The sequence below is a fragment of the Lathamus discolor genome, chromosome 10, assembly GCF_037157495.1.
Source record: "Lathamus discolor isolate bLatDis1 chromosome 10, bLatDis1.hap1, whole genome shotgun sequence".
Lineage (NCBI taxonomy): Eukaryota > Metazoa > Chordata > Aves > Psittaciformes > Psittacidae > Lathamus > Lathamus discolor.
In genome coordinates this window covers 9,427,518-9,571,696 of record NC_088893.1, presented here as the reverse complement: position 1 = coordinate 9,571,696, position 144,179 = coordinate 9,427,518, and the positions used below count along the sequence as shown (strand labels likewise).

At 39.9% G+C, this 144,179-nt stretch overlaps 5 protein-coding genes across 12 annotated transcripts in view; 3 read left to right on the top strand and 2 right to left on the bottom strand.

The window, feature by feature from the left end:
* Nucleotides 1-9,861, top strand: part of ADRA1B (adrenoceptor alpha 1B) — a 17,914-nt gene extending 8,053 nt beyond the window's left edge. Inside the window, exon 2 of the mRNA XM_065690436.1 lies at nucleotides 8,656-9,861. Within this exon, the coding sequence (XP_065546508.1) occupies nucleotides 8,656-9,218 (563 nt within the window). The 3' untranslated portion in view covers nucleotides 9,219-9,861. The remainder of the gene's footprint in view (nucleotides 1-8,655) is intronic.
* A 13,949-nt stretch (nucleotides 9,862-23,810) lies between these two features.
* TTC1 (tetratricopeptide repeat domain 1) lies at nucleotides 23,811-53,772 on the top strand. 4 transcript variants are annotated; one of them, XM_065690709.1, is made up of 8 exons: nucleotides 23,811-23,872; nucleotides 24,450-24,781; nucleotides 36,118-36,178; nucleotides 37,965-38,077; nucleotides 39,661-39,697; nucleotides 41,406-41,554; nucleotides 47,150-47,204; nucleotides 53,118-53,772. In XM_065690709.1, exons 2-8 carry the CDS (start codon nucleotides 24,458-24,460, stop codon nucleotides 53,249-53,251), a joined length of 873 nt encoding a protein of 290 aa, XP_065546781.1. In that variant the 5' UTR covers nucleotides 23,811-23,872; nucleotides 24,450-24,457; the 3' UTR covers nucleotides 53,252-53,772. The 4 variants fall into 4 exon arrangements, with proteins under 4 accessions (XP_065546781.1, XP_065546779.1, XP_065546782.1 ...); XM_065690707.1 differs by having other exon boundaries at nucleotides 23,844-23,872; nucleotides 24,408-24,781; XM_065690710.1 differs by having other exon boundaries at nucleotides 23,869-23,923.
* Nucleotides 53,773-64,402: 10,630 nt separating this feature from the next.
* PWWP2A (PWWP domain containing 2A) lies at nucleotides 64,403-92,884 on the bottom strand. Of its 3 annotated transcripts, none has more exons than XM_065690483.1 (3): nucleotides 92,105-92,883; nucleotides 78,797-79,764; nucleotides 64,403-66,954 (listed from the first exon to the last, which is right to left on the bottom strand). In XM_065690483.1, the coding sequence occupies exons 1-3, from the start codon at nucleotides 92,788-92,790 to the stop codon at nucleotides 66,941-66,943; spliced, it is 1,668 nt and encodes a 555-aa protein (XP_065546555.1). In that variant the 5' UTR covers nucleotides 92,791-92,883; the 3' UTR covers nucleotides 64,403-66,940. The 3 variants fall into 3 exon arrangements, with proteins under 3 accessions (XP_065546555.1, XP_065546554.1, XP_065546553.1); XM_065690482.1 differs by lacking the exon at nucleotides 64,403-66,954 and adding an exon at nucleotides 70,025-70,324 and having other exon boundaries at nucleotides 92,105-92,884; XM_065690481.1 differs by lacking the exon at nucleotides 64,403-66,954 and having other exon boundaries at nucleotides 76,911-79,764; nucleotides 92,105-92,881.
* Nucleotides 92,885-103,958: 11,074 nt separating this feature from the next.
* FABP6 (fatty acid binding protein 6) lies at nucleotides 103,959-131,258 on the top strand. Of its 3 annotated transcripts, none has more exons than XM_065690552.1 (5): nucleotides 103,959-103,971; nucleotides 127,263-127,367; nucleotides 128,204-128,379; nucleotides 130,036-130,125; nucleotides 130,738-131,258. In XM_065690552.1, exons 2-5 carry the CDS (start codon nucleotides 127,301-127,303, stop codon nucleotides 130,789-130,791), a joined length of 387 nt encoding a protein of 128 aa, XP_065546624.1. In that variant the 5' UTR covers nucleotides 103,959-103,971; nucleotides 127,263-127,300; the 3' UTR covers nucleotides 130,792-131,258. The 3 variants fall into 3 exon arrangements, with proteins under 3 accessions (XP_065546624.1, XP_065546623.1, XP_065546622.1); XM_065690551.1 differs by lacking the exon at nucleotides 103,959-103,971 and adding an exon at nucleotides 104,425-104,466; XM_065690550.1 differs by lacking the exon at nucleotides 103,959-103,971 and adding an exon at nucleotides 117,026-117,101.
* Nucleotides 131,259-134,768: 3,510 nt separating this feature from the next.
* Nucleotides 134,769-144,179, bottom strand: part of CCNJL (cyclin J like) — a 22,599-nt gene continuing 13,188 nt past the window's right edge. Inside the window, exons 4-6 of the mRNA XM_065690770.1 lie at nucleotides 138,877-139,176; nucleotides 137,912-138,071; nucleotides 134,769-136,879 (exon numbers count right to left, since the gene is read on the bottom strand). Of these exons, the coding sequence (XP_065546842.1) occupies nucleotides 136,432-136,879; nucleotides 137,912-138,071; nucleotides 138,877-139,176 (908 nt within the window). The 3' untranslated portion in view covers nucleotides 134,769-136,431. The remainder of the gene's footprint in view (nucleotides 136,880-137,911; nucleotides 138,072-138,876; nucleotides 139,177-144,179) is intronic.

Here is a 144,179-nt window from a genome sequence, read left to right as displayed (position 1 = left end):
AATTTTCCTTAGGCTTTACTCTTACTCATGACCATATCAATAGATGAATGTAGACTTTGTGGTCAGATTCTACATCTGTGTATGGCTGCTACTTTAATTTGCCTGCTTAAGAACTTGACTAAACAGGATCAGCCCTTAGACTGGCAGGAGCTGCTGAGTTCAGTTAACACCAATAATGGATTGGTTTGCAGACAATTATTTCCCTGTTCGAACAGGATGGAGGAATGAGTGTAAACCACTTTTACCCTGTCAAAACAGTGAGGGGAGATATCTCTGTTTGGCATCCTTGACTCAGATGGAAAACAGAAATGAAAGATTCAAGGGTTGTGGACTGGTTGAATGATACCTTCATCACCCCTCACAAATGTTTGCTCACTGCAGGGCCAGAAGGCTCCAGCAAAGAGAATCCCACAGCTGCTACAGGTAGTCAGCTTTAGGACCTAAATTCTTCACAACCAGGACAGTTTTCTTAAGAGCTGATCTAGAACCTTGGTCATACACCAGTGTACCTATGAATACAATGAAGAATGAGAACTGCTGTACTTGCAACAGCTCATATTTGTATTTCTATTTCTCCCACATTATCTTCTGCAGTATCATTAGTCAGTTATTCTTTATTTGATATTTCTCCTTCCTCAACAGCAAAGTGCTCTCCCCCAAAACACACACACACGTTACCCACAAACACAGGGGTGCAGTTCTGCAGCATGTTGTTGTCTGCAGGATTACTGTGATTCCCATGGTGTCCCTCAGCGTGGCAGCCTTGCACACTGCTGGGATATGCAGCCCAAGACATCCCACAGAGACATCAGCATGCTGAAAAACCATAGCCAAATGCTAGCCATCATTACTTGTTTGCAGTAGTCGTAATTTAACCATCTTTCCTTCATTTTCTTTATTGAATTGAATTCTGTTGATTTTGGATGCTCTTCCTATTTCTCAAGCTCTTTTTTCACTGTTATCCTAACCCTCTTCTCCAGAAGGCCTGCAGTCCCTCCTGGCTTGATCAACTCTTAATTTTATAACCACACTTTCTATTTCATCCTCTACTGTTTGTAAACTGTGGGGTTTTTTCCTACATTAAATAAGTCCTGGGGAATGTAAACAAACACTGAATGCTGGAAGGAAAGAAATGAGGAGCTCTAGAAATCCAATTAGCTTTAAAACCTTGGCATGCTGACTTGGCCACGCATGTAATAAAAAGGACCGCAGAAAGTTTAAATAAAAGACAAACACATCCTTTCTGCATTTCCAAACTCACAACAACTCCAGCTTATCGCTTTTACAGGGAGAATTTTACTAGCAATACACTTGCAGCATCTGAGCTTTCCTTTTGTTAGGGAGTGGCCATTACTCAGCCATTAGCAGCTACCACAGCTCCAGCTGACGTAAGGGATCACAGCATCACCTGCAGGGGAGAAGTGGAGCTCCACAGCCAGGCCACCAGGACCCATCTGCTGCCCAGCACTGGGAAAGGCTCAGGCTCTTACTGATTGCATGACAAATTCGACCAGGTTACTGTTCATAAGAAGGCCGATTTCCACCATAAGCCAGATTTCTTGCAAAACAATTTTTGCGGAAGTTGTCTTCTCAAGAACAGATTGGGAGAGAGGGTTTGATATTGTTGAAGCTTCCTGCGTTTCATGTTTCAGAAGTCATTTGTTCTCATTTTGTATTTTGCAATGCTTTTCCTCACTACAGCCATTTTTAAAACATTGGCATTTTCTCTTGTGGAGAATGTTGAAAAGTTCAGCTCTAACTCCAGTCAGAATGACTCCAACCTGCAACAAAATGGAGTAATTCTCTCCTTTGTATGAAGGAGGATATGTTTGCCTTCCAAGGGTACCTTAATTATTGAAATCTGATGTACTTTCTATAACAAAACTTCTAACACTAATTACCAAGTTTCTAACTATTTCTATTTTATAGTGTTCAAGCAAGAGGTAGTTTTCTCTCCAGAATGCCAACATTTAATTTTCTACTTGTTATGAATAGAGACAAGTAGTTTTAAATTTTATGGCTTTTCTTTAATCTTCAGATGATGACAAACCCATGCAGTGAAGCACTGTAGTTTTTATTACTGCAGTATCAACTGACACACAGCAAAGCACTTAAACAACTCCAGATCATTTTATTTCAATAAAAGCAAATATATTTGTTCCAGTAAACAGGAATATACACTCACCACTCAGCCTGGGTTGGCCCTCATCTGAGCAAAACTGCTGTTTGAAGAAATGTGCTTTTTGTGACAGCAGAAAACAGCACCTGACAACCCAAACCTCATCCATAGAGAATTTTTCTCCCTAAATCCAGGAAATTCAAAGACTCTTGCCCTAATTATTATCTAATTTAAGTATCAAATACGTGATTCTAAACAGAGCTGATGATTCTGTGAGTAATTTATATATTTAATTGGTATCAAATACGCAGTTTACTAAAAATTGATGTTTAATTAATAAAAAGTTACTTATCACAACATCAAGTGATTAGAAAACAGATTAGTAGCTGGAGTTAAGAACTAAATAAGACATTAGGAGAGCAGAAATAAACATTTAAAAATTAAGAGGAAAAAGGAACTAAGTAACTGGAAAGCGAACACGCCTGGCTGGAAAAAGAAAAAGCAGAGCTATTAAAGAGAAGGCAGACAGTAAAGGAGAATGTGGTTAATTTTAGATTAAAAACATCATAAATAGTTTAAAATTTTCCTCCCCCTGGTACAGCTAATAAAGTTATGGCATTCTTGAGAATATACATTCACAGAAAACATTACCATAGGATGTAAAACCATTCAAATGCCCTAACTGCAGATGGAAGCTGCAGCATATTGGGCTGTATAACAGGAATGGAGCTTGTACTAGATGGAGTGATTATGCCCTTTTACTCAGCACTCACTAGACTGTGTCTGCAGCACTGTGTCCGTGCAGGGGGAGATGGCGATAAACTGGAATGAGTCCAGTGGCGGCACCAGAGTGATCACAAAGCTGGAGCACATCGTGTGAAGGGAGGGTGGAGAAACGAGGCTTCTTCAGACTGGAAAAGGGAAGGCTTCAGGGCACCTAATGCAGTGTTGACCCTGCTTTGATTAGAGGGCTGGACAAGAGCCCTGCAACATCTATTCCCATTGTAGTAATTCTTTAATTCTATTAAGTTCTTGGCTTTCACTCCCATCACAGATAAATATATATATTCCTTGCATGAAGGATGATGGGAGGAAATATAACCACACAGTGGAACCCAGGGCCGTTTCACAAATGACTGTTGTCACAAACAACTCTTGGTCGCGTATACATAGTTATTTCCTCTGTGTGGCTGGAAGTAGCACACAGAGCAGAATGCACAGAGATATCAAGGGTGATTTCAAAAGTTTTAGTTCATAAGCATTATCTTATATGGGTTTTTTCAAATTTAAACTTGAGCTAATCCCTATAGTCTCTGATCACATTGCATATATATATAACTGGAGTAGCAAGTTTCCTCCGTTGTCCTGGAAGTAGTTTAGTCTGGCTGGTTGGTTGCAGTGGCAGGTCTAATTTTGATCCTAAATTCTTTCTTCCATAAGTGGAAGTGGAAACTCAAACATGTCCTGTGTATTACACTTTAGTCAAGAAGTCATCAACTATTGCATTAAGGATCCTGAAATAGAAGGTCTTAACTTTCCCATCCTCCTTTCTCTACAAATACAGTGGTCAGTTGTGAGAGGTAGCAAAGGAGCAGATATTTAGATGGAAGAAAAAACAACAGAGCAGGAAAGAAGATGAGAGAGCAGTGTGTGCGTGTGTATGTGTGTGTGTCTGTTTCTCCTCTGTGGTGGGCTACATCAAAACCTCCTTTAGTGAACAGTTTTCCTTAATTAAGAGTGTTGGGATTAAGCCAATCCAGAAGATTGTTCTGCTGCTCACCTTGCTATTTTAAGTACTCCTCCAAAGTCTACTGAAGTCCTTATGAGCCTTTCCAAAAGCTTTTGAAGTCTCACACAGACTTGAGTGGAGTCTGAATTTGAATGTCTCAGTAATGTTCTGGCCAGATATTTTGCAGAATATGTGAAGCCAATATGACAAATTGTTTCCCACAGTGTTCCCTAATTTCATTGAGGTGCTTTATTTAGCCTCTGTGTAATAAAGCACTCATGGTAAAGAACCAATCAGACCCTAAATTAAATTAGCTTTTACGAGATAAAATACTTACTTCCTTTTTATGCTACTTGCTGTTGCTCAGTGTATTTCCAAAGTGAATTGCTCCATCAAGCCTAGTGATCATGGTCAAAAAATAACGAAAACTGATCAAGTTTACTGAGTTTCTGAACTATTTCCGGGTCTCCATTTGTGCTGGACACAAGCTTTGCAAAAACTACGTTGGTGTCAATGCTGCAATCAGATGTAAGATTGTAGAGCTCTTTAATAAATCACAGAGGGAATAGGAAATACACATTCCCTTAGAGTGAGGTTGTTAAACGTAAAGCATCAGCAGAGTGATCAGATCAGTTTCAGTAGGAGTGACTCTGGCTATCCCCATCACAAATAAATCGCTGAGGACACAATCATATGTAAAATTTTCCAGCCATTTTGCAAAGCCATCTAAATCAGTACAGGGAAATATCTAATCTGTTTCTCAGACTGTGATGGGAAAGTAGTTGGATTTTAGGGGAGGAAATATTGGTGTGATGTTTAGAGAATGTGGCTAGTAGGCTTAGCTTTCTCATTTTATCAAGTTACCAAAATAGCCCACAGTTCTTTGCTCCTGACATTAATTATGAGGTAAAGCATTTGTGCAGCTAAATAAAAGACATTGTTGTTAATTCCAAGAGCAAGGTAGGCAAGAGGGCAACATTAAAAATATAAAAGCTAATCAAAATGTTTTTCATATCTTTATATGGTGAAAGGCAGTGGAGCTTTGCATAATAGTCACCAAATTAAACTACATTTAGAAGTACATGTCATGTATGGAGACATCCACCTAATCCACCTTCTAGATAATACAGGCCAGCATTTCTTCTTTCTCTGTACAAAACCCAGGCCAGGATTCCACTTAGTGAGGAGGAACTTAACACAAAACCTCAGAAATTTTCCAAAGCCCTGAAGAGAGTAAGTGTCAAAATAAGAATCTGTCTCAGGCATTCCACTTTTCTAAATTAATCCTCAACCTAAATAAGGGATATATTTACCAAGGGGATAAAAGACTAGTGTCAGTAGGATTTAAGTACTGCAAATGTAAAATTCTGCTGGGCTGCCAAAACTTAAGCCATAAAGTTCTCCTGATGAACAGAGTTATATTCTGCAGAGTTAATCAGAGAAAGGAGTAGAGGAGATCTGAAGAGGTCATTCAGGGCACCCTCCAACTCCAAAGATCAGATGTACATAATCAGTAGAGGTCTCTCCACTCTGTTTTTAAGAGCCCCCAGGTTTGAAGTTTTACACCCTTCTCAAGCACTATGTTCCAGATTTTCCTGTCTTGGAAGACAGAAAGTGTTTCCCAATCCATATCTGCTGTCTTGCTGCAATTCAAATCATTGCACTTCATATATTTGACATTTTGTACATGGAAAACAATTTAATTTCTTTCTTTGCAGGTAACTTTTATGTTTTTATATATGAATTGTCATGTCTCTTCTTAGTCCTTTTCCCTCCACCATGACAAAGTTGTACTACAAAAATCCTACATTTCAGAGCATGATTGATTTGGGATCAGTGATTTTTCTAGGATTAGGCCTGAACACAAGGTGCCTCTGTCAGTCAGGGTTGCTATCAGGAAATTCTCTGCTCTTTTGTGTTGCTGCCCTTTAACATAAATGAAAATATTTGCTGCAGCTGCTGAAATTGGCCTGTTGTCATTTTGTTTAAATGACATTTGAAAAAATAGATCATCGTGAAAGATAAGCTCCTTACCTTTCTTCCTTAAGGAACATGCACATTTAAAGCAGTTTACAAAGATTAGCCAGGTTTCAGTAATAAGCTTCAATATTTTTTCTCTGTTTGGTCTCTTACTCCTCACTGTATGGAGTTCTATTTGGGGTTTTTATATATAATATAAAATATATAATATATTTGGGGGTTATATATATATAATATACAGATTATATATATTATACAGATTTTATATATACATTTGTTTTTTATATATATATAATACAAAGATTATACAAGCACACCTCATTTATCTGCGCTGGTTTGCAGGTTTCTTTTCTAGAGCTGAGCTCATTTTATTGCTGTCTAGAGAACCTTACATAATTTGTCAGTAAATTTCCTTAAAATTTTATTTAAAAGCATACCAAAATCTGTCTATATTTAACCTGCCTAAAAATATTTAAATCTGGTAGAGGAATGTTCTCTAGATTTTCATTTGCTACAGTATGAGAGAAAGGCAAACTAACTGATCTGGAAAAATTCACCACTGCTCATTCAACGTTCAGACATAAGAAAAAATGGGAGCTCTTTAACTACTTCACAGGGTTCATTGGGCCTTAAGAACTAAAAACCCATTTCTATTTTAAAGGAGTATCAGAAAACAATTTAAGAAATTTATCACTATGAGCTCCAGAAAGTTCCCTGATGTACATAATAATGCTTTGTACCCGTTTTGTAAAGTTACAAAGCTTCTCTTTTCCCTCAACTGAAGGGAAAATACTAGCTATTACTATTTACAGAATGAATCCAGAAAAGGTTTGCAGCTGTGCAAAGTGGGAGATTTTGGAGCATCTTTCTCATCATGGCTGCATTTATAAACTTAGATCAACTTCTCCTAAAGTTTCATAAAAATTTGATACCAATTAAAAAGCATATTCCACATCCATCTCCATATTCCAATCACATGAATTGTTGCTGAATCTTTCATGAAAGATTCTGTAACACCCACAAGACAGTTCTAAGTGTTTGCATTGATTTCATTTACCTGTTCATAGTTTCTCTGATGTTAGACATGCTATACTCTGTAGTTTCTGCAGTATTGGTCAGGAGAGATGTAGCATCTCCAGCAGATGGGTAGAAGAGACATTGGTCAAACCCTAAAAATCATTAGCAGCAACAAAGAAATAAGGGACATGGGTTCAACTACAAGTGTCTTGCACATGGAATAAAAGTCAAAGTGCAGAAGTCAGGAAAGAAATACTATGAACCATGTCATTTAAAACCTTTATTTTAACTTTAAAGGCTAGCAAGTTGCTCAGATCCAAGGCAATAGGTAGAGACAGTGGCATCTGGCACAATCCCAAAACACTGCCAGGGAAAAAAATCCAATCATAGGATCTTTCCTGACTCCTATTTGCCCAAATGAGGGGAGGAAGAGTTTCTCCAGAGAGCTGATGCCATCTCAGCATCTTACTTTTCGTTTTGAGCCAGCTCAGGGACTAGTTGACACACTGAGGAGAGCAGTGAAAGTGTGAGGAATGACAAATGTTTGCCTCTCTTCAGCTTTCTTGTGAGCTGAGGAGACTCAGACCCGATAGACAGCACCAGGCCAGCACTCTCATTTAGATAAACAGCGGTACCTGCTGCGGCACATCAGAGCTATTTACCCAAGAAGCTGGGAAGTGCTTTTGCATAGTTCTGAGGTCCAAGCCATGACCTCTACATTACTCTGAGATGGGAAATATGCCTAGAATCATATCCCTCCCCACTAAGGCATCCTGATCGTCACAACTGACTCAGCTGCTTTCACAGCCCGGGGAATCTGAGACTACTCCAGTGTAAAAGGTTGCTCTTCTCAGAGATGTGACATTCAGGCCTGAGTGTCACCTTCCATTTGAAAAACTCTTAAAATCTAACACCAGTTCTTGCCATAAGAATTCTCTCCTGAACCCCTGCTCTTTGATTACTTAAGCCAGACACAAAGGTGCTTTCCCAGCTGGATAACTGTTGTATGCTTGTTTTGCTTTACAAATGTCATGCATTCTTTTATAAAGCCCCACTTGCTAAATTTAGCTGATCAATTGCATGTTTTTAATACTAAAAGTACATGAAATGGGTTTCCCAGTATGAGCCTTTCATTTGGGCAGCCTCTTTAGGGAAATTATTTGGTTGTGAACAGAAAAAGAAATATTCATAAAATAACCTCTTTCGTTTACATCATTTTTATGAATGCCTGCCATAAGGGAAGCAACCACCATTAACTTCAGGTTTCAAGAGTTTATACTAACATAACAAACTCTATATATGGGGATGATGTTTAGGAGCTGCCAGAGAATGTATTAGTTATAAGGTATAACTGGACACACTCCTTCCCAGAAGCCTGGGAGCAGTTAGATCTTTTTCTTCAAAAATGACATTCAAAAGCTCTTTGAAGAAGGCACAACCTTATTCCATGTGTGCATTGCGGCACAGCTTGGACAACAGAGGTTTGATCTTTCCTTGGGATCAATAGATATTAGCGCAACAGAAATGTACATAAAAAAGTAAAAAGCGGTCTTTGTGTTTCAATTCTACACTACTTTTGTTCTCCTTTAGCTTTCAGATGGTGGAAAGCATTCCCTATTAGCTTTACAAATAACAAAAATAACATTACCACCAGACCGAAACTGGAAGCAACATATTAAAGATTTTTAATAAAGCATTAAAGATTTTTAATGAACAGATTCTAAAAATGATGTGATGGGACATTTACCATTCCTAAAGGCAGACATACCAATTATCTCAGATATTGTCTCTGCTTGTTTCTTCTGGACAGGATCTCTGTTTTCAGCTCTGAAGCCCCCTGAAACGATCTTCAAGGTGATTTTTTGGCTTGGCTACTTTAACAGCTGCTTGAATCCAATCATCTACCCTTGCTCAAGCAAAGAGTTCAAGAGAGCTTTTATACAGATCCTAAAATGCCAGTGCCATCGTCGAAAGCAGTTCGGGTGGTGGGCCTACAGCTACAGAAACTGGAACCGGTGCTCCTTTGAACACCCCAGAAAAGACTCTCTGGAAGACAGTGGGAGTTTCCTGAGTGGCAGCCAGAGGACATTATCTTCATCATCTCCCAGTCCCGGCTACCTGAGCAAAATCACCCACCCACATATGGAGATGTGCACATTCCAGGAATGGAAAAATTCCAGCTCTTTCCTGAGCCCCTTACAGGAAGGCAGCAGACAAAAGGACCCATGCCAGTTCTTTACCTTCAATCTCTTAACAGAGCGCAATGGATATGTTCCTGCTGGCAGCCAAGTTTCCCACAATGGGGACCATGAGGCCGTCTGTGACACACTGAACGGCAAAACCGATTGTAGAGCAAACATGACACTGGAATGAACAGATTCTAAATGGTCTGTTTTCTTTGTACACTAACCTGTTTGACATTTAGCCCAGGTGAAGAAACGGACCTTTGCACATTTCCTCAGTATGGCACTTGAAGGAAGCCAGTGAAGAGCAGGAAGATTTATGTCACAAAAGCAGCAAAGTAGGGGTTAACCATCTTTCCAGTCAGTTGCTAGAGGGAGTACCAAAGCAAAAGCAGAATGCAGGGAAGGTGCCACATAAACCCAGGGAAATTCTCATCCAATTATTTAGCTGTCATGGAAGTGCTGTGGAACAGCCAAACATATCTGTATATAGAAAGAATGTATAAATACGGGGGTGGGCAGGGAAAATGGGTAGGAATGTGTGGGGTACATGTGTGCTAGCCGCATGGATGGCTGCCTGGGAGTGGAAGTGAGCAATGCAGTGAGTGTTGTTTGTACCTCTCCAGGGTACTGCCTGTCGCTGTTTTTGCCTGTCATTTCTTATTGTTGTTGTACTTCACTGTACATTAGCACTTTAGAAATGGAAAACAATGTCAAAGATTAAAGTAATTTCGCAACAATTTCAACACTTCACCTATTACTGTAAGACTGGAATTCAGCCAAGTTCCCTCATCACAATTTTCACTTCAAAATAAAACAGTCACAGGGGTTAAGTTTGCCATTGGAACTCTTAGGATACTCTCTAATATCCCTGCAGTTGGTTTCCTTCCATGATTCCCTTATCACCAACATATGTAACTCCTCTATCCTTCACCATATTCTTTTTGGAAAGTCCGAAAATACCAGGAATGGCAAAAGCTCATAATTTACATTTCAGCACCTCAGTAAGTGTCCTGCAAGCACACAGGCTACCAGAGAATCTGATTTCTAAAAGCAGCACTCATAAATCACTCCAAATACCTCGTAAACAGTGTTGTGGACACAGCACAAAAGAGCAGTGACCGCTGGAGGCCCAAACCCAGCCTCGGACAAATACACTGACCCCTGGTTCTTTCAGCACGCTGTGAAAATAGTATTGCACATGTAGAGGCTTTTACTTTGCCACTCAGATAAGAAGAGAAAGAGTCAAAACAATCAAGTGGCATAAGTTTCACTGGTATTAGTATTTTTCAACTCAACTGTATAGTAATGTAACAGAATTTCTAAGAGTATCTTCTAGGACAATTTTAGGTCATGTTTGGAAGTTATACATCTCTCGCAATTAAGTGTGAATCATGAAGCTGAGGACTGACTTTTTTACATGAAGTGGTACAAACCATGAAAATTGATATTTACTCCTTCCTCCAACCAAGACTTATTAGGAATTTTAGTGTACTTTTTTAAAGCTTGAAACAGAGAATGAACTATAAACAGATGTGCTAAAAACACTTCGGGACAATTTAACAATGCTAGGTCACAAGGGAAAGCCACTTCCTTTTTTTTCCTTAAATGTGCATTTTCTCATTGATGTGGATGGACTTGGCTTGTGGTTAGATGAAATATCCTCCAGCTCAGCAAGCAATGATAGGAAAGTCACGTTCCAAGGTCTTCCCATGGTCCTATGTTATAGTAAGACCCACATAAATATATTTTAAGTGTTATCCTGATTGAAGTTATGGCCAATCCCCTATTTTGATAAATCCATTTTGATTGTGGGGAAGGCCCTAATTTCCTCTTAAAAGGACAATGCTTATCAAATTTTAAAATGCTAAACAAAATTTTGTTGCTTGTATATTGAGGTTGTCATAAGGAACATTCTATTTGATTGTGATATACTAGTATGAAGCTATCCTCTTTGGGCTTCTAAACAGCAAAGAACTGTGCTTCTAGCCTATCATTCTAATTTTTTTGAGGGAACCGACAGTGTCTGCCAAACACTTCTGTGTTTTGTAAAGCTTCTTCAACATCACTGTTAATTGCAAATAAACTTGTTCCATCTAAGCACCTTACAGCACACTTCAGCTACATTTTGAGTCACATGTGACTTGTAAAGTAAATCCAAGTAGTGTTATCCATATTGGAGAATTTCTAAGTGATACTGCAAGGTTTCAGAATAAAGAGCATTCTCTTATTCTAAAGCCTTTAACTATGTAGTTCTCAGAGACTGATAACTCTTCTAATTAGTTTCTAGTCCTAAGAAAGGCTGTGTGATCTGAGTAGCATTTAAGCTCCTAAAACAATGACATAATTCTCTAATTACCTATTAAATCAGATAGGCTTTTATCCCATTCTGAATTGACCTGTACATACTTAACATCTTTGTACATTTTTACCCACAATGTCACAAAAATTACAAGGAAAGCTCCTTACTGTTTGGGTTGGTTTTTGTTTGTTTGTTGTTTGTTTTTTTTTTAATATATAAAAAGAATTTCAGTAATTCAGTACTGAGAAAAAAGCTTTCTCTAAACATTGCAATTGATCAGGAGAACATACGCATTAACATCGTGTTAGTCCCAGCCATGTAGACTATTCATCATATCACATATCAAAATCCTCAGAAAACAAAAAACCCCAAGACTCATGTCCCATAAGCCTTAGAGAGTACAGAAGAGAAGATATTACACAGGCAGTCAGCAACATTTTTCCCCAGGAGTTGCATTGTTCTTCTGTAAGTTTGACCTGGAAGGCTGCTGGACTCCGCAGGTACAGCAGCATGAATTCACCCACCCCTGTCAACCTGCTTTCTCTCCCAGCCAGCCACAGCACTGCTGCTCTTCCCATGTGCTACCTAGTATGGGAGGCACAGCTGAACTACATGCAAAACATGTGGCTCAGGAGCCACAGGGTCTCTATCTTATAGTGCTTCCCTTCCTCAAGCCCAATCCTACAAGTATGTTAAGGGCAACCTCCCTGAGGACATTACTAGGTTATGCTTCCTTGCCAAGAAAACAGGAAATTAAGTGAAGCTCTGCTTTGGGATTTCTGATACTAGGGAAAAAAAGAAGAGGAAAAAAGTTTATTCACCATGTTGAAGCTGGAAATAATCCCAGGCAATTAAAACAAATATACACTGACATTTCTAAAACATCAAGCCCATTTTTATTCTTTAGGCCACATCCTAAGGGATCATCTCATACAATCCCTAGCATCAGACGGATGAAGGAAAAACTGTAGACTCCAGCACAGCAGCCAGGATAACAGAAAGAAGTGAGAGCAAGTTCAGACAACACCTGCTATATGCTGCAGCTTTAAGTTTAACAAACTGTGTCTCATCACTGCCTAACTAAATTTAAAACTGGAGCTGCAAAACAAATATAAGATGGAAGGATTCCTAATATTTCTCCAAAATCCATTTCACCAAGTTTTTTTTCTGGCTCATGTACACACCATGCCACACCAGGCTCTCCATAGCCATGCAGGGTATTCCACGACTTCCAAAAAGCAAATAGATGACTGTTCTTCTTCTAAACTCTTTACTTTTTGTCTCATGAATTCCCCTTGCTACAGGGTACCATACAGCCTGTTCTTCTACTCAGTGGGGTCTCATCCATGCAAAGATGTTAAACTATGCAAGACTTCAAAACAGTCACTGTACATCTGCTCATAAGTTTCCAATACCACCTACTTCACCTCCAGCCACAGCTTCTGTGAAGGTACAGGCAATAAAACTTATTGTAAGAATGAAAAAAAAAAAACAAAAAAACAAACCACAAAACCCAACACAAAGGACGGACCACAAAATTTACAGACAAGAAAGTCTGATATGGCACCTAAAAATACGAAACCCTTGCAATGCCACTTGACATCTCTAGAACATATCTATTGCAAATATCTTTATTATTACTACTGGAATCTTCTATGACCTCCACTAGGCAAAGCCAGCCCAAATGAGGCCATACAAATCACCCTCTTCCTTTTGTCAGTCCTTCATTTGTTGAGATGTTTTCCTTTAAAGGAAAAACTATTCGGGTCAGGGCATCATCATCAAACCTTGTGGGACAAGCCCATATTAGCCCAATATTTTAGTACAGCCAAAATTAATTTGACAAGCAGAACATCCAGAACCTAGTGAAATGGCAATTGGCACATTATGGGGGTCTATCAGATGCAACTGTACTCCATCATGCATATTTTTAACACATATTAACAAACCTTCTGAAGAACCCATTTTGTGGGCAAATAGATTTGCCTCCAAAGAGGAGTTGTTGCCATTTAGCACAGAAGGTGCTCATAAAACACAGTGAATTTCTCCAGGTTAAGCTACTGTGTGCCGCTTAATCGCTAACTAGAGGCTTGTACGAAGCCATTCAGCTGAGAGGCACAGCTGTAATGGCTCATGGAGAATTGTTACAGCTCAGCTGCACATAAATTAAACCCATTTAGGCTTCAATGCACTCAGCTATCACAAAAGTGCTTCTTATTTTTGAAGAGAGATATGGTAAAATCAATCCAACCGTATGAGACTGAAACTCTAGACCATTCTGCATTCTTTTCTCTTTGGAAATGCTGTTTTCTATTATCTTTCCAACGTGACAGGGAGAGAAGAAGGAGAATTAATATTATAAAGTACAGGTCTAGTCTGGAAAATGTAAAAATAGCAACTTTCTATTCAACAGATGTGCTCTCTGCTCTCAGTTTCTGTAATTGACTGTCACCTGACACAAAAGAGCATAAAAACTGCACAATGCAGGAGATGATAATACACAGCAGGTATGGTAGGAAAGTATTGGTATACTAACAACTACTTATTCCTGTTAGTAGCCACAAACTAACCAGCTCATTCCCACCAAAATAAACTAGACTCTGTTTTGACCACTCAACAGATATGCTTACCTTTGTTCCAAACCATGCTGGCAGTCGTCTGGCTCACACACTTCTTAAGGCAGAACACAGCATCACAGGCATGATGCATCAGACAAAGGAACACCATTTCCATCCTGAAGCAGTCAAAAAGACATACTTCGGAACATGAAGACACATGATGCTAATTTAAGTCTCTAATGGAACCAAAAACTGTTTGCAACCACTATGATTTCTTGGGACAGAAGAGGTAGTAGCTCACATCCTCACTGAGGATGTTATTTATGCAAAATGAGTCATAGCTCTGGAGATCAGTAGAAACACCTGAAGCAGTAACACAGCAGCCAGGGCACTAGCGGAGGAAAATTCCAGACTCTGTCTTAACGACCGTTTCAGGTTTCACCTGCAGGCTGGGTAAGAATCTGGACAGCCAGTGCAAGGAGCAGAGAACTGTACTCCTCACTTTCATTTGGCTGTCCTCAGCACTGCAGCATGGCATTCCCCTCCCTTGCACAATGCATCTTGAGATCCCAGCTGTACAGTGGTATGTCTTCTACAGGAAACATCCAGTAAATCTTTTCCTCTAAGGTTTAAGGCAATCCCTAGAGCAAAAACTGAACCCAGGAGTCCCTCTTACAGAACAACTGCTCTGTCAACTGTAGTTGGGCCTCCTCTGTTCTTTTAAAAAGAGTGAGCTTTACTCTTCCCTCCAAAGAACAGCTGAAAGTGTCTACTCTTAACAGCTCTGAACTGCGAAGCCTGAGTGCTTGGAGATGCCTTCCTGCAGCATGCAGTAAGGTCTTTGGAGAGGCCCTTGGTTTCAGGATGCCTTCTGACATCCCAGCCATGTCCTAGTACATACCAGCAGGCAGATTCTAGCTAAGCTTCTCCCAATTAGTCTGTATTACATCCTATCGTCCAACACCTAACTCTCTCCATGCATTGCACACAATCTATAGACAACAGAATTTGGTTGGATTTTATTATCACCCTAGATAACCCTCATTTACGCAGCCATATTTTTTCTTTCATCAAATATTTTTCCACATACTTGTCTTACAAGAGTTTAATACTTCCTAGCAGACCTATGTATAGCATTTAGCAAATATGTTAAGTATGAAAGAAAGCCTCCAAAGGCTCACAGAAGAAAGGGGAACAGCTATTTTCATGTAAGTGGCTCACTGGAGCCATCTGCTCAGCTGACAGAAATAATATATCTTCTTAAGCTCTCTCTATCCATTACTTACTGGTTTAGGTTTGTATACTTATACACTCGAATAATTCTAAAATCCCTCATTATTCTCTTGGGATGTGTAATTATTGGTTTGTCTGTGAAATGGAAGAGAAATTTCTCTCTGAACACATAGTAATCAAAGCATCATTAACCATTCTTTCTGTGGTAAACTGCAGTTTTTTTCCTTTACTCTCCTGCCTGTGTGGAGGAATTTGTGCCAGTGGCTGAGAACAAGCATGATGTTTGAAAGGCATCAACAAAGTCCATGTATTTTGGACAGTGTGCAACATTATCTGGGAAACAGAGAATAAAATCTAGGTATAAAAATAGATGTGGTTTAGCCTATTCATAGAAAATTCTGGACTTGGGAACAGAGATCTTTTTCCAATATATTATGCAAAGCTCCTTTCACCTTTAATTGCAGATGAAGATATGAAAATATAAAAAAGTTTGCAAGTAAAAGTGCTCATTAACTTGCCTAACTCTTTACCCTGGTATTTTAAAAGAAATGAGGATCACATAATTATTCTGCCTGTCCATCCGTCAGCTTCTTTTCTCATCCTCTTATTAGCCTTTAAGCCTCTCTATTGATTTCTATCAAATCTAACAAGAAGTAAAATTCCACACTATGAAAATTTGTGGCTGCATAGGGAGAAGGGACCCAGGTTAGTGCCTCTTGTTAGGAGAAGACCTTTATAAGTCTGTCCCTTGACCAATTTCAAAGCCTGCTGTCTAAGCTTGTACATGCTGAGTAGCTGGTCAGCATACAGAGCCCAGAGGCAACTAAGGCACATGTTCCCATATACATGGTAAGATGGGGCAATGTGGAAAAGGGCATATGAGAGGACAACATGGGAAAGGAATGAGGGTGCTGAAAATACCACATGAAAGGGAGAAGTGTAAGAGACAAAGGTTGCAAATCCATAACTCTGCCTTTATTAATCCTAATGGTCACAGGACAGCTTGCTATACCATGTTTCTGTGCTTGGTTTATAACTAAAATTATGAGATAAGCAAAGCCTCCCTGAAGAGAAAAGCAAAGCTATTATGTCAGTTTATGTCACTATGACATGGACAGATACATCGGCATTGCTCTGTTCTCTTGCCTTGGTTGTAAAAGCATAAAGTTAGGTTCCATTTATACTCAGCTGCAATCTATGGTTTGGCTTTTTCCTAGACTATCCATAATTTTAGGAACATCACATTCAAATTTGATCATGCAGTTCTAATAAGATTAGTCTGAAACAATTTTTTCTGTGTTTTAGACATTCACACTGACATGCTAATTGCTGGTTTTAATCAAGCACTGGCTTCATGTTAAAGTTGCATGTTTTATTTATTCCTGTAACCAGTGAACTCCATAGAGATTACAAAAATGTCTCAGGCACTTTTCCATCAGCATCACTGAGGGTGTAAGTCTGAAACCAGTGTGCTGTGCAGCATGCGCCAAATGAACATCTCTGGTACAGCACAGAATCCCACCACATGGGTCAGTGACTTCACTATGGCAAATTCTGCTTTAGATCCTCTTAATGATATGAATTGACATGGCTTTGAGCTCAAACAAAATTCATTTACACTGGCTGAATAATGAACATCCTGCCTCTACAAAACATGTAAAGTGATAAAGGCAAAGAACAATCTTAATTAACAGGTTAGATCCTTATTTTAAACCATGTGAACCTCAGTCAAACTGATGAAAACAATGGAAGGGTTGAAAAAATACTGGGATAGGGTTATGCAGATAAGCAGAAGGTGACAGGGAAAGGAAATCTCGTATTATTACTGGAAATTTCATATGACAAAATACATTAGCTTGACCAATGAAGAACATGTTCCCTATCTAGTAATTCCCATAATCTTTACAGGACTCCAGCCAAGACATGAAGCAAAAGAGAATGGATGCTTAAAATTAATAAGAATTCTTCACAACTTCTTCAATAAATCAACCTAAAAAGCGGATGTAGTAACTTTAATTTATAGCTAGGATTAAAAAGCCTTTAAATGCTTTTAAAATTTTCTCTGGGAAGCACAATAATTTGATTCCACTGAGACTTGTGTGCAAATGTTTAATTCTTCCAAAGAACCTGAATGTTTTATGACCTCTGGAAAATTGTAATTATTTTTTCTTTGTTGTTGAGCTTTGGTTTCTTCACTGTGAAGATCAAAAAAATTTTCTCAAAAAGTAAATTTAGCATATGCTCCGGAGCCTGAAGTAATTATGAAACAGTTCGTTCCTCTTCTTTTAGTTAGCTTAAGAGTCCGGCCATGCACTGACAGGGGAGCTTCAGCCCTGACGTCAATAGGAACCGGAGTAGTTTTAACAGGAAAGGAATGGGAACCTGGCTTTGAAAATCCAACATCGCCATCTACTGGATCTCTATTCCGAGTGAGCGACACAAATACTCTAATCCAGCCGGATTCCCTGGATTTTACACACCACAAATTCAGTCTCTTTAACAGTAAAATCAGGAAGATTTTTTCATAAGGCAGCAACAGAACTCACATATCGTATCGGCAATTTCAATGAAGTCTCTTCCAGAAGTGATTCAAGTAAATCCATGAGGTAAAGCTCATTGGCAAGTTTACTGAAAAAGAACTACATTCTGCAGATGCCTTTAAGAATCCCCTCCTTAAAGTACCTGAAGTGGCAACTTAGTTTCCATGGGAATTCATGCGTCTTGAAGGTTTATTCTGTTTTATTTTTAAAAAGAGACGCCAACAGAGGATTAGAACCTATAAAAAAATGAAAGCTGTGAAAAGCACCTCCTTTAACTGGAAGCTTCCAGGTATAGCACATTCTTTTAGTAGAAAATCTTTCATTCAGTGTTCATTTCTAAAGTAATTCACCTCTTATGCAAAACATGAGTTAGCATGAGTTGCTAAGTGTTAGCAACACAGACAGTACTCAGCTGCAGAACACACCCCATGGCCTGTCTGTACCCTACTGCGCGTGCAGTACTTCGTACGCTGTTGTGCCAGTATTGCACCCAATGTGACTTCAAGCACCGTAACATCCATGTTAGCAAACTCTTGTTGTTAATTTTCATTATCAGTCTTAAGCAGCACAAGCCTGATGTTTTCTCAGGGAATGCATACTTTTAAGATAGATACACTTGGAGTTTCTAGCAGCCAATGGTTTATAAACTTCAGTGTAAATTAGCCATTTTCAACAAACAACAAAGGCTCCTGCTTTGATGACTGGGTAAATACAGAGTCCAGCCCACTGATCCCAATGCAACAGTCTACTGTGAGGAGCTGCACTCAGGTAGGCAACAGACTAAGCTTGAAATTGTCTACAAAGATAAGATCTTTTTAATATGCAGAATTCATAATCCAAATTTGCTCTAGTCCTGCTGTGCCCCTCCTGCAAAGCTTAGCCATTGTGTGAAAAACAAGAACAATGCATATACACTGCTCAGTTTCTGGGCCTCAAGTTGGCTCTACCTTGTGAATATTCTGCTGTAAATATTTAAAAATGGCTAAAGACTGTAAAATTCAACTGCAAATCCTCATAGTCTCTGGCTGTTTGAATCCAGGGGTTTTGCTCTGCTTGTTGGCAAAACTCAAACCTCCCTTCAAGCTCAGATTTGAAGTACCTTAACGCCTTTAATAATATGAAACCAGAATGGTATGCAAGATCAAACAAGCTTAGGATCATCTCAAAGTTACATCAGAAAATCCATGTAGTCTTGAGCTGTGTAAACATGAAAGGTTCATTGGGGGAGCTCAGAATTGGAATACCTCACAGTTCATGGAAACATTAAAAAAAACAGTGCAACTTTCTGGGATGATATATTAGAAAATTGTTATCCACAAAACCAAATGAAATATGTGGGTATCACCAGCCAGCAGGAGGGAGTGGAAGCTTTTACAAGCAAAGAGCTGCTTTTAGTTATCACAAGACCCAGAATGTTTTTCAGAATGCAGGTACATCTTTTTTTCTGATGTTCAGCTTTCTGGCTTTTCATGTAAGTCAAGCAAATGAGCAAGCACATGAAATTCAGCAGTAAAATGCCACTCAATGTGTCCCTGAAATCACTGTAATTATGCATGCAGATTAAATGCCTAATTGTGTGCAGAGCTGTCTGGGAAATGTAGCCATAAATACTGGAGCTACAAAGTCCCAGCGTGAGATTTAGTTCCCAGGTATTGTTCTCAGGAGTTTGCTCAGCATTAAATCAGCCAGCCTGCAATACTGAAACTATTGTATGTCTATTGTTACATTTTATGAACATCTTACCCTTGGAAGTATGAGAAATTGAGACCTCTTCTTTGGTCTTGTCAGAAGGTATTTTAATTAACTCAAGGATATTAGGCTACGAATAGCCATAGCTTTGTTAAAACAGCAGAGTCATTTCACCAACTGCCAGTTAGGCATTACCGCAAACTAGAGAATAACTATTATGAATCTTAAAAATATGTGTATCAACACTCGAACAAAATGTTCTACTCCTCCCTGCTACTCTCTTGTCTTCTATAATAGTATCTATAAAAGGTAGGTAAAATCTAAGCTTATCTTGAAAGCAGCAAGAAGAAAAGTATTTGCATACAATCTAGTAGAAAATGTTCATGTCACAAGCAAAAGAATATAAATCTTCTTTCACAATGGTCCTCTCTATATTTCTTTCAGCACTACTGAGACAGATAGAGTCAACACAACATTCTTCACTTCCTGCAGCTTTTCTTTCAGCACACTGCATTGTACTTGAGTCTGTTGATCAGACCAGATAACATCACCACTATCACACTGTGGGGCTGGGAAGACACAGGAGAAAAATTGGAAGGAAAAAGAAGTTTTTGCTGGATTACAGTCCTGAGGTATAAACTCTTTCTCTAACTTCACCTCTCCATCTTATTTGGCTCAGTAAAAGTGTTGCAGTAGTAAAATGTTTCACTTGAGGTACTCAGTGACCCTGGATTCTGTTAAGTGCTCACCAGGAGAGGTAAGCCCATTCCGAACAGCTAGTAAATCTCAACAATACAAGCTGAGGCTCCCATTGCTGAAATCTTATCCAAACACATCTACTTATTCAGGATTATATGTGCTTGATTTTTTCAACAGGTGTTCACTTAAACAAACATCAATGCTCTGAAAAATCCCTTAGCACCAGGAAGATTAAACAAATTATACCAAGTTTTCATTGTTTGTATATATACAATCTACAGGTATTTATACACTTCCACTTACAGCAATGAATTAGAGGTTCTGAAAAACTGATTAAAGCAGTAACATGTTCTGTATTTGAACAAGTAAGATTTAGTGGTAAAAACTGTCAACTATAACCTGTAGAGTAAGTGCTTAGTACTAAGACGTGTATGTTTGAAATAACAACTTGTTCTTGTATTTTACAAACATAAAGTAACCTCTGAACACAACACTCCTGTAGGGAAGGTTGAAGTGTAAAGAGAAAGTGAGACATACAGAAAGTCAGCACTGGGGAACCTTAATGCCAGAAGTCATGCAACATGGACTATGCAGATAGCTGATGAGGGGTTAGAAATTCTCTGCCTCTTCACTTGCCAGCTGCATGATTGGTCCCCTGATGGTGAGCAGAGAGCCACCAGCTCTCCTGGTGGATATCTGTTCCCTGAACACCGGTGAAGTCTTTGGGACTCTACTTCATAGTGGCACTGAGAAGCAGTTCCACAGGAGAGAGATTCAAAGGCTTTCACTGAGCTGCAGCTTGCTCAGGGCTAACCTCAGGGGGAACCAACAATCCTGAACGCAGCCATAAGGCTCAAGGGTCACTGCTAAAAAGGACTCCTGCTGACATCCCCATCTTTATTAAAATGGGAAAGCTTACCTTTCTTTGGAGATCTAGGGTGAAGATTCATAAAGGAATAATTGCCCATACACGAAAGCAGGGAACTGGGATTCCAGAGAGTGGCAACTTTTCCCCTATGCTGGGCTGGAATAAAAAAAAAAATGCTAAATAGACTCCAGTGATAAAATCAGGGGGACCCGAAGTGTCTCCAGATCAGAGGAGATGCAGGCAGAATATTCATGCAGTAAAATGTGCTAGTTTTTTCTCACACTTTTTCCTATGAAGTCAGTAAGATGGTACACTTCATCAAAGTTGAGGAACTCTATTTAAAAATGTGATGATAATGAAAAATTGTCATTCATTTTGGAATAGTAACACCATGGGATAGAAGCCAAAGACAGCAGATAGATTTTGGAGGGTGCACAACAGTGCTGACCAGGGACTGAAATTGGGAACCATAACATTCCTGAAAAGCAAATGTTCTTAATCCTGGCTCCCACTAAAGTTGGGGCTGTGTGGAAGCTAGAAAACCCTTCCTCACAGTCTCAAGGCAGTATCCTGCTTTGATCAGCAGCAGCTCAAAACTTCTATGCAGTTCCAATCTCTGTGGAGCTTTTGCTGGCAAGTAAGGTCTCACCTGGAAAAAAGGGCTAGTACACCACCCTGGATGGGTTGCTGACCCAAATGTCCAGTGTTATTCTTACCACTTCAATTCCTTCTCAGGATGACACACAGTAACTTACTCAACCCCCTCTGCTCTTCACACAAGAGGAGATTTAAATATTATTTCAGCAAATTCAGAACTGCACAGATTGATTTTGTATCACAGCTGTAATTTCCCTTTTCAAATGACGTGGTATTTAACAGGACAGCAAGAAGGTTCAAAAATATTTTCTGTTAAGTCAGAATAAATTACACAGTGCTAGCAGAACAGCAGAAAGGCACATTTCCGTGGGCTAAATCATTGCAGCTGGGATACTGAGAATGCTGAATCTACTTTTTATCAAGAGAGAAAGGGACAAAAATCAGCCGTAGAGCTCTTGTTTGCTTTCATTGTAACTAGCCACGCTCTTGCCAACTTACTGCAGTGTTCCTATCTCTCTTGAATACCCACATCCATCACTGGCACCAACAGGCTCAGTCATCAGAAACGCTCATTTAGAAGCAGCAATTAAACAAATTGAGACCAGAAATGAATGTGGCATCAGAATCTTCGAGTGCTACCCCAACTCTGAAGTGCCAATCATCCCACTGCCCCTCCAGGCTTTAATCAAAGCCTTGGGATGTCAGTTAGAAGTTGTTCAGAAATCAGATCACATCTCAGAATATTGCTAAAGATGCACCTCCTCCTCAGCACCCTCATCTGGGACACATATACACTGCAGCCCATGAATGGAGTTCTGTCAGATTTAATACTTTCTTGGTATTTTATCAATGCTACCTCCAAAAGACCTGATACGGCTTCAACAGTCAGTATATTTCCCCACAGCATGAGGAGAAAGAAGAAAATCATCCTCTCAATAAAAGATTGGTCACCTTCTGTTTTTAAGAACCCATGTTCTCTGAAGATAACACTTCATCAAGACCTACCCATCAGAACAGGTTCTACCTAACCCGAATCTGGAACAGCTTTCTGCTGTTTCTGGAGGGGGCTTTCTGGTTGTTATTGTTGTGTTTTGATGTGGTGGTGGTTGGGTTTTTGTGTGGTGGGTTGTTTTGGCGGCTTTTATGTTTGTTGGGGGTTGGTTGGGGGTTTTTGTAATTTTTTTCTAAATTAGAGCATTTAAGAACTTTAGAGAAGCATTTTGAACCTCACCTTTCATCAGAACTTGCTTACAGAAAAGCTGTTTAGAGGAAGGAAAACCTCATGAGGATATGCCTTAACAGCCTCATGGCTTAGCATAGTGATTTTCAATAAACGGCACGGCTTCACACACCTTTGACTTCAGAACTTGTGACAATTCAGTTTTATTTCAAGACTCAGGATTAACACTTGAAGGGTAGACAAAGAATGCATGCAAAGCATGCATTCCCAAAGAAAGGGAGCTTTATTCCATCGCTTAATTATACTGGATAAACGAACCACCAGGCAAAACCAGGGCAGGCAACAAACCTGAACCACCATCACCATCTGCTGCTGTAAACACGACCCCTCTTTCTGTCCACCTACCAAGACTTTCATATTATCTTTTTCTTCACCCCGACTGACCTTTCCAAGCCAGGCAGTATGGCCCAAGACCGCACCCCACCCACACCACCCCTAGCTGGGCCCTGTGCTTTATTTACCACACACCCGCGCTCCTCACCTCAGGTGACCTGAGGTCCCTGACAGAGGAAGGGGAGGTCTGGAGGAGTGTGCTGCCATCCCAGCGACCTGCCTTACCGTTAACCGATCCCTTCAGGAGCCTCCGGGACGGCAGCCCCCGGCCTCCTCAGAGCCACCCTACACCAGCCTAACAGGGGCCTGCCCCGGTGCCTCCAGAGGAGCGGTTTCAAGGTGTAGCTTCTAACCTTGCAGGGAGCTGACAGAGCGACACGAGTCGCCCTTTCAGGTGCGCAAAAGGGCTGTGCCCGCGTTAAAACACTCGGAGTCAGGGCCCCGCGATCGCACGAGTGCGGCCTCTGGAAGGAGGCGCGCGGAGAGGGACGAGGGACGAGGAACCTCGAGGAACCTCGAGGAACCGCAGGGAACCGCAGGGAACATCATCAGGGAACATCATCAGGGAACCGCAGGGTACCTCGGCTTCCCGCCCTCTGCCTGAGGGGAAGCCCCGCCCGACGCCGCGAGACACCCCAAACAGCACTCCCACCCTCCGCCACACGAGCCCCGCCCGCCTACAACTCCCAGCAGGCTACGCGCGGGCTCCTCCTATTGGCTTCCAGCAGGAAGCGGTCACGGGGTGAAGGGTGAGGAGCAGCCGGAAGGAGCGGCAGCGGCAGCAGGTCTGTGGCGAGGCCGGGAGTGCGTTCGGGGGTGGTCCCGGCCCGGCCGGGGTGAGGGGGCAGGGGTGTCATGGGGGGCGCTGGCTGCAGCCTGGCCCCTTGTGTCCAGGGGGTGGGATAGGGCGGAGAAGACAGAGCCGGGAACGGCTGTGCTGGGCCTGGCTCTGGGGGGTCGAGATGGGGCTGAAGGGGAGCGTGGGGCCGGCCGCGGGGCTTGGTGCACGCCATCCGCAGGGTCCTGGCTGGGCGAGGGGCTGCTGAGCGCCGTGGGTACACACGTATGTGCGGCTTCAGCCCTAGTGCAGTGGAAAAGACGTAGTATAGCGCAGTTCCCGAGCCGGTCCCAGGAGTCTGAGCTTGTCAGTTATGGGAATAGCATGCTGGCCCCACGTTGCTGTGTCGCGCGTGGAAGAAGCATGTATAGCTTGCTTCCCTCCGTGAGGGGTAATAAGTTTCCCTCAGGGGATGTCAAGAGTACTTTTAAGTACTTTAGAGATTCATTTGCTGACAAGGCATTTCTACTTTGTTTATTAAGGGCTTTTTCTTTCTCATTTCTAAAATCCTATCCCCTTCAAAGAGGCCATCATGGAAGAGTTTAAAGATGCAAGTTCACCTGAAGATTTACTTGATCACTTAAAGCTTTCTGATCAGAAGAGTTCAGAGACTGGCCCCCAAGATGCACGGAATCCCCAAAATATTGAAAGTGGATGCACAGCATCTTCAGCCAAAGATCTCACAACAGCAGATGAGTGTTTCCATGACTGTCATGACTCCTTTGATGCAAAAGAACCTCTTCTGGATGATGAAGGGAATTTACAGAATGATGAGACTAGCTCAAGGAAGCAGACAGAACTAGATGAAGAATACTTACTAGAACTAGAAAAAGATATGCCAGAGGAAGAAAAACAGGTAATCCAAAGTTCCCATGTTGAATGTAAAAAGATATATTTTCAGTGTCACCTTTCTGAATGGTCTGTGACTGGCAAGAACATGGACCTTTGAAACTCTCTTATGTGTCTGGTTTTACTGTTCTTAATTTCTTCTTTAGGTAACAAACATTTTGTTAGCTTTCCTTGCTGTTCTTAATCATCACATTCCATTGCAGATTTTTGTCTATTTTCAGCAGTGTGTCAAGGTATTGTGACTCAAAAGAGATTATAAGAAACAAAAATCCCCCTGTTACATGTTCTTTAGTTTGTGTGCATTCATTGTTTTCACCTAACATTTCACCTAATTGCTGCAAGGTCCTTTTCCAAAACTCAAAGCAGGTTTTGGGATAAGTTTCATATCTGAAAGGCTAGCTCATGTAATACAACTAATTTGGATTAACGCTGAAAGTATCTCTATAGATTACTTAAGCTTTAATCAAATGCAAAGCATGAAATGTTTTGTTTACCTTCAGTGTGGTTACATTGGGCAAAATATTTGGATAACAAACTGGATAATGCTGTGAGGAATAATAAGTAAGTTCTTGGAAGAAGTCCAATAGTCTCTATAATGGTGTTTACTCCCTGTAAGGCTGCGTGAGCCAGTTTTTTTTGCCTCTCAATCAGCATTGTCACTTGACAGCAGTTAGTTTCAAGGTTCTAATATATTATGGTCATCAAGTGGCTAGAAAAAAAGATACTTTTTTTCCTAACTTGGAGATAGCTTGTTAAATCACTTCCAGCATTAGACTCTGTTCGCTTGAGTGATGGGGTGAATTTCTGCTGTTCTCATAGTAAATAGTGCAGGGCTTGCTACTCATTTGTGGATTTTTTTTTTTCCCTATTTTTTTTCAATCTTAGTTTGCAGGTAGTGGGGGAGTAAAGACACTAAACTGAAATCTGTGTCCCAGTGTACAACTTGTGTAATTATTTTTTTAACACTATTTTTGTCAAGTTAAATAGCTTCAGAAACAGATCATGTTTCAAGAACTGATCTAGCCTCTTAAAATCTGATTGAGTTATCCAAACAAGCAGTTATTTGTATTGAAAATTGAAATAGTGACAAAAAGTACTACTGTAGTCTTTGGCATCTGGGGAAAAGATGGAATTCTGCTGTATTGTAAATTATATGAAGGGAAGACCTCGGCAAACTTTAATAAATAGTCCTGTTGCCATGAATTGGATCTTACTTTACTAAAGGAAATAAAGTCCTTATTGGAAGGCAGGCTGCACAATTTGGATCATAGGTAACAATGAATAACTGATTATGATGAGGGAAGGAGAGAATGGAGTAAGGGAATGATAGCTGAGAAGAGAAGGCAGGCAGCATCTCAGGAAAACATTACTTCATAGGGGAAGGTAGTGTATTGTGTAGCTCTATAGTTTTTATTCTGGGAACTCCCAAATCACCAAGAACAGTAGAAAAACTATTACTGTAATGGATGAGTACTACTAAAATGAGTCATTTGATGAAAAAGGAGCAAAGGGTCATATAATTTTTTTTTAAGTGCTTAAAATATTATGAAATTAATTTATAGGGGCTTATTACTCTTTTGTACAGATAGGCTGATCTTTGCTAATTCAACAGACTTAGTAAAGCTGGACCATGCTTTCTTAACTGTTAGCTAGCCCTGACTGTGTTATATAAGTAAATAAATGCTGGCTATATCTTGCCCAAAAAAGTTGGAAACAGGGAAGGGCTTTGCAGTGACTCAACTATGCCGTGGTCTTACTGTCAGCTACTGTAAACAGGGAATGAGAGGCAGAAGTATGCAGAGCTAGGATGTCGCAGGTAACCAAACATACTGTTTTGTTACAAATCAGTATAGAGAAATTTAATCAAGTGGTGGCTGAAATAGTTCCCTTGCTGGTAGGATGGAATTTCTGACCAAAATACATCAGTGAAGACAAAAAGGTATTTTTTAATCTGTTGTACAGGTAGTTACGTTAATGTAGAAGTTCCTTGAGATAGAAAAGCAGTATGGGACTAGCGGGTGAGGGGAACATGGAATATAATTTCCTTGAAGTAGGAATGAGTCGAAATGTAACACTTTGCTGCTTGACCTTGTGGAAATCACTTCATATCTCTCTCTCTTTCAATTCTGATATCTGTAAAGTGGGCATAAGAATGGTGGCCAGTTGTAATACTTTGAGATCTAATAATTAATAACGGGGGGCTGGGGAAGGAGGTAGAGGTTATTGGGTGCATCCTTTGCCCCAAAAGAACCTCTGGAGGTCATCTAGTCCAATGCTCTGCACAAAGATAGATCAAATACACCAGCCAGCCCAGAGCCACACTTGTATCTCAGAGCCTGGGAGGGCTGCACAGCCTCTCTGGACCCCTGTTCTAATGTTTAACTACCCTTGTGGTAGAAACATTTTTCATTTTATTTAATTAGAATTGCCTTTGTTGTGGCTTGTCACCACTGGCCCTTCTTTTCCTGCATGCCCACAAGAAGAGTCCGTCTTAATTTTCTCCAGTAATGAAGTCTCCCTGAGCCATCTTTTCTTAAGGCTGAACTCAGTTCTCCCAGGCTGTTTGCTTAGGCCATGGTCTCCAGTGTGCTGAACATCCTGGGGGCCCTCAGGACTCCTGGAAGTTGATGTCTTTGTGCAGGGGTTCACCAAAACAGGGCACTCTCCAAATGCATTCTCTTCGCTGCTGAGCACAGGGCAGTAATTGCTTTTCCTTGACCTACTCATTACAGATTAAAAACATTGCATTGCTCTTGCATCTTTTCCAGTTTAAACTAAACAGTCCTGTTTTTCTACTTGTGTTTATTGCTTGTACAGCAAGAAGCATTGTCATCATGAGTCATGATGGGGCTTCTTCAGCAACCTATAAATTGAAGGCAGCTTGAGAGTTTCATAGACAAAATGATAAAAGCTGGGAGGAAATTATGTCATAGAATTGAACTTTAGAAAGAGCAGCAGGACTGGAAATTGGGTGTCTTAGTGTATGTTATATTGTTAGGTAATCATTTAATTTTGCACATCAATTTTTGACTTCTCTAAAATGAGCAGAAGAGTTGGGACTCTTCAATACTTGCAATCAGCTTTGTGGAACTTCATTGAAAGGTGCTACGGGAGTACAAAATAATAACTGTATAAAGCTGGAAAGGTTTCCTTAGAGAAAGTATTGAGACAGCTGCAGTTCTCATCTTTCTGTAGGTTTATTTCCAGTGGTATTGAGCAATTGTGCCCTTCAGCTTGATTTATGATTATACCTAATGAAATGGAAGGATTCCGTCTCTTAGTATCACCATAACTGTTAGACTGGGAATACTTATATTGGGAACTTTATGTTCCATAGAGAGCTTTTCAGAGTGGGTTATAGAAATAGTCTTTAAGATACAGCTATTTTTTTCTTAACAAAATATTGTTGGTATCTCTTACAAGAAAAGCTTGAGAAATCCAGAAACTAGAGAGGAATTACAAGCTTACAACAGTTCTCACTATTAAAGTAGCCCATCTTCATGTTCTTACTACCCTGCATCACCTTATACTATCTGTGTAGTAAAACCATTATTCAGGGTTATTCCTGAATTGCCTCTCCAGCTTTCCTCATAGTATATGAAAATGATGTCTACAAATTTTATTTCCAAAAGTGAAATATTTTCTATAATTTGATTATGAAAAGAATCTGTTAAATGATGCAGCTTTTAAGAAAAAAATACTGCAGTTACATTTTAAACCTCCTTCCAATTATTTAAAATGTCATTTTTGAGAAAGGCAACATGATTTTTCTAGTTGGGTTTTTTTTTTTTTTTGTTCTCAGCTGGAGAAAATAAGGCAGAAATATTCCAAACTTGTTTATTTGACTGTTTAGGTTGTGACCAGACACTCAGCAGCAGTGCTGTATTTGCTACTTAGGCAGTCCTTGATCAGTTATTCTCAGCCCCCTGCTGTCTTCTTCATTGTGCTAGCACACCTCTGTGAATGTGCAGTGAACCACTTACAGGGAATGATTCAGATGAAAAATAATGCTGTATTTTTAGATCGAGGGCACTGCTGGTAAAAGTAGACATCAAATGGCAGCCTCGTGATGGCATACAAGGGGAGATGGATTTTCGTCAATTACACTACTTGCCTAAATAAGAAAAACTTCCTATGAACTGTGGTTGCAGCACCAACCATAAACTATATACTCAAGTCATAAGGAAAGCTGGATTTTAGCCCTGCTCAGATCAAATATATGGAGCTACACCTTAATGGTTTGTGGTTTGTTTCATGTTTTGTTTTTAAACTAAGCCCACTGTTACATTTTAGCAGCTTGGGTTGTTTTGAATGATGTAGAAAAGAAAGTGTCTCATTTAATCTGGAGATGCAAAGGCTGATTCTAGTCCTTGTCCTATGTATTTATGCATATCCCATGTGCAAGCTTTCATGGTAGCAGCTCTGAGTAGAATTCTCACCCATGCAGAAGCTGCTCCAGAGATCAAAGAGAGGGAGGAAGCAGTTGTACATTTTCTCTCAATTATATTTAAAAAGCTCTATATGAGATTTCTAATTTTAAGCAATAGGAATTATTTCCAGGGAAACAGTATTGACACCATAAGAAGCCTTCTCCGCACAATGAAGCAAAATAAGAACTAGAAGCAATATTAAGACAGAAACCTGCAAGACGTATTCTTAAAAATAGGTGCAGCACAGGGCCTGGTTACTTACCTGGACTTGCAACTCTGACCTTTTTAGGAATTTAGCAGCCTGAAATAAAATTAACTTTAAGATTTTGTTGTTTCAGAAGCATGCTGGTTGCTGCCTCAGCAGAGGCACTGAGCAGTAAATTGCTTTTGATGCATTACAGACAGATTTTTCTGGTTAGTTGTCATTAACAGTGATGGCTTTGACGTTGGTCTAGTCTACAGAATTAATCAGAAGACACCCAACAGCTGCTACATGGTAATTGTTTCAGTCTGACCTGGTCCTCTTCTGGAGGGACACCCATTAATTACGAGTTTATCCAGCAGCAAGATTCTGAATCCCTCATGCTGTTCCATCGTGACAGATGTTGTCTTGTTCTTTGGGCCTTGACTATCAAAGATTTAAGCACCTGGCCTGGTGAGCTCTTATTTTGGCTATAGAACACTCCCTTCTAGCTGCTGTAAGACCCTGGAATAAATATCTCGTATTCCTCAAAAGCAGTTCCCTTCTTTGGGTTGTTGTGTGTGCATTTGAGCTACAGCTGGTTGTAATCATGCTCAACTTCTATTTTAACACTAGGAAATGTGTCAGCAAGACAAGGAACACAGCTCTGGTAGATTCTTGATTAGTGTATTTTTAGCAACTGTGAGAATTAAGTGAAACTCATCTTTGAGAAATAGAATTTTTGAGCTATACCTGAGATTTCCTCGTGCTTTTTTGTCCAGAAGTTCTAGGATGTGTTAGAAAACATTGTCTCAATCAACAAATCTCCCCAAACTGCTTCCTGCCTCACTCTTTCTTCCCCATGTTTCAGGTTGATGCTATTGTTCTTCCATAAATTACAGCTTCTGCATAGAATTAGTTTTTCCAGAACTGATCTGGAATTTCTTCTGGGATGGCTTCTCGGGTATAGGCATTCATTTCAGCATTTGGTATTTCCTAGTTCCATATATCTAATATAATATAATAATAGTGACTTTGTCAAAGTTGCCGGTGTTTTTTCTGTAGTATTTATAGACTAAAAGCTAAGGTACAAAATGGAAGATGGGATACAGCAAAGTAAATCATACTTTGAAGCAGTCCTCAGACTCAAAGATGGTCTCAGAACTCTTTCCAGGAAGAATTACGTAGTTGCACCAAAAAAACCCCAGATTATTAATACATAAGATAACCCAACTGACTGAGCAGCAGTGAAACTTGCTGGTATTTTTTCAGTAATTTATGTTATAAAGGACATATATTTTAAATCACATTAGCATTCAAAATAATTTGGTTTAGCAGTGGAACTTGGAATGCAGTTGGGTTTTGAAGGTGTCACAATGGAGTGAAATATAATAAAAGGTGATCCCCTTATTCAAATGACCTACTTTAATAACCTGAATTCTGTATACAGTACAGCATCAATACTAAATATGCTGTTTTGGTCAAATAGGAGAAAAAGATGGATTGTTAGAGGAAAACTGCCCTGTCCTATAGTTTGCAAAATGGAACAAAACATCCTGTTATATTTTCTGAGTTAATCAAAGCTTGAGAAGTATATCTGTATCTGCTGAAGTAATTAATTCCAAGTGCTGGTGAAAAGAATTTAGATAAAATCTGGAGCTATATGCTTCTTGTGTGATTTATAGTTTGAGCTATATTTTTAAATAGACATAAAAGTCTTCTGTTGCAGTTAAAAGGCATTTTAATTGTTGCATTAAAAGGCAACAGCATCATTACCTTCATCTTTCTTTCAGTGCTGGTATCTGATTAAAATTATATAAACTGAATGGGAAGCCTTATATTCAGTTTGCATTTCTCTGGAAGATGCTGATACTGTCATATTGAGATCTTTTCAACTTGTAGTGGTGATGGATTAAGGGGTCAGGTCCACTTTTCTGTCTGAGGCTGTTGCCTCTGGAACAGTAGGGACTGTATGGCATGTATTGTCACTCAGGAGTAGTCACAGACTGGCATATTAAACTGTCTGTCAAGGATGGATGTGATCTGTTGTCTCTGGAAGTGCTGCTTACAGTTTCGGGAAAAGGTAGTGATTTGGCAGGAGAAAGTCTAACCTGTCTTCACCAAAGTGTTACAGGGAGCAAGAGATCAGCCAGTGTTCAGCAATGCTTATTACTCTGCCTTTAAGTGTAGAGGGCAGAGTGGGCACAGTTTCCAAGCGACAACTCTAGCAAGATTTGAAAAAGGATATTTGAGTGACTACAACCTTACATTGAAATTCAAATCCTTAAATGCATGATAGAGCAATAGCTTCACAAAACTGCAGGGGGAAGCAGATGACTACTAATGGATGCTTTAGAAACAGAATTGGTATTTGAAGCTGAAAAATATATTCCTTCTCTGTTTAAATTCCTCACTTCCACGCACCCTTTGAACTCCAGTAATTTTAAATTGACTTCTACTTGGTGACCTTACAAAAGGGTATATGAGATGCAGATGTGCATTGTCACGCTGTATAAATAGCCTTACAGAGAAGAGAGAGTACACATTTGCTGCCCTTGACAAAACTGGGGCCAAGAACCAAAGCCAAGCAAAGTTAAATCAATTGATCAAATAAAATGCATAGGAACAGGCAGAGGAAGCATAGTTTGAGGCGTTACAACCCGAGGGTGTTCGTCCTTCTGCTCTCACCAGCTATATTTAAGGATTTTACTTCCAGCTTATTATATTGGTTACATTTTAAACAGAGAAAATGTGTAGATTTTCTTCTTTAATAGTATAATAATGCTTTAGTACTTTTATTTTTAACGCAGAGGGGTTTTTTGAGGTCCAGGGACTGTATTTGATGACCTTTCTTTTGAATTGTTAATTGTCAGAAGGTCAAGCTGTCTTTTCTTATTACTTCAGATCAGGCCTTAATCTTCAGTACCTCTTGCTTGCCAGGCAGGTTTATGTTAAAAATCCTGAATTCTTCATAATATGGATGACTGTAATTCAATATCCAAATCTGTAAACATTTCTAAATGGATTCTTTAAGAATCTTATTACCAGTTAAATGTAGTTATTTCTTCTAGACTTAAAAATATTTTTTTTTTTTTTTACTTTTTACATCAAAAACTAATGCCTCTCTGCCACTTGGAATTGTCATCTTTGTGTTAATAAAATTGGCAAAACCCAATCCTTAATATTTGGCTGTCTACGAAGAGCAGAAAATCATAATGGAGTATAAATTAGGGAAGCTGTGCCTGACCCCGATGTTGTGTATGAGCAGCCTCAGGGAATGTAGTGGGTCAAGATGTCTTTTCCTTAGGCAGAACATTCTAGGAGTTCAGTCTGACCTACTTCCCTCCTGAGGAAAGGGTAGCCTGCCCTGCAGCTACTGAAATCTTTTCCTGAAAAATGAAAGGGTGGGGACACTGAAATGACAGTGTGCAGAATTTGTCCCAAGGACAAGTCACTTGCAATTTTTTCACTCTGGGCTGATATGATCACAGTAAACTGATGACCAGTCAGTTTGCAATTGTCCATCCAAGCTGGAAATTTAGCATACTGCATGAGGAGGTTAAGTCTTCTAACAGTGGTTTAGGTTTTGGGTTGGTTTTGTTTGTTTGTATGTTTTGTGGTTTTTGGGGTTGGCTTTTTCACCCTGAATTTGAATAGAAGACAGCATCCATTGGAGTGGTCCTTTCAGGTTAAATGTAAATTCGTCCAAAATAGGTGATTTTCGCTGCTTTTGTGTTAGGATTTTCTATTAAAGAAATGTATATATGGAGGAATAGATGATGCATGTCTTTCACAAATACACAGTATGCTTTAGAGGACAGTACATTTATGGTGTGACATGGCAGTATGTGTGCTTTTACATTTTGTGGAAAAGGCAGAGGAATTTGCTTTTATGGATAGTCTGCTACTATGTATTGCTTAGGGATCATGCTTCAAATGCAAATCCAGAATGATGCATGAGACTCTATAGACTTTATATATATAAACTTTAGCTATAGGCTTTACCTTTGTGAAAAATATGGTGAAAACTTGTACAACTTGGATCTTAAGGGACAGCCTGAAACCCATCATATAGAGATATCTTGAAAACATTGGTCAGGCTACAACAGAAATACTGGTTTTGAAGCAGGACTGCATTGCTTGCATTGCTGCTTTCCTGAGTAAGCTGCAAATCCATATACGGTGTTCTTAACAATGCTGCTGGCTTCTGAAACATGCTTAGACAACACCTTTTCTGGTCAAATAGTCAGAAGTGACCACAAAACTGTCACTGACATTAGAGTACCTCTAACAGTTATGTGACTAATAGCCTCTGTCCTTCAAGTTTGATTTGCAGGCAAGAGGATATGCCAAGGAACAGGCTCTCGGAGGAGGAGTTGTATGAATCATCAGCTTCCCAGTGTGATAGTTGTTAAACTCTTCCGTTGCTCAGAACTTTCATCTGCCCATGTTTCCCCAGGGAATATGGCCATACAGCCACCTTGGTCTTTCTCTGTGCTGTTGGAGGTCACAATCCTCTTGGCTACCTGAGAAGGAATCCCACAATGGAAGAATTTTCTTTTTACTCTTTTTTAGGATAAAGCTTATTCTCCTGAAGCCGTCTTGCTGCAAATCACCTTTTATGTTAGCATTTAATACTTACCTGGGGTAAACATGTAATATTTTGTAATAATTTTAATAGAATGGAACAACATAATGATAGTATAGGTAAAGCTTTTCATCCAGTTTTCCTTGCTTTTAGGGTTTCTGCATCAGGAGTACTGCGACCATGCTATAGTTGTCATTTTATACAAGAAAAGCTCTTTCGTTACTGTAGAGTTATAACTCTGCCTTACGCAACAGTGAATCAGTTAATGGCACTTAAAGGTCGGTTCTAAATAGGTCATGAGCAATGAAGTCAGTAGGGCTGGTGTTTCAAACATTTCTTTTCTTGAATGAGGCTTGTCTATGTAGATCTTTCATGTTTTCCAGTAGGATCATCCTCTCCAAACCTGTTCTGTACTGAAATCTGGCTGCTTTGTTCACTGGTATGAAAATCATACCAGTTCTGTTGTGCTTTCATTATATGCATTCAAGATGTTAAAAATTTCTTTCTGTGGAGAGCTGACTGTGTGTTGGAGTGGCCTTACTGGAGCTGTTCTGTCTGGCACTTGGGAAGTTTGGGAACAGCTTTCAAATGTAGTTAAGCACTCCCTGCACTGAACAGCAGAATCCCGCATATATGAATTCGTGCTTGTGCCCTAAGTGCCTAAATTTGTTTGTATGCTCATATTTGGAAAGCACGAACTGGCTTGTGTACATTGGTGCGAGTGACATTGTGGAAGAACTGCTGTAGGTTTCTCAATCCACGCTGGAAGCAAGCCAGTTTCTAAATAGTATGTTTTGTCTGACCTATGTTTTCTTCAGTTTTGTTTTTTAAATATGAGGAGTAATGAGTATTAGAAAGCGTTTACTAGGCAGTAGGAAAAAAAAATTATTGATCTAGGCATATATCGAAAGGGTCAGATGATACTTTGCTGTGTAATTTTGTGTGTCACAACTGAACGCCATTCTGCTGAGCCTTGTTTTCGGAGCATTGTGATCTGTTATTACTAAGATGGTGACGATGGTCAGGTGAATTAATTTCTAAACCTAATAAAAGCAAGAGGAGAGAACCTCTGATTTTGTATTGTTTGTCAGCTACTTGGCATCGCTGTGAGATGGTGCAGCACTCTACAAAGAGTACTATATTTAGCTGTTTCCAAGGAGATGTTCTGTGCGATATTGATAATTGCATTAATCCTTGATTTACACAATCTGCAGGAAGGGAAACTGCTCCTTTTCCTAGTGTTGGCTTTTTAATTGCTCAATGATCTGTAATTTATAGACACCTTGATGCAAGTCCTTTGTGTATGCATGTGTGTTGAGGGCAAAACCAGTGGTAAAATGATCATTTTTCTACCATAGAAATGATTCGTGAACATGAGCATCGCTTTTAGATGTTACTGTCTGGCTTATACTGCTTTGTTTTCACTTGTGTGAGGTATGTGTGCATGTGAAAGGCTTCCATTGTAAATAGATTGAAGAGATGGCTTGGTGACATCCTGTGTTTTCTGTGTTAAAGGCTAAGAGCATTCGTGTCAACTTCACTACTGCCAAGAGTACTGTTAAGATATTCATGGCTGAAAACACAGCTCTTCTCAGCATGTGCAATTTTCAGTGTATAACAGAACAATCTTCCTGTCTCTAGGTCTGATGTTTAGTCACTCACTGCATAAGAAATTTTTCAGCACAGTATCATCCATGGACCTGTTTCTAATGCAGTCAGCTCAACATGCTTTGTGCATGTAACTATGAATTTCAAGGAAACCTTTAAGACTTCGTGTAAAATATATTCTACATAGTTGACCTGCACTGACTGAATTAAATTGAGTTGGAAAAGAAGGAGCAAACAGCCAGCTAAAAAAAGCTAATGTATTAGTTTAAACCATGTTATTCACTATGAATGCTCTTTCTGCATTTTGTTGTCCATGAATTGGAGCTTTTTAATTGCCTTGTTGTTTTACTGCAGTGTTTCATGGATATATAAAGTATATCATGTCACAGTGACTACAAGCAAGTGATCTTGGTGCTACTTAAAATTCTTCAGGTTCTATTTTACTCTGATTTCCATTCATACTTTATTTGGAACTGCAGCTGACCTACTTGTTCATTTCAATTAAATACTTTGAGACATTGTCTTTTCTTTTGTAGAAAAGAAGAAAGGAGAGCACAATGCTGAAGGAGAAAGGAAATGAGCAGTTCAAGAAAGGAGGTGGGTTGAAAATCTTTTAACACCATGTGGATGTTAGAGAATCTTAATTAATACTTAGGTGATGTAGAAAACTCATAGGAAGATTTCACACCTATCATTATTCAGATTTATCATCTATATCATTTTTCATCCAGCTCTAGAGAACAGAAGGAGATAGGAGACCTCCTTAAGAGTTAAGTTGAAATCATGAAGACTTGGATTACTAAAGCAGGGTTCTCATGAAAGCTAAGTGTTTAAATCTAAGAACATGACACAGAATTAACTGGTTTCCAGTGCCAGGATTTCTTTTGCTAATCAAAAAAGGCTTCTACTAGGCTCTGAGTTTTGCTGATGTGTGTGCACAGAATTGATGCAGGACTCAGTGGTTCAGTAGCTCTCACGTCTTTGTACATGTTTCTTTTTCTCCGCTGGCTCTATCTGTTACACGTTTTATTTGTGTGTGTGTGCATGTATAAATACAGACATCTATATACACATATGTACATCTATATGTACTTCATATACATATACAAATGTGTATGTAGAGATGTACACACATGTATACATGTAACACATATATTAAAAAAATCTAGAGGTATGCACTTTTCTAGTTTATGCCAGAACTGGTCGTGTTCTGAGCATAACAGAAGGGTTGACCTCAGTAATAAATAACTGTACCAATGCTTTTAATTAAAAAGGGGGAAGTGGTTTTGACACCTGCCTTTCATTTAATGTTCTGGTGGGTAGAGATTTCACAAAGAAACCAGGAACTGCAGATTCATACTTTCTTCAATCAGCAGGGACACAACCAAGTAACTTTGCCTTTCTAGAAGTATATCTTGATAACAAGACAGTGGCCTTTTTATTGGAGGTCTCTTACTGTGTGCTAAAAAAGCAAGGTTCCTGGGAAATGATTTACCAGTTGAGGCAAACATCAGAGCAGGCAGAAGGGAACTGCTTGGACCATGAAAGCAGCAAACCTGTAGTTTTGGCTGAATCATCCTGTGAAGTCTTATCCTTCACATTGTAGTCTCTTCTTGACAAATTCTTTGGCAGATCTTTTCAGTGTGCCTGTGCCTGCCAGAGCGCTTACTAATGAGAAATACACAACCTTTTAAGCACCTGGATGGTCACCAGCTAATGTGCACAGCAAGAATTGCTCTGTTTTGAGGCCAATGAACTTGTCAGCTGGCAGGGCATTGTTCAGTCCATATAGGGCCTTTTCACTCTTGACTCTGTCTTTGTTGGAAAATGTATAACTTGATAATCCCATGTGGTTTACCACTGGTCCTTGCTTTAAACCAGACTTGATGATGGATGACCTTCAGGTGATAATGGGTTTGTGGTGACTGACCTTGAAGTCAGTCATTGAAGATGATGTGACAAATGAAATATCCCTGTAGCTGCTTTGAACAGATATCAGTGCAATGATGTTTTTCAGCACGATTCCTTTCAGATCAAAGATATGCTTAATCTAAAGTGATTCCACCTCTAAGGCTGGTACTCAAATAGAATGCAACAATTTCAAGGATAAGAATTATATGCACATCATGCTGCACTTGTTACATTAAGCTCAGTACTATAGTTCTGCTTTTACAAAGGTGTAGATTTTAAAATAATGAATTGTCATTGATGTATGTACTACTTAGTAATGTAGTTTGTCTGAGAGCAGCTAGTGATTCTGCTACAATACTGCATCATATACTGAGAAGTGTTTCCAAAAAAATCTTAGCCATGTGGTTCACTGACTGTACTGGAATTTGAAATAAATGGTCTGTTTTAGTCTTTTCTGCTATTGCATCTGCAGACTTTGGAGAGGCAGAAGACTCGTACACGAAGGCTCTGCAGATTTGTCCAGCCTGCTTCCAAAAAGATAGGGCTGTTTTATTTTCAAACAGAGCTGCTGCAAAAATGAAACAGGTGAATACTTTTTTTATTTTATGAAACACCATGTATTGATTATCTGACAAATGCAGTAATGCAGTCATTAGGGGTGTATGAAGGAAGGCAAAGAATAAAGCTGTTTGCTCAGTCTGTCATGCTCCCAGTAGAAATGCTCTTGGTTTTACTGAGGATGAATACAAACCTGTTCCAATTGCCACTGGAACAGCTGTTCAAAGTTGCTCTGGTGCATTATGTTTAAAACACTAATTTTGCTTTCATTTGCTCTGTTTTAATGAAATTCAAAGTTCATGTCTACAAGCATGTTCAGTGTGTGCAGACCGTGTATTAAATTGTTTAGAATTATAGCTAGTTAGTGGCTTGTGGCTTTTTTTCCTAAAAGCCTGGATTGTCATATACTTGTCATTATTTAATTTGCTCAAATGCTTTGATGCATAAGCAGCACTTCCTAACTTTATTAATTGGCTTTATTAATTCAGTTAGTCTGCTTCCTACACAGTTCCTTTATAACAGGTCAGACCTATGTAGTAGCGCGTGGTCTGGATAGAATGGTTATGGCTTTCTTGCTGTGTTTTTTATTCTGTGACTAGGGACAAAGAAAAAAATGGAATTAACTCTAAACTGAGAAACCTCCCCATAATCCAGATGTTAACTATTCATATCACTGGGAAAATAATCCAATAGTCCCCAAAGGAACCCAAGGTGACAGAAGAACTGTGCATGTACTAGTGTATCTCGCCAGTATTGGTCAGTGAAACTTGACAGACTGATACATTACTCTGAAAAGGGATTCATGTTATTAATATTATGAATAGCTTCTCCATTAAGTTTGTTCTTCCATATCTGCTGCACCCATTCGCTTTGCACTATAGTAGAAGCTTGTGAGGCAGATTTTGTTTTATGGAGAAGATAGTTCCTTGGGTGTAGAAAGATTACAGCTACTTAGATCAACGGTATAAGCACAGAATAGCCTGATGTTTTATTTATATTTTTTAAGCCCTTTTAGTTTGGATGAAAATAAGATCTCCGTCTCTGCTCTTTTGCTTTCTTGCTTGTTTCATTACAAGCAGATTGCCTGGCTCTCATCTTCTAACTACGGTTGCCTGGGTGCACTAAAATCTTGTCCCTACCACTTCTGGATGTTTCACGCATTGTCCCTGTTAGCAAAAGCTGTATTAGTGCTAAAGGCAGTGTCTGCTTTCCAAATGTCTTAGCTCGTACAGACAATAATTTATCTGTGATTCTTGGGAAATGCCTATTCCAGCCCCTTAATTAATTGACAAAGGTAGAAAAGCTGTAGCTCAGCTAAGCCAAGGCCTGCAGATGTGACTCAGCCTTTTGACTGGAGCCTGCTGCCGGCTGTGCAGTGCAGGCAGATTAGTGGGGCAGCCCTGCAATTTGAACACTGGCAGCCTTCACAGAGAGGAAGCTAATCACTGGTAAAGAGCTTTGCATCAGAAGCAACAGTATGAAAAGCCTTGATTACATGAACATCCCAATTCCTTGGAATGCCAAACTTTTTTGCTTGCAATTGTACATAATCTGTTTTGCAATAATTTCCAAATAGGGCTTTAATATAGCAAAACTATTTTGTGTTCTAGGACAAGACAGAAGCTGCCCTAAGTGACTGCAGCAAAGGTATGACTTTTTTCCTATGTGCTGCTTTTGTGCCAGATCTTTCATGCATAAATTATGCCATTTAGCGCCTTACTGCAGCGCTGTAAATTCGGGCATACAGGTCTTTAAAGAATTTAAAGAAAAGCTGTGATGGGAGACACCCGAATCTAGACTTACTTATAGTATTTATTTTGTAAAATGTCTATCTTTTCCTGTCTGAAATAATTTACTTTCTATTCTCTTGTGCCAGTAAGGCTGCTGTTTATACTTCTTCATAGGAAAGTCTTTTTATTAAGGAGGCTGTTTCCTTATACCTACTATTTTAAACCTGCATCCACCTGCCATTCCCCCTCCATATCTTTGTTTAATCCCAGATTCCAAAGAACCATGAGGCCTTACAGAATTGAAAGTATCATCAAGTCCCTTTTATGCATGGCTTTTGCTTTATCACAAGGGCTTATGCTCTCCTGTTCTTGTTCTGCATAGTTTTCTCCCTGCAACTTGTGGCGAAATCATTTCAGCTGTGCATTGTTTTATTGCTGCCACCCACTCATCCGTGCTCAAGTATTTGCTAAACTCCCTATGACAGCTGGGGAAAATATTCCAAATCCCCAATCAGAAAACTGATCCAATGGCTGCTTGCCAGCGCTGCTTGTACAGTAAACAGGAGTTTGTACATGCTCAAAGTATTGTTGAAGGTAACAGATTCTAGCTGGCCTCTGCATTTTGGGGGTTTCCTTGTTTTGGTGGTGGTGCATTTTGAAAAACACTTCTGATTCTGTAGTGGCTGAAAGGCACTCGCTCTGCTTTGCAGCAGTGAGACTTGACCTACCAGCGCCTGACATTCCCCAGGGACTTTGCTTACAAACTGCAATGCAACACTTGGAGCACAGCAGAGCAATTCACACTAACCTGCAACTTGCTGACTGTAGCATTGTCTTTGTCCTTCCAGAAGGACTGAGCTAGAGTATTTAGCTAAATAATCCTAGATTTAATTGTCCCGAGAACAGTTAGTAATTATCAGATGGACAGTCTCTTATATTCCCTCTTTCTGTGATGAAAAATGGGTTAAGAAATTTTTGAGAAATTACTTTTTGCAGATTACTGTTAAATTTAGCATTCAGTCCCAACTCTATCTGTAAACAGAGCTGCCAAGGGAATAAGGAGAGGAAAAGCTTAAATTCAGACAGTATGCCCCTCTGCTAACTTGAAGAGCTAATATAACTGTGGATTCCCAACCCAATTTTGACTGCTTGATATTAAATTCAGAAGAACACCAGAAGTTCTGCTGGAGTTTGTCTCCACTTGAACTGAGAGAAGCAAAGAAATACTTACTTTCGCTGCTCATCATAGGTATATTTAACTCTAGTTGTAATCTAATAATATACACTTATTAAATATACAAAAGCTGAAAAATATCTTACAGGTCCTTAAAATTTCTGAAGTATCAACAAAAATATAGTATTGCAAAATTAAATGTTTGTGCATTATAAATCACTTCTATCTGTGATGGATTGTAGACTTTAAATGAAACATGATCATTTGCATTAGACTTTCACAGGCAGATGTATGCCTTTCTGAAATACTACTTAGCTTTTAAACCGACTGTTCTTGATTCTAAGCTACATTATAAAGATGACTATTAAGAATGTAATACACACTTAAGAATTCATTTGAAGGGTGTAGAAATGTTTCAAATAAAATACTATGCTTTGTTTTTGTTTTCTAGCAGTGGAATTGGATCCTAACTATATTAGAGCTTTGCTGAGGAGAGCAGAACTATATGAAAAAACAGAAAAACTAGATGAAGCTCTGGAAGATTATAAGGCAGTCCTAGAAAAAGACCCATCAGTTCATCAAGCCAGAGAAGCATGCATGGTAAGCCTTTTTAGTATACTTTGGCTTCACTTTAAGCCAAGGTCTTGTCTTCTTTTCCTGTGCACACACACACCATTCTAGTTTTCTGACTGAGGCTGTTAATTGTATTTTTGCATGTTCTAGAAAAGGTTGCCCAAACCACTCATGCATTTTAGTAGCCATCACTTCAATACGGATCTGCAGTTTGGAGATCAGATACAGTTCTTGCTGGCTGTTTAATTGTTTGGAGTCTTGTTTTCAATAGAATTATTTCCCTGATTGGTAAATTTGCAGTTGAATACCTTTATGTCATAATTATAAAATAATTACTATTTTTTTATTACTTGATTATGTAATTTTGTCAATGAAGAGGATTCCATCAGCCTGTATCTATGTTCGTATCTACTTTAAAGTGTTGATATTTTTGTTTCTTCATTTAGCTGTTTTCTGTTCTTGTTCTTTGCTATGTCTTGTGTGTGTATTGGCCACTTAGAGTTATTTTACTAATAGTGACTGAAGTCTACTGTTAGTCTTCAAAAACTTAGCCTTTCACTTGAAGAACAAGGCCCTTTATGGTTGCTAACAGCAGTCTCTCCTGAATTCAGTTACTTTACTCATTCTTCAAAAAAGAATTAAAAAGATCTGCAGCTCAGTACTGTGTTCCAGTGTCCATTTTCATCACTTTCAATCAAATTACAAATACTTCAGGATTAAGCATTTATTGCAGAATCTTTGCCATATCTCTGTAAGCGTAAGGAAATGCTTTAAAAGCTTTCTTTGCCTTTTGAATGTGTCAGCTTGGATGAAAAAAAGGTAACCCCCATGCACTTCCTGAAACCCCAATCTAACGTGTAGATAATCCCTAGTCAGTGGGAATTTAAAGGCACTGCCACAGCCTGCTGATCTGAGGTTTCAAGTAACTCTTTGTGGAACCAGTAGGAAGTGATTTTTATAGCAATACTTAGGATGTTAATGCTCAGTGTGGAAAATAGATGTGGATTTGACAAGTTCAGAGGGTCTTTTCACAAGGGTAGCAAGAAAGGAAATTTATTTTGTGCAGAAGGCTCCTATGACAGGCTGCTTGCTGTTCTGATTTTTGAAAAGAGGTTATGAAGGCTCTATTGAAAGCACAAATGTCCTAGAGATGTAGGTAGACAGCCTGTGGTTTTGAAGGAACACTAATGCTAATGACAGGTAGCCACTATAAGAAGTCCAGTGGTGGTCACTTTTTATCAAAATGGGAGCTTCAGGTCATGGTAGGTGAATGGTTTGCTAGCACCAGGGGGCCTGGAAAGAGCTGACCATCTTCTGCAGGGAAAACAACATCCAATCTATTCTTCACTTACGTTTTATGGTAAATGGATGCTATTTTGAAATGTAATACTTATTTGGACACCCAAATCCTTATGCAGTGCCTGACTTTATATCCAGTTAAATTTTCAAAGGGTGTCATTGTTTTAGTTCAGCTTCACATCAGTGAAATAATTTGCTTCACCTGCCAACTTACCTTTAAAACCACTTTGAATATGTTGATGCAGAAGTATTTTTAAAACACTTAGGTTTGCTTTAATTCTTCATTTGGGAAAATAAATCATTAGTAGTGATTCCTCCCTCCCCTTTCCTTTCCCCATACTATGGTGTTGGAAGTGACAGATTAGAAACTGCTTTTATAGTGTATTAGGCAAGAAGCCTTGCCTGAAATTACTTCCTTTGGGACTGGATCAGTTGCCCTGATGGCAGAAAAATATTCCACTTAACTGTGTAACTCCTATTTATGGTAAGGGTTTCACAGAACAGCTAAACTGATGTACTAACTAACTGCTGCTTATGAAGCTGTCCAGTTGCTTTCCTTGTGCTAACACTGCTTCTAGCTCATGTCTGGCCCTAGGGGATGGCTGGCTCTATACATGAGTCTGTCAGAAAACTAACTGCTAAAGAGAAAAATAGCAACAAGCAAGCAAAATAACCCAACAACCAAAAAGCCCCAAAGCAAATACTTACATAGTTGGCTTTTTGCAGTCAGATAAGTCCTGCTGCAAATACTAGTGAGAAGGAAAGATGTGGTCAAGGCAGTACAGGAATTGGGGCCATCCCTTTTGGCAGCACCCATTGACAAGGTCGGTTTACTGTACTGTGAAACAATCCCTGATGTTCGTTGCATGCAGCTAGTTGAGAGCAGGAGAGCACTTTATCACCTAGCTCTTGGCAGAGGCTCATTAAATGACAAGCTTGTCAAATATCATTACTGCATGGGTAGTGACTGTGATGGGTCCATCACCGTCTAGAAAAGAGTATTTGTGTTCGCCTTTTTTTTTTATAGTCTCCTAGCTGAGACTATAGTTTATTTGGTCCAGGAATTCAGCCAATGAGTCTGCTGAATTTTCTAAAGGAAAGGATGGGGTTTACTTTCTGTAGCTTGTAGTCATTTTAGCATTAGATCAGCTCCAGAGTGAGACCTAGAGTAATCTAGCCAGTTACTTGGTAGAATAGTACTGGCATATAAGGAATATAGTAGCTCATCATACAAAGAACAGCTGTGAACATCATACAAATTCTTATGAACCACCAGTCAGACTCCACAGATTAAGACTTGACAGTGGTGTTCCTCTTCCTAGCCATCTTTCAGGAATGTTTTAGAACAATCTGTAATATATTCTTAATTTTTATAGCTGGGAGGTACAGAGGTTGACTGTTACGTCTACCTTCTGCTTCTTGACCTCATTTTACTGGGCTTTAGGTTCACATGTGGTGCAGAATACTTTGTACAAAATGCCCTCGATTTACACTGCAGTGGGATTCTGCCCCTCGGTTGATCCTGTTCTTTGTCAAGTTGCAGGGTAGAAGCAATCTTCTGAGACTGAAACTTAAAATGCCCCTCTTAAAAAATTGTTAAGGAAATACTGACAGCTAGTTCTACACTTGTTAGAATATTCATAGTAAATCTCTAAATTTCATAATACAAAAAAACAATTCCAGCTCTAGTGTTGACTCCCATATGTGGGTAACATATCTAATGTGTAGGAGACTAAGGAGCTTTGCTTTATTATAAGGTAAAGTGCATTGCTCTCTGCAGCGTTTCTCTGTAGCGTTTTTTTCCCCTCACTGGTAGTGGAAATGGTGCACCAAGAGAATCTGCAAATTAGCTTCTTTCACTGTTAGAGCAAATCTTTCTCCTTCCTGTAGAGAATATATAGAAAATATTTCACATGCTGCTTTAGGGAATGTCATGATCTTGCTAAATGGCAGTTTAAAAATACTAAATGCAGAGTAGTTCTTTGCTTTCATTCCTGATTTGGTACCTTCTTGAAAATTTCAGTACTGTTTATACTGCACGAGTATGGTACTAGTATTTTGATTTAAATCCTGGTCTCACTTCAGTTACTTTTGACATCTTCCATGCTAAATTAAACAGTTTGAAATTGTAATGTTTTGTGGACAAATAATCGCTACTGATGCTTTCCCAGAAAGTGTTTCATTACACAGGATCAATCTATATAGGGTCAATCTTTAGGTTTTGGTTTTAGAAGGTGGGTAACAGTGTTGTGTGAATTTTAGCTTCAGCACAGTTTTTGAGGGATTGGCAGGCAAGATAAACTTATTTGCCAAAAGAAGCTGCACTTTGAGATAAGGACAGCTATTTATCTGGTGTCTATGATACTTACAGACACCTTCCTGGAGATAACTAACCCTGCAAATACATTTTTGGAGTGAGAAATGCCGAGTCTTTCTAATACAAGTATTGAGACAGACAAAACATGGAGTATATATTTCAGATCAAGGATATGTATCTTCATTTCCTGCCAAAGCCTTATGTCCAAATGTGAGAGGGACATGCTATGTGTGCCAAACTCATGCAAGATACAACAAATTGCACAGCCACAGTGCAAACTGAATTTAGAGCCTGGGGATATTCACACATGTTTTCATGCAGGCAGCTTAGGTCCAGATCTGCACCCAACTTAATAAGCCCCTCTGGGTCAGCAGGATTCAGATGAGGTCTGACTGGGCTAATTAGATCTGGCTCACTGGTGGTGGTGCTGGGTCTGGCTGGTTTCAAGCTTAGCCATCCATGTATAGCTGCATTTTATTCCTTAACACTCGTTTTTCTGTTATTTTTTTCTGGGGTATACCACCTCTCTTCCCCACCACTATAGAAAATTAACTGTATTTGCCTGCGTTCACTAGCGTGTCCTGTATTGAAGAGGAATAGCCAGGCAGCCTTGTCCGTGGGCTTTTTCTTGAGGTGAACAACTCATTTCATTGTGGCAATGGTATCAGAATGATAGATCTGTCCATGGTGACTGGAGCTGTAAATGACAAGACACAAGCTTAGGAGATTAATTCTTTAACGATGTTGAGAAGCCAGTTATCACAAGGGAAGTGTATCTGGAGTGAATTGCCATAGTCTGCAATTGTAATTAGTTTACTGGTAGCACCATTACAATAGATTTGTCATATTTGTGATGACCTCCACAAGAAGAGACTGCATAGTTATGCATATAACTGCATGCTGAGCTGCCAGAATTACACAGTAATAAGCATAGTATAAAAGCTTGAAGTAGTACTGCTGAAAAATATGAGAAAGGATGCGTAAAAAGTGACTGTCATTTGTAATATATTTTGGTTTAATTGTATTTAATGGATGTATAGAAAATGCAAAATTTAATTATGCAATTGTAAATTTAGTTATGTGACTATAAAGTTCTAATTAAAGACGATCGTTACAATCATATAGCAGAGCACTAGTTCTGTGTAAGGCTGGAAGATGAGTCACAGCTGTTCTAGGCATAAATGGGAAGGAACTGTTAGGAACCAAACTGTTAGGAATGCGTAGACTATGCAGTTATGTAATGGTCATTGAAAACATGTGCTAAGTTTGCTTGTGATGGTACAACAGATTTTAACACTGGTGCCAGTTTTGAGAAGGGGAAAAAGCACGTTAATGAGCTGTTACTTGGACTAGTACCTTGCTCAGGACAAGGTGTTGGAGTTACCCCTCCCCATGATGAACTGCCAGATCAAGGCTCTCATTTATAATACCCTCTCCTCCTTAGAGCTATGCTATGTATTGCATAAAATCTACTCATTGAACTATGTCCTGAAGTTTGCAGCAAGTTACTTCAGTGATCTTCTGATGAAGTATTTGTATTTGGAAAACCTTCATGTCTTCACAGTACAGATTTCCCTCAGGTGTTATGCCACTGGGAATGGACTTTATGGATGTTTTCCTCAAATGCTGTGCCCACGTAGTCTCTTTACCAAATATAATGCATGCAGCTGAGGATGCTAAAATATACTTTAATTGTAAGTCTTTTGAATTCCATAAGCTTTTCAGTTAAACTCCCAAGCAAGCAGATCAGATCTGGTTTTCAGCAGTAAAAAATGCATGCCTATTTGAAACCTGCACTTACAAGTTACAACTTAACTGTTTATGTGAACTGATGTCATAGGATGAATTACAGGTTTCCAAAATAAGATGAAAGGGTGGTTTGACATAAGGATTTGTTTTAAGCCACAAACAGTGTAACCTGGGTATGTGCATGAAAATTCCATTAGCTTAACCTACAGAACTGCTGAAAGCATGGGTCTGATTCCAGTTTTTATCTCTGTCCACAGCGATTACCTAGACAAATTGAAGAGCGGAATGAAAAATTAAAGAAAGAAATGCTAGGTAAGTAGTGTGTACACATGATTTGCAGAATAATCTTTATAGTCTACTAGAAAAATACAAATGCACGAGTAGAATGTCTTGTAGAAAATTTAAAGAAGGTAAAGCTTTAAGGAAATACTTGTTCCATGTTAGATGAAACTCCTGATTTCTTCATAGTTCTCTATTGCTTGGTTTCACCTACAGTAAGTTCCAGCCAAATAATTTGCCCGTACAGAAAGGGCTAATAGTTAAAGAAAGAACACTCAGGACCTTCTAAAACAAATCAATATTAACGCATGTTAAAGCAGGGGAAAATGGTTTGAAACAGACCAACTGCTCTGCCCCTTCTCTCTGCAAGTGAAAACATTCCCATGAAAGGGATGAAACAGGGTTTTTCCTAAACTTTTGCGTAAAAGGAGTCAACCAGCTGTGATAACTGAGTGTGTTTGATCTTTTGTCTGAAGAAATAAATTTGGGTCTTCTAATAGCACTTGCAGCCTATAGACCTCCAAGTCTTCATGTTTACTTTGATTTATATAGTATTTTGGTTCTGTTTATTTGGAGGCTGAATTAGACCTACCCGGTGTTACAGACAGGCATCTGGCTTTGCTAGGAGTGCAGTTAGATTTCCTAACTCATTGTCTCTTGACATTTTACAACTCTATACCAAATGATACTGTTGACTGTACTTGTTTGAGGGAAAGATAATTTAATTAATACAACTCATTTGAACCTGCATGCCTTCGTCATCACGTTCTGTGGTGTTTGTGTATATAACATCAGAACTGGACTGATGTATTTCAAAAGGATAACTATTTAAATAAGGTTGCCCAAGTCTGGTTTTCATGTGTAATACAGAGGTTGAAGCACTTCCTTGAATCACAGACTAACAGTTTTGGGGGAAAATATCCTGCCCAAAAGAAGACTGCTTTTGACATTGTCTACTGTGTCCTACTTAACAGGGTTTGTTGATTCTTACGAGTTCAGACACTCTCTAAGCCAATCTGACAACCTGGTGCTTTTAAAACAAGTTTTTATTTTTATAGACTATTTTGATTTGTACTGTTTAGAAAATCCACACAAAAGAGCAAGGACAGAACATGATATAAGATGAACTAAGTGTACCTAACCCATTTCATACATCGCTTGCCATAGTTACCTGTTTCCTCATTCTAGGTGTCACAAGTAGTAGATGAAATGCTATTCGGAGTAGGCTTTGAGGGTTTGGGATGGGAAAGGGGAAGACTGTTTTGCTGTTTTGCAGAGAATCAGGTTAAATGAACTCGGTCTGTCTTGCATACTGTAACACTAATCCTTCAGATACTTTTGAAGACTGTTTCAAGTCCTTATGCTGATAGTTTTCTTGCTGTGCAGGAGTCTGATTTACTCTTGCTTTGTACCTGTTTTGACCTAGTAAAGTTGCACTGAGGCTTTCTAGAGCTTTACATCATCAGATTCTGTTTCCACCATTGTACTGAGAACAAGCCATAAATAAAGAAGGTTAAGTGTGATAGTGCTAAAAATAAATGACAAATGCAGAAAGTGTCCAGAAGGATCATGACTATTTGTAGGATATGGGATGAGTTTCAACAGAAAGTAATCTGAAAACAATTCTTGATCTTTTTTGAACTCTCCCTTTGTACCATTGTTACAGATGTCTAAAGGGCCTCACTAATCACAAGGGACTATACTGAAACAATAAATCCAGCTTTATAAAGTGTCATTACAAACCTCATTCTATACTGCTAATCCTTGCCTAGATTTCAGACTGGATGTAATCTGTTTAAGTGTTAATCAAGTGCCAGTTAGGATTTCAGAACTGAACTGGTCTTTTGGGAACCAGTTCAGGCTGTTTATATTGGGATTCGCTAGAAAGGAATTCCTTCTCAATCGTGTTATATACATGCAAGGAGATACACTGATGTTTAATGGTGTAAAAGACAGCAAAACCAGGCCAAGAGTGGGGTAGACAGTGTATGACCCTGTGTTCATCCACAGCCTTTGTATGTGACAGGTTCAAATAAATTGTCACAAGTATCATTAAAATTATCTGGTGTCAATTGGGTGATATTTTAGTCTTAGCACTGCTTGTGATCTCTAGTGTAACACAAATTGAGAAGCTATTTTTCTATAATACATTCACTTATTAGAACACTTGAAATTAAGTTAGGAATAGGGGCAGCAACCAGACAAACCTTTTGAGTGTTAAAAAGCTCCCTGTATCTTGTCGGTAAGAGAGAGCAGTGATGGGTCTGGCAATGAAGGCCTGGGAAGGAAATACTTCCCAGGGTTTACAAAATGCTGCTGTTTTGTTTGAGGACAAAGAAAAACACAGTTGAAGGGGGATCAGATGGGAGTTCTGTAAGGAAAGTCAAACTTGATCTAGTGTGATAGTTAAGAGATTTCTTTGGATTATTTTTGTTGAACAATATATTTGTTTTAAGCTGTTTCAGCTTTTCTTTTTCAAGAACTTCATTAATGCTATTTACCAACTGCGTACTGTATCAGAATAGACAAATGCTTGTGGTAGTCTGTTAGGAGATTATCTGACTGCTGGTTAAACAGTGCCAGGTATGCAAGGATTCATTCTTGCTTTCTCACAGGCGGCTCAGCTGAGGTGTCTGGGTTGTACCCCAGATTTTTTGGTTCCAGTAGAGCAAGTCAGATGCATCTTAATAGTTCCAGACTGGGCCTGGTCCGGGAGCATTCACACTAAAACTGACCACCAACAAAATCTTTCGAATGAATGTCACAGTTCATGCTTTGACTCCTTTGAAGTTTGGATATTCAACTGAATTCTTATTTTTGTCAATGAATCAGCCAGTAATGTGGCTTTTCTATGTTCTTATTCTTTCAACTGAAACTAAGTCCTGCTATACCCAACTAACAAACACTGTCATGAAAATGAGCTGTGTACAAACAAACTGAAATAAATGGAGTGCATCTTCCTCCTTCCCCAAACGTGTTTCCTGTTTTCCAGTGCTGCAGCTCATTACCACATAGTTTTTCAGAAGCTGAAACCACTTCTTAAGTGGTTGTGTGTAAATAAATCAGGGTACACATTCTTGGCTGGATTTTTCTTCCAGACTACCTAACCATGAATACTTGTTTGCAAGTGGTGGTGCAGTGAGATTGATGTCACTAGAAAAAACATATTTTGTTGCCAGACCAAGTCCATTTCTGTTCTGTTCTGCAGGGGTCTAACTTTTCCAAAGCTGACATTTGTACTTATTATTTTCATGTTTTTCCATTCAGTCTTTGCAGGTTAATGGTGCCACTTGCCACTGAGGTTTGCTCATTGCTGAGTTTCAATGTTAAAGAAAGGTTAACTTACAGCACACTTAAAAAATAGCTTTTAAATCCATGTGGCTCTTTCCGTTTATGCTTTCATAACGTGAGCATCCTCTGCCTTAGTGATTGCCCAGGATGTGAACATACACTGACTATTTTCTGTGTTATTTTATTTCTCTTCTGACTTTAAAGCCAAAGATTTCCAGCTATTGTGCAACAAGCTAGTTTTGTTTAGAGAAACTGTAATAATTGTGATAACTAGAACCAGCTCCTCTGGGGAGAGGATATGAGAAGAGGGGAAGTTTGGAACAGTTTTAGCAAGGTTTAGCAGGCTGGGAGCTCTGACAATAGTTTTCTGCTTGGCTACAAGGAGAAGCAAGTACACTGGAGATAAAAAACTGGGATAGAACATATGGCAATCTGTGTAACCCATCTTATATGCACAAAGTTCATCAGATCTAATTAAAAACTATTGGGACTTTCATCTTAAGTTACAAAGGAGTGCATTTTAGAAAACGGAGAAATGTACTTGGTTATCAGTGAGATTAATGGGAAGGCCTATGGGAGCGTATTGCCTGGGCCTTCGTGCCAGCAAGAGGTATTTCCAGCTACTTGAGATCAGCAAAGATATTTACTAGTCTTAGTGCCTGAAGAATTGCTCTCTTCTTTCTTTCTTTCTTTGGTACTGAAGAGTACATGTTGTATTTGCGATTACACTGCTAAACCCCAATACTATGCACAGGGAGGTCACTTTAAATAGTTCAAACCAGAGCTAATATAATTACTTTTAGTTCAGTCCTCACCATATAGGGAAGGGAAAAGGATTTGCTCTTGCTCTTTTAATTGCTTAAGAAATGTTGTTGGTAATACAGTGAGTTAGGGAAAGATGAGACCTCATCAGGAAATTTGTCTTTTATCCAACAAAAATTCTTAACCGAAATAATACCCAGCTTTTCAAGTTCCAAACACCACATTAACACTAGCAGCTCTACTGGAATTTTTGCCAGAAAGACTGAATGGCAATTACTTTTTGGCTGTTACATCTTCATGTAAATCATGAGAAATATTTCTGTGAATCTGCCTTTTGGAGCAGGATGTTAAATTGCAGTTTAGGTGAGTAATGAATGACAGACTTCAGAGCTGTGAATTGATCTTTACCAGTTAGTTTTCTTCTTAACCTCTGAATGTTGCTCTGCTGAAGGAAATGAACATGTGGAGTTCCAGGTGAAAAGTAGACCCAGGCCCTCTAAAATGTAAAGAACAAGATCTGTGAAAACAGTCTCACAGAGGAGAATGTGACCCTGCTCAGGGACAAGTGCATGCTTGATTGCTGAGAACTCTTTGCAGCTGAGTCACAGCTCCACGTGCCTTCTTCCTTCCTTCAAGCACAGTCTCTGTTTTAAGTGAGCTTCTCTTTGGGGGGAGGGGGAGGTTGGACTTAACTACAGATCTCAATTTAGGGATGAAAGGAGTGGGGGAGGAGGAAATAGTGCTTTCCTACAATGATGGGTTTATGTGTGCCAAGACAGCAGGAGCAGTGCTTTAGGCTTGAGTTCCCGGAAAAGGCAAAGGCTTGCTTCTGCTTCATTAGCAATTTATGAAATGTGACTGCACCAAAAGGCATTGCTGTATGTGGATTTAAGTGAGAGAGCAGGAAGGTGACCTGTGACTGTATTGTTTTAATTATTCAATCCCAGCGAGATGAAGAATGAAGAATTAAATATATCATATGGTCTTCAGCTTCTCCCAGAGAGCTGGCCTAGCAACAAGCAAGAATACCAAGGCAGTTGTTCTGTGTTTATTGGCTCTAGTACGGCCGGAAAAGAGCCATCCTACTGACTCCAATTAGAAAAGACCTTTCACAGTTTCCTGAAACAGGGAAACTTGTCTGCCTGGCTCCTGAGCCAGCTGCAGCACCTGGAGAGCTTGGGAGCTGTTTACAACTGCAATGCTGGAGTATGCCGGGATACTTCCACCAGTAGACAAAGACACTTCTCACCCCAACGGAAAGCTAAGCATGACCAAATGTTTGCCTAGAAGTACAATAGCAACTATTCATCCCAACAGAGAGATGCTATGAACAACTTTATCGTTTTATAACCAGAATGGCTTTAGGATGCAGGATAAAATTATGAACTTAATAGTTAAATTAAACAGGGTGTAACTTTAGGAAGAAAATCACCATCAGTACAAAGCAGCTCACCTAGTATTAGATGACTTTGAGTCATCTCTTCAAAGGCCAATCTTGCGTTAAAACAGTTCCACAAATCTCTGAAAGATACCTGCTTGTGAACCAGCACTTAGATGCAAGATCTTACTTACTATGGCATATTTAGGAGTACTCTAATAATGGTGTTAGTTTTGTTATGCAGGATGGAGTTGTTCCTCATAATAAACTGTTTACGTGTTTACCAGCATAGTCACCTGGTTTCAACCCCAAAGCTGACAGTAACCACATCACAACGGAGGTTTTCTTAATTCATGTTGAGACCTATAAATACTCAACAAACTGCAGAGATTTACACAGCATTTACCTTAAATTAATAGATAAATCAGTAGAGCTGGACTGTGTAGTTGGGCATAATTCAATGGAGTTTTCCTTCTGCTTAACACTTAACGTGTTCTCTCCCCTTTTCATTGTAGGCAAACTGAAGGATCTGGGTAATTTGGTTCTCCGCCCCTTTGGCCTGTCAACAGAAAATTTCCAGATAAAACAGGATTCATCAACTGGTTCATACTCCATCAATTTTGTTCAAAATCCAAACAACAATAGATAACATGAATTCAATCTAGTTCTGCTGGCTTTTAGGCTTCTTGACCGTGTGCTTGCACGTACCAGTAGAAGGATGCAGCAAACATTCTTCATGCTCCCCAAGTGAAGATAAGACTCAAGCATATTCATTTCCCTGACAGTGAAATTATTTACAGTGTGGATGTCAAGCAAGTCGTTTGACTTCTCTTAGTGATAACTGTGCCCACTGTGTGATTTTTCTTTTCTTTCAATTTTCTTTTCTTCCCTTGTGGCATTTGGCTTTCCCAACAGTCAGGTTCATTATTTCGGCTCATTCAATGCTGGCAACAACATTCTAGGAAGCAATTCAGTTGAACCAAAATGCTCACGCACCTGTAGCCAAGAACAAAGCTTTATGGTGTCTTGGGGAATTAATGAATCTAGCAGAAGCCTTTCTCCACGCTCAGCAAGTGGATGTGACTGAGAGCATGCATGGAAGCAAGCCAACCTCTTCTGTGGAATCATTTTTCTTTGTAATAAAGGCTTGGTATGTTTGTGGTTTGTGAAGGTCTTGCCTTATTCGAGTCCTTCCCATGGTGGGATTGTTGTTAAAAGTGCTTAGAGCCACCCACAAATAATATACTTGCAAGACATTAATTTGAAGCATTTGATTTGGTTTTGTCTTATTTACAGCAATATCAGTAAATTAAGCTCAGGTTACCCCGCACATCCCAGTTTGTTCACTTTTTATTAATTTTTCTGAGGGCAACAAGGAAATTTTGTGCCTATATACACATGTTGGTGTGTAATGGTACTATGAAATCCATTAAATGTGCTTGTCTGAGATTTGTTCCTATTACAGATATCCATAGTGGCAAACAAGTAAGTGATGTTGAAGTTGATTGCAAAAGATCTTCAAGGCCTAGTATATTATAAAGACTTTAAAGTATTTATAGATATATATATATATATATGTAGGTGCTGTTGAAGTAGTTAATTCAGACTTTGGAGGAGGGGTGTCTTTTGTAATTGCTACTTACTGGGGTTTGTATCGATGCTGAAATGTTTACATCGGAGGCAGATTTTCCTGTTGTCTCCATGCAGATTTCAATAGATGATTTAATGAAATCATTAGCGGTGGCTGTTGGCTACTGGTTGTCATCTTGAATTTATTTCAGGAGGTCTCAGTGTGTGTCTTTAAGGACTGATGTTGTAGCGCTCCAGTCTTTACAGGAATATGCCTGAAAGGAATAGCCTCTCAAGCTAAGAGTTCTCAGTGCTTTATTTTCCTTCCTGTCTCTGCAGCTGTGGAGGGTTTTTTGACTGTTGTGTAACTCTGTCCTGCTGCATTTTTCATTTGGACTTTGCAGTTACCTGTTTGCAAACTATCTCAAGTCTGCAGTGAGTAAGCATTAAGTCTATGGGAAATAAAATGTCACCGTCAAGGGAAGAGAGAAGCAATTTCACAGCAAGGCCTGTGCAGCCTCTAACATCGTCTGCATAATTAAAGTGTCACTTAAGTAAATAACAGTGAACAGCCTCTAGGATTTCCATGTGCTGAACTGTAACTGTGCCGTGCTTTACTGGAGTAAAGTTTCTGACGTGCAAGGCTGAATTTCCTTTACTAATGAAGTTTGGGCAAGTGGGTAGGGGTTGGATGGGAGGTTTTAAAGGAAGATTTTGCTCCTGAGAGCAGCCAGGGTGCTGCTGGAGATGGGTTTGCCAGCTGCAGATGGGTGTGCCAGCTGCAGATGGGTGTGCCAGGCTCTGGTATCCAGGCAGTGTGGGTACCAGGAAATGTGCTGGGAGAAGAGCATGCTCACACCCAGGAGGCTGTGCAGGTCTGGGTAGGCTCACTAGCTGTAAAACCACTCTGCTCTGTGATCTGAGCCCTCTGGATTTAGGGAAGGTTTATTAGATTGGGCAGAGTGTTGGGACTAGCATAAATGTTAATAATGTTTCCTGAAGTCTGGAATACTACAGAGCAAAGGTGTCCAAGCTGCTTCAGAGGAGCCCTGGGCAGAAGCAGCACTAGGCTGAAGCTGTTAAGTTTGGCTTGTGCCCCAAGTGCTCAGTTATGGCTGAATCATGCTTCCCTACTGCTCCTTGTTCAGTGCAGGGAGGGTAGCGCTGTTGGTTCCTGCTGCGGCAGGCTCCATGTTGCTGCTTGGAAGCAGGAGAATCTGCATGCCCTTGGAGCCAGGCACTGACTCATGGGCTGCAGCAGCAAATGTTCCAATGGAGCTGGAGCATGGGGAAAGGAGCACAGCTCGGCTTTTTCTCATTTACCAACATCAGCACTAGTCCTGCATCACTTGGGGTGAAACAGATGAGGTGTGGGCCCTGGGTTCCACTCAGCTGCAACATATGCACACAGCCTTGAACATACGTATGTAAAACCACTTTGAAGCTTCTTTACATTTTCTATGTATCTTTGTTACAACCAAATAATCACCATCCTTACACAGACAGACACCATGTGTATATATCTATTATGTACCTGTGTATGGCTGTTGTGCAGATACAAGCAATGGGTTTCAGCAACCTGCTGCTTGTCTTCCAGATGAGTTCAGTGACACATTTTCTTCCTTCCATTCCATCCCTGCTTCACATCTTTGAAGGGCTGGAGGGCTGCAAATGTGCCTTCTTGGGTGGGAGCTGGTTCACTTATTCTGGAAAATAAAAGCACAACAGAACTTTCAAGGTGATTACAACACCCCATCAAGTAAGTGTGCAGCTTCCCTGCTGGGTGCCTGATGGGTACCTATAGTTTTAAAATGAAGAACAAGCCATGCTGAAGGATTGCAGCTGATTTGCTTTTCACACTTGTGTTTAATGTAATTGCATGGTGCAAAAGAGGCAGGTTCGTGTCACTGGAAACTGGGCACACTGTTACCAAGGAATCAAATCTGTATGTCAGACCTACTCGAAGTGCTGCTCAGCTAAACCAGGAACCTCTGAAATGCCTTATCTGCCATTACAGCATGTTTTTCTCTAGGTAAAATTCCAATTAATTGTCTGAAAGAAATCCTTTTGCATTGTCCAAATCCTGAACAATTTTATTTGCTTTGCTTTTTAAGGGTTTTTTTTCTTCTGTCTACACCAGTCATCACAGCTGCCGCCAGAAGGGTAACTGGTACTTCCTCCTGGTGTAATTGGCCACGATTCCACAGCAGTGCCAGGGTGTTTGAGTCACTCATGTTGGGCTTATAATAGGAAAAAAATGTGTTATGAAACATAATGTTTTAAATACAAGTTCTCCTACACCACCAAGTTCCTTGCTAATCTGTTCCAATACTTACTCACCCTTATTGTAACAAGCATGTGCCTTTTTTCCACTTTGAGTTGTCTGTCCTCAGCTCCTAGCCTTTGTTCCTTCCTACTCTGCCTGCCAAGTGAAACCCTTTTAGCACCCAGCCTTCTCTCCGTGAGCATGTTTGCACAGAGATGAAGGGGCCCGTTGATCTCCATAAGCTGAAGAGACAGGGCTGCTGCAAGTCTCTCCCTACAAAGAAATTTATCCAGGATTTCTGTAATGTTTGTGTTTCAGACCTTACATTTTTTGACATTTAGGAAGCGACATCAGAACCAACACTGAGATTTGTCTCCCTTCTGCTCTGCACAGAAGCTGTGTCACTCTTACTTCTTTGTACCCTCAAAGACTGTCTTAACCCTTTTGGCAAGAGATGAGCTAAGGTTTAGACCTCCCCTCAGCTTTTCTGAGTAGATGAGTTACAGACTCCCTTTCCTGCAGGTATGGATGATACTTTCCTCCTTGTGTTTATGCAGCTAAATGCAAAATTAAGGCCCACTTTGACTGGCAGGCCTGGCTTACTGAGCAATACAGGTTTTCATGTGTTTGTCCACCATGCTTTTGCTTACCAGCATTTCAGGAATGACTTTAGATTTGCTTCTCAATCACTGATGCAAGTATCAAATAGAACAGGGTCCAGCAGTGATTTGAGCAGAATCTCACAGGAGACATCCCTGTTCAAAGAACAGGCTCAAACTGTTTGAGATCCGTCAGGGAACAATCTTCATCCAGGTGTGGATCGTTTGCTTTATGTTGCAGGCAGTTATCTGCAGATACTGCATACACTATAGAGTGCTATGCCAGGTGATGTGTCTTTACAATTAACTAAGCCTGGTTGAATGACAGTCTATTTTTGATGGAGTTTAATTGCATGTTTGCCTTTAATTCTTTATTAATGGATTTCTGATGCTGTTTTCCGATTCCTACCTCTGTCAGATTAACTGGCCTTTATCTGAGTTAACTTCTTTGCCCTCTGTTGCTCCACTGACCTGCCTGACCCAGCACGCACTGAAGTGGGTGAGCGGGGCGGCTGTTGTCGTGGAATACCTGGGCTTGTTTCCAGTCCTGTTACTGTTCTGCCTGGTTGCTAAAGAGTGGCAAATACATCATCCCACTTGCTTCAAGCTGAAATACCAACCTCTGGTACCTCTGTGGTCTGCAGCAGGCCCCCACCGCATTTGAACACTGCTTTTCTTCCGAACAGATTAAAATTTCTGTTGTATAATCCTTTTCAGTCATTTCTTTTTAAGCTTTGTCAAGATTACAGAAACTATCCCTTTTACTTTCCTATATGCATTGTTTTTTTAACTGCTGCCTTTTTATCAGTGTTGAACCTCCTGGTCTATAGCCAAAGATTACCTCATTTTACAGTTTTAAAAATCTACCTATTTCCTTTCTCTAGCATCTTGTAAATGTCCATTTTTCTTTTTCATGCCTTATTTCTAGACAAGTTTCCCAATTTTTCCTTCTAGTTTTACACTTTTTAAAGCAAGAATAGAAATGGGAAAACTCCATACATTTATACGTGGGTAGATGGGTGTAGATCTGTGGGTAACTCTCTGTAACCACCAGCCTCCAGGACACACACGCTTTTGTCTCTGAACATTGTGATGTGGCTCAAAGGAACACATCCAGGATCTTATATTAGAAAACACTTCTAGAAGTAATGGTAGGAACCTCGGAGTGTGTCTCCAGCAGTTTATCTTTTCATTACAAGGGCACTCGTAAAGTAGCTCAGCTGTTTTCTGATGGGCTTTTTTCCTCAGCTTTATTACAATCATTGATACGTGCTCAGTAGCCAGTTTAATCTATTTAAAATAGCTGCTGCTTCTACTTACTCTGCCCTTCCTGAGCAGGTCATACCCAGTAATTGCCAGGCCAGTCATTTAAGTCATCCCATTACATTACCATATCCTAAAGGTTAGGTTATTTTTTTCCCATTTATAAGACTGTGTAAGCCATCTTATTTTACAGGAATATTAAGAATGAGGAACCAGATCCTCTCTGATAATTCCATATGGATTATTTACAGCACTACATTTCAGATTGTATCCCTTTTGTTACCTTTACCTCTTCACGTGTGATGGGAGTGGGATACCAAGAGAGACGTCTTCACCTCCTCTGCCGCTGCTCCAGCCAGCTCCACCTCCTGAATCGAACCTGGACACAGAGGAAGCTCAGAGTGGGTGCTGGGTTAGCGCAGAACCTAAACTACTAAATCTAAACTACTACAAACCAGCAGGTGAGCTGCCCTGGCAGGCTGGGCTCAGCCTGCTCGAGAGGACCTTCCCTACAGTGGAGCTCTGCACACCATAAAATCCAAGATGTGCAGTACCTCCATCTCCAGCATCTGTCTTCATTCACTCAAGGGATTGGAAGAATTGCTGAGGCTTTACAAACAGCTTTACAGGGTCCCTGTGGTGTCCCATCCTCAGTAATTCAGCCTGTTCTCCTTCCTGCTGTTATCCCAGGCAGCAGACACTTGCTGGGTCTCTAACCCCTCAGCCATGGGGCTGCATTTCTGCACTTGCACCACCATGCTCAGCAGTGGCCGACCCACAGGGCTTCCAGAATTGACACTGCACAAAGCTCTAAGGTTCCCAAGAAAGCAGACAGTCCCTCAGCCCCACAGAAAGCCCTGTCTTCCCATCTCAGCAAAGCACAGCTACTGAGGTGGCTCCACAAACCTTGTCAACATCCTGTTGCTTTCATTTGATGTCCCTTTGCTGCAGTGGGAGGTGGGATGCCTCTACAAGGTCTCTTCCTCCAAACGCTCACTCTGCCACCCCTTGCCACACACCCTGGTGAGCAAACCCCACGCAGGATCGTGACCAAGTCGGCAGCAGAACAAACCCCATTACCATGCAATGGGGGCCCTTTTGCTTTCTTTGCTCTTTCTGACCGTGTGAGTGTCAAGGCCTGCCCTTTGGAGGAGCTGAACACCTCAATCGCAGCAAAGATGTGTGGGATTTAGCATCACTTTAAAGAAAGAGCAAACCAGCAGCTCTCCATTCACATCACAGGATCTGTGTCCCAAAACACCAGCCCCAGTGGCAGGAGGCAACTCTGGAGTGGGACTGGCACGAGCTGTGTCCATGAGTGACCATAGGCACAGCGCAGCCCATCCCCTCCCATCAGCCGCTGGGCAGGGATCTGAGACCTCTCAGCTCATCACATTGGGATATTCAGGACTCGACAAAGCCCCAAGCTTTGAAGCCGAATCCTTCCTTCCTTGATTAGCAGAAAACTTCCTTAAGATCTACCTACACCTCTGATTAGCACCGACATAGCCAGAGAGAAAGGAACTGCTGGCCACCAGTTCCAGGGCTTTAATTAGCTGTGCTATTCCCAAGGGATTACTGCAACAGCCAAGCTCTGTCGCTGGCTCCTGCAGCCAAGAACCAATTATATCAAAGTGCCACCTCTTTTCAGCAGTAGGTAAAGATGTGTAGGGGCACATTTAATGTGCAGCATTAATGCGTTGCTCATTCACAAGCTTTCCTGCCTGGAAGGATCCCAGCATTTCCTTGTTCAGCAACTTCATTTCTTTCAAATCTGTGCAGCCTCCTGCTCGACAGGATGTAATTGCTGGGGAGTATCTTTCATCAGCAGAGGCTCTGGTCAGCCCGTTTGTCTGCTGAGGCACAGTAAATTGTCAGGCTCTCGGCTGCTGTGGCATTAAGCCAGAGTCATTACAGCCTACCCTGAAAAAGCAAAGCCCTTTATACATTGAAGGTCCTAAACCAACTGAAAACTCAAATAAACCACATTTTTCTGATTCTGTGTTCTCTCTAATGCCCCAGTTGGAAACCTCTGCAGCCACGATTCCAGCCTGGAATCCCCAGACCTGCCCACTTCCCATCTTGGGAAGACGATTTACAAAGCCAGGATTCCTTAAGCAGAAGCAGCAGCAATAGGTTAGCCTTTCCTAACAACTGAGATCAGTACTCTGGTCCTGGCTCCAAGCAGTGCCTGCACCGCATCCCTAAGCTCCCTGCAGTGCCTGGATGGGTCCTTATTTACAACACCACATTTCAGATAGCATCACTTCTGTTACCTCTTCCTTTTCGCGCATGATGGGAGTGTGTTACCCAGGAGAGACGGGTGCACAAGTGTGGGTCCCCCACAGCTGCTGACAAAGAACCCAACCCTTCACCAGCCACAACAAATGAGACCAGGAGCGCCCAGGCTTTGGTCATGCCCATTCAGCTGGGGCAGATAGATACACATGGCTGGGCAGGTTGTTCTGTTCTGTTTCCTGGCATGTGAAATGCAGCCTGACCCCGGTACAGCCCCATACAGGGCTGTGTGGGAGGTGCTCCGGGGCATCACCCTCCCTGCAGACTGAGACATCCATGAAGCGGGATGTCAGGAAGAGGGGAAATGGCATTATCTACTCTAGGAGGTAGCTGCTGGAATAGCTTCCTAAATGTATTCCTGGAGTGGTGCTGGCAAGCGCCAAGTGATAAAATGGGTCCCTGGAGAGGCAGCAGAGTATGGGCTCTGCTGCCTAATTGCATTTGAGCACAGCTTCTCACAAGTGCATCTTTCCTTATCTCAGGGAGAACGGCCACGTTTCCATTAGCTCACTTGGCTGTGGTGCTCCACTGTGGGGCACTTTCTACCTCAGGAAGGAAGAATTGCAGTATTTGGAAACTTTGGGAAAGGAGGAGGCTGGAAGCTGATGGATTTACTGCCTACAGCTATGGCCCTGAGCTGCCCTTGACGCAGCGGCTCTCCCTGTGCACAAATGTACTTTCTTGTTCCTGCTCCAAGCTCAAATACAGCTGAGGCCATGGTCCTTGCAGCCAGCAGTAAGTTTACTAAGCCAAGACGTGACCAATGAACGACCTCTGGTATGATTCTGCAGTATCAATGAAAAGGTGTAGGAAGTAGAGCTACCCCAGCCCCTGCCCTCACAGCTCATTCCAGTGTCTTTGTAAAGTTAAACAGAGCACACTGAGTGAATCACAAAAGACTTGGCCATATCCATCTGAACAGTGTAGTATTTCTGGGATCTTATCTTTAGCATGGTTCAATATTCACCCTTTTACACTATGGTGCCTCCAACCCCTTCCTCTGATGGCTCAGAGCGCTTCAACATCTGAATGAGCCCTCCAGCAGCCTGTTTAATATTTAATGACCAAGACAACCCCATTTGGAAGTTCCAGTCCCTAAGCTCTTACCATGCAGAGCTCTTAGCTGGGTATCAGAATCAGAGCTACCCCTCCTGGGCTTTGAATATTTACCCCAAACACATCTGCAGGGGAGTCCAGCCGGCCCAGCATGGAGCACCCACCGCTTGTGCTCCAAATCCAGCAAGGGAGGAAAAACAAAGACGACAGAAACACTCGAGGGAAAAGCAGGATCAGAACCCTAAAAGCAGGCTATGGAATGTGAATTAAACCCAGCTGCCAGCACTGTATGAACCAGCAAACAACATGAGCCTTTTCCTACTGCCGCCTTCCAGCACCCACTGCGTGTGGCCTTCAGAAAGCCCTGCCTCCGCTTGTCCTCCCAGCACCAAGAGGGAAGATGACGAATCCACCCACCATGACTTGAGCAAGGACAAGGGAGCAAGAGGCAAAGCCTGACGGCAGTGAGCAGCAGTTAACACCAAGGCCATACATGCACATGGGTCTATTCCTGCCGCAGCAGCGGCTGCCAGGTCTGCTGGTGCTGCTGCACCGGGCTGCGTTTGGCAGTCTAAGCATTGGTTTACCTTTGGCTGAGCAAGGGGTGAGCTGCTCAGGTTCTCTGCTGCACTACAGGGCTCCTTACAATACACAACCACAGCCTGGTGCCATTCCCAACTTCCCAGGAACCGCAAAAGCACAGGAAGGACCTCACCATGCAGACCTCAGCAGTCCCTTAACACTCTCAGCAGCCCTGGAGGATACCGTCAGTCAGGGAGATTAGCCCAGGGAGCACAAAGGTACTGGGGGAGCACCCCCTGTGTGATCTCCTTAACCACAGTTGAGGCTTCAGGCAGGTGAAGCATCCCATGTAATGCTTAAAAATAATGAGTATGTGACAGCGACTGAGTTTACAGCATCAGTCATGTTACTGATCTAGCCTCCAATCTCCTTAATAAATCTGCCCGTTGCTCTCACTCATTTCTCTGCACTCATCCCGCACGCTGTAGCTGGCACTGGCAAGCTACCACAAAACCCTCCTGCGCCAGAAGCCGCACTGAGCAGCTGCTCCGTGCACTTTTGCCCTCATTAAGTATCACCCTTTTGATGCTTCAGGGCAGCAGCAAACACTATTGCTGAGTGCCATTGTGCAGGACTGGCTTCATAGCCAAAGGTTGGGTTACTTTTATACTTTTGTCACCGAACCACTGGAGTGAAGCTTAATCAATGGCGTAATTGCAGAACTCCGAAAAGTGCCTGGCTAACCTCTCTTGTGGGCTTCACAGTCACGCAGCAAATCCAGCAGACTCCCACAGCGAGACGCTACCAACACAATGTCACAAAGGAAAAGCCATTAGTGAGCAATTACATTTCAGCAGGATTTCCCTTCTCCACCACAGCCTAATGAGGATAACCAATTCAAGAGGAACTGCCGCAAGGATGAATGAATAATGAGAGAAAGAGGATGGGAGTTCCCTTCATCTGGACAGAGTAAGAAACAAGCCTGTGAAGGAAAAGAAAAACACATATGCTGGAGCTCTGCTCCAAGCAACAGACAGATGTGGACGTTCACTCACAGTTATAGGAGGCACCAACTGGTTTCAAAAGCATCATGAGGCCCAGGGTAGAGACAATGGTCGCTATAGACAGTGTACAAACACACAATGGCTTCACTCCAGGATCAACTCTGGGGAAAGACTTCTGACTGTCAACAACAGTCACTGCAACAACACACCTTACTTACAAAAGGGTCAGTACCTCTGCATCACCCACGAGCTCCTGCACCATAAAAGAAGTAATGCTTCCTTGAAATAAGAACTTCCTAGAAACCAAGTTTACCTGAGCAGATTCTCTTTTGTGTAGCCCAGGAACTGAACTGAAATGAGAATATCTTTTCTTTACAGTAATAAAAATGCAAATGGCAAAATAAAAACTAATAAATGCTACCTTCTATTTAATGGCAGAGTGCCGCTCTACACCTTCTGCCATTTGAAGAAATACTTGCTGACATGGCCCTCCTGTGACTGCAGTGCCAGAGAAGGCACCATGGCAAGGGAACGCAACTCAGTGTGAGGCATTTCTTCCCTAAATGAAGAAATACACAGTTACACTTACCTGCAATGGACAGACTTGTCTGACACTGTTCATGCTGCAGGAAAAGCCAGCCAAAGAACAGATGAGCAGGCAGTGTGCAGGTGTTGAAAGGCCCAGTACCTTTCCTATGCTTGTCTGGTCGCAGTGAGATCAGCTCAGCCCAGCAGGGCTGGGAGGCCCTGATCTCACACTCACCAACTGCGCTGGAATCACGTCTGCAAGGGGCAGCAAGCTCTTCCCAGGACATCCACCTTCCTCCTTTAACTGGGACTTAGTGCATGCACCTCAGTGGCAGCCACAGAACAGAGCCATCAGCGCTTCTTTGTCTCTACAATGTACACAAAACCTTTTCTTGCTGATTTACACAAGAAAAAGAGAAGTTTTTTCCTATTGCTTGTTGGGAAGCATCTGGCTGATTGAGCATGAGTTGGTATCTTTTATCCACTGTGGTGAAAGGTAAGGTCGGATAGAGACTTGTCCACATGACAGACTTCCAGCAGTGGACCAGTAACCTCAGTTCAATCGTTGTTTCATTCAGGAAAAGAAAAATAAATAAAAATAGCATAAATCCAAGACTTTTGGGTCAAGAACCAGTAAATCAAGAAAGTTACAACGTCAAAACATTATTCAACATCATTTCCCTTTAAAAGAGCACTGAAAAAAATCAAGGCTTTATTTGAATAAATGTTACACAACATTCTTTATCATTTACTTCTCAGCAAACCTTAAAGGGTGAATCATATTTTCCTCATTCAAGTCTACAAAATGAAAGAGGCATAGTGACCATTCAATATACAGACAAGAAGGTAGCACGGAGCAAAGCTTAAATATTAAGCAACTAAAGCAAAAAAGTGAAAAGCAATACATTACTGTAATTCTCTATCATTAGAATATCCCTGACAATTTCATTTCAAAATGAAAATCTGTTTTCAAACAAAATGGCTGCAATGCTTCCTGTGAAAACAAACGCAAATACAGTTAGCTACCTTGTCTATTTTTAGGCTATTTGCTTATATACCCATATTCTCCAATGCAGAGACCTGCATCTCTCTTAAATGTATTCTTTATATTTCAGCTGCTGTGCACAAGTGCTCACAAGGTGAGGAAACGAGAGCACTGGTTAAGAGTCAGATGTCACACAGGCAGGCACTACTGGCTTCTACTTACAACATCAATCAGTTTTCAATCCAATGTGCAATAACCCTGCTATTACAGTCCTGGGCCTTTTTCCTGAGCAGAAACTGTTTTGTGCCATGTTGTTTGGTGGCTTCTTTTTTGTTTGGTTGGTTGGGGGTTTTTTGGTGGGGGGTAAAAATGCCATTTATTAGGCTAAGACCTTTATTCATTGTCAGTACAATCAGGGTTTGGTCTCTGGAGGTGAAAGGCTGGCACATACATGGCATCAAATTGCCTCCCCTTTCCTTGTAGAACAAACATTAATCTCAGATTCAGAAAAAAAAATCTTTGTGGTTGATTATGAAAAATGGTACAATTTGAGCCTACCGCACAGCTTTGTACAGCTCGTTTGTAAGAAGCAGGCTTAAGTATTCAATTGCTGGCTTTAGAAATAAAGAATTTGCCTCTGAAAAACAGAAACTGAACCAGGACGAAGCATGAATTGATTCCCCTACCATGGATTTAGATGCCTGTTGCAGCCTCTCACTTCCCTGCTCTCTGATTGTTTAACAAGTATAAACCTGTTGCCAATATCAAAACCAAATGATAGAGTTGTCTGAACCCCAAATTCTATGGGATTAATTTAGGTTCCATAGTGAAGGCTATGAAACTGTCTTTGTGCTCATACAGACACCTCTCAGAAAGGTGTCTCTGTTTTTCAGTGAGCTAGACAAAGACACTATTTTCTCCAATCGAATCAGGGTATTAGTAAAGAGGAAGAGTTTACTACAAGTCTTTTCACTTGTATAGAACCAGAAATTTGACTTTTCGTAGATTATGTGCACATTTCCATTTCTTCAAAACAAATAGTTGTTTCCCCAGGTTGTATCATAAAACCCCTGCTAAGAACTTTGTAAGAAATGATACTGCTGAGAAAGTGTGCACACAATGTCAAATAAGTAGTGACAAATAAATTACTATTTAATAATTCAATATTTCAGCAGTGTGTCCAGCATTCACAAGCTCCACTGAAATAAGTCTTACCAAACACCTCTGGGGGAGGGGAATAAAATGGATAAAACCCACTGGGTTCCTTTGTTTTTGATTTACAGCTATTCAAAGGAGTCAATGCAACTCAGCTCAACAACCACCAGCAACACTAATAAACCCTTTGCTCTACTAGTTACCTATCTGAAAAATATTTATGTCAAAAGAAAAACAATAACCCATGATTCGAGATAGAAATGCCATTCCATTTGATCACTCTCCATTCATGATTCCCATCTTGTTATGGTATTATAAGCAAAATGCTGCTCTCTGCGTTGTAGCCCTTCTTAACGTTATTCCACAATCCTCAATTCCCTAAGTGTTACAATAGCATAAATAAAATGCAACCATATTCACACAGAAGGAGCTTTCCCATAATACAGAGATACATGGAGTTTGTGGTCACTGTCCCTTCCATCACCTCTATGGGAAATATTGGTCTCATATAGCAGGACTGTTCATATTTTACAATACAATTGGTTTTGGACATGCTTTTGATCACAGATCACAGCTCTGCTAACACCTGCACTAAATACTAACTAAGCCTCATAGAATGGAAAATTGCAATGCTAAAGTTAAGAATTAAAAGAAAAGCTCAAAAGTTACAGTCAACTTCCCAGGCAATTGGCTCCATCACTGGCACCTATCAAAACATACAAACGTGACTGTCACATTACAAAAAACCCCAGTTATTTGCAGTGATTCTTCATACTAATAATTCAAGTGGTTCCTTGCATGTAAGTGTCAGAGTCTTTCATCATTTCATGCGTCATTTATTGCAAAAAAGTTTTATAAAATATTTCCTAACATCTTTTTAAATTTTAAAGAAAATGTACATTAGGTACAGGTACCCTAGCAGGGTGCAAGGGGCTTTTAACAGATTCACCCCCTTTCCCCTTCAAAAAACGTTTACTACTTGGTGAAGATTTCAGAGGAAAAATAGGACAATTCAGTCTCAGATTTCTTTCAGTCCTGATGAGCTGGTGCTCTTCGTGGCAGTGTAGTGAGGTTCCATAAAAACAGCAGTTGACTAGTGTCTCTGAGCTGAAAAGGGGAGAGAAAGGGAAAATGGTTAAATGCCTTCCAGTACATATTGCAAAAGTAGGTAAGCAAAGCGCCCAGAAAAGTTACCAGTTCACCTGCTTTGTGCATTGCTTGCAGAAGACAGTGAAAATCTTTACATTATCACAAGACACGCACAAGTGAACAATCTCCTCAGTCGACTGGAGTTGTAGGAGGAGCTCCCATACCGATCCATGTTCTATCTCACCCCGTTTCAGCATCCAGAGAGAATTTTTAAAGATGTTTAAAGATTGCTGACGAAGGAGGGGATTAATATACAAAGTCTACACAATGCTGCATAATTCGCAATACAAAGCTAAATCTGACACTGTAATGGCATTCCAAATGCAAGACCAAAGTGTGCATGAGAGCACTGAAGTATAAACCTGCTTACTGTGGTTTTTCAGCATTATTGCTTATGTTTTCCCATTTCCTCCACAGAAGTGCAATAAAATGATGATAAAGCAGACAGAAGCAGTCCAAGTAATAACTGCTGCATGAGACCACCACCAGTCAGTACCCATTTGGGGTAGCACAGAATCAGCACAGCCTGCACTAACCTGCCTCTTATGCAGGCTGGAGAAAACATTGCTCCGGAATAACCCACATTGGAGGAGATCTCTGGAGATCATCTGCTCCAGCCCTTTTATTCAAACCACACAGGAGAACAAAATAGGTTCCAACAGGACCAGGCCAGCCTGGCTGATTCCTTTTACCATCCTGTTGAGCTTTTGGCTGCTAGGATTATTTGAAAGGTATGTACACATTTTCCTGCAGTGACAACAGCATTCTGAGGAACACAACTGAATTTTAAAAAAGACTTGTAATATTGTCAGGAAAATCCTGAAGTTCTTTCTAAACAGACCATTATTCTGAGTAATATCCAAAATAACTACAAAAAAGGACAAGTAGGAGAGAGGATTTTGTGGAAAGGCTCCTACCACAAGACAAAGGGGTAACTATGGAGTTTCTCAATTGCTCAGCCTCTCTCTGTGCCACAAAAGGAAAACATAAACCACAGAAACCCATTTTATATCCAATGCAAAGCAGTATAATTAAAATAGGAATGAAATTTTGGAAAAGTTGGAACAGAGCAATGACGGCTAATTATGAAATTTAAAAGATCCAGGCAAAGATGCACTGAGCTGCTATCGGCTGACAGTACACTAGCATGCACTCATTCCAACACCCAATGGGTCTTCATTTGGGTATATATCAGAACTGATAAATAATTAAACCTATTTTAGCTATGGTCCACTCCAAGATGCATGAGATAAACCTGCAGAGGCTCTACAAAGAGAAGGATGTAGACGAAGTCCCACTGTATTCAGTAGTACTTACTGTTGGTGCAGGTAACTAAACACCACAGTATTCCAGGCTGCAAAACAACCAACACTGGGCTTCTCAGAGATCTTCCTGCTCATGGTTTCCTTGTTTTAGGCACTAACACTTCATTTAAAAGACTAAAATGTTGCTAAATTCTTTCCCCATGTTACTTTTACACATCAGCAAAGGCAGAAGGCTTGTGCCTACAACCACCAGCAGCAGATGAGCTGCCCACAGGTACATCCTACAAAGATGCAATCCGCATAGCAAAAATGTTTGAGGATTGCTGGTTTAGGAGACAAAAATATATAGTTTTTAATTTTATTTCTGCTTTACTTTTACATTATACCTGTCAAGTTATTTAATCTGATCATGTAATGCAAATTTCAAGAAGCAAGCCTAAAGATTAACTTAGGGCGGATCTTTTCAATAAAATATATATCAATCCTGACCTATGGCAGTAAAAACCCAGTTAACAGGAATACAGAACTGAGGATGGTTAACTTCCTTGCCTGCTTGAATTCTTTCTGGGTGTACTATTTCTGCTTTCCAGAAAACAGCATACCATGAAAAGATGCTAAAAACACTCAGAAAAATGAGGTATCAACTTTTTTTGAGCTTGAAGTAGGCTTTACTGGCAAAATTTAACTACAACGCATTTAGCAAACAAAGTAGCAGACAGCAAAACAAAGTGTCTACCTATGCAAACACTGTGCTGCCCACTGGAGAACTAACTCTGTGCTCAGAGCCAGACTAATGCCATGAAAACAAAGTAGCTACTCCGAGTAAGTGGAAACTGAAGCAATGGATTAGAGTTCATGAGGACTATGATCCTTCCTCATTTTTTAGTGAAAAAAAAATAAAGACAATCTTAGGGCACTACCTATTCAATATGAATAGCATTTTACATCCATTGTGCAATGCAGCCTGTGATAAACCCGTTTTTTCATATCCTGAGAAATACAAATAACTGTGCCAGCAAGGCACAGAACTTGCCACGGCAGCAATACAACTGCAGCAAATCCAGGTCATCATCACTTTCTTCCATGTCTTAGATTTGCCTTGCTGTCTAAAATGCAAAACCCACCAGCTATTCCTCCCTTTTTTAGGGCATGACTCAGATGAAACACCAGTTTTCCCCTCCAGGTAAAAACCATAAAGATGAGATTGTGCCTTCTTTTGGCTTTGTGTCTTCACACAAAACTGCGCATACACACTGCATTTGTTATGGCTGAGCTACCAAGAATTCCTTTATTATAGTAAGTAAATTTGCTTAAAAGAGAAGCAGATGACTCACAGTTGTGGAGTATGTTGGAGTTTCTTTGTATTTTGCTTCTCATTCTTCATTACAAGTACTACAACAGCTATTCCTAATTAGTCCCTCACACAGTCTTCACACTGAAATTCAAAGCCCTCTTGCCAGTGGCATTATAATCTTTGTTGAAGTGATTATAGGATGGAAGAAAGCTGAGACAACAGAAGGTGAAAGAGCAAAGGGACCAGTTGCTCTCATGGATGTTATGATTTGAAGGCAAAAACCCAGGGTAAAAAGTAGATTAAAAAATATATGTTTAATTGTTTAAAGAGAGCATTTCCAACTATTGCAGAATCTCATTATTCTAACACGTACACTTCTTGCCTGCATGTTTGGCAAAAATAATGAATATGAAAGAGTTTGTGTGGGAAACTTTGCATTGCCACATTGAAGTTGGCCTCAGATTGCTGCACAGATTTAGCCTAGACCAGTGAGCAATAACCTCGGGCTAGATTGCTATAAGGTATGAAAACTGATTTGGGGATCTCTGGCCTGCCCAGTTAAAATATAATTGGTTTTACGTTGTTTAATTTGGATCAACAGCAGTATTTTGTATAGAAAAGGTTTAAGGCAAGTATACAAGATTAGGTTCAGATATAGTGACTGAAAAATAAAGCCACACATGCAGTCACATATCTTATTCTCCTTGTATTGTGGAGGAACATTTCTTACCCTGCGGATTTCCCTGGTGTGAACCATGTGGAGCCGGGACTGGTGACCCAGAGAACAAAAGGTACAGAGTAAAGTTACAACAAAGGCTGTAGTGTCCCTGGGTCCTCACAGACAGCACTTCTACCCCTGCAGGCTGCCTGTGTCAGCTCAATATCCATGTCATAAAATTCCCCGGCCCCTGTGAACGCAGCAAGTTGTCTGTTTTATCAGTCACACAGTGAGTTCATTCCCCTTGTGTAACCCACGATTTGCAGGTGAGGGATGCCAAAGCCTATTTCTGAGGGTACAGCTCTCCCATGATGTACAGTAAACTCACAGCAGCCTGGGCCCTGCTTTGAAGCAGTTTCATTCAACTGCTAGAGACTATGGACTCACCGTAACTTACCACCAGTAACAAAACTCAGTGTGTGTGTTAGGATGAGCACTGACTTATGGCCTTTCACCACTGATGTCATCAACATCTGTCCCACTCTACTGCATTTTATACAACCACTTTCCTGGGAGTCACCCCTGTAATGCGGGTTCCAACTTTAACATGAGCATTTTCATGATCCTGTGTATTTGCTGCTGTCAAAAGAGCAGCAGTGTTTTTGAAAAGCTTTTTTTCCTTTTCAAAGGAAAAGCAGGAAGACAACAGGCAGCCATCAAGAAGAAGAAAAGGCAGCCTAGAAGGACAAGGAAAATAAAACCAGCAGTACCTCCCATCACATACTGTGAAAGGGAAGACACGCAGTTCTTAGTTACAGTAACACATATGCAACTTCTTTAGGGGACTAATACATTGCCTATATGCAAAAGTACGTAACAGAATAAACAGCACATGCTATTTTACTGCTATGGGTACTAGTTAGGGGTTGTTGAAATAGGTTTCTCTTCCAGATCATGAAGTACTAAAAGCCAGCAGAACTGCTGCATTCTTCTACAGCCCAAGACAGTGTTCAACAACAGGGCCCCATCTACAAAGAAAACCAAGGGCAGTAACACTTTCTTTAGCTTACATGCCTAATTCCCTGAAACATGTAACACAGTATCAAGAATTAGGTCCCTAAATCCTTCCAACACTTGAAAAATCTCCAGAAAATATCTTTTTTTTCCCCTCAAAACCTAATCAAATATTGCTTTAAAATCCTGAATCACTGCAGAAGTACAATTAAACACCAGCGCTTCCGACAGCCAAACAAAAATCCTAAATGCTACTAAATAAAAAATGATGCAAATTTAGCATTTAAGTAAATATTTGCTTTGAAATTTAACTCTTTAGTGACAAAGCAAGCACCCTCTTCCCCTTTATGCACCTGTTAAAAACAGGCAAAGGCAATTCTGTCATCAGAATTATGCTGTGTTTTTGTTACAGAATCTTTTAGTGGTGATAAAAAGCTAGGGAGCACGCAGCTTGCCATCCAGATCACAGATTCACAGCATATGGCCAGCATGTATATGAATATTTCTTATTTCTATTGCATATTCGACATCAAAACCATTAGTAAGCAAACATGAAAACTGACCTAGATCTATTAAAAAAACCAACCCCACACCACACTAATTCAAAGTTAACGTGTTACCTAAATGATGTCATCCAAACATGATTTTCCACAGAAGAGGCCTCAGGGAGGAGATGCAGTGCAGCTTTACCACATGTGGAAGCTAAGAGTGTGGTTCAAAGGCCATACTTCCAGTATACCAAGCATTATTCCTGCGTGACTGAACAGGACGCAGGAGGCTGAATCCCTCATTTTATTTCTACAAAGATTCTATTTTTCCAAAATCAAAATTGTTAATAACAAAATTACAGAAAACAGAGCTGTGATAGGGTCAGGACAGATCATCTAATCCATCGCATGCCCAACCGCAGGATGAACATAACCCACTCCTGACAGAGGTTAGTCACATCTATTGTCTTTAAAAAACTGTAATTACAAAACCGAAGCAACTCTCCAAACAAGACCCAGGGTTCCACTGTAAGAACTGGAGTAAATATTCTACTGCCCAATCTTAACTCCCTATCTTGTAATTTTAAACATTCCTTCTTGTCCTAGTCACAACTAAACAGAGCGTTTGCCCGTGCACCTATCCCGCTGGCAGTTACAGACCTGGTATATTCTCAGTTCCAATAGTCCTTTCTTCCTTCTCTGGACTGAAGAATAAAATCACTGGCATAGAAACTACGTTACAGTTGTTTAAAACATGCATGGTCCTGATGCTGAAAATAATTTGTCAAGCATGTAGCCCAGGTAATTCCCACAGATACATTTCTCTTCATTCACTGAATGAGCAAAGCCCGAATTTAAACTTGCAACAGGAGATCACAGTTTGTTCCCTGCACCAAGGTATACCTGCAGCCTGTGTTGTTGACATCATCCCCTTGGACCACAGGTAGGTGTGTAGGTAGAGAAGACCAAGGACTACACACCTCCACCGGCACAAGCACAGGAAACCAGTTTTCAGCCCTGTGTGTACAGAAACTATGCGGGAAGGTTATGCAGGCACACAAGACCATCTCTTATTCCCATTTGTCTCCCTACTGGATATGCAAGGTGGCTCAGCTCTTCTCAGGTAGGAAAGTCCTGGTCTTACCAATGACATTCATTTCCATGAAGCGGCTTATCCTACTTCATGCCAAGAATGTTAATTGCTTTTTCTTGGGGAAAAAAACCAGACCCACGGATTTGAGTTCCCTCCAACTGGTACCTGGCATTAAGCTTGCCAGCACTGCCCCAGGGAGAGTCATCCCCAGCTGCCAAATCTGGTAGCAAACAACAAAACCGTTCAGGGAAAAAGCGTGATAGCAAGCTAGTCACCAGATCACTGTCTCCATAGCCATGCCTGGGAACTGCTATTTTGCCGGGTATTCACAGAAGGGCAGTTGTGTCACAGTTTAAGATAAAAATTCATAACTTAATCTAAATCAGACAATTGGTATACACATCCCAGGTGTTATGGGGAAAAGGCGGAAATGTATGAGTAAATCATAGGGAAGTATAAGCTGCTATTGGGATATAAAAATTAAAAATCAATAATCAGAAATATTTCTAAGGGGAAAAAAACAATGCCATTCAGTAAGTTTTGTAAAGCCTCATTCTTACCACTGATGTCAGAGAAAGATTAGTTCAAATTAGAAGAGGTGCATGGAAACTCCAGTAAGATGAGAGGGAACAGAAAAGCCATCTTACAAGGGGATCTTCTTCTATCTAAATGGCCACGCTCTATAAATACACTAATAGGACGACACCATAGGAGGGAACTATTTAAAATACAAAGTTGTTACAAATAACACTAGCTGAGGTATTATAAATGTTGAATAGGAACATGTCGTCTTAACTACTGAGGACATGTATCAAGTTTCTTCCCATTACATATTAAGAATAATTTGAAGCTGAATACTTACATTCACATTTCACAAGCTTGGATCTAACAGACCTTTAGGTAGTTTCACAGCTACTACAGAACTTTTCAATGCTACAGCCACTACCCGTCTTCATGTTAAACATGGATGATCTCTTATCCCTACAGTCATGTCAGAAGCAGCTTTAAGGTGGCTAGTAAAACTTTCAAGTTTGTTTTTAAACACTACCCCTGCATTCCTACCAAATGGCTTACAACACAAAATATGGCCATTTTACTGTCCTTTACACATAAACTCCCTCAACTTCCAGTTCACAGTCTTCACCTACAAGTCACTGTAGTAATTCCACTGCATCAGATGAATTTGCTTATTCCTACAGGCATTTATTAGAATTATAAAGAGGAGATGAACTGAAATAACCTTCCACTGATTGTCAGCCTCCTCCTTTCCAGAATTCTTCAGCCAAGAAGGCAGCTCTATTTTTTCCACTGTACTTTGGAGAACATGCATAAGGACAGATGATAATGCTCCTAAGGACTAGCTACTAAGATCTATCTTTTGAAAACCATGTTCCTATTCTTCTCTGACAACTTTAGCAAGAGCTTATAAAAGACAAATGGAAGTGAGTTTTAGGACTTGAGAGTTAACTAGAAACAAACCTAAGGCCAGCAATGTAGAAAGCAACTCGTACCCCTTCCTCACCTGTGCTATTTCTTAAATCACATTTAGAAGCTACTCAATAAAAAAAAGAGAAGTATTTTATAACATGCTGAAAAAAAAAGTCTTCTCAGCCTTGTATAGATGACCTAAATTACCCTCACTAAACACACCTCTCCTGCTAAGGTTGGATATGTAGGTTTCAAACTAAAGATAGCACTGTCTAACAAAAAAAACCCAACCCACCACCACCATATAATGAAACTCTATTATCTTATTTAAGCATTGACATAAAATTGCAACTCTGACTAGAAAAATAACAAATATTTGTTCAATTTCCTGTGGAACTCCAATTCAGACACATACAATCATTTCTCATTTGCTTCTAGCTTCACTCATAAAGTGATCACACCTTCCAAAGCTCCTTTTAAAAGAAAACTTTAAGTTTTGGTATAACTACTCTCTCCCAAACCATTTTAACTGAAGCTAAAGATCTTCAAAGAAAAAGTAGGCTTGTGTTACAAACTCATCAATGCCCATCACGTTTTCCCCCTGAACTGAAAGACCATGCATCTTCAACTACACTGAGGAATCTCCTCAACTTAAAAAGACATCATTTGGAATTTTGTATATTAAGCTGATGGAAAACTAAAAGTCACTCTACTGATGCTTGTCTTCTCCAGACACAGGCTGCTCGCAACAGTTGCACAGCTTAATTACACAGATGCACTATCCTGGCACCGCACAGGCATGCTCTGTCACCAGTTATTTGACAAGTCATTTAAACTGTCAGGCTAACACTGCCATGGTAGATGTGAATCCAATGCAAGAACAGCAGCGCACGCTCAAGGTGTAGGCATTGTTGAGAGCACATAGGCACATAAAAGCATGGCAGTTTTTTGCAGTTTACAGCTAAAGTAGCACTTAGCTTTGTCTAAGTCTACAAAGCTAATTGCCAGGGAGCATCCATAGTGCCATAACCAAAGTTACCTATTGTTATCAGATTTTACATTAAGCCCAGTATTTTTTCCACAGTAACTTGGGTTTTAAACTGGGTTATAGCTAGTGTTAGCTATTCCAGAATGAAAAGAAAATCACAGTTGAGTACGAGTAGGATATTTTCAACCTAACATAAAACACGGTGGTGTAAAAAAATAAAACTGTTTTGAGACCTGCTAAGTCTGAAGTGATAACACACATTCACTGCAAAACTCGAGAGACTTCTTAAAGACAGATCAACTACAAAACAAACCTAAGATAAAACAATCTAAGAAACCCCTTTCGTACCTGTTACTCTAGCATTTCACCAGTGAACTCCTGAGCAAACTGACTATGTATGCTTTAGTCCTATTCTTACTGTATATGAGATAAGAGTACAAAGCTTCCACGTCCATTTAAAGAAAAGTTAACAATGTAAATATTGATTTCACCACTACTTGGCTCAGAACTACTTCTCTTGAGCTTCAGAAACTCAAGGAACTAGTGTAGACATCTAAATCACATTATATGGGTTCTGGACTTCAAAAAGCAGACTTGCTCTAATAACAAAGTACAGCTTATTTAAGTTTCTGTTTGCAGGAAAGAATACAGAGAAGTGGAACAGGATTATTTTTTTTCCCAATTGCTTTTTCCACCTTTTGAAATTTATTGTGTGTTTATCACATTCAAAAAGCATTGACCAGTGAGGGGTTTGGGTAACTGTTAGAATGCCAAAGTAAAGCTGGTGTATTTGGAAGCTTAATTAGCACCTAACAGAGATGACTGTAAACTTGAACAGCCATGTACTTGACACTTTAGACTTCCAATAGTTCTGTGGGCACAACAGAATAATTTGAAAAGGTAAAAAGAAACTGAATGCTTTGGAAACACCAGACAGTATCATGGACATATGAAATTTAAATTAAAAAGATTTTAAGGGTTTGATGATTAAATCCTTACCCCTGTTTTCACATCTGTTTAAAATCTAGTTTCAGTCTAAGCTTAAGTTTTTACATGTCATGATTGCCTACGTGGGCAATTATGGAAAAAACAGGATGAAAACTGCTTTGGGATGAACGCTGAGAGATTCTTCACAAGGCATTGCAAGGCTGAAACAGGAGTGGGTTGGAGAGGAGACAGTAATTCAGTAATTCACATGGTCAGATAAGGACCAAAACTAGAAGGAAAAAAAATAATAAATGTAAAGTCAGTTGCATGAAAATGCCCCAACACTGAGCAAAAGACATGCAAAAGCTGCAGCACCAGTGGAGAGTGGGTCTGATTAGGTTTTGACAGCTGGGAGAAAACTGAAAACATTTCCCCACTGTGTAAGTGACATTATCCACAGTCTTCATTCAAATATATGGGACAAAATCTAATTAAGGGAGAAATTTGATAAACTTTACAGAAAGCCCTTTACAGAGCCAGGTTTGAAACCAAAGGGACAGATGATTGCTTCATCTCAAAATTAAGACTGAAATATACCAATAGTACTTTACAGCAAGCAGTTATCTTTAAGAATGCGTGAAAAAGGACAATTTACTTTTTAAAAGGGTGTCCTCAAAATCCGGCATACAGATAAAGTACTCTAACATCCTGGATTTTTTTTTTTTTTTCCAAAGCTTTTTGAGAAACACACACAAATAATTCAGATTTAGTCAATTTTATTTACAGTTTGTTTTTTTACATTGCAGAGCATTACACAATTACATATTCTCATTTTCTGACCTGCAAACAGATACCTTAAACGGAAATATTAAAAAAAAAATAAAAATGAAGTTAGATACATCCAAAAAATGCAACAATTACACATCTGACAATTCACAAAGTGTAATTTACTAGGACGTATCCTAAGAATTTAGGAACAACCAGTCAGGAGAAAATCTGACCAATTTCAGCAATCAATTATTTACACATTCAAAACAAAGCCTCTCTTAATCTAAACCTCCAGGCAAATGGCCTGAAAGATTTCTTCAGGAAGAAAGACCAGAAGTTATGATTCACACCTATGCAGCATTAACAGCCCTTGATCCCAAATACTGAGCGACTTCTCAGCTTTGTCTTAGAGCTACAGGCATCCCTCTCAGCTTTTCAGACCCTGAAGTGTTATATTTGTGCCCCCATGTGCATAGAAAGGTTGAGTGTTTAAGTGGTCACTACGATAAAACCCCATTTAATCTGGTCTTTAAGTTACACAAATTCCTCTTCCTTAAAAGTTTCAGCAAGCCTTCTAACGCCATTTAAACTGGCCAGTGTAGACTGGGGCATGCCTGCCTAAGATGTTTAAGCACGCTTTGAACCAATTTGCACTGGCCAGACTAAATACATTAGAGACTACTTAAAATAATCTTTAAAGACCATTTAGACAAGGCTTACATTTCTACACTTCCCTGATGGGCCACCTAATTAAAACAAACAAAGAAAAAAAAGTCACAGCTACTACTTTCATCCCTTGTGTTAACCTTTTGTCACACAGCAACTAGTTATATACTGGGTAGAAACTACTAAAAAATTCCCTGCAAATAAGCTGCCTTTCAGCTGAGGCTATGGCTCCTATGCATTGGGTGTTTGAGGAGGTTTTTCTTATTTAAAAAAAATTCTCACTTGAAAAATACTGAAGTTCTTACTTTCGGCTAATTTTGATTGCATGTTCAATTTGTTTAACTGTCAAGAAACCGCTACAAATGGAACAACTTTAGTATAAAAAGAGCAGTCAACCGAGTGCAACTTCTGACTTGGCAAGTCCTTCATGGTACTTATCTAACTAGGCTATGAATTTTGTGGAGCCTCCAGATTTCTTGCCTACCTTACTTTCCATGCTCACGTTTCAAACTGTGTCAGCAGGGCCCGAACTTCGGGAGTCAGCTGCTTAGCAGCTTTAGCTGCCTCTGTGACGGCCTTGCGGTAAAGACCCTTTCTCTTCTTATTAAAGCGCAACTGGAAGCTTTCTAAAAAGGGGGATAGTTGTGCAAGAGCAAGAAAAGATGTTGTTGTGGAGCCAAACCATGAGATACGAGCCTCCTGTCGAACTAAAAGGCCATTATCTTTCCGGCTCACAGTTATGGTAAGAATACGGGCTGGCCACCAAGGGAAGCCATAAATCTTGGCCCAAACAATGTCCCCTACACATACAGTCCTGCCATCTGGTGTAACACATTTAGAGACGTTTTTGGAAAAGACTTCTGTTTTCAAGGAATTACTGAGCTTTTTCTCTTCCTTTGAAGAAGAGGAGGAGGAGGAAGGTGCATGCATGCTGCCTGGAGGAAAATCAAAGCTTTCAGTAGAGCTACACTCAGAGTTGGTAGACTTCAAATCATCTGTGCTATCACTACTACAAACTGATGCACTGGAAGAGTCAGATTTCTTTTGATTAAGGGTCATGTAAACCGTTATATTGCTTTTGCTGCCTCTCTTGCCCAATGTCTGGTGTTCATCCTGATCAACAGTTACATGCACTTCACTTGTGTCCTGAACCTCACTGCTGGCCTCTTCAGGGCCTTCTGAGGGGCTCTGATTTTCTGAAGGGGCCTCACCTGCTGAGCGGGTGGAGGAGCAGCGAGACTGGGGCTTAGTTGCCATCTTGCCACTCCGTATTTTCTCAAGTCCTGTCTTGAGAGAAGAGTCATTTTCTTCATTCCGATACCTTTGTGGCTTTAAACGCAATCGGGGTGGGAGGGAACCTGAGCTGGTGTTCTGAAGACGCCGTGTGAAGTGGACCTTTGAATGTGCATTTTTGGAAGAGGAGGTTGCACTCTGCTTCTTTTGTGCCTTTTCTTTGGCCATTTTCAAGACTTCCCGAGCTTTCGCATGATCCATGTTTTTGCTCTGGAGAACTTTTTTTGTATTTAACTGCGCTTTTGAAGTATTTGCTTGTGCGGAAACTTTAACTACTCTGCTTCTGCTGTGGGCAATATTTGAAACCTTGACCACAGCATTCCTTTTCTGGCTTTCATTTTGGCTTTTTCCATCCACTTTATGGTCAGTCTTAAGTTTTTTATTCACAGTAGTCACACTCTCATTTCTTCGTTTTTTGTTATCCTCATATTTTGAAGAGTCACTTGCATTGCCACCTTTTTTTATTTCCTTTTTTTCTGCAACAACACTGTTTTTACACTTGTCACATAAGACCTGCCGGGGTCGTAGTTTGATAGCATTCATGATAGAAGTGGGTTCCTCCCTGTACATTTTACGCTTGGGCCGCTTAATTTTCCGGGGTGGAGGCTGAGGTATTGACTGGTTATATGTGTCCCTGATAAACAAAGGAGGAGGATATGGCGCTCCCTCATGAAAGAGAGGAGGTGGTTTAGAAGTCCATAGGCTTTTAGCTATGCTAGGTTCTGATGGCTGTGTGAGAGAAGAGTCATCAGGGACTGCAGCATTAGATTCACACTTCACCTGTGCCTCATCTTGGAATGGTTTACTTTGGAGCTGCATGGCTTCAGGTTTATCCTTGTATTCCCTTTTCGGAAATATGGTCACAGGGATTCCATGGGGTCCAAACCTTAAAGAGAAAAAAAAAAACCCATAAAAAAAATTAAAGGTTTTGAGGGATCTTTTACTTCACTTATTAAAAAGCATTTGAAAACCTGTCCACATTATGTAGCCACGAAAGACATGAGTCCCAGGAAAACTAAAGCTTCATATGCAGCCTTACAGAAAGCTTGAAAAAGCAGGACACCAAACCCAAGTCAGTAGAGAATATGAAATGCATCAAAACAAGACACCTTGAAAATGTAATTAAAAAAACATCACCTAGAGACAGCAGTAAAAGAATTAACTTTGTACTTTTAAAAAATGCTCATAAGTATACAAACTACACACTCATCCCATCAACTCCAAACCTACGTAAGATTAATTTCCATTTTCAGTAAGTTTTATAAAATTCTGTTATCTTTAGCAAGGCACAACAGATCAAGTATGTTTCAGATTTAACTGAGGCAAATATGGGCTGCATCAATGCTTGCATTGAACAGGGAGTGCCCTCATTCTTCCTCCACAAAAGATTAGCACTTCATCACCTGATGCACTACAGCCACAAACTTGCTAGCCTATTAGTATGGGTTGCCTCCAGCAAAACTACCCTTTTTTTCAACAGAGTAGAAACCATTCATCCCTGGTTTATGAACAAACAATATTTAAAGCCTTTGTCTACTCTTCTCCAGACAGCTCTAGATCTCTGCTGCCCCATTTGACCCACACAGGACTACACAGCCTGATCAGAATGAAAAACCTCAGCATGATCTGCACATTAGCTCAGCTTTCCTACAGGAACAGGAATAGCCTGCTGCCTGACAGGTAACCAATACACTCTGCAAAGGGTTGTGCTACAGGAAATATTTTATCTGTTTGCAAGGTGCCTTGTCTGGAGAGGAAATCAAATGATAAATACATTCATTTTACAACAAGGTATCTTTTAATCCCCAACACAGGGTAGGAGGGATTATAAAAGCTTTAACCTTCCTTGTGTTCTACTCCACAACCAGCTGAGGTACTGGCTTCACACAGAGCTCTCACTAGGCTGCTCACTACTCTTGAGCTCTGTCTGACCCCAGCTCCATTACACACACTAGTGTTTAGCTTAGATTAGTTGGTATTTTAATAGTTTGACCTTACTGCAGTAACAACATGATAGACAAGATTGAAATTCAAATGCCAAATCATCCATTTTGATCACTAAACAAACACCATTATATTTATCTCACCCCATCTGACAGAAGGAAGTAATTACCCAAGATTTGTCCTCAGGTTAATGCTAGTTCATGTTGCACTGCAGCTCCTCAACTGCAACATCTTTTTAACTGACTGAAATTTATTTACAATCTACGCTTGCCTCTCAACTGAAGATAAATGCTGAACACTGGTTTATTTTCCATTCACACTCCAGCAAGAAACATGCAGTTTCTACAAGTGCTTACACGTTGGCTTTGTATCTTCAAAACTGGTTTTGAAAAAATGTCATATGTGTTAGATGATTTTTTACACTGTCACCAACAAGAGCCATCACATTTTTGTCCTTCTGCTTATCTGTTATGTCTCTTTTTACATTTAAAAACTGCAATTGAAGCAAACAACCCATCCAAGATTAAATTATCTATCCAGCTTGCACTTCATTACAAAAGAACAGAAAACTGTAGACAACCTAAGCAAGAGTCAACCAAACAATTTTGGAAGGGAAGTTGAACACGTGACAGTTTACAGTTCAGTATCAACATGGGCACTGTTGTTACCCTATACCTAGGTACTATTACATTCATACCGCTTAACTCTGGAGACAGAAGCAGAAGCCCAGGTAGGCAGTTAGAGCAGTCCCATCCCTTCCCGTGGGTTGCTGATGAGTGCTCTTTACCACAAAATATCCCACCATCCCATGAAAGGTCATTTCTGAGGTTTGGAACGACTCCAGTCAAATTCCACATCCCTCCAGAAATGAGCAGCCTAAACAAATGCAGTCTACTGAACTAGTGATGCTACAGTGAATTATAAACATTTAGCAGCTGATACAGGCTTCTCTTCAGCCTACAGTCTGGCACTGAACCACAAAGGACCAACTCATAAGCAAGTTTTAAATTCTCTGAAGTCCCAGAAGTCCACCAAGTTTAAAGAAGTTACTTTTCCGCAAACAATTTTCCTTCTGCTAAGGATTATGAGTAAGTTACTCAATTCCAAGTAGGGCTTTAAAAAAAACTATCATCTGATCATTAAATTAGCAATGTTATCAGTATTACTTGCATCAAGAACCTCAGCTTCTTTAACAGCAATAAGATCCAGACCCCATCTTTCACCACCTGATTAAGGTGACAGGATTTGGGGAAAAGTTAATTTACTGTAAGAGTTGAGAACAAGACAGAGCCAGATCTCTACTGTGTGAACTCCAATCTTAAAAACCTCAAAACAGAACAAGACAGGAGTGCGTTATCAAATGGGCAAAACCCATGCAGAACACTTACAACTCTTTCACTGTCTCAGGACCTGCATTTCCTAGCCCCTCATGAGACATTACCATAGTCCAATGAACAAGCATTCCTTCTAGAAAAGATTTATGCTGACTGCATGTTAGGAAATCAAGCACTGACCAGGGAAGAAGTGGATGAAAAGGACTATAAGGAGGTTCTCCAGAAGGATCCCATTTCAGCACTTCATCTCTTTTTTCTAGATTTTCCTTCTACTGCCTCACAAGCAACACCAGTACAATTGATACTTCAAATGCACAAAAAAAGAAGCCTAACGGAAAGCCCTGCATGAGTGACACCATGCAGGCACCACAAAGATTAATACTGCACCTTAATCCTTTCCTTCAAGCATCTGCATTACACACAGACCAAACAGCTGAAGTGGAATTTTTATGAACGCAACAAACCTGCTTTAGCAAGATACAAAACCAATCCAGACAATCTCTGAAGCCAGAGTCTGGCTCACAAAAGGTACCGTTCTAAGACACAGACTAGAATCTCCCGTCCCTCTCTACCTTAAAATTAAGGAATTATAGAATTAGAGAACATTCACAGATATTGCCTGATTATGTGAGAGCAAAGAGACTATTCTTGTAACTGCTGTGTCAATACATAAAGACACGACTAGTCAAGACACAGTCCACCTGAACTACAGTACATTTGGCAAGCCAAGAGACTGAGTATTACTTCCAGCAGCTGTGCATATGATGCCTTCTCTTTGGCCTCATCCAATCGTAGGTTGTGTTCATAAACATTCAGTTTTCAGATGATCTTTGTTTTCCCCTTGATGAGTGAAGATCTCCAAGCTATGCAACTTGGACAAAAGTGAAAAATATGAAAACTGAGAAGAGAGAACAGCAGCAGAAAACCTTAGGAATGAAACAGGAGAGTATAAAGATAAGGAACTAGGTAAGAGAGTAAAGACCAAACAAAGAATGCCCTATTTTTCTTAAAAGCAGTAGAATGAAGATGTGATCTTAAACCTATTCAAGACAAGGCATGACACAGTATCCAAGTACTTCAACAGAAAACAAGTATTTATTGCATATACTAGAATTTCAAGCCCTACTTACACGCACCCAGTTGGTAGACCTTGAAGACAAGTACTTTTCATATAGTCACAGTAATTTTTGCTACACCAGCTACATGTTTGAACTAGTTAGGAGTGCCACGTGTATGTAGTTGTGAAATTTGGTCCATCTACAACAGACATGAAGATGGGCTAAAAGGCTACCATATAAAAAAAAAGTTTAAAAAATCCAAGCAAGGTAACTCAGTTGTATCATGCCATTTACTGATGCACATTGGTCAATGACTGACCAATGACTGGCAGTGGATCACCTCTTAAAAGAAACCATCAGTGAGACTATCTGCATATTTCTTGTGTCACATACTGCACATTTAAGTACTCTTAGGAATTGCCTTGTCTTTATTCTAACAACAAACTAAGTAATTTTTTTAGTATACTGATTCCAAGTTATCACCTGTCTCTACAATACTATTCTTTTCCTCCAGAACACACTATTCTTGGAAAGACACACTCCAATTACTGTTTGCTTGGGGGGAAAAAAAAAAAATCCATTTGTTAATAAGAATCAGCTGTTCATTGTACAACCCACTCGTGTTATACAATTCTGTCTCATACTAGCCCTTGAAGAAATAGAAGGATTCCTTGATAGGGGATCTAAAATTGAAGTGCTAGGAAAAGCAAAGTAAGAAATAGGTATTTCAACCTAATGTAAGACAGTTTGTGAAAGCAGAGCATGGCTGCTTCATACTTATTCAAAATTAGAACCAGTTCTCCACGCTGCCAGCTTCCTCTCTTATAAAGGTGCATCCTGGCTCTTATTTGCTTTGAAAAGGCACCTCTAAAAGACAAGACAGTCAAGACCCACTGTAAGAAACTTATCTCCAAGAAGCTTTACCAGTAACCAGTGCAATCAGTAGGATCTAATTATATTTCTACTATACATAGCACTTCAATATACATATGCATTAAAGACATAAATAGCAACAGGAATATCAGGAGCTATATTTAAATAAGAGACTAATGAGGTAGACAAGATCAAGTCAGGCAGTCCAGTGATCAATTGCCTAGGGTATGCAGAGACAGAAACCTGATTAGAAGTCAGGTTTTAGTTCCACAGTTTGCCAACTGCAAGTTAATGAACAGGTAGATGCGGCATCTTTTGTAACTATGTGTAGCTAGAGTTTGGGTATAAAACCTAGAAGACTGTCACTTAAAGCTACACAGATCTGTATAGCAGATTGGTATTATGGATATGTAAACTTCTTCAAGCAAAGTAAAAACACTTCTTTCAAATCTAAGTTGCAAAGCAGAATTACTGCAATGAATACATATTACTATTCAATTTGCATGCAAAACAGTACTGTTAAAAGAGTATTTTTTTAAAAAATAAACAAGATAAAGAACAAATACCATTTAAATTCATAACTGTATGCAAACAAACATCTAAAAAATACATCCTGGGGTGAAGTGTTTTTACATTACTACATAGCTCTCATTTTTAGCCTCAAATGTCTAACTTTTACTTCTCTATTAAAAGAAACAAGAAGGAAAAAACACCTTGTTCTGCCAAGAAGAAGACCCACTGAACTGGTTCAGCAGTATGCCACTGCAAATACACTACATTACCATCAACAAAGCACAGTAACTTCAAGTGTTGTGACGAGTATTAAGTCTGTTGTAAATAACTGTGTTCAAAGCTCATCTTCACTAAATCAGACTACGGTAATCTCTCATACTCAATACCGTCCTTGGTGTTGCATGTCTTGGCTTTTGCAAAACAACAGAAACAATTTTTATCGCATGGAAAAAAGTTCAAAGACACTTAATGCTGTGAGTACAACAACAAGCTGAAATAATGTAGAGCTAAGTATATGTATATTTCATGCATGTATCTAAACTAAGGGTTTAAATTATAATATTCAGTGTAATATACAATTAGATCATAGCTATTTGAACAAAATGTTTCAGAGCTTTCCCAAATAACCTGCATTCAACACACAGATTATGCAATAACCTACTTTAAATATACAATTTACGTGGTGTGATAAAGTATGATATAGAATACATTGCATGGTGGCAGGCACCTTACTGAAAAAAGTGTCCAGAAGCCAAACTATCAACTCAGTGGTTTACTCACCTCCCAAGCAATGTAACACAAGGCTAAATAGACTAGAAAATGCATATTTCACAGAGCTCTAAAAACACGGCAAAGGACTGAAGTGTGAGAGACTCTTCGGAAATAACACATCATCAAAAATATATGATGCCTCACAATCCCAAACTCTCAGAATCAAGAAAAATTTGGTTAAAGATGCAATAAACCAAGTAAAGTAACATGACAATCCACATCTAAACAAACTAGTAGGACACTTACTCAAAAGAATTTCTCTAATCACTGTCAGCTTAGTGGTTTTCTTCAGACAGGTACACTTGCCTGAAATCCAAACTCTTGTTTCTGGCACACTTCCAAGAGCAGGATATGTGTAGAATTGAGTTTGACAGAGTATCTCAGGAAAGCTGGTTAGAAGTACCGAAGGCAGCAGCTGATTTTAATAATTCCTAACCACCATCATCTGGGTCTTCTACTGCAACCACTAAACAAGTGGAAACCAACTAGTGGATACCAAACAAAAGCCGTATTAGCTTACAGTACACCTCTCCACAAAGTTAGGAGCCCTTTGGAAGTCTTCAACTTCCAGGAAAATGAACCACAGAAGTCCGTGTAGTCAGGATGCCAATGCAGACTTTGAAGAATTATCCACTGTAGAGGCAGAAGAATCTCTATACATCGATAAACCTGAAGAGTACAAAAATAATCACTTCTTTCCTCCCCTAAAGTGGGAAGCTACCTCTCACCTTTTCACTGGAAGGTTTTCTGTAACTTGGGAGTTCTATCAAGGATATAAAAGTAAACTTTAAAAGATAGAATATGTTAAGTTTAGGATTCCCGCTAACTATAACAATTTTACTGACATGCTTATGAAGCTGAAAGTCTGTTTAAACTGAAATTATCTTTTAATTCTCACATCTGTTAGCATTACTGGTTTCAAGTCAGTTGCATTTTAAAGTAGATATTTTGCCAATATATTTGAAAGCATTACACAATTGCAAAACTTTATGATTAAAGCTGAATATACACTTCAGGATCATCCACATACCAGTCAGAACAAAGACATGTGGAAGAGAATAGTATCATTTATTAATGGATGAGCTGTAAACCAATTCAGCACCAAGATGGGTAAGATTCACCAGTATAAAGAAAAAAAATAATTATTAAGCATACTGAAAATTTCACCTCCACAAACACTTCAAAAGTCAAGGCAAGTAATTCTTAGAAAGCATTGCCAACCCATGCTGTTTGAATATAGAAAAACACACCAGAAGAGGATAGTTTAATCATTTTCTTTTTCATCACAGTCCAACAAAAACAGTAGTAGACTGTTTAGCAAAGTTTGATCCATAATCCACAGATGCCTTATTTACCCGCAATATCAGGAGTTACTGGTTTGAGAAAGGGGAAAGTCACACTCCTTGTACTGGCAGAAGCAGATGGGCAAGTGTTTTCAGTATAAGCAGCAGCTTTAACATACATTATACCTATACTGGCAAAATCCTAAAAGCCAGCCCAGTTTTGTTAGCCATCTTCACTTTCCAAGTGGAAAGTTGGAAATGAGTAAGCCTTTCGAAAAAACATTTGATAAGTGACCATACATAACACTCTAAAATTTTGGATAAAGACACAAGAAAAGCTATTTTCATCTAGAAGCTGAAATATTACAAACACATAGAAAAATTTAGGTTGAAAGCAGCATCACAAGGTCTTTGATCCAACCCTGTCCTCTAAGCGAGGCTGAATTTGTCACTATACCATTCATTACAGCCTCTATCACTCACAGAAAGATACGTACAATTTAACTACACACACACACTCACGTCACTCCTGTGCTTCCAGTGTTCTGGGGACAAAAGCAAATATTAAAGCGCTATGGATATTCCTTAAACACTAGAATTTCACCAAGATCCTTTACACTTCTGAGAAGCAACAAGAGAACAGGTGATGAACTGAAGGAACATCTTGCAAATTGAGCTTAAGTTCTAAACAACCCAAACCCAACTAACCAAAAAGCTCCAGTCCACAACCCTGAGTAAGACTTTTTTTACTGTTGAGTACAGCTATCATAGAGCATCAGTACTTCTACAGAACTTAAACCTTCCATAGACAAAGTCAACCAAATATTGTCCTATTTATTAAATTATTAATAAAAGAGATCTTAACAGCAAGGAGAAAGGTGCCATATTCTTTTCAAGTAAGACTTCTGCTGTTTCCTTCTTGCATCAATTTGAGATTACTGTTTTCCCCCCTCTGACCTATCTTGACATACATGGTTACAACACACTAGATTCATCATGTGGAGTTCATACCAACAAAATGGGAGCATTCATAGACCTCAAGTTTCAAGAAGTGCTAAATGTAAATTATTATTAAAAGCTAACACATGTTCTGCAGATTGAGACAACACAAACTAAGGAATGGATGCAACAGTTCCTTATTTATCCTTATTCTTCTGCATAGAAAGTTCCATGAATAAATTGAGAAAACTGTAGAATTCAAGAGTTGCCAAGAAAGGATGTTGGAACTGAAAACTGCTACTAGAATTATACGAATTTGAAGCTGTCTGCAAGAGTTTGTTTTCATCATATAGTTCATGTGTACCTTGCTGCAGGAAGTCCTTATCTTCCACAACCAAACCCCAATTAGGATATCATTTCAAACACCGGTCTACTAGCAACACACTGGGCATATTCTGGATACCTAAGGCTTTTAGGTAACAAAATAACTTTTTTGCTCTCCCTTTCCCCCTCAAGAGCTATTATGATGACACACAAGTCAGAAGGGAAACAGCTTGGAGAAAAAGACAATAGGAAGACATGCGTGTCCTATCACATTTAGGACTAGAAGGTAAATGTTAATGAAATGGTAAAGCAATAGAGAGTCAAAGTCCTGACTGTTGGCAAAACAGCAGAATATTAATTTAAACCCCCTCCTACCCTTCATCTTTGGGAAGGGAAAAAAAAACAAAAAGTAGAAATAATTATCCTAGAAGAGCAAACTAAACCCAGGACTTCTTAATCCTACCTTTTTAGGTTTACAAATGCTATGTTCATCAACTATTTCCATACAGTTTACTTCCTCCAGGTGCAAAGCAAGATTTACACTAATTTTGAGCCAGCAGGTGGCATTAACATCTCATATGCCCTAAGCAATGTTACTCAAATGCTGGAGACAGGAAAGCTTACCATCTCCATTTAAGCCCTATACCTAAGGGGTAGTTTTCAATGGCAGTTTGTACAATGGAATGGGAAGTTAACTACATGCATGAAGCATTCCATTACCCACCATAACAATGTAAGACAGGATTGCCTTCTCCTCCCTGATGGTTGGCTGCAATTCCTGTCTCTCCTACCTGCATGACTCCATCAGGTATACACTGCAGAACTCATATCAGAACCTTACCCTAGCACACAATAAAACACTTAAAAGGTAATGAAAACAGTGGTAATAAACTTTAACAGTAAAATCACATTTTTTATTTGTGCAATGAGCCTTTATAATAACAAAAGTGGGAATGTGTCCCTCTAAATTATTTTTTACTGCATAGAAAATGGATTTGGGACTCAGATGTGGGTTCCTATTTTCTGCTGATTTTCAGAACTTCCTGTGCAGTTGCTGAGACTGCTATTAGTACAGGCAGAGAAAACACTTCCTTACCTCAAATAAATGTAGGAAAAAAGTCCACTGAACACCACTGCGCTTGTGTTCTTGTGTTATAAATTCCTAAATGAACATCCTATTTACAGCATATAGAAGATGAAACCAGACCTTTAATACAAACACCACTGACTTCACATTCAGCGTCCACAAGAATAAAATGCAAAGTCAGTGAAAACCCACCCCTAAAAAAACCTTTAAAACCAGAAATATATGGGGACATTCTTTTCTCTCACCTTGAAGTACAAGTAATGCAGAACAAGACTTGAGAAGGCTGGAAAAAAAAAAAAAAGTCTAGTGGACAGGTTTTAAAACAGTCATTAAAACTTACTCTTCTTAGTACTGTATGGAAGTAGCACCTTCACTGCCCTGGATGGGAAAGCAGAAATTAAGATCCAAAGAGGACTAGGAATTATTTTCTTCCCAGTATACAATGAAAACAGTATTTGCATGTGCAGTGAACACATCAGCCACTTTCTGAAGCTATTGAAGTGAGTAAATTCTAATACAAAGTTTCACTTTTACTTAATAAGAACTGGCAGTTTTAAGATACAAACTTTTCTAATGCAAAAGAGATCAGTAAGACTATTCCCATGTACTTGTGTGAGCCAGTGAAGACGGCTTTCTTTTTTGGCCCAGTGGAAAAACTTAGTTATAAGAATTCCAGGGCCTGCCACAGATCCAGAAGGAAGTTCATGAAAAACTAATGCTCTACAAGTCCACATGCTGCTACACAAAAAAAGAAACGCTGATACCTAAACTGTACTATCATTCAGTCACTTATTCGCCAAAGTTATAAAGTCTAGAATAAAATTTATATCTTGAGTACTCTTATCTTGGGACCACCTGTTTTCAGATAGTGCTTCACATTTCTTACAGGTAGCAAGCTCTTGGCTTATTTCTAGAGTTTGCTTACCACTTCATTTCCTGCCCTGGGACACCTGAACAGAGACTTCTATTCATCTACATATATTTTACCTGTCACCAGGCAAATACTGTGGACCCTATGTCTTGAAATTCAGTTCTTCTTGTCCAGGTACTCTGAAGAGCTTGGCTTTTAGAATTTAAATTTCACCTTTTGGATTCACATGCCACAAGCACCTCTGAAAGAAGTCACGTATCATATGAATGGAGAGAAAAGAGGAAGTGCACTGCAAAGGAGAATCTGTGAGTAACAGCACAAGCCTTCATGTATCACTCTTCCACAGTTGTTACACTGTGAAGACTTGCCTCAGGGCCTGTGCTTAAAAAGAGGGGCATTGAGATGCATGCTTCCACTGAAGCCACAATGTAAAAGCCCACATTTTGCCTGGTACAGGTGACCTTCACCGTACAGGGCTGCAGTAGATGCGCACTGAAGTTCCTTTTCTCATGCAGAAGAAAACCTCAGGCGAATGAGATGTTTGTGGTGAATGCATGTTTAGTAAGGTATGATGTCTTTCAGAAGTAAGGGAGAAGCTGATATTTTCCTTCATGCATACAGACCCACAGAAATACATAAGCATGCGCTTTGCCACTCCGCTAACCAGAGCGACAATGTAATGTGCTGATATAACTTCAGACCTACAAAAGAATCGATGTGAAGTAGCATTACAACTTCAGCTGCAATGCCTTCTGGCCTGCTCTGAGACATTTCAGATTTCACACTAGAAGCGAGTACAGTTTGCAGATCACATTTTAGTACTTGGCTTCAAAGGATAAACTGGTAACTTAGCATTTCAAACCACAGCTACTGACGAATTTAAAAACTTGCTTCCATAACATTATCCAGAACGTGGGTTTCAGAAAAAGCCTTCTGTTTCAAAAATCAAAAAGCGAGGTCCAGGGCAAATGTGAACCTTAATACCTTTCTTTTTAGAAAGCACTGACAATACTGATATCACAGCAAGTTATTAAACAGCTACTTGTAATGTAAAAGGGAGTGGTAAAATGCATATGACCACACACAGAGCTTAAATTTTTTGGGGAAAAAAAAAAAACACCAAAGCACTGCATTTTCTGCATACCAATTATTCTAAATAACAACTCTGGTCAGATTTCACTTTCCTCTCGTGTACTTGCTTAGTCCTTATATGTCCACAAAACAAACACTAAACCAGAAAGGTATTTTCACCTGTAAATCGTAGTTAGATTAGTTATACAGTGTCAATGATGACTTCTGGCCTCCTAAGAACTCCTTCCTATAGGTAGGCAATGAAAAAAAGCAACCCCTAAACCTCACAGTCCGACAAGCCTTTAAGTTATTTTGTGATACATAACAGGTCTCCCCAGAAAAGGGTATTTAAGAACCTTTTAAACTCCACCTCATTCATTGCATACAAGGGGCAATCAGTACTAATAACTGTACTTCAGGGCTGTAATAGCCTGCCTTAAAAACCATTATTCTGAAAAAATAGTATGTACTGAAAAATAAGGTTACCACGGCAATACAAGGCACGAGTCAATCAGATCTCTAGGTCTTTACGGCTGTAGAAAGGTTGGAATAAAAGCCAGCATCTGTAGCTCAGGTCCTCCTTCCCTGGCAGACAGGGATGCTGGAGGCCCGACGTTAATCCCAACGCAATCGAAAGGAAGTGACCATGTGCTCGCCCCTCTCCCGGCTCCCCCCTTTTCTCATTCCCACTCGGGACTACTTTTGTCAAGGACAGCAGTGAGGCGGGTACCCACGGGACAGCCGCCGGCACCGCTCGCACGCCGGCAGGGCCCGCTCCTTGTTCCGCGCCTTAAGGCCAGAGGCGGGCGGGGAGCAAGGGGGAAGGGGAACCTGCCAGCCCCTCCGCCCTCTGCTAGAAAGGTCGGGGAGAATGCCCGTGGGCTGCTCTCTCTGCTCCCCGGGGAGGACTCGGGGGCAGGAGCCGCTGCGCTCCCCGGCGGACCCTGGATGGAAAGGAAGAGCGGGCGGCTACCATCGTGCCCCTGGGCCCCTGCTCAAGCCACTACCGCCGCGGGGCGAGCCCACGCGGGCCTCGGGGGAGGGCCCCCCCTCCCTGGGCAGGAAAGGCGCAGAGCAGCGCGGTCAGGCGGCCCCGAGCTCGCTCGATGGCCCAGTCGGTGGGTGGGGGCGCAGGACGGCTCCCCAGTGAGCTCTCACCTTTTAGAGAGGTCCATGAGGACCCCGGAAAAAAGCTTCTCTCCCAGCCGGAACGAGACCACCAGGGCATCCTCGATGATGTGATCCAGGGTGACCCGCACCTCGGAGCCAGGCAGCAGCGGAGCCTCCGCCTCCCCTCCGGCCGGAGCCACGGACACCGGGGACTTGGGCTCGACAGCGGCGGCATCAGCAGCATCCGGCTCCTCCTCCTCCGGCCGGGACGGCTCCTCCCCGGGCTCCGGCTCCGCGGAGCCCCCAGTAGCCGGCGGGCAGGGCTGCGGCTCCTCCTCGGGAAGTTCGGGGTGCCCAGCAGGCGGCGGGCAGGGCTGCGGCTCCTCCTCAGACTCCGGGCTCAGCGGTCCCCGGTGCTCGGCCTGGGGCGAGTCCACCCCTGGGGTGGAAGGCTGCAGCTTCTCCGTCCTCTCAGCTTCCGGCTCCCGAGTCCCGGCGGGGCTCCGGGCTCGCTGCACAGGCGGCGGCTCCTCGGCCTCGCCGGGAGCAACCTTTCCCCCGTCGGCCTCCTCCCCATCAGGCACCACCGACTCCACGGCCTCGGTGACGGCAGGGAGAGGGTCCGCGCCGGCCTCGCTGCCCGGGATAGGCTCCATCTCGGGCTCCGCTTCGCCGGCCCCCCCATCGCCCGGCACTGCTGCAGTTGCTGCCGCCTCCGCAGCCATGGCCGCCATTTTCTCTGCTGCTTCACCGCCGCCTCCCTCCAGCAGCGGGATCGATAACCACGGCCTTCCCCGCCCGCCTGGGAGGGAGAGCCCGCCCCCTAGGCTCACATCCGGCAGCCTATTGGCGGGCGCGGTGCGATTCTCTATTTCTATTGGAGGACAGAGCAGTCAGTTAAGCCCAGCAGGAACTTCTGATTGGCTAGAGGGGTCTTCATTCAATGAAGAGTCGGGAAGAGGAAGGAGGGGCGGGGCTTGGTGCTCCGCAGGCCGTTACGGATTAGAGGGGTTGGGCCTCCGAGGCTGCTCCGCCGCTTCATTGGCGGCGGGAGGAGACGCTCCCGGGGGAGGCTGGCAATTGGCGGCGCAGGACGTCCGTCAGGGGGGAGCGCGGATCCGGAGCCGCGCGGTGACCGGCGGCCGGGAGAGGGCGTGAGGGAAGATGGCGGGGGCGGGGGTGCCGCCGTAGGGGTTAGCTAGCCCAGGAGGGGCAGCCCCGCGGCGGGGGGCAGCGCTCGCAGCTCACCTGTGCTGCGCTGCGCCGGGTGGCATGCGGGGAGTGCCACGTGCTGCGCGGGCGAGCAGGGCCCGCTGTGACGGGAGTGGAGGGGGGCGAGGGAAAACCTGTGGTGAGCGGGCGGGCCGCTGGGGAGAGGGGAAAACGTGCGGAAGGCAGAGGGCCTGATGTGTTTTGCGAGGTAAATGAACGCTTAACAAGATTAAGCAGCACGGCTTAGGTACATCAGGTAAAGGTGAAAAGCGCAGTGTCGAAAATGGGATAGAAAGTCTCAACGTTTTCGCCCAAGGTGTTCACAGTCAGTGATTTTTCTTGTGGGATCAACAGTTGTTACCGTGTGGGCATGCCCTCTCTCCTTCCTCTGCCCCCATCTTCTTCCCTGACCCCCCCGTAGAAAATCTTGTATTTCCTAAAAGAAATAAAAAAAAAATAAAACTAAATTTAAAAAAGGATTTTGTCTGTTACACGCATGATTTTACATTTTGGGAAGTTGAGTCCTTTGTAGAAAGGAGCAATTTGTTAGGAGGAAGGATGGATGAGAAAGAAAAGTGGGAGCAGCTGGAGACAAAAATACAAGTGCTCTTACAGTGTGAGTTGCTTTACTTTTCCTAGTGCTATTACGAGAGATTTGTTGTTTAGCAACAAATGAAATTTTCTGAAAAGTAGTAATTCTGTAAGATTTTGTTTAAAGTATTCCTTTTCTTTCATGATAGTGACTTTTATTGGCAGGCTTCAAAGTTGCTACCAAGTATGTGCAAACAGCTACACCCGGGTTGTCAAGTTAAAAAAAATGATAAATAATGGGCATGAAGAGGTAACAAAATTTTTGCAAGAAGTATAAGGAAAAAAAATGATCAGATTTAGGGCTTCATGTTACACTCTTATTTTCTTCTTTGTAACAAAAGTGAGTTATATGTAGTTAAAGGACTACAGTAATGCAAAGAATTTTTTTGGTAATAATAAACGAGGGCATGGAATAGTATTCTATAACAGTAAAAAAGTTTTGTACAATTTATGCAAGTAAAATGATCTTGCAAGCTGCTAGCAATAGGATTTTAATAAGTAATAAAGGCAATTACTAACCTCTCTGTTCTCCTAATCATAGTTTGACTTACATAGTGGACCTAAAGACTCTTCTTTTTGTATCTGCTAGTGGTTTACATGGTGAACATAATGTTTTTGTTATTGGTGGTGTAAAGCTTGTAAGCAATATATAAGAACATCAGCAAGAATAGCTAGACACATTTTGGGGGACAAATACATTAGAAATATAGTTCACAGAATTTGCTAAAGATAAAACTGCTTCATAATTTTTTTTATGTTTTTGCACCATATCTGTTAAATGGTTTGGCAGTGTGGGTGGGTAAAATAGAATATGTTTATCGGGGGAAGGAGTAGTAGATACTGAATTACGAATTTCTTTTTTTCCAGCCATGCTTGCAGCTCTGTGAGTCTGTCTCACAGGGAAACAGCAGATGGATTTAGTGTATGATCTGTGGCTTGAAAGAAACCAGAGTTGGTAAGCTTTCCAAAACTACCTACCATAATATTACTTCCTAAATACTTTTGATGCAATTTCGTTAGCCCATATTTGTAAACGATCTGTATGCCATATCCTGAGGCTATAATGCTTTGAAAATGACAACTGTTTAGGCACCCCTAAGGCTGAATACCTTCTTTGCCAGAATTCTGGAGAATAATGAGGTTTGTGTTGCTACTGAATTACCTTCATTTCAAAGCTATCCCTGCGCAAGGCTTTCAGTTTTAATTCAGATCTGAGATTTCAGGGTTTTCTGTATGTTCTGCCAAATAGAATGCAGTAGTGGCTCTGGAAGGTTCAGAGGAGTTGCAAATGGTTCATAAAGAGTTCTCATCTTGAAGCAGCATGGTATAAAAGAAATGGTTGTAGGAGTGGAAGGAGGCCTCTGCTGTTCTTTCCTCACCCATTTTGGTGTGGTTTTTTTTTTGTTGTTGTTGTTGTTCTGTGCAATTATGACACATATGACATCTAGAAAATGATGATATGTTTCCAAGAAACTTTTTACCTTATTCAGATGAATTCTAGGACAGATTAAAGAAACATATTAGTGAGAATAGCTTATACGTAACACCAGAACTGTTTTTACATTGCTCTCCTACGCAAAGAACCTCACTGTGCTTGGAGGTATTCCAACTGTATTTCAACAGACCAAACCACACTCTGCATGCATAGGACTGTTTTGCACATTAGAGGTATGGTCATCCGCTCAAATACTGTTTTCCTCATTACTATCTTACACTAGTAATAATCTATTTGTTCATCCCAGTACTAATATTGTGAGGAATAAGCATAACATTAGCTGGAAGGGCTGGCGGAGTACAGAGGTATGTATTGTCATGTATTCTAATTTTTTGTAAGTACTATTTTTTACTCAGGAGATGTAGTACTGTATTTCAAAAGCTTACAAACACTTGCACTCAAGGCACAAGTTTGCAGAAACAAAGCTGCCAGACAGCTTTCACCCAGGGGAGGCCAGAACTGTCACACCGTTTATATAAACCAGCATGGCTCATGTAGATACTTTGTAAGGTTGGTGATTTTAATTATGCTGGCTGGTCAGTTCGGTTAGCCGCAGTTCATTTCTCTGCTGCTGCCTCCCATTGCATAGAATAATGGCAGTAAATTCTGAGCCTACAAGAAATTACCAACTAATACAAAGAGACTACTCAGCCCTTGAGCTGATGGGACATTAAGATCCAATAGCTTTGCCCAGCAGGCTTTTTGTTATGTTAAGTTCATAGTTAGGTAGAGGGTAGGCGTAAAATGGAAGATTTCCACTTGCAAAACGTCTGCCAGGTTAGTGCTTACTGAAATCCACCTTGCTTTTCAGCAGGTGTTGTTTATGGCAGACTGTTAAAATGCTAACTGACATCTTTTACATTTGCTGGAATTCCTGGCAATCCTTATCAGCGTAGGAAACAAATCTGGGTCTATGGCTTCTTAACATTCTCAATTGTTTCATTGAGACAACAGAAGAGATTATGTGCTTGACCAAAGCAGTTTAAACTACTGGGGGCGGGGTTTTTTAAAATAGAATGTAAACAGTTCTTTTGTAGTTCCATTTGAATCTTGAAAGGTGCTGTATGTGGTTTTTAAAAAGGTTAAATAGGGACATTTATATACCACTCTAATGGTCAACAGAAATGTAGTACCATAGGTACTACTTTCATAAATGAAAGTATGCTAACAAAAGTCATGTCGATGCAGGATGAAACTAGTAAGTTAAACAAAAAAAAAAAAAACATTAGCTATATAATCTTTTTTTTTTTCATCCCAAATTCCTTTCATGACCATTTAATTTCTGTTTATTTTAAATACAGCCTGTAATCTCTTTAGGATAGGGTTTGTCTTTCTGTGGCTGATTTGTATAGTGATTGGTGTAGTTGGGGCCTTGTTTCTGTCCTGGAAGCTTTAGAAACTGCCAAAATAAAATGAATGAGATTAATAAAAGAAATTGTACTAACCCACCTGCTGTAGATTTCTGCCAGCAAGTGACAGAAAGGACAGAAGTAGAAATAAGAAACTGGATTTGAGAGAGGAACTGATACAATTGGAGCGAACAAAATTATTAACCTGGAGGCAGGAAAAATGCAAAGCTCTATGAAGATGTGTTAACAGCATATTTACAGGTTGGGTAGCTGAAGAAGTTGTAGGAAGTTTGGGGTGAGTGAGTGAGTGATGTGATGTGCTTGCATGATGCCTGTAAGAAGCACATACGATTTTATCTGTATGCCTGGGTATAGATGGGTGAAGGAATTGTTTCTGTATGTAAGCTGGGATGCAGCAAGGATTGGGTCTGTCAGACTTTATTGCTTCTCAGTATTAGTGATACTGATTTGTTCAGTCATGACCAAAGCTTATTATTGCATTGATTTAACTATGAATGGAAGATTTTGATGTCTGTAAATAGTCACGGTATGTATGCGTGCTTCAATTAATTAGTGCATTGGGTTAGGGTGTGTATCATTGAAGATGATGTATAGTGGTTACATCATTCTTTGGGCACCAAGTTCTGTAGAAGGGCATTACCATGAAGAGCCAACACAAAATGCAAGATTGTAATGGAACAATATACATAAATGGAGTGTCATCAGGGTTCCTGTGAAGCCAATGTGTGTGTGATTGCAGCATAGCTACAAATAGCTTCCTTGGAGTTGATTTAGCTCCCAGTAACAGAAACTATGATAGCAGTCCTCAGAACAGGCTGCACCCTGGTAATTACCTAGCAGTTGGAATTTGTGGTGTTACTGATATCCAAGCTATCTGGATATATGTGAAGTCACTACGCCTGTTCATGCCACAACTGATCTGTCTTAGAATAGGCATATGAAAGCTATAAAATAGTTTGTGGATTTAAAGGGAGTGCTTATAGTGTCTTGGTAGGATTGTAGATACTTTTCCTAATATGTAGACCAGGGTTTAAGAATTAGATCAGGGTGTAAGAATTTTAGATTAGAGGTTTACAATCTGAAGTTCTGACAGCCTTGCTGTGACTTTGTAACTCCTCACATAAAAGATATTGTGGTTTATATACATCCAATAGCTCCAGTCTTTGCTGGGTCTTCAGTAACAACACCGAGAAATAGTGTGCTACAGGAAGCATACTGCTTTTCTGCCTGTGTCATTCAGAATCATAGTGGCAATAGCTTCTGCTGTTGTCACTGAGTAATCTGCTTCTGTGACCCTTAGGAAAAGCAAGGTCTCACAAAAACCTCAGGGTTTTATGCTGTGTTAATAAATCCATTTTAATGTTATTCAGTGTTTGATCTGCTATTGTTGTGACATTTTCAAGGCTTTCCTATTTAAAAAGAAAGTGTAACCAATGAAAGGCAATATATGTAAGCAATGCAGGAGTATAAGCAAGCAATCAGAAAGTAAAGATTGAGTCTTGAATGTGCTGCTCACTGCTTCTGTAATGTTAGGAAAGTGATGCTCTTAAAACAACTGTTAATTACATTTAAGCTATTTTGAAACTTCATAATTGATTTATTATAAAAAATTGGTATGGAAGGAAAAAATAATGATTCTTTCCCGAAATGTTTGGTAACTGATTTTTGAAGCCATATGAATGTAGAACTCTTGTTAGGTTTATAAATGATCATTAAAGGATTTGTAAAATCGCACTGCATGCACATGTGCCCCAGAATGGAGAATTGATTTAAATCAATCTCCAATAGCTGGGGGTGCTTAAAGAAAATTTGCAACTATAAGTGAGCCCTTGAGGTGAAGCAGTGACATTAGCACACTGCTGACATGTCTCACACTTTATCATTTTAAAGAAATTTGAGTCTAGAACTTCTTCTTGTCTTATCTGATTTCTGCTTTCTTCTGAAATGTGTGCATCTGTAGGTACTGGTGGTATCTACAATGTATCTCCGCATATTTTTCCATTCAGATAAAATAAAATTACTTTGAAGATACAAAATTGCTAATATTATTATTGTTTCATATTTTGGTGTCTAAAACCTTATCTCTAGTTTTGCATGCATATGTTATAACTGTCTTTATTGAAAGATCTTTAAATATTTCAGTATAAATTTTAAAAAGTAAAGTCAGCATATACTGAAACCTAGGTTTATAGTGTCTCTTATACAGTAGTCATTGTTACTAAATGTTGAACTTATTGATTATAATTGCTTCTTTCTGGATAAAGTGCCAGTCCTTTTCTCACATGTATATGCTAGTTCTCTTCACAATTACTTACTTTCGGTACTAAATGTTAGGGGGGTGGAATGAATTTGTTCACTTATATGATACATTTTGTAGTACCCAGCTAGAACAGTCAATTTTATTGAGTCTTGGAGACTCAGTAAATAAAAATTAAGCTAAAATGTGACCTTCTTACTGGAACTGCAAACCTGGCTGGCAGCTGGGCTGACCACCTCTTAATCAAGCATGGCAGGCAGGGCAAGTATTCTGTCCCTCTGTTGCGGCAGACCAGGTGGTTAACATGGGCTTAATTTACTAAGAAAGTTCATTTTCAGTAGTGTTTAAGTATAGGAAGATATTTACATGGCCTAATTTAAGTGCCTAGATTAAATGGACAGTTTAGGAGCTCTTTTAGTAAAGAAAGGAATTGCTGTCAGGACAGTGGTTCAAAAAGGGATGAGAACTAGCTCTGAAGTGATCTGTCCTTTTGACTATTCAGGAACTTAAGTTTCACTGTTTACGCATTGAAATTGTGGTTATCACCTGTAGGGCCATATTCTCAAGATGTAAGAACAGTTCTACATGTGTTAACAAGTGTCTCTTTGGGCAGTGAGTGATTCAGGGATCCAGCTTCATTTTGCCTTGATTTTGATGCTAAGGTTAAACATAGTTCAAAAACATAAAGGCCTTCGGCTCTGAATAACTTCATAGCTAAAAAAATATTTGTGTTTTCAGGGCTTATATGAAACATAATGCCATTTCTGACTATTCAGGAATCAAATTGCTTACATTATTTTAAGCAGACTTGAGTATTACTTATGGAAGTGTTCTATAAGTAATGTTTTTGTATGATTTTTGATTAATTTTCCTTTATGGTTTTAGGAAAGTTTAATTTTCCAGTTCTAAAATAATGTGTTCTGCATTTTCTGTGCTTTGCCAAAAGCAGAACTTTAGCTAGTGTATTGTTTTGGGTGGCCCTTAGTGCCAGATCAGCACACCTGGGCACTGTGTTACTGAATTTAAGATCTAAGGAAACTGAAAATTAGTTTCCTTCAGATTTTATTATTTTTCTTCCTGTGTAAGAGTTGTAGTGAACAGAAAACATTTTCAGTAGGACATAACCGTCACTTTGTTATTCTTTCTTAGGTAATCTAACATTGAATATTGAAGTTTTCTTTTGTCTTATGACTGAACTGAGGTGGGGGAAAAAAGCACGCTGATAAGTAAATTGGAAAGAAGATTCAGAGTTTTACTTGCCCCTTTTGATTTCCATTTCTTTCTTCTTTTTTTTTTTTTCCTTTTTTTTTTTTCCAAAGCCCATTTAGTACCTAATTCATCTGGGACTTGTAAACTTCACTTGTAAATTATATGAGCATATGATTAAGTAACAGTGCTTTAACACATTGCCCAGTGTGTAACTCAAAAAACTGTAGCAGCTCAGCTGACTCCTTTCAATCTCTTAAGCTGCTGGAAGTTGTTTGTGTTTGATCATAACTGTTCTAAAGTGGTTTTGTTTGGAAGGGACCAAATTGCACAAAGTGAAAGTACTGTTGAAAAGTTTCTCAGGATTTTCCCTGCCATTCCAAAAACCTTTCCCCAAAATCATTTTTGGTGTTGAGCACATGCATTGCTATGTACAGTAATATGGAGTTAGAGTAAAATATATGAATATTTACCTTTAAGTTATATACAGTGTGCTTGTTTGCTGAGTGTAATGGGATATACCTTCCTTTAAAGATGAGTGTTGAGGGGTTTTTGTATGTGAAAAAGCACATGAATAATTCCTCTAATTATTTCCTCTTCATAAATGTTAGTGCATTGGGTAAGCAGCAGATAAGAAACATTTTATGTCCCTCTGTTAAAGCACTGACATGATGTCATGGTTTAAATGCAAAATACATCCTAATGTGTGATGGATGAACACATCCTTCCTTCAGGGTAGGAATTAAACGCATTTGCTAGAATGTCTTTATAGATATTTCAAAGGCATTTAGGGCCTTTGAAAACAGACTTTAAATCAGTTGGTAAAAATCCTCAATGTCCAAAGCAGATGCTAATTTTGAAAATTTGTAATTGTTTTTTCTCCATAGTCATCTGGCAAATCCTTGACAGAGGTGTAAAAACCACCGTGTTCATGTAGCTGCTGGAGGCAGGAACACCTCTCTTAAATCCATTACTTCAGTTCGTGTCTGCTGAGCATCAAAGACCTAGTTTGTTTCTGGCAGTTAAATGCAATCCTGTGATGTGCTTGTGTATGAATGACATGAACTTTGTTAGCTTTTGTTTTCCATGGAAGTGCACAACTCAAGCAGGCAGTAGCATTGTTCTTTTCCCCAGTAATGTATGGCACCTACCCCTCCAGCTCAAGGGCACAAATGCATCTCACTTCAGTTTAACACAAGCTACCAAACAGGAGTACAGAGGTGGAAACTTTTCTCTGGGCAGTGTTGTTTGGGGTTTTTTTGTTTGTTCATTCGTTTGGCTTGGTTTGGAGGATTTAGGTAGAGTTTTTTGTTTGGTTAATTTCATTTTAATTTTTTTTTTTAATTTTCCTTCAGATTAAAGTACTTTCCAAAATGCAAATCGCAAGGCATGTGGAAGTCTCTTTGTATGTTTATATAGACCACAAAACAGTTGGGCCTAACTCTGGTTGTTACCTTTACTTGCCACCATGGTACAAATAACTGTTTAGCTTTTTCTCCTGTATCAGAAAGACTATTTCTGTCACCTCTAAGTGTGTTGGATTTTATTCTCCAGCCTGTACTTTAACTGCAGTGTTGTTCTTATCCTGATCCCTGCCTGCTTCCCAAGCAAAAATACCCATCTCAAATTAATAACTATCATGTTCAAGCTGTCTTGGTGTAGGCTATGGGTTGAAACTCGTATGCTACTGGCATGCCTGTAATGCATTGGTGACATGGGATATGCAATTTGTCTCACTTGTTACTATTTGGCCCCATTATCACTGGAGCTAGGATAAATTTGAAGGTCTAAACACAAGTATAGATAAGTTAGCATGGTAATTAATTTAGTATTTCTCATAGAAGTGTTCTGAGCAAATTACATGTCTCTTTAGTCTTAAATAGTATGTCAAAGCAACTCTTTTGTTCCTTGGTTGTGAAAACACAGTAGTTTTTCTGAGGTTATTCTTTCTGCATCTGTAGACAAACTCTGTTGACCCCAAGATCAACTGTTGAGGTGTGGCTTCTCCCTACCTGTGGTCCCTGGGGATAAATCTCATGTCAAATAGAAATAACAAGAATGGTAAAATACTGACTGTAATTACTTAGGGAAGTGGCAGTCCTATGTAGTCTATTCTCATTTAGGTTTTTGTGCTGACAGAGCTTAAGAGCATAGGACAATAGAGGAAATAGAATTGGCTAATAATCATTTGGAGCCATTATACTTCCCAAGCTGAAGCAAGCAGTTGCCAACACATCTCTTACACTGTGTCCTTCTCTGTCACTTATTTGTAGCCTCAGCTTTGCTGGCTGTGAAATATGGACAATAACTTTTTATTCAGCAAAGTGTAATGTGGTTTAGTAATAATGAATGTTTAAAAACAACTTGAGGATGAAAAATGTTGTGTAAATGCTAAATGTTATCCTTGACAAAGGCACAGTAACAAGATAATTAGTCTTTCAGATGTATCTAGTTATTCCATAAATTAAAGATTAATTTCTCTCCTTAAATTAAGAGTTATTAACACATTCAGCTTTCTTACTAATTGTTTTACATACCAATTGGATGCATTTCAGTAAAATGGCTGGTGAAGGCAAACGTGTTTTCCAGCCAGGCATTGCCTTGTGTGCAACAATTCTGTATGGACTGACTACACATCGGAGCTAAGCACTGCAGTAAGGTCAACAAAACAGAACAAGTTAATACTAGGATTTTCTAGACAGGTTTCAAAAGCATGCTTACAATTGACAGTCCCTGTTCAAGTCACCTTGACTTCATGGTTTTCCTGAATAAGAACAAGTAACTTCTGTCTCACATCCTTCTCTGATTATCTGGTATGTTTTGTAATTGGATCTCCCTTTGAGTTTGCCATCTACTGACCATCTGATGTTTTGAAAGTCATAAAAAGGAGACATTGTGGAGCCCAGGATTCTGCACTGTTCTTTCTGCCTCTTGTGGTACAGTTTTGAAACTTTTCAAAGGGGAGAGATGTGGCATAAAAGACAGTATACACAAGTTTTTCAAGCTTTTCCACCTCACTTCAAGAGGCCATACAAAAGTATTGAGAGCTTGGCCATGCCATCCAGTTAAGCTCTCAGTTAAAAAACCAAAATAACAATTAAAAAAACAACCCCCAAACAAAACACCACAACAGAAAACCACACTAACAAAAAAACACATTAACAAAAATACCCCAGCTGGTGCTGAGGTCTGCAGTTCTCATGGGGGTGTGGGGAGCCACTCTGACCTAGAATCTTCCCATACTATGTAATCACATCAATATAAAGATATTCAGGGTAACATTAATTTCTAATTCCACTGACTTTTTAATCCAATTACACTGAGGATCAATTTGTCTCTTATGGTATCTGCAAACACACACACAAAAGCACTAACAGTTGGAGAGGTCAAGGCCCTTTTGTGTATGCTAATGTCTCTGTGCCTTATGTGTACATGTCATCTCTCTATCAGATGCTCAGCTCTCTGACTAAAATTAGAATGAAAACTTGCAGTTAGCAATTTTTAATGCCAGTTTGGTTTTGGGTTTTTTTGTTGTTTTTTTTTTTTTTGTTTTTTCAGGTGGGTATTGTGGTTTTTTTCCTTTTTGTACCATTTTGCCAGAGGATTGCTTCTCATTCCTACTTTGTCTGTTTCTTTTCTCTTTCAGTCTTTCCACAGAGTTCCCTTTTATCCACCCTCTTACTTCCTCAGGCCCCATCTGATGTGCAGTTTACCAAGTCAAGAAATTCCATCATCACAGGCAAGCATTTTCAACTCTTCTGACCTTGAAAATGTACCTCAGACTGTACGTGTCCCTGTCTCCTCTTTGTATTTCTGCATTCTTGATAAAAATAATGGATGGTCACAAGTGTTTAATAATAATGATGACAAGTTTATTATTAATTTTAAAATATCACAGGTATGAGGGGGAATATATAGGGAAATAAACTAGAGAGATTGCTCTCGGTAACCTTTTGAGGAGGAGGGTGGAAAAGGAGAGTTGTTGTGTCCTTGTGTCCCTACTTTCTTTGGAAGGCAGTACAAATTTTCAGGTATTGAAAATAAGGTCCTTCTCACCCTTCACCTCCTCCCCTGAAATGAGAACTAGCTGAGGACAGTGCTGCCATCTTGTCAGTAGTCTAAGGGCATGCATATACAATTGAGCAGCTGGAGCTGAGTGCTGTCATCCCATCTCATCTTTAACAGGGAAGTTCATCTTGCAAAAATTTCGTAATTTCTCTGCTGCGTGCTGAACAGCTCTTCATTTGGATCAAGAAATGTGTGGTACTTGAAGTTTCAGGTGGGAAATACCTTCCTTCACCTAGTAAATGGTGGCTATGCTATAATGTTGTGTTGTCACATGCCTTAATTCCATCAGCAATTTTGTGTTTGTACCACTGTCTAACCAGGCTTGGTTAGCCTAAAGTTGTAGAGGCCTTTCTTTGCTGAACACCCTTAAGCATTAAGTATGCAACAGAGAAAATGCTGTACTGTTTTCAAGACACAGACATTCCCCTGCACACTGACAGCAAAATATGCTCGGCATGCAGTGACTTTAGTGCTCCCTGAAATAAGAGCACTTGAAAGACAGTCTGGCCACAAGACTGCAGAGGTCAGTCATTAAGACAGTGAAATGGCAATGTGAATGTTAGGTCCTGATTACTAAGATATCTGCACTTCTGAGCACTAGTTCTTTCTAGATCTTAAATCATTTTGCTCTTTTCAATACATCATGTGTTCTCTTACAGATCTTTATTCTCATATGTGTCTCATGCTATTTTCTTGTGGACTTTAAGTTTTAGAACCTGTTGTGCTAAATGTATTTCAAAACAAAGTGTATTGCCTGTATTTTATGCATATCTGATACGCTTATTTTCTTACCATTACCTAATCTAATTCCAGGTAGGCTCAATTTATGGACTATTCAGGCTCAGCCTGTTGTTCTGTCAGAGCTCATCAGCACTACCCAGCATGGTCCTTGGCAGTTCACTTCCTTTGATAAAGTCAGCTCACTTCTTAATTGCTCTTCCGAGGTTATCTTGTAATTTCTAACCCTGAGAAAACACTATCTGCAATTGGTTTGCACGTCAAGAGGAAGAATCCTTCAAGCTAAGAGCTTGCTTTGTTATCTTTCAAGGGTGTGCTTGATTATTAATGTTTGGGAAATTGTGTTAAAGAGACTCCCTTTAACTCAAGCCTTATAGCCATAGAAAAAATATTCCATCATCTCCAAAACAAAACAGGCAGTAGTTCTGATACTGTGATCAATAAACCACTGTGGTTTATGTCCATCAGCAGGTCCACAAACCCATGTCAGAGATGATTAACTTAAGAGACTTGATTATCCTGTCAATGATAGGGACATATGGTGGTCAGTGGAAAAAATTGCAAGATAGTAAGTATTGCTTGTCCAAAAGTTTTGGGAATCTAAAGTTGGAGTGACTCCCTCAGAATGAAATGCTAAGAAATCCTTTTCCTTGGTCCTGTCACAGGCAAGTCCATAAAATTACAAATGCCAAAGTATAATAACATCTGTGATACTGTGTCATCCAGCCTGTGTTTAGCCATGACTTCTGCATATCTATCTATTGGCAACTCTAAAGGCAGATGATGTATGTCATTAGAACTGATCTTGATAACTTGCAAAACATTGTTTGTTCCTTTTAACTGCATTCCGTAAGATAAGAGTGGCTGGATCTTGCGGTTGAGCTCCTGCATTTGTTGTTTGTCATGATTGTCTGTGTTCTACTTGACAGTTGAAATTGATAGAAGTTTTGCCAAAGCACAATATGCAGAACTGGATTCTTGTTTATATCAGAGAGGCTTGTTTTGTTAGCAGGAATCTGTGACATTCTGACAGGTGATTTTGGGACATTGAGCAGGGTTTCAGAGCATTTCAATGAAATCTGAACTGTTGCAGTAAAGGCAGTACAAGGACCTAAGCAGGAAGTGGTGTTGTCTCACAGAATGTTTTTACCCACATGACGCAGTTCAGCAGAGCTGTGTGCAGCCCATGGAGCCTCACAGCCAGACTGAATTCAGGATGTTGTGAATGTGCCTCTGTCAGAAAGTTGGAATGTGGTTCTCCAGATTTTTGCAATTCTTCCATTGGTCAAGTGACTTTCTAAAGCTGAAAAGCCCAGTTTTTATATTGTTGAGGTTATCAGGAATGCTTGTGGTTTTGTCATGTACCAGAGTCCTGTTTTTTCTGCCTGGTTAATGTCAGCTCTTCAGTGTGGAATCTGCTGAGGCTGTATAGTGTTTTCTACCAAGTATCTTGTGGTATCTGTAGGCTAGGAGTTTCAATGCTATAATTAAAGAATATAACTGTGTATTTTCTAGGCAGTTGCTCAATGTCACCACACTTCTTTGTTTTGTTACTGGCTAATTTAAATACGAGAGAATAAGCAGTGGAGTGCCTGCCTTAGGGAAGGAAACTTGAATAGTAGGTACTGCAGATTCTTAAACTGTAGTAGAATGCATGAAAATAGTGCAGAATGTTTAAACACACAATGCTATTTCACTGGGATAATAGCAGTACTATCTGATTTTGAATTGCATATGAAGGATGATGCAGTATTAGTACCTTTTATAAACCCAGTTTTCTTATTTCTAGAGTTGTTCAACAGAAACTCTCCCTCTCACCCCCCAACAAATAATAAAAAGAATAATGCAAGTCTTCAGCAATTGTTTCACCATTCTTGTGAGGAAATATGTTGGTGTAACTATGCTGCACTTCTCTATATTTCTACTAAGCAAATTCCCCATGTGGAGTTTATCACAGAATAAGGGCCAAGTGTGCAGTACCACGGATATGCTGATGTAGCTGTAGAGCAGTTGTTTTTAACAGATGGAGTTCCTTCCCCACTACAGCTAAAACCATCACGCTGAATAGTATGTACTCCACTTGGAAAAGATACCTTTGCCAGCCTAAATTTATTTCCGTTCACTGGAATGGTTGGTTAGAAATGTGGTAGCTTTTACTTCAAGCTTCTAGTAGGCATAATGAGGATGCAAAAACATTGAGAACTGATTTTAAAATGCTTTTTTGCCAGCATAGTTTATATTAGTTTGAAAATACAGAAATTAAACTGCAATATGGATGCTTCATTCTGAAAAGGGAAGATACATTAATGACTGCTTTTTTGCAAGATTATAGGATTCCTCTAGTTAGGCTCAACCGAAGTAATGGAATAAAAAGAGAGGGAAAATTGTTAAAAAAACAAATGAACTGTACCTTGTCATTCTATTTGTTGTGGGGAAAAGATTGAGAATGATTTAAAATTGCAACACTGCTTCCAAGCAATCTGCACTTCATACGAGGTTCATTCTTTGTGGTTTTGAGGCCTGCAGTCTAGATAGTTAACGCTGGAGCATTTAGTGTTACTTTCACCCCCCATGTCATTGATTACTGTGTCAGTTAGATGTTACCTTTACTGAATGTTCCATCGCCAATCCCTCTACTTCAAGCTAGTGTAGCTGGGGGTGGTCAGTTTGTTCTGCTTTGGCATCCATTTGAGTAACGAAAGTGTCCTGAAATGCACCTTGAATTTCATGATGCAACCTGTAAAGCCCATGGAATTTTGCCTGATGTTTTTCACCTGACAGTGTCCCTTTATGCATATTTCTTAACATGACCTATGCTGTGTTTGCAGGCATAGAACAGACTTCGCTACTGTCTCGTGTATGAAATATGAAAATTTTAAATGCTTGTTTAAGCCACCGTATTGAAACAAAGTATTTTATAATTCAAAACACTGATGTCTATTTTAATACATTGTAATGGGGGAAATTTGACACTATTTCTCCATTTTTTTTCATCATGGGTCCATATATGTGTATGAATGAGTTTCTCTCTGTGGTATAGTGAAATTTTTAGAATTGCAAGTGGGTTTTTTGTCCTCTATGGCATACATTTTGTGTAAAAGGAATTCGTGATACTCCCTCTGTTGTTTCCTTCAGAATAAAATCAAACTGGCTGATTGATACAAGCTTGGACCAGTGATAGGCCAGACAAATATGGCTTCTGCATTCAGATTGGAAACCAGGAATTCTTTGTTGCATCAGCAGAGAGACTGTAGTTACAATTTGACTGTAAATTTGATTTTTCTACAACAATCTCGATTTTATCCTAATTTCGGAAGTCGCCCAGGGTGAGTCAGAGCTGGTCAAATCAGAATAAGCTCTTGAATCATTCCCAAATAATGGAAAAAATGAGTCAATTCGAGAGCTAAGCGAGTAAAGACAGCCATTATAGGCATAAAGCAACCACAAAGCTTTAGATGTTTCAATGGGAGAGAAGGTCCACCCAGTGAGTCAAGGTTGAATATAACTGATTTCAGGGCTCTTATTAGAGCTGGTGAATGACCAGAAGAGAGGCTTGAGAGCCTATGAATGGGGAGGAAAAATGGACCAATACTTAAGTTATGGGATTGGGTTTGGGTTAATGTAAAGCAATACATCCAGAAGGGAGCATGTTTGAGCTGTGGCTTGGACTTGAACATTGCTCTGAGGGGAGACTGGGGTAGTTAACAGCACATAAATAGGCAGTGGGCTTAAAACTCTGAGGGCAGGTGATGAGGCTGTGATACAATTCCTTACATTCATTAGCGTTTGTGTTGCCAACCCTATCAGCCTGGGTACACAGACTGCAATTAATAAATGTGCTTTCTCAAGAGTTCTGGGAAAAATCTGTGCTGCTGTCGTAGACCACAGGGAATAGTTATTATTTTGCTGTTAGCTGTGGGAAAACTCATGCAGAAATCTAGGAAACAGGAGAACCTGATGCAAACCAGTAATACATCAAAAGTTATGTTTAAATATGCTTTATTGTTTGATAGTAGTGCTTCCTGACTGATCGTAGGCAATATACAGTGCATGTCCTGAGTCAAGAATCAAGAAAAGCTACTGTAACACAGAGTGTGGTTACAAAATTTGCTGAAAATTCCTTATATAAAGGCAGGACCTCAATGATCATTTTAATTTACAGTTAGGTATGTACTGAGACAAAAATCTTTTTCTTTCAGTTCTTTTCTCCTCATTTGTAGCCTATTGCTGCTACCTCATTACTCCACTGTTCTTTGCCAGTGCAGTAAATCTGGAGACCTAATGGTGCACAAGCCCCTTTGAGGACAGCATTGACTTTTAAAATATTCATTTCTATGCGGATCAGGGATATCCCAGTCTGGCTGTAATCAGAAGAAGAAGGAAGGAGACAAATAATCACTGAACATGACTGTTTAGGGAGCAATTTCTGTCAAGAAAACAATCAGCAGCAAAGGTGGATATGAGCTGGCCTTGCACCCCCAAGCACGAGTAATGTGGGCTTGTTTGATAGCCATAATAGTGTAATTGCTTCTTTCTATTCCTTCATCCTCCAGCCAGCTGCTTCTCTATCACTATGCTGAAATGCCTGTTGTTTCTCTCTCTAACTGCTGAGCAATGTAGGGGTGGTGAAAGGTGCCAGACAGACAGCAGTGGGATCTGCACATCTTCGTTTATACCCAGTGTGCAGGTATATCTCAAGCCCTGACAGGCTTCTTGCTGTACTGGGGAGATCCAGCCCTGAACTGCAGGGAGAAATCATGCGGCATATTCAGGGCAGTTCAGGTCTTGGTTATTTTTTAGTTTGTCAAAATGGTGCCAGCTGTGGTAGTGAATTGCCTGCAGGACAGCTCTGCTTCCAGCCAGTGATCCAGAGATCAGTTCATAGCTTGAGTTATTCCAAATGGAATAGACCTTTGTGCTATGAAATCAGTTTGCAGCAGCTCTCCAGCCGCTGGGAGTTGAACTGACTACCAAATTTATCTCAACCAGACTTAATGAACAGTCATCAGGTGGTAATGATCCTACCCATCTTGATTTAAATGTAAGTTATGGCAGGGGTTGGATTCCATATCCCTAGAGTAATTTCTTGCACCATCCAAACCTCATCAAAGTGTCTTGGTGAAAATGATTTAAGCTAACATGTGCTGCTTGTTGGCAAGCAGCTAAGGGAACCTGTGTATCAGTACATCTGTGGCGTATAGTACCTGGCTCAGTGATAACATGTTAACTTACAGTAACTTCCTTATGTGCCTCAGTCCTGTGTTTTATTTCAGACAGAGGAATAACTGTAGGGTTTAGTATTTCTTTTAATATCAGGATAACAACACTGGCAAAAGTGTGTCCATCAGTGCCACCTTCAGTGGGTAAACTCTCAATTTTATTATTTTAAGAGAGAGGTATTTGAACATTCATTATGATAGTGAAGAAAATAAATTATATAAACTCATAACCTGTGTGAAAAAATAATACAGAGGCTACAGCAACTCCAGAGCTGCCTCAGCCAAGCATGTCACATAAAGCTCTCTTTAATTTTTTATTTGGTTCATGTCTGTATGTAGGTCACAATGACTGAGAAAGAGAAAGTACTGACCAAACAAAAACAAACCTCTCAGAAACCCCCACTATTGTTATAGAAAACAACAAACAGAAGACTAAAAATTAGTACAGAAAGGATTTCCCTTTTCACTGCTGTCTTGGTTAGTTTTGATTCCAGTTACTGGTGACTGCGCAAAGGGGACCTGCAGCGATTGTGTTCTCAGCTTGCCTGTCTCCTGTTTGTAAGCTTATCCAGTGCACAGCAGCAAGATGCTATGAAGCTGATTCAAACCATTTCTCTTCCTGACTTTTTGTGCTGTGATGACCCCATATAAATCAGTTCTAGCTTGGTCATTCTTCCTCAGGAATAGAGAAGAGATGTGAAACCTCTTGCTGCAGCTCTCCATAACAGGCAACATTTCTGTGTTCCTTCAGTCCCTAATTACAGGGTATGGACAAAAACATCTCCAGCTGCTTCCATGCTTGTGAACATCACTCAAAGGCCAATAGCCACCCTCATGATTGTGTGCTTCTGTAAGAATTACTCCTTTATGCAGGGACCTACATAGTCAATACATCTTTTCTGAGCAAACTACATTTCAGCTTTGAGGAGCCTGAAGAGTCGGGGGAAAGCAGATCTTCTCTCTAGTCTTCTGGTCAGCCTCTGTGCAAGCACAAGAGTAGCAGCATGTGACAATAATCTAATAAGCCTTTCTTCTTGGAGAGGAAGCTGGAGGCAGTGATGCAGCTGTGAACTTAGGGCACAGAAGGTCTTAATGCCTCTGGCCAAAGAGCACTTAGTGACAACTTGATTTACAAATAGTAACGCTTCCTGGCAACAATGCAGATAAAAAGCCCCACAAAACCAAAGTATAAACTAGACGTAAAAGTACAAATCATCTGTAGAAAAGCTGACTAGAAATGCCGATTGATGGTTTTAGAATCAACAGTGGAAACCAGTAGATTCCCCTTGGCTTTAAAATCCATGTTATAAACCCAGATTTTGTCTTACAGTCCATCATGTGTGATTAGCAAAATTTAACTTTCTTTTTTGTTCTATATGCCAGTCCCTGGAGATAGCAATAGCTTTATAACTTTAAGGCATTGTGCAGCAGTGGAGGTGTATTTTTATAGTGAATCATCTTTTCACAAAAATTAGGACTTTTGAGACAACAGTGCTCTTAGAAGATGATGTTCCTCTGCAGAAAAACATTGTTTTGCATGAGTGGCCTTATTGATGCTAATCACTACGTTTTCTAGTAAATGAGGAGGTTTGATAAACTAACTGTGTCAAAGTTTATTTGCATAATAATCAACAAAAGAAAAAAAATCCAGGTGCTTGGCACTATTTTGGGTCGTTGGTAAAGGAATTAACTTTATAAGTGGTTTAAAACATTTGAAAATTATTTTCCAGGTTTGTGCCAAGTAGAACTTGTGAGAGTTCGGGAAAGAGATGGAATCTGTTTCATGCTTGTACTTTCCTACTATGTTGTGAGCTTAATTTTTGGGCAGAGGACAGCCAGATGAATGTGAGCCGGGGTGTGCCCGGGTGGCCAAGGCCAACAGCATCCTGGCTTGTATCACGCATAGTGTGGCCAACAGGATCAGTGAAGTGATCATCCCCCTGTACTTGGCAGGGGTGAGGCCACACGTCAGATCCTGTGTTCAGTTCTGGGCCTTTCACTGCAGCACAGATCTTGCTGGAGTGTGTCCAGAGGAAAGCAATGAAGCTGGTGAAGAGTCTTGAGCACAAGTGTGATGAGGAGCAGCTGAGAGAACCTAGCCTGGAGAAAAGGAGGCTCAGGGGTTATCTATCACTTCTACAACTACACTGAAGGGGTCAGTGCCTTCTCCCAAGTAACAAGCAATAGGACAAGAGAAAATGGCCTCAAGTTGCACTAGGGGAAGTTTAGATTGGATATTAGGAAATATTTCTTCACCAAAAGGGTTGTCAAGCACTGGAACAGGCTGCCCAGGGAAGTGGTGGAGTCACCATCCCTTGGAAGTACATGGTTTAGTGGTGGGCCTGCTACTGCTGGGTTAGCAGTTGGACTCAATGGTCTTAGAGGTCTTTTACAACCTAAAAAATTCTATGATTCTAGCAGTCTATGGCATTTGGCTCACTTCCCAAGGTAGAAATGGTTGCTTGTATTGTCATAGACTCATGATTTATGTTGGAAGGGACCTCCAGAGGTGATCTAGTCTGACCCCCACTCAAAAGTTGTCTAGTTAAAGGCATGATGCCTCAAAGTTTAGATGATCAGGGCCATCTCTACCTTGAGCAGTGCCAAGGATGGAGATTCCACAATCTGGCTGGGTTACCTGGACCAGTTTTTTACCAGCCTCATGGTTTAAAAAAAAAAATCATAATAGCTAATAGAATTTCCCATATTCCCAGTGGTGTCTGTTCTCTTGTCACCATGCCTCTGAAATGTCTAACTCCATCTTGTCTCTTTCCACCAGTAAGGTAGCTGTAGAATGCAGTATGGTCTCCCTTTTGTCCTCACTTCTCCAAACCAAAGAGACACTGTTCTTTCGGCCTTCCCTCATACACCATACCTTTCAGTATAAGCATTTCCACAGGTGGCAAGAGGAAAGCTAGGCGTAAAAATGCCCGCTACCCAGAGATTTAATCCTCTAAGTATAGCTTTAGTTGCTGTTAATTATGAAGTGTTTTATTGCCGATTCCAGTATTGCTCAGTGGGAGACCTGCTCCCATTTTGTATTAGCTCTGGTTTTTCCATATAGCCTTCTTTCCCATTTGATTTTCCCTCTTTCAGCATTTTATCTCCCCTATCCCACCTGCCAAAGTGAAGGTCATGAAATAGTCAATATCTGCATGTAAAGTGTGAGCCTAACATTCAAAGGAGATGAATAGAGAAGGATAAATGATGATTATTTCTTTTCCATTATCTCAGCCTACTTGGTTTACAGGCTCCAGAATACAGCAGGGTCGTGGATTATACCCAGGATATCTTGAAAACTATCCCATAATCACAACAGAAGCTCAACAGTCAGAAGGGGAGAACTAATTTTCAGATGTGTTAAGCAGTGGTGGACCCACCAGACATCATTCTGACCTTGAGAAAAGTACTAGCACTATTCCTGTGGCCTTTGCAACATATTATTTATAAAGGATATTGACAGTTTCAACACTAAAGTGTACTGGAACTGTAAAGAGTTAGTAATTAATAATCACAGAGGGCTGAAGAAATTTGTATTTCAGTCCTCAGAGACAGTTCAGATCGATATCAGAATGTCCTCATCACACCTCTGCATTAGCAAGTTGAGAGGGATTTTTATGATAAAGGCTGATCTTGCTGTCATCCTGGCTTTGCATGCAGGAATCATTATGGCTTATTCTGTGTGGAGAATTTTGCATTCTGCCAAGAAGCAAAATGAAAAAAAGCAAGCACAATGAAAGCCAAAGGCAGCCCACCTTGAACTGAAGTAATGTTCTATTGCAAAGCAGCCCTTAGCAACCTGAGCCAAACAACCACTTTGTGTGAACAGAGAGTAAATTCAAGCGAAAACGATAGTGGCGTGTTTACAGAACCCTGTCAGATGCTTCCAGCAAAAGAGCTTTGAAGGTGGGTGGAAGACTTGCTGTTAAACAAGCACTAAGTAGCATTTTCAATCAAGACATTTAATAATCTGCCTATATCTTGGATTGTATGCATACAAAAAATTCCAGTATCACGCTGGAGTATTTTGGTTTCTTTAAATCTCCTGTCATTTAGGGCACAAACTGCACAGATTTTGGCGCAGAAGTCCATCTGTGACATACTAGAACGTTCATTCGGTTTAGAAGCCTGGTTAGAGCATTATCACTAGATGGCAGTGTGGTTCATGACACAGATATGCCTCCCTGATTTTCAGGGTCTGCTCTTGAAAACCATGCTTGCTCTGGAGAAACATCCAGAGGAATTCACGCTGGTTTTAGAACCACCTCAGCCTGCTCACCGGGGAGGCACAAGGATAATTCTGGGCACTAGAACCTTGTGTTCATGGTGGATGCAGCTGGGTTTTAAGTTATGTGCAAATTCTGTCAGTGTTTTTGTGTCTGATGAACCACAGTATTGGGAGGCTGGCACATTACCCAGTTGCTGAGCTCAACATCCAAATTTTTAAGCATCCTGGGAATGATGAGTGATGTGTAGATGTTACCAAACTGAGCCATTCAAATGTGCAAGTTTATGTTAAAAATGAAGTTTGAAAAAACAAACTATCGTCACTGTGGGTTTTTTGGGTTTGGTTTTCGGTTTTTTTTTTTTTTTTTTGGGGGGGGGTGGGGTGGGGTTTTTTTTTGTTTGGTTGGTTTTGTTTTTGTTTTGTTCTTTTTTTTTGTTGGCTGCTGCTTTCCCATCATTTGGGAGGGAAACAGCTGTTGTTTGGTGCTAGGAAGTAAAAAATTATCCAAGTGGAAGGTCAGATTTCAAAGTGTTTTCCAGATTTTCCTTCTGATTCCGGAAGGAAGCTTGAAGAGAAATCTGGTTTATTCCAGGGTTTAAGATAAAATCATACCCCTTAATAACATAGTCTCATTTTCCCAGTTTTCCATCAGTGCTGCTTGATTAATAACAGCATATTTATTGCTGACCAACTCAAGAATAAATAAAACCATTGAAGAGAGGCACTAGAGGCTAGATGCAGTTAATGGAACAAGCCAGTGCAAAGATCTGCTTGTTCTGGAGATGGTGAAGAAATGGGATGCGAGATGGATGTATTTTTTCTGCTACAAAAGCATATTTCTCCTCTTAAATGTATCTAAGGAAATAAATTGTGAATCGTACACACCAAAGCTTAGCTGAAGCCCTGGTAAAGTACTTGCATGCAAAGAAAACTGGCTTTACTTGTATTTCAAGGTTTGCTTTGCAATTTTCAGACTCTTTCTGTTCCTGCAGAATTAACCTGCATCAGTATTTTCAGCATGGCACTTTATAAAGGCAGCACTAGCATAAGAAAAATTCACTCCAACACTGGTTTCTCATGTCTGCCTCTGAGATTCTTTAAGACAAAACCCTTGCTTGCTTGGCTTACTGGGGTAGCAAATAGCTTATCACCAGATAGCTCTCTGGTCCATCTAACTCTTCAAGTGGCCTGCGGGAGAAGAGACTAGAGGAAAAGCTTGAAAGAGTGAAGGAGATAGGAGGGAACTAGTAAACATGATTTTAAAATATAAGAAAAAGTCAACTGCGAAACAGATGTGCCTTCAAAAAAAAAAAGAGACTCAGGAACTGCAGCTGAAAGAATCCTTTGGAATAGCAGAATTCAACTGTGTATGGGGTGTTATGTTATGTCCACAAATACAGCAGCAGGTTTTATAAGTGCAATAGATGGAGCTTAATACGCTTTGGGAAAATTGGTGGAGATATAGGGCAATGTGCTGGAGGTGGAGGGGTGTCTATTGTTTTAGCAGACAGCAATGAATCAGGTTTTCTGACTATTAATCCGATTTTATATGACCTAGGGCAAACTACATAATCTGTATTTAAAATACAGTACTATTGCTTTAATGATAGAGGGCTGGGGAGCAGCAGTCTGGAAAGCAGGATGCATAATAAAGTGTGCTGTGTTTATTCCATGCATACTGAACTCTGAGTAACCCTTGCAGTAGAAGGAGTTCCCTTGGCAGGCCAAGTGGGGAATTTGGCCTTCCTTTAGTTCTGCAGCTTTGTGTATTTGCCTCAGTAACCATTGATGATCCAGATACACAGATGGTGAGATTACAGAAGATGCATGAAAATAAGGAAGTTGTGAAATTGTTGTCTTAAAAAAACCCACTTTTTTAATCTATGTCCCTATGCTTCAAAACATGCTCTTTTTTTCAGCTACTCCTTACCAACACCTGCAGTTTCTGTTAGATTCTCAGTTAATACAACAAAATACATTGTCTTGCAAGCCTAAATAGGAGTATTTTATTCAGTAGATAATGTTTGTTGTTAAAAATCCATCATTTCCTTCCTTTCTATCCAAAGGCTAAGCAGCAGTAGCCTATGCTTAATAGCAAATAATGTGAGTAAAATTGAGAAAGGGAAATAATTTGTTTATAATCTCCTTTTTTCACTGTTCCTTGTATTACATCTGTAGATTTTTGAAGTCTGTCTTCTGTATGGCAAATGGCACTTAAAAACTGGTTTATTGTTTTGGAATATCACCTGTTTGGGAAGAAACAGCAGCTTTTAACAGAATTCCTACAGAAAAACAAGTTAAGCATGGTGTTATGTATTGCTCTTTATTGACTTCAGTAGACATAGTTAAAGGCAAGCTCTGTGCAGCATTTCTTCAAGAAAGCCTAAATCAACATCATGTGTACTAAACCATCAGTTCCTTGGTTTCTCAGGTGGAGCAAAGCATTTTGTGATGATTCCAGTGGAGTGAATTGCTGCCTGCTAGAATGCAATCACAGAGTGCTGCAGAGGAGGTATGTGAGAAGTAGGAATAACTGTAAGATGTGCAAATCAGTTCAGTGCATGGGAAAACACAAGCTCGAGGGCTGCAAACTGCCCAGCTATGGTGACAGGCCTGCCACCAGAGGCCATGCAGAGCTCCAGTTTGTGCTGCAGAAGCAGGGTAAGTTTCTGAAACACTGAGACCTGACTTCAGCCCATGTTCATCCTGCTGCCTTTTAAGCCTAATTTGGATAAATTGTCATACAAATTTCATGGTTAGCTTTAGAGAGGAGGCTTCCAGAGCACAGTACCTTCCAACTACATGGTGGATTGTGGCTAAGAAAGAATTTGATTATTTTTTTCTTGGTGGTGTTGGTGGTATTTGGTGGTAGCAGCCTATCCCATTCAGTTACCCTCCCCACTATCAGCTCCCATGAATTTTAAATGCCAATACAGTGTACATTTATTTTACACTAGTACGTAGCTTTCTTCCCCACTTCTGGTGATGGCTGAGGATTGTGCAGAAGACCACAGCCATGGGACAGAAGTCTCCAGATTAGACTAGATTACCTTGAAGATAAGCTCCCATGTGGAGCCATGTTGTCCTGATGTGTCAGCAAGTACAATGACATTGATATTATCAAGTAATAAAATCCTTACAGCACATCACATGAACTATGTAGGTAAAGGGGAGATGACTATTGCATTTTGGTCAGAAAAGTCTGAAAGAGTAGTTGTAATGATTCCTATCTTTAGGGTTGTCAGTTAATAACTTTATTAGAGCTAGAGCTACTTTCTTTTAGGGACTTCTAGTAGAAATATATGGAACAAGGAAATATATAGAGGTAGTGTCTTTAACTCAGTGTGCAGAAGACTGCAGATAAGGTTGAATTATATCCCATTTTAGCAACTGTATTAGACTAAACCCATTGAGGCTCAAAATGTTCCACAGTGGCTCTTAACCAAAATATGATATTTCAAAGAAATCATACCAGTTTTGTGTGAGCCAAAGTGCTAGTAGCCAAAATTAGTTTTATTTTGTGTTTTCAGATTACACAAGTGAAAACTGGCATAACAAAGATCTTCACATCTTCTGTTGTAGTGTTTACTAGAACTTAAAAATTGAGAGAGCTTCCTATTTCTGCTATCAGTCTCCATTGAATTGGATGCAGTTGTTAACATTTAGTATTATTGATTAAAGAGAAGAATCCTGAAGTAAAAGGATCAATTAGATTCACAAGAAGTTGCTGGTATCAATCTTACTGTAAAACCAGAAGATTTTAGTATGTCTGTAACAACCTTAGTTTAAAAGGCGGGGATTGTACCAATGAAACCTGTTGCTGAGCTGGAAAATGTTATAGGTCCCAGTCACCTCTCTTCCAAAAAGGTTATGTGAAAGTGGAGGAAGTGAAGAGGAATAGTTGGATGATAAAAGGAAGTAAAAAGGTCTGTAATTTCAGAAGTGTCTAACAGTTTGTCATGGCTTAGCCCAATTTATTTACCTCAGCAAAAGAAAGAACATAACTGCTGTCTTATGGATTTTGGGGTGAACTCAGAGAAGTTCTGCTTAAGAGAAGGGGCAATGCTGTCACAAGCACAAACAGACCTAGAATAACCATGCATTAATTTAAACTAGAAATTGGAAGAGGATTTTTACAAACCAGGGAGTAAACTGCCCATTATGGTAACACAGACAAGAAGCTGCATAGAATGCTATCAATTCCAGAAGAGGCTGAAGAGACAGAAGGGACAGAGATGTCCTTCCCGACTCTTTGTTTTGGTACCTCCAAGTCCAGGAGTACTGATTTGATTTACTTGGGTGTTGGACTCTGAAGAGACAACATGAAATAATGAGTTCAGAGAATTTGTACTGAGCCTTCAGCTTGCAGAAAATTTGTTCAGTGGCCCTGAGCTAGGCACGCATCACCAGATTAGCATGAGCATATTTCTGCTTTTCTTCTCCAAAGCGTTGTTTACAATTATTGGTTTGGACTTCTTTATTCTTTTCATATAGATCATAATGTATAACTCAGACTGTGATTACAGTGAGCATTCCTCAGTGTGGCATGATCACCTTGTGCGGATATTCCACCTGCTCGTTCCTTTCTCCATGCCAGTACTTGCGCTATGCCAGTACAGCTGTTTATGTGATCATGAAAAGAACTGGATCAGAGCGCTGATACAGCTGAAAAATACCTTTGTATTTTATCTTTGGTATTTCTAATTCAAATCACACCCTCACTCTGGTTGCTACACTACTGCATAAAGGGTTGTGCCGGCACAAAGTAGGAGGTGACTGAAGGACAGGTAGGAGTCACTTACTCAGGCTGCTCTCAATCTGTGGTTTGCAACCCCTCTAGGCCAATGAAAGAGCTACATGATGCTGCTGATGATGGTGCCATTCATCTTTCCCACCTCTCTCTTGTAGCTCCTGTTGTACTGGCAGGGCCTGACCACACAACTGAGACAGTTCAGGGAACCAAGTCAGCTGGAAACTGATGAAACTATCTGAAAATCGAGCACTTATTTTTACTTATTTTTTTCTCCTTAGGTTTAGTTTTCTGTCTTTTCAGTTGCCCAAACCAAACCTCAGCGGTCCAGTTGAGGTAGCATTTGGAGATCAGGAACAACAGTCAGGGGCAGCAGGGCCAAATACTTCTTACAGAAGCCGTACCAGCTTGTACAGCTTGAACGAATCACTTGGTTTTCTTACTTTTTGGAAATGACCTTTGTGGAGATCCAAACTAAAGGTTTTCCTGATAAGAATCTTTTGGCACAAAATAGTTGAATTTCCTTTTATGGAATCCCCAAAATACTGGATTCTGGGAAGATCTGTGCCTTTGTCCTTCACAGATAGCTCTCTCTCTCAGCTGCTGGTAGGATCCTTTCTTTCCTGTCTTTGTTAGGCAGAGCCTACCCATCAGAATGTCACCTCTAGGGCAAGGACAGAGTCCATACTGTGTCACCTGTAGGAGTCCTATAGAGGTGGCTGGAGCATCTCTCTTAAAGATTTGGTACGCAAGCAATAGCTTTTCAAAACATCTTGCTTGTAACTACTTTTCTGCTGCTTATGGGTTTGGAATAGTAACACCTAGTCCTGTACTAAATGGATACTTAATAAGGCAACATTGTAATAGGACTCCCATGGAATTACATATTACATTAACGCCAAATGAGTTCATTCTAGATTCATTATGAATGATCACTCGGAATACCAAAGGAATTAATAATCATTAGCCATTTACTGTGGAGGATTGCTGAATAATTGCCAGATACAGCTGTTTTAAGAATTTACAAGCTTTCCTGATCAGGTTTCATTCTGAAAGAATCATTAAGTGCAACTTTCTTTTCACTGGAGAGTTCCTACTTTTATTTTGAATCTGTACTTCTTGTTCAATTGCATTCCACTTCTAAAAGCACTTCAAAGATAGCTGCTCAGCCTAGTTCATTCACTAATAGAATTACTTTCCTTATCTCCATTTTGTCTTTGAGTGTGTCTCAGCTGGCTTTATACAGCACATCTGAAAGGTTAATAAACTTTGAAGCATGTTGGAAGACATTCAAGGGCAGGGTGACTCTGATATGACAAAAAGAATGCAAAAGTGTTGTATTTATGACTTTGTAGCAAGTAAATTCTGAAAGTAACAATGTCCAAGGCCTTTGATTTGGTTCCTGAAAGTTCCCTCTGTTCCTACCAGCATTTGAAGACTTAGCTGTTTTGCATACCAGAGGTAGCTGGCTTGGGAGACAGAAGGGATTAAGTGCTCACTTTTGATGAACTTTTCCTTTGGGTATAAGCTTCCACAAGAGTTTTACGTCTTTGACAGCTTATTTATGCTGTCTACAATAGCCACACAGTTGTAACTCATGTCATCCTGATAAATTCAGTGTTGAGCTTTTCTGCATAACTTCTCATCGTAACCATAGTCCTGACAATATACATTCAAAGATGAGTTTTATTATGTGTTGATGTTAGGTCAGTGACTCAGGTTACAAAGTTAGGTAAGCACAACTATGAATGCATGGGTTTGGGTTGTTTGCTGGTTTTTTTCTGCTTGCTGAGACAAAATCAGAGGTCTAAGGTGTCTGTGCATCTTAGATCTCACAGAGTAAGGTTGTAAGCCTTCCATTCTGTCTGCAAGCAGTGCTGCTCCATCTAAACATGCACACTCTTATTTGTGTTTGATTGTCACCCAAACCCACTCAGTGGGTTTTACAAATGCCAGCCTGCTGCAAACAGCATTTGCACATAAAGTCATTTAATTCAGTTGAAGTTTTGGTTCAACTGTAGATGATTCCCACTGAATCCAGGGAAGCCAGTGTCTGGCCCCTAACCTGTAATGTTACATTAAACCTGTGTGAAGCACAGTCCTGTGTCTTCTTGACTAGCAAAACAGCAATACAGATGGATTTGTATTTAAGCAAAGGCTAATGCTATATGTTATGTCAGTGCTGCCATAAACCAATGCTTAAGAAATCATCTTCATTTAGAGCTATATTCCAAGATGAAATATATGAAGATAATCGCTTGTATAAATGATATATTTTTATATAGAAGTATAAATAATATATTTAACATGATTCTTACTGAGCTGATTATAGTCAGAATGAGATCAGCGATCCCTCTTTGAAATTCAGCTGTGGGACGGGGCTACTGCAAACCTTGGTATGTTCCGACTGGAGCCAGGGGTTTACATGGGTGAGGAGAGGGCTGAGCAGGATACACTCCCTGCCATCCGGGCCCTGAGCGTTGGCCACCAGATGGCAGACACAATCGCCTATGGAGCAACGATATTTGGTGTGACCTACATAAAGAACAGCTGCATCTTTCTCCGTTGAAAATGATAAGACAGTGCCAAGTACGCTGAAGATAATGGCACTTTTTGAAAGCTGTTGTCAGCTTTTGCACCTGAAGCTTTTTATTCTTTTGCCTTTCTCTGTTATGATTCTCACCTTGTGCCAGGGAAATATCTTTTATTTTTATCACTAGTCTCAGTTATAGCTGTTAATTCAATTGGATTTGAATTGAGTTCTGTTAAGCACAAAAATGATATAGCCAAGGTTGTCTGCAGCAGCGTGCAGACCCTACATTCACAGACTCACAGAACTGCTAGGGTTGGAAGGGACCTCTGGACATCATCCGGTCCGACCCTCTGCCAAGCCAAGGCCACCAAGAACTGGTTACGTGTCCAGGTGGGTTTTGAATGTCTCTGGAGAGGGAGACTACAACCTTCCTGGGCAGCCTGTTCCAGCGCTCTGCCACCCTCAACATAAAGAAGTTATTCCTTATGTTGAGGTGAAACTTTCTGTGTGTTAGTTTATGGCCATTGCTCCTCATCCTGTCACTGGGCACCACTGAAAAGAGTTGGCACCATCCTCCTGGCATCCACCTTTGAGATATTGATATGCATTAAGGAGATTCCCTCTCAAGTCTTCTCTAGACTAAACAGGCCCAGCTCCCACAGTCTCTCCTTATAAGAGAGGAGAAATTTAATCCATTCAACTACATTGTAGCAGTTAAAATGGATTAAATACTTGTATTTAAAATACATGTATACATAGACATGGATTTTTATTTTATTTTATTTTACTGGATAACTCTGGAGTTCTCTGCATCATTTATTTCAGTGATCAGCACACCAAGGATGAAGCACTGCTGTAGAGGTATGCAAAAGCAACATCACATGCAGACAGCTCCAAAGTGGCAGGAAAATAATACCGTAAATGCAAAGTGTAAAGTACGGTCATTAAATAAATACTGGTTTTAGCTGAAACTTAAGAGATAGGGACCTTGAAGACTAACACAATTGTACAAGTGACCATAACTGCAGTAAATTCAGAGGGCCTCCTTTTCCTTTATTCTTGGAATAAACATTTTTCTGACTCAGTGTTTGGAAGGCTACTGAGTGAAATTCTTCCTTCTCCAATACATTATTGAATTTCACTACATTTTTATAACAAAAAAGGCAGGAATGAAAATAAGGATTTGTTTTGGAATAAGTGAGCAGAAACACAGGTGCAAATTCACAATGCACGTCAAAGACTCCTCTGCACAAACAGGTACAGATGACTGCATGTTCGCTCAGAACTTATTCTATGCTGATTCTGATCCTGAGCAGCCAGGCAGAGCAAGCACATTTATTAACACTGTGTAGCCTTACCTTTATTGTTTGGATGGATGCTGGTAACCTGCTCTGGAAATCTCATGTACAGTGTTAGTGTACAACTCCTTGGAGGTGAATAAACTCGTACTTTATGTGTGTCAAGAATGACCCACCCAGTCAAATAGTTACTCATTGGTAATTTACTGTACTACACACTGGCTCTATGCCACAACATTCCCACTGCAGGCAAGCTCTAAGTATTTTATAGTTGTGTAGATATCAGCATTTTTATATCACATTGCAAGAAAGCTATCAATGTAATTTGATATTGAGAGAGAGAGGGAGAGAGGGAGAGAGAGAACATAAAAGCTCAAGTACTGTTCATATACTCTGATTATCTTTTTCCTGCTCCACATAGCTGTGTCATTTTTCTTATCCAGTTCGATCTATCCTCAAGGTCCATGTGGTGTTCCTATGCCAGTGGTATTGTTTCGCAGTATGTTTTGTGTAAACAGAAGAGTTTATGGCTTGAGTTCATTTACCTTCTTCACAGGGTTGTGGGTGTCTCTCTGGAACACCAGGAGCCCAGTGCAAGACAAGCCTTTAGTGCTCAGCTAACCTGAGGACAGACTCAACAGTCACCCACTCTCCAAACCACAGCTGGAGCTGGACATTGCCTGGTTATCTTTCAGTATACACTGAGCCACATGGAGATAACAATCTTAACTAGTGGCTTGCTTGCTCAGCCAGTTGTGCTAAACAGCTGTAAGGATTCTTCCAGCCCATCAATGAGGAAGTATAAAACTCCCTGGGTGACTGTTTAAAGTAAATAGTGGTTCACGCCTCTTGTTCGCTTCCAAAGGCTTGTTTATTATAAGAATGTTTAAATTAATGTGCTATACTGTGGACATTAGGTTAGTGCCTGGACCGAAGATTTCTTACTGGCTGCATCATCCATTCAGTATATGATAAGTTCTCATAAGTCACTTTCTTTCAGTGTTTCAGCTTTCCCATATATGAAATAAGCTTAACGATACTTTCCTCTAAATGGTATTTTCAGATCTGTGTATGACTGAAACTACTAGGGGTTTGCCTCTATTAAAGGTATATAGTTTACACTGCTGTAGCTTAACTGGTATTTACTTAGTTTTACCATAGCGGTGAGAACTGAGGCTTCTGTGTATGTGCAACCAATTTATTGTTTTCCATGTTAATGCTGTTTTTCTTTATACAGATAGGGCCTAACATCTGGGTCCAGCTGATAAAGTTTCATTTTCAGTTGTCTGCTCCTGCACAATTGGTCATTAAGTTCAGCAATCTCGGGATTAAGCTGAAAGAGTTGTAATTAAAAAAACTAAGCATCAAATATGGTTGTGGGATAGTCACAATGATTTTACAGACATCAAAAGTGCAAAGGAAACACTGGTGGCAAAACAAGTTTCTCTTTTCCTTCCCTGAATCTCACATATTTCTAATAGATACAGAACCCCTCATTTCCTTACTTTTCTCCCACACTGCTGTGTTTTGAATGCTAATCATAGGACACAGAGAATGTTCACAGAGGGAAGGTATATGGCTGTCTTCTATTTCAAGTATGGACACATCCTTTTAATTGCATGCAGGCAGCAGATGGTATGGCTTTTGTGGCGTCATGAACTCTAGCACAATATAGTCAGCCACTGCACAGCATGGTACAATTTAAAGCTGAGTAAATATGGGGAGAGTGAAGGGTTAGGGGTGGGAAGGCAGTAATTCCTAGGACATTTGTTCTGTTTTGATTTTACAAATTGACCGTGATCCTGTTCTGCTTCACTCGTGTTCACTTTCTGCATCTGCTCTAGAAAACTCTTTTCCTGCCAGGAACATACCCCCAAGCAAATGTTTTAAAAAGTTTTAAAAAACTTCAAAACCCACATCTCCATTTGAACTTTTAATGTTTTCTTTCATATGAAATGTAAGATTTTCAAGTTACTTTCTCACAGACTTCAGGAAAGGAAGTAAGTAAAAGACTAACCCAGAAATAACATAAATTCCCAAGCCATGAGCATGAGGTAAGCTCTTTTCTATGCACAGGTGTAATCTCTCATAAAACTGACTCAGAATTTTCTGAAGCTTTTTTTGGTCAGAAATTTTTTTTTCCATTACAATTTCCCTTCTCGCCTGATTCAGACTTTTCACCCATCAGTCAGTGTGTTATTCTGAATCCATCTCATTTTTCCCCTGTAAGAAAAAGTGTTGAAACTGCAGAAATTTTCCTAAGGCAGGGAATGTTTTCCTATTCAAAACTCACATGCCCTGTGTATTCTGTCATTGGTTTAAAGGCCATACAACTTGGGACCAGCAGGGGCTTTGTACAGAAGAAAGCAGCTTAGTAAGTAAAATTGAAAAAATAATATGAATTAGAGAGGATTATTTTCATTGAGTTGCAGCATACCCTGACAAGTGACATGCCATTAAATATATGAGTACATAGCAAATGTATTTGAGTTTAATGAAACCTTAACCCCCAACATTTACTAATTTAAGGGCTTATTGTAGTATGGTGTGACAAAATATTTGGATATAGGCAGACTTATTTCTAGTTCCTCTAGAATTTAATGCTGGTATGACATAATCTATATCCAGTCCCAAATCTGTGAGGCTGCATCAAGAGACAGCCAGTATGTGACCATAAAAGAGAAGACTTGTAGGAGGCAGCATTCACTAAGAGGCACCATTCTTTCTCAGTTCAGTACAAGAGCTTGCAAACTACACTACACCCTCCAACGTGGAGGATTTAGAGCTGAGGGAGTGTACAACTGACTGTGTGAACTCAAAGACAGTGTTATTGATCATAAAACTATTAGATGTAGCAGTGTTTCTACTTTGTAGAGTTTAACCATAATGATATACCATGATTTATGATATTTAACATTTTACTGACGCCTCATTCCATGACTGAATCTTGTCTCATTCTCTGATAGAGTGCAGTATAGGTAAGTATTAACTAGAAATTCAGAAATGGTTAGATAGAATACATTAATGTGAAAGTACACCAAGGAGAGCAGTGGTGAAGTTTAGTGGACCTTTGTTTTCCATGTTTTTAATCACCTAGTCTATGTTCCTGTTCTTCTGAACAGTTTCTTGATTCTAGAGACATGTTCTTGTATTAGCATGTGGGATTAAATTAATTGCATTTAAGAAATGGAACCCACTTTGCACATAGCAACACTTGTTGAATTTGTGTTCTGTATTACTCCAGATTTTCATAAAACTGGGGACAATGGGTGTTTCTTTTTTGATTTTCTGTTCCTTCCTAAATTCATTAATTAAATAAAATAAAATTCCAATCTGTGGTGCCATTCTGACATAAATTTTAGGGATAGTTTTCTTCAGATTAAAAACTGTATCCTCAGCCAGTGAGTGGAGCTATGCCAATCCACAGCAGCTGGGAATTTCCTACCCTGCTAACTGTGTGTGGCAGTGGATTTGCTAGGCATAGGGCACCTCCTGTATGCATTCTAAATTACTCAGCAGACTTCCTGACTTTTAACATAGGATTCTCTTGCATAAATCAGAACTCTGCTGCTCCAAAATACAGCTTTTATACTTTGTGCAAACACTTGCTAAGCAATACACAAGACTGTTTGTCATTTGATATTAAATAAGGTATGTATGTATGAGTATGTATGTATGAGTAGTGTAAAATATTTTATACCTCTTTTTTTTTCTGTATGGAGATAAGGGTAAGACATGTGCAGATGCAGTAATTCACCCTGAACCCTGTCACTGCCCATATCCTGCCAGAATTACTTAGGAATCTGTGCAGCTTGTTTCATATTTTCATATTTTAACTAATATAGCATATGCTTCCAAATAGAGCAAGGATGTGATCTCAGGACACTGCTTTGAAGCCATTTTCTCCCTGTTTAACATGTCTTACCATTATTCTATTCTGAATGCAAAAATCAGTAGAATCTTGAAAGAAAAAGTGTATCATCGCTTCGTCTAAATATGCACTAAAATGGAAACTGAGCTTTTGTCCCTGATTTCTGCTGATCTCCACATTATTTCCAAGGATGTATAATTGAATTATAACCTTGATTTTCATACAGGTCAATGGCATCCATGTTAGTGACTCCCACACATCATAAAAGTATATTTCCAAGGGGTGTGGATATAGGTGGGCTGAACAGCTTGGGCTGGTTTATAAAAACTGGGGCCTCAAGCCATCTGCACATCTTCATTCTTTGTTCCAGCTGCTGCTCTGCTCTACAAGCCTCATCACCAGGGCAACATGGCATTTACAGGCAAATACGAGTTTGAAGGTGATGAGAACTATGATGACTTTGTGACGAAGATTGGTGAGTATGTTGTTGGTGTAAGACTTAAAGGTTGTAAATTAGTTAAAATGCCTTTTTTTTTTTTTTTTTTTTTTTTTTTGAAGTGCTTTTTACTGAAATGTGCTGAGATCCACAGGGGCTTAAAGTGGTAGAAGTGCTCTGCACTTCAGCAAGGAGATTCAGTTTTCATTCTTATAGCACTTATGCACTGCTAGCTGCAGAAAGTAGTCCTGTTTTACAGAATTAGTACTTCATTTCAGTGGCAGTAGAATGAAGGGGCAAGTTGTTTCCAGTATGATCATTGTGAAGGTCACTTTTTCTGTCCCATTCATGAGTAGGGGTATAAATTTAGTATGAAAATGCTTGTCAAAATCTTACACAGTAACAGGTTTCTGTGAATTCTTTCAGAAAACTGTGCAAATCTCTTTCAGTGAATACCTCATAAAAGCTTTTATGGACACTATGATCTGAACACAGAAGTTCAGTGCTTTGTTTATTAATTTAAGTAGCACTAGCACATAGTGAATAGGTATGTGCAACTACATAGCAAAGGCACATACAAAAGTTCATACATGTTAAATTGCACGCATCTGCATGTGGAGGTTAATAGAAAGGGTTATTTGCACATATGTTGCATCTATACATGTATTCTGTGTATTGTTTCTCAGGGAAAAGGATGTAAGACTAAAACTTATTTTTGCAAATTCACTGCTGTGTACCTATAGTTTCCTTTATACCAGTCATTTAAACTCGGAGCTTTGATATTGCTGAGGACAAACATACCATTAGCATGCTTCAATTCGAATACAGCTGGTAAGCTATTAGATTTGATAAACTGTATGTTTCTGTTGATTAAGGTCTCCCCAGTGACAAGATTGAAATGGGAAGGAATTGCAAAATAGTCACTGAGGTGGTGCAAAATGGAAATGACTTCACCTGGACACAGCATTTCCCAGGAGGCCGCGCCACGACCAACATATTCACAGTTGGCAAGGAAGCAGATATGGAGACAATGGGTGGTAAAAAGTTCAAGGTATATTCATTTAGCTCCTCAGTTCTACCCTGTCTCAGTTGTCTTTTAATTTGGGGTGAAAATCAAATCTGTCTCAGACAGATCTTCCTTAACTTGATTTTCTCATCTGTCATAGCTTAGAAACATGGAATTTGCTTCCATTTCTTGATGCCCCTAGCAAAATATTTAAATCTGATTTTAACGAGAGCTACAGCTTCAGAACTGTATGTACTAATAAAAAATGAGGGTAGAGTGTCAAGCATCTACTGGTGTGCAGCTCAAGCAAACATAATGCTCATTGCAACTCTATAGTTAGTTGGCAGCTGTGTCATGGTCCAGCAGCTGCAGTATGCTGAGGGGAGTGCTGTGGTCTCTAGCTTTGCCCATGCCTGTCTGCAGTGCTTACCTTTTGAAGTCACCTGTGCCTGAGCCTTAAACAAAAGGCTGTGTAAAGTGAAGGTGGGGAAAAAAATATCTCTGTATACTCCTTCCAATTGGAAGTACAGAGCAACCTGCAAATTAAGCAGCCTCTTGCAAGATGGAAGATTACACAGTACTGATCTGCTCATGTCACGGACAAAATCTGGATACAAAAACTGCTGTAAAATTGTTGCTTTACTTACCTTATTAATTTCTCAACCTTTTAAAGGGATAAGACAGTTTGGGATAGCTAACCTCTGCATCTGTGAGGTGTCCAAAACCCTGCAATAAATAACTGGATAAATGCTTTATACATATTGGAGAGACAGGAAAACCAGTAGTTGCATCAGGGAGCTGTGGCAAACAGAGCATAGCAATAACATTTTATGATTTCCAGAACTTTTTTAGTCACACCTTTCTGATTATGAAAGGTAAAAAACTATGTCTTTGGCTTTGAGAAGTCTTTGTGAAACCTGACAGACAGAATAAGACACAATTCTACTTGGTCAAACTATTGCAAAGTTAACAATTCTGAAATACTCCAAATTCCATTCTTTTTGGCTCTGGCACTTCAGCAATCCAAAGCCTATTAAGTAACCAAAGATGGAGGCAGAGTAAATGACTCAGCAGAGAAACCACTGCCTTTTAGTATAATGTTGCTAAACCATACATAAATTAGTAAAATGGTTATCTGGTACATGGTAGAATATAACCACTCTTCATTTTGCAAATTAATTTTTTTTTTCCCTTGAAGTATAACTGCCTCATCTGTCTTTATTGCTAAAAGCACAGATAAGACTGACTAGTTTTACAGCCAAGACTGATTTTGTGGTGGAATTACATGTCTAGTTTTGGTGGTCAGCTGGGCTGCTGTAGTATTTCTGACCTTCATAGTAGCATCCTGGCATAATTCTTCCATACAGAAGAAGCTTTTAACAGCAATTGGTACAGGATCTAGGGTAAAGATCCACATCACTTGTGCACAGTGACTTTTGTGCTGCTTGCAAGCAGGTTATTGATATCTGAGAATGCTACTTGTTAGATGGACTGTTAGATGAACATTTTTCTATTTAAATTGTGAACATATAAGAACTAAAGCACCAACATTTTAGTCTTGTTCATGAAGCTGTGTGTGTAATACACGACAACATTTTTTAATGTAAAAACTTTAAGCATCAGGTGTGCAGATGTTTGCCATGTATCTGATACTAAAAATGCCAGCAACCCCAGGGAATATTAAACCTTTCTCTGTTACAGGCAACTGTAAAAATGGAAGATGGGAAATTAGTAGCTGATTTTCCCAACTATCACTATACTTCAGAGATTTCTGGAGGAAAGCTTGTGGAGGTGAGTTCTCAAATATCCAGGTTAGCTGATAAAAACCAAACCAACAAATAAAAACCTCCTCAAAAGCAGCAGGCTTAAAATTCTGAGTTTTACACAAATGAGATAATTGTTCTCCAAAAGCAATAAGTGATTCCTTTCAGGGAGGATGAGCATCCTTTCTTGATTGACAGAGTAACTTACTTGTGGTTAGTCTCTGTTGAAGAGGCACTCAGATATGACTGGCACAGACGTAAGTCAGTTCAGGAAAATTTTTGAGAATCAGAAAACATGATGTTTGACAGTGCTGTTTACAAGTTTTACTGTAAGTGGTGTAGTTTCAGTGATCTTCCAAAGCTATGTTGCCATTTTGTTGATAACTTGGAGTTGGTGAAACCAGGATACATTTAAGTTATCCCTAAACCTCTAAAACTTTCTGTGTAAGAATATTTTTGCACTGTATATTTCAAACTTGACAATGACATTAAGCTTATTTTGTAGATGTCTTCTACCAAAGGGTAAATGTTGCTTCAGTAAACGATAGGTTCTGTGAGCCAGTCAGCAGGTCTTTTCATTTGTGACACTGAAGCTATAATTGCACTGTTCAACCCAATTTTAATTTGTTCTTTATTCCAGATTTCTACTGCTTCTGGTGCAGTCTACAAAAGGGTCAGCAAAAGGATTGCTTAAGGCAGTGCAGCCAGTCTCTTCCAGTGCACTGGAAAACATTCAACAATACAAATAAATACGGATTGTCTTTCCCGCTCTCTTTCATTGTATTTACAATCATGAAGAATTGGTTTTCAGAGTAATGTTATCCTCAAAATTAATCTTACTCCATGCCTAAAGATTTGACAAATACTCAGAAAATCAGAATGCAAAAATCAGAAGATGCAACAAAGCATCTGGTGATGCTGTCCAGTCTTCCAGGGCATGATGCATACTTAGCATCATTTTCAAATGATGCTTATCAAATGCTTTCAAATGACTTAGCAGCATTTTCAAATGTTGTCTTCCACCTACTTAATAGAAGTTCTATTCAGCTTCTGCCTAGAGAATAAGACAGTACTCTGCCCAAAGTGTACATCAAAATGCAATACCTGATAAATGTCTTTTGTCCTATTACTAGTTGGAGGGCAGAAATTTAGGAGCTTGAAAACAAGTGTATCACTCATTAAAAGATATGCTTTCATATTGCTATCACGGTTTTCTCATTGTCTTCAATATCCCCTCTTGACCTGAATTCCTAGAAGATATTTAAGGTTTTACAGACAGGCTCCTATGAAAAACTGCGGAGTCTTATTTTCTCAATTCAGTCCTGTTATTTACATAAAGTGCATGTGCAAACCTGTTTTCTTGACACAGCAGGAATTAAATATAAAAGGTTTTGGATTCACTGTTCTAAATCACTTCTGGCCAATACTTGGTCCCCAAAGATTTTCCCTTTTCATGCTCTTTTTTTTCCAGCTTGTCTTGCCTTCTGGTTCCACTGAGCTGTTTGCCCTTTCAAGCTAACCGGTAACTAGCCAGGGCATGTGTCTTGTGTACACGGAATTAATTTGCTGATTGGGTACATGACAATTGATTCGGAGAAAATTCCAGGAACAAACTCTCCGACAGAGTTTGAAGCTGACAAGCAGGTATTCTTTATTGCGGCGCCGGGAGACATGGGAAATAGCTCCTCCTAACGTGTGTCCCCGTATTGCTGCTCAGGCCATCCTTATATAGTCACTGGGCATACGTACATATTCATGAAGCTACACATCAATTACATCATTTTCCATTAAGTTTCCCGCATGTATACAGAAATGTGATGGTGGTCTTTGAGGGTCGTTTACTTCTCCCAGCAATCTTCATAACTTCTGGCAGTCTTTGAAGCACCAGCTTAATGGGTTCATTAACACAACAAACACAGCAATTATCCTGGCCTTCCATTTATCTGTTAGTTTAACTGTGCCCACCCTGGGCATCTGCTAGTCCCTGATACTCCTCAGGTTCTGTTTCTCTCTTCTGCTTTTTGTACTAAGGTCTTAAGGACCTAAAACTATGTCAACTACCTTCAAGCACTGCAGTTATTTTCCATTACAAAGCCATCAAAGTTAACATTACTTAGAACTGATTACATTTTGTGCTTTTGTGCCTCCTTGTCTCACTGTTAATGCCAATCATTTTGGTATGTTGCATTAAAAAAGGCTTTTGATTCCTTTTTATATTTTTTCCTCAATAGATTACTAAATTTTCCAGCTGCAACAAGGTTTCATCCAGACTTATCAGTTTACCACAAACAGGCTACATGGGTCTTATGACCAGGTGTTGCTCAATGTATTGCTTACTCTGCAAGGCAAAGCATAATGCTGAGCTCTAATTAAACACAAGTAAAATCTGAAACCTGTTCAGTCTTCAGACATTCTTCTGGTACTTGCACAAACAAATCTACTGATTCCATAGAATTCTGCTGAAATTCAGCCTCTTCAGTTATATGAAATTATATTGAGAAGCAATAAGGGATCTCTTCAGGCTTACTCCTTGTTTGAGTTCAGGTGAGCTAGTACATTTTTCTGCAAATATGACATCTTAGAACATTTGGGTTTAGAATATGCCTGTCATATCCAACACTTCATGAATTACACAGAGTGACCCATAGAGTTAGAGGTAGACACTGGGCAAATGTTATATGAAACTAAAGCTTATACTGGAGTTAAGGGATAGCGCTATTTTGTCTGAACTATTCACGCCCTCAGGAACCTTCTCTGAAGCAGGCGATGCTGATACCTTATGAATCCCTGCTTCGAAAACAAAATGAAACAAGGCACCACTAATTCCAGTTCTAGGGACAACTACATTTAGCTTGCACAACTGGGGCATTTTGTTTTCACATTCTTCTAGTGATCAACTCACTCCTCATTATACAGACAATAATGCTCTGAAAGGAAGGGTAGGATTCTTATCTAGCCTCTCTAGAAAGCACTTAAGGGGTGCTTTCACATGGGAAAAAAAAAGCATTGCTGCCTTTTCAGCTGGCTTGTCTTGAAATGGCAGCAAAGAGCAAAATAAACTCCTTGTGGGGCGGAACTTGCACAAAATTGTCACCAAGAATCCACCAGTTTGGCCCACATTTGCTAGTACTATTTTTTTACTGAGAAGCCTAGATACTAAGCTAAATTTTGTTCAGCAACACCTGCACACTGTACCGGTGAGTTGATTACACTGATCAAAGAGCATTATATACACTTTAAATTGTTCACTACAGTGTGTAAAACTCACTAAAACAAAAGGATCAAACAGTGGCTTTGACAGCTTTGCAAACACCAAGTTGTGGCTTTCTTACAAATTGGGAGAGGGTAGTAGTTTCCTGCTTAAAAAAGCAGCAAGCTGCAGCTGCAAGATTTTAAAGTTCATTTTAGCCTTTGCTGCCTGATCAACATTAGCAGACTTCTTCCATCTGTATCCCTGCTGCAGCTCTTGTCAGGGCTCACTAATATATTTGGGGTTGTTATTTTAATGTCAGCTTTCTCTTTTGTTTGGTTATGGTTACCCGTGCAACATCCTCCTCTGTAAGGGAGTAACTAGTGCCATAGCCCATTTTGTATTCTGAGCCATGTTTTGCTGCATTTGCTTCTGCAGCAGCTTTTCTTGCTTCCAAGGCTTCCAGGGAAATACAAGCTAATCAACTTGTAAAAATTCTGATCTATGACTGTGCTGCAGCTGACAGCATCAAACAGCACAAGCACAATTTAAGAAAAATTCATTTGTTTAAAAATTAATTCAGCTTTGCATGCACCTCTGCAGCTCACTCCAGATACAGCTGTGGTAAAAAGGCTTCAGAATAGCAGCTTTATGTTGGCTGCACTTTTACATTTGCTCTTCCTGATGAGGTGTTTTGACAAAAGAGAAAAACAAACAAATAACCAGAGACATGAAAAAGTATTTACCTAGAAACTAAATATGTGGAATTGGCACCAACATTCAAGGCATTGTGGAGAGAGCTGTCAGTCAGCAGTATTAAGCCAACTCAAATTCTAATAAATCTCTTCCCTTTCAGAGGCTGCTCTTGGACTTAATCTGCCCCAAGTCCACCCATGATACAACATGGAACATGGAAGTCAATGCACAATTCCTGCTTAGAATATAGTCACCAGAAGAAAGACTGAATGTACAGCTGTGTTCTCCTATTCAGTCTGTCAATCTCCTCAGGTAAGATGGCACCTCCAAAACACAATGGCCATTTGATCTGTTTTTATCTCTCCACCTTGTCTCTGCACATTTTCTGCCTTTCTTGTGCAGTGACCAAATTCCTGATCTGTCTAATCTTTCACAATTTATTTTTTGATAAGATCTTTCCATCACACGTGTTACCACTCTTCTATAAAACATTATGAGTGCTCAGATCAATTATTTTGAAGGCATAGACAGGTACTTTTTACTAGCTGTTAAAAGCTAAGGAGAAACCACAAAAAGAAGAGGGTACTTCAGCTGTGTGGATTGTTTATTAGAAACTTTCACTGGGAACTTAGCAAGTATTTTCACCATTAAGCACAGTGGCAGTCCAAAGTATAGCACTGCAAATGATGCAAAAATTGTGAGGGTGATAAAAAACTCCCCCCAACAGTACTGCCATGCGTACGTTGTTCTTTACGACTCTTGAAAGACAAAAGCACACACTGAAGTCTTCTGAAAATAACGTTTAATATAAATATGAAGCTAGCAGAATAAAAGACAAAGTTCTCTAAAGTTCTAGACTAATTTCTGGTGAGTACTGCCTCCTCAGTTATAGTTTGCATTTAAAAAAAATAAACCAAGAAGATTGTCCTAGCCTGCTGAATGGAAGAAATTATTAGCTTGATACCAGAATTTGTGTTCTTGGAACATAGTACACAAACACACATTAGCATGCAGGCTCATTTTTCCCCTCCACCCTAAAACACCATTAAAAACAAGTCTCTAAAAATATAATTTAAAACAGCACTATGAGACACAACTTAAAAAAAAATGCCCCAAGTCAGTAAAAGCATATTGCACATTTCGTGTATTGCTGTCCCGAGAACCTTCACAGGCAAGGCAACCCAAGAGTACTGCTTTCAAACAAATTTACAGTAGGTTGCATATATCAATACTAAAGGTTCACATTTGCAGAAGTCCATTTCTTGTAAATATATACATTACCATAAAAGCCTCTACAGTTTTCTGAACTATAAGCCCTGGTTTCAGTTGAGAAAGAGCCCTCTGGATACATGACAGTAGGTGTGTGTCTCATTGCAAATCTGCAACAGGATCTTCAATTTACCAGCTACATTTTCCAAGAGAATGCAAAGATGGTATTGAAAAAACTAAGTCAGCACTCCAGTCAAACTCTCATTTCACAGTAAAATTCCCCACCTTTGCCCCATTAACACCAATTCTTCCATCCTGAGCCCAAGCTACTGCCAGAAGCCATTGAGCCCAAAAGATAAAATAACTGAAGGCCGCGAACCTTTTAAGAGGTTTTCCAGGAGGATTTCTTCAAGTAACATTAAATCCCTGATAAAGATCATGAACAATATCATTAACAATAATCTCCAGTCTCAAAAGCAGCAGAATGTTAAAGATGTAAGAGATGATTTAAAGTTTTGGTTTTGTTTCTAAAAAACTTGAAGGCAGAGTGATGTTCTGTTCAGCAGCACCACGTTCAGATTCCAGGAGAATTTCAAGTCAAAAAGTATTTGATAGTCTTCTGGCCAGTTTTTCTGTATCTTTTATTCTAAAGTCTTACTCCTGAACTATCACTCCTGATCAAAGGAAACAGAAAGTGTTCTACATATAGATTTCTGCATAAACAAAGTTCACATTTAACTGATGCCAATTTCGGTATATTTTAGTAAAAGCTTCCAGTAGTATAAGCTGCCAGTGTTCAAAGCAACACATCACTGGGAGAGAGAGTACTCCATGTTTTCCAGCATCCTCTAGATACATTGCTACTTGGCCATAAATTCAACTTATACTCCCAGCCTGAAATAACTCTTCAACACAAGCTTTCAGACAACTCTATTGAGTCATTAGCTGAATATCAGAAGGAAGTAATCTCCACAGAGTCCCCACACAGATGCCTCTCAAAGTGACACTGAGTGAGCTATATTGACAGATTTCTAATTTCTCTCTCTCATTAAAAGCCAAAGCTACAACCCTTGGCAGAAAGGCACCAGGTTACAGTCATGAGTGGATCCATATCAACATTGTTTGAATGGGCAAGTCATAAAGATGCTGTTTATGGTTTTAATTCAGATACACATCTTGTATCACAGAGGATCTTCTTCAGCTTCTATTCATACCACCTTTTTCTCCTGTCAGTATTTATCAGTCAAAACACCCAGCTGCATACCAATGATTATCACTGAAGTAACTACTGCTGCAAACCGCAGAAATGCAGTGTCTGCTCTCTGTTCCAAATGCCACCTGCACGGGAAAGGGTGTCTGGATGGGCAGAGCCTGGGCAGATGGCTGAAGGCTGGCCTGAAGAGCTGTGTAGGAGCACAGGGAGCTGTCAGTGCTCCCAGCAAGCAGACCACTGGGCCTGTGGGCCTGCTGTAAAGATTCACGATAAGCTGAGCACAGATCTTGTACTGGCCACTGGAACTGGGAAAATGTAGCTGAATGCTGTGTTAAAGGGTAGTAACTAGATTGCTGGAAGAGAACTTGAGTAGTAGCTTGGTAACTCAGATTTCCCACTGCTTCCTGTTCTTGATGTTGAGTTGTTATTTGCTTTTTTATGTTACTGGCTTCATTGATGTCATTCTCATAATATCTGAAACAAATTATAAGTAAGATTTATTAAAAAGAACTTCATAGAGGCTGCATATATCCCAAAGTGTTCACCAGTTAGGCTACATTATCAGCTTTTTTTCCCTAGGTGTATATTGTAACCCTAGTTGCTTTCACAATTAATTTCTAATTATCCTGCTGCAGTCTTCACACACAACAGGTCTATGGATTATTTTGCATCACATGTTTTTACTGATGGACCGGTTGTCTTGGAATCTTAAGTCCACAACACAGAGAAATCTGAAATAGTATTTGCAGAGTATTAAAGTGCATATCTATAAAGGAACAATGCAAATTCCTGTTGGATATTAGAAAGAAATATTTTCACACTTGTGGTTATCACAAGAATGATGATGCACTGCAACAAGTTGCCCTGAGAGGTTAGGAAGTCTCTGTCCTTGGAAACAGCCAAAATTTGACTAGACAACATCCCAAGCTGTCTGATTTAACTTCAGTTGGCCCTGCTTTTAGTAGGGATTCAGAAGGTCCACCATCACTCCCAACCTAAACAGAAAATTTTAAAAGCTAAATAGAATGATTAAGACTGTATGTGCTCACATACCAGACCAGTATTAATGCATCACAGTCATGTCCTTTACTAGAGAAAAACCAAAGAACAGTTCTGCAATGTCTCCCGCTGTATTGTTGGAGATACACTGGTGTGCCTCTGCAGCAGGTGTATTGTGGGTACAATAGGAAAACAAGGGAAAAAAAAAAAAAAAATCTTTCAACCATCTCTAAAACCTTCCATCCAACCACACAGACAACCAGCAGAAGAAAATATAATGAACACTAAATTGTGCATGCTGTTCTGCATTGCAATTATTATTAAAATACAGTATTTAGTAAACGTGACCTGATTTTTAATCTTTTATTCCTCTCCCCAAACTGAAGATGGAGACTATTAATGTAATACTGTACTATCTTAATTCTAGCCAAGCAATTACTTAAAGAAAAATAAAAAAGCATCTTAACATCTTCTTATAAGCACAGACAGGTTTTGTTTCTTTCTTACGTGAGCATCATCTCAATGCACTGGGCAAGATGTTCCAAGGAATAGCATGTTAGCAATTCAAGCTGCGCTGTCCAGGCAGGAGAAACCTGCATACAGATACGTGAGGCACACACACAAGATGCAGCAATCAGAGATGGACGAAAATGGAGGAAAGTGGGATCTACAAAAGAATAACCAAAACCAAGAATTAAACTCCTGCTCATCACTGCAGTGAGCCCAGTATACATGACAAAACAGGACAAAATTACATCCACAACTTTGTTCCACACATCTCAAAGTATTAACTCATAACCAAAAAAAGTCTCTCAAAACTGGATGAAGCTTTCCTGAAGATCTCTGTACTACTTGTTCATAACTATTATCAAGGCTTCAGTAAGTTTTTATTTCAGAAAAGGCCACAAAATAGACTATGCTGAAATTTGTAGACTGGTCTCAGCTGAACCACAGTTTGGTACTGGCAATTACACACATTAATATTAGTGTTGAACCCAGCCTATGAGGATGCTGTAGTTCACTGCCTCTCACATGGGCAGATATTGGAAGCAATCCTACAAATAAAATCATTAAAAGCCCCATTGTTCTAAATATGTCTTGCAGCACAGGACCCTGTAAAAAATATCATAGAAAGATTCATATATTGAACTGCATATCGTATCTGCCACTGACAGTAGTTCACAGTCTGTGGCAGACCTCAACTTAGACCCCATTTCTGAGAGCCTCACCAATTAGTGTTCTAAGCTGAAGGAAAAACTTGTCCCCACCTAGAGATTTCTGAAGAGACAAGACACTTGCACACAAACAAGGGTCACCTCCCATTTGCCATCTGAAAAAACTGCAAAGAGAAACAATTTTGCACAAATAACTGTGCAATCCACATTATGACAAGCTTTAAAGCCTTTATCTCTTTCAGACTTTTGCCTTCTGCCAAATGGAAGATCATTCTAGCACAAAACTAATCCTCCTACCTTGCACTGAGAAATCAAGGAAATAATACGCGTATTTCTCCAGAAAGTCTTTGACTTTGGGTGGCGAGGTGATGGGCCAGCCATTGTGAAGGTCATTCTCTCCAACAGACACACCGAGGTAGTAATCAATGTAGTGTGCTGGTGTTGGCATACAGAGGTTCCAGTCGAAGTTTTCCAAAAGCAGTATTTCTACTGTAAGCAAATCTTGCTTGTTTAATACCACATTCACTTTGCACATGTATGCCAGGTTATTGAAGAGCTCCAACTTTGGAACTTTCTCTTCTTTTTCTTCAAATTTACCTGCCAGAAGAGATGGTTTCTGGTAAGATTTATCATTATGATTGAGTGTCCAAAAGCCAATAAAGAACACTCCCAAACCCAGAAAGTCTAATGATAAAAGGTGCTTTTTAAAGAATGGTGAGAAAGTACAGTGACACAAGAAAGGCAACAGGTATTCCTAATATCCTTTTTACAGTTTTGTTTTTAATTGTTAGTATACTATCAATGACAAACCCAGGATTATAAACACATTAGGATTACAGATAGTTTTGCTGACAATAACTGGAAGCAATCTGCTGAGGGGTATTCAGTCAAGTGTGTAGAAAGCAAGCAGCATGGGGAAAATACAGCAAAGGAAGATCTAATATTGAGAGAAAAAAAGCTCCTTTGGGTATAAAAGCTAAACGCACATGCTACAAAAAGGAAGACATTAAAGACCCCTTGGCAACACCACCTTTGCCCTTGCTGCTTCAGAATTTCTCTTTGTTCCTTCCTGTCTTGGGGGGCCTCATTAACTAAGGTCACTGAATGGCTAGGAGAAGTACACTGTAACCAAGTGATTAACATAAATAATTCCTACAGGGTTAGGAGAGAGCATACATTTTCAGTCAAGACAGCAGAGCAGAGCTCCACCTTCCTCTAAACTGTATTTACCAGCCTACTCAAAGAGCAGTAGCCTCTAGAATGACTCAATTTTCAGCAGCAAGTACAAAGTGCAGTCATTTTGTACAGAAAACCAGGATCTCACTCTATTTCATAAAAAGCATCCTCCTTTCATAAAAAGCATCCAATAGATCTAGTCCTGGGAATCAAATCTGCTATGAGAAATACAGAAACAGTATTACTTTGCTACAAACTTAAAACAATTAAATCTTGTTAAATTCACACTGTTACTTTACTAAGCTGAAAAAGACCTAGCTAGCAGACACTCCTTGTTCAAGAGCTAGCAACTATCAACCACCAGCAGTAACTTTCCACCGCACCTTAAAGAGCATCCCTGCTGCAAAACCCAAACCCATAGCTGCTTAAGAATACACTGTAGTTACTTTTCCTTTTTGTTCTTGAGGGCATATATTGCACAAATGATTCTTGTTTCAGTTGTCCTTTTGCTGCTTCTGTAAGAGTATTCCTTTACCAACGTAGACCAAGTGACAAGATATTGGCATGTCATATGGCTTCAGTGTCTTGTCAAATCTAAAAGTGACTGAATATTGCACTAGAAGATTACTTTAAAAGATCTTCCTAACTGTTTGAGATATCAATTCCATCTAAAGTGTTTCCAGTGTATTAAAACTGGCTGTTTTCTGTACTCCTAGCAGCTTGAATGTCTTTTTAACACATTCAGAAGTGGATATGAAATACATTAAAAGTGTAATATGGCAGCACCTCACCATAAAAGAGCAGAACAATAGCAATGAAAAACAAAATTCATCCATCATATTAAGTACAATACAAAAGAGCTGTGGGCATACTGTCAGTGAAAAAGCCCTTGAAATTCAGGAGTCTGTATACGTGTTCATGTGTTCATGAATCTCCTTGTTACCTGAACTTATAAGTGTTTAAGAAAAATTAAATTTGAGAGAAAAGCTAACCCTTTGTTCTCCCCCTTCCCCCCAGGTGGTGTCAGCCTGATACAGAAATTTAATGACTCTGCTAGTGGAAGTAGGAGAAATCACTGCATGCCCAGAAAACTACAGACAGGATCTGTCATTCTGGCTCCTGTAAGTTCTATAAGCTCCTTTCTTCCCACTCAATTTTGGAAATTTCAAAAAGTCAAACTATAGTCTGGAGAGCAGCACAGGAGTGTTAGGAAGGTATCATGCTAACAAAGGACAAAGCTATTGACTGGAAAATTCTTACTTTTAACTTTCCACCTTGATCTAAAACACTTTGCTTCCAAGTTTATCAAACCACTTCCTCACCTATTTTGAACTGAAATCTGGAAAAGACAGCAAAAGTTAGTTCATGCCATCAGACCAAAGAGGTCAGAGGCAAGCTGGCCATGAGCAAGTTTAAGATGTTTTTTAAAATGCAGTGTGACCTTTTCCAGCACCCCAGTTTCCCTAATTTAAGGATATCAAAATATACCATTCCTATTTTTGTTCCTTCAGTTGCAGCAGAAACTGAGGTTCTATGTACAGCGTATTTATGCTGAGAGAAATAGGTCCTCCAACACAATTGCTGCAACTTTTAAAGGCTCAGCCAAGACAGTTGCAAGTTTAATACTGATCAAACAAATAACACTGACTTGTTTAATCAACATCACACTTCGGGAAGAAAACTAAAGCTGTTTCACCTACATTATCACCTGGAGTCTGTCCTTTGAAGTCATTTGCATGCTTTTGAAATGCCACCATAGACACCTCAAATTAAAAGTTTGCTCTTGGGTTCTGGGGTTTGGTTACTGATAAAACCATTTAGTTGTCACTGTTGTCACCTCAAAAAGTTTTGCTCTGAGGTAACAATTATCAGCCTTTAAAGCAATGCTTAATTTAAGAAATATATGGATGCTGCAAATTTTTATACAAGGAAACTTACTGAGGTCAATAGGGTAAATAAAATAAGATGAACCTTTAACATAAGTTTACATTTATGAGTAACTTTTTTGTAAAAATCTAAATAAATGGGGGCAGAATGGAACGTTTTTAATGTGTGTAATACCACTGTGATTCATGATAACAGGGTATTTCCAAGTTACTTTAGATCATGTTCTGTCCCACTCCGAATTCTACAATCAGATGCTCCACCGCATAAAAAAAGTGAGTGCTTTTCGTGTTACACATTCACACTTCTGTTTTGATGAATGAAAGCCAGAGCAAGTCCTGTTGTCAAGGGGACAAGGCTGAAACTAGAAAGAAGTATGTTTCATTAGCAAAATTGTCACATTATCAGAACAGCCTATCAATCCATGCCAGCTTTTCTCTAGGAAAAAAATAAAGGTCTCAGAGAAGCATCACTCCTTTCAAATGTACCCTGAAGAACTGTTTCATCCACTGCAGCAGGCAAGTGGATGGAGCAGTCACAATGTAAATCTTGCTACACAGCAGCAGTTCAGACTGATTGCTAGTGGTTGGGCAGATGATCTTCCTGGGGTTCTGCATGAGCAGCAAAACAAAGGCAGAACATGCAGGCAATTTGTTTTATTACATTTTCAGAGTCCTTGAGAAGACCAAGGAACAAAAAGGACTGCCAATTTAAAGAGTCACTAAAGTGTAAGTACGTTTTGTCCCATACAAAATTAAAATCAATCCAAAAGAGGGATAAACCAGTCAAGCCCATCTAGCCCAACCTGAAGAAAAGATCTGTGGTTGCTTACACAGCTAAAGGCCTACTTTTCTTTATTCCTACACTGTTCCAGAAGGTGGTAAAACAAACTTCTGAGACTCTCTCTCAGGCTGCACCCAGACACAAACACAGCTTCTAAATGGCCTCTAAGCAAGGCAAGAAAGAGACAGGCTATTTTAGAGACAGCCTGCTTAATTCCTTTTTTCTGCAGTGTCTTTCATCTCTTAGTACAATACCTAGTATACCACTTAGCTCAAGGCACCCGAGTTTTTAATGCCTTACTACAGTAAATTTTAATCGCTGAAGAAAATATTTTGTACACATCACATCAACAGGGAAATAAAAACAATAATTAAGAGTACAGAACAAGTTTTACACTAATCTATATCCTGTACTGACACCCACTATTATCTTTTATTGAAAAGAAGTAGCTCAGCTGTCTTTGTCAGAACAGTTACCTATTTAGGAAAACGGGACAATAGAGAATGGATGAGAAAACAGTCAAATAGGAAAGCTGCCTGATGTCTGACAAGAGCTCCACATAGTCAATGAGGAATTAGGCAATAAAGGATTACCCATGCCCTAAACTGAGCCCATTTAGCACAGACATATTTTCTTGCTCTAATTGCTTTTACTGTCCTGAGTTAATTCAGCTGCTGAGAATCCACTGGCAGATAAAGCCAGGAAAACCATAAGAAATACCTAAGTACTCTGAGGCAATGCAGCACTGGATGTGCTGAGCAGTAAACCAGCTTTGCTTAAATTAATACTCACATTTTAAAACTGTTTTCATGTCTCCATAGCAGCAGAACCCTCTTGAGGAAGAGCGGCCATAAGAACTAAAATTGCTGGAACATTCAATGCCAATGAATGGCTGAGACATTGCTTTTATCAGGTACTGAAGCACCTGCTGCTGAAAGGGGTTAGTTCTTCAGGGAAGAAAGGAACAGGTTTTAAGACCCAGCTAGGATTTTACAGCAACAAGCAAAAGCTGCACTGCTTTAACTATACTGATACACCATAACAGTACAGTCCTTGTATAGTACAGTTAGAAAACTCACAGAAAAAAACAATTGCAGTGGTTTAGGTCTTACTGTCCAGGTGCTTGCTTTATCCCCAGAGTTTACTGCTCCTGCAGCTGGGCTATCTGAATGGATTGCGTCAGTGCATCTCATCTACTCTGGGGCAGCTGGTTTGCGCAGCTTTCGGCAGGCAATTTGAGTCAAGCAGCACTAAAGCAGATGGGGTATCTTTACACAATCCCTTTTTCTAACAGGACACTTCGGGCTAGAGCACCTTAATATCACTATCATTTTCTATAATAAATTGCCCAATGAAGATGCAGTTTAGAACTTTACAACCTGCTGCTGCTCAGCAGTGCCCCTCTACAAGGATCTGCCTTCTCAGCTGCCAGGTGAGGCAAACTGAAAGTTCCTCAATTCCCTTCAAAGTGTTAGTTAAACTAGATCAATTCACCTATTGACAGCATCAGACAGCTGATTTTGTCTGGAAAAAATAAATCAGAGCTTACTAAAAGCACTGGGGTGCTCTGGGGGAAAAAGAAAGTAGTAATATTTTTAGTCACTTATAGGAGCATCTATCCTTAGCCTGATGCAGAGACAGCATCCTGGCTTCTGTGCAGGTGTACTGTAACTATCTCAGCTCTAGATCCAGCTGGCTTGGCTGAAGACCACCAGTCCCAGCTGTCCTTTTCACCAAAAGCCAGCATCTCTCCTTTT

Bases quoted from the DNA above. Each gene is read 5' to 3' on its own strand.
- TTC1 (XM_065690709.1), top strand. From the start codon at position 24,458: ATGGAAGAGTTTAAAGATGCAAGTTCACCTGAAGATTTACTTGATCAC. The intron at 39,698-41,405 runs GTATGACTTTTT...TTTGTTTTCTAG, and splicing joins CCTAAGTGACTGCAGCAAAG to CAGTGGAATTGGATCCTAAC. The intron at 47,205-53,117 runs GTAAGTAGTGTG...TTTTCATTGTAG, and splicing joins ATTAAAGAAAGAAATGCTAG to GCAAACTGAAGGATCTGGGT.
- PWWP2A (XM_065690481.1), bottom strand. From the start codon at position 92,790: ATGGCGGCCATGGCTGCGGAGGCGGCAGCAACTGCAGCAGTGCCGGGC. The intron at 79,765-92,104 runs GTGAGAGCTCAC...TTTCTCTTTAAG, and splicing joins CTCATGGACCTCTCTAAAAG to GTTTGGACCCCATGGAATCC.
- FABP6 (XM_065690552.1), top strand. From the start codon at position 127,301: ATGGCATTTACAGGCAAATACGAGTTTGAAGGTGATGAGAACTATGAT. The intron at 127,368-128,203 runs GTGAGTATGTTG...CTGTTGATTAAG, and splicing joins TGACTTTGTGACGAAGATTG to GTCTCCCCAGTGACAAGATT. The intron at 130,126-130,737 runs GTGAGTTCTCAA...TCTTTATTCCAG, and splicing joins CTGGAGGAAAGCTTGTGGAG to ATTTCTACTGCTTCTGGTGC.